The sequence below is a fragment of the Ciconia boyciana genome, chromosome 5 (assembly GCF_034638445.1).
Source record: "Ciconia boyciana chromosome 5, ASM3463844v1, whole genome shotgun sequence".
Lineage (NCBI taxonomy): Eukaryota > Metazoa > Chordata > Aves > Ciconiiformes > Ciconiidae > Ciconia > Ciconia boyciana.
The window spans coordinates 47,334,444-47,478,622 of NC_132938.1; the positions used below are offsets into that span (position 1 = coordinate 47,334,444).

At 38.0% G+C, this 144,179-nt stretch overlaps 4 protein-coding genes across 10 annotated transcripts; 2 read left to right on the forward strand and 2 right to left on the reverse strand.

The window, feature by feature from the left end:
- Window positions 1-528: 528 nt before the first annotated feature.
- On the forward strand, window positions 529-16,676 carry PPID (peptidylprolyl isomerase D). The gene is made up of 10 exons (XM_072861707.1): window positions 529-690; window positions 2,642-2,782; window positions 3,238-3,344; window positions 7,870-8,058; window positions 8,838-8,960; window positions 10,587-10,693; window positions 13,286-13,427; window positions 15,775-15,861; window positions 15,943-15,985; window positions 16,537-16,676. Exons 1-10 carry the CDS (start codon window positions 606-608, stop codon window positions 16,623-16,625), a joined length of 1,113 nt encoding a protein of 370 aa, XP_072717808.1. The 5' UTR covers window positions 529-605; the 3' UTR covers window positions 16,626-16,676.
- Window positions 16,677-16,742: 66 nt separating this feature from the next.
- On the reverse strand, window positions 16,743-36,538 carry ETFDH (electron transfer flavoprotein dehydrogenase). The gene is made up of 13 exons (XM_072861705.1): window positions 36,412-36,538; window positions 34,225-34,371; window positions 33,297-33,526; window positions 32,323-32,404; window positions 31,931-32,049; window positions 31,726-31,803; window positions 28,883-29,029; window positions 26,917-27,057; window positions 24,785-24,928; window positions 20,564-20,732; window positions 18,586-18,768; window positions 18,013-18,234; window positions 16,743-17,732 (listed from the first exon to the last, which is right to left on the reverse strand). The coding sequence occupies exons 1-13, from the start codon at window positions 36,443-36,445 to the stop codon at window positions 17,569-17,571; spliced, it is 1,860 nt and encodes a 619-aa protein (XP_072717806.1). The 5' UTR covers window positions 36,446-36,538; the 3' UTR covers window positions 16,743-17,568.
- A 338-nt stretch (window positions 36,539-36,876) lies between these two features.
- On the forward strand, window positions 36,877-38,492 carry C5H4orf46 (chromosome 5 C4orf46 homolog). 3 transcript variants are annotated; one of them, XM_072861709.1, is made up of 3 exons: window positions 36,877-37,103; window positions 37,214-37,341; window positions 37,490-38,492. In XM_072861709.1, the coding sequence occupies exons 1-3, from the start codon at window positions 36,942-36,944 to the stop codon at window positions 37,500-37,502; spliced, it is 303 nt and encodes a 100-aa protein (XP_072717810.1). In that variant the 5' UTR covers window positions 36,877-36,941; the 3' UTR covers window positions 37,503-38,492. The 3 variants fall into 3 exon arrangements, with proteins under 3 accessions (XP_072717810.1, XP_072717811.1, XP_072717809.1); XM_072861710.1 differs by having other exon boundaries at window positions 37,493-38,492; XM_072861708.1 differs by having other exon boundaries at window positions 36,891-37,103; window positions 37,214-38,492.
- A 1,482-nt stretch (window positions 38,493-39,974) lies between these two features.
- On the reverse strand, window positions 39,975-91,590 carry RXFP1 (relaxin family peptide receptor 1). Of its 5 annotated transcripts, XM_072861702.1 has the most exons (19): window positions 91,010-91,513; window positions 72,567-72,722; window positions 59,551-59,655; window positions 58,590-58,695; window positions 57,226-57,297; window positions 55,549-55,620; window positions 54,417-54,488; window positions 53,505-53,576; window positions 52,644-52,718; window positions 52,290-52,361; window positions 51,309-51,380; window positions 50,516-50,587; window positions 49,201-49,272; window positions 46,965-47,036; window positions 46,250-46,479; window positions 44,588-44,998; window positions 43,852-44,070; window positions 41,605-41,748; window positions 39,975-41,502 (listed from the first exon to the last, which is right to left on the reverse strand). In XM_072861702.1, exons 1-19 carry the CDS (start codon window positions 91,056-91,058, stop codon window positions 41,447-41,449), a joined length of 2,199 nt encoding a protein of 732 aa, XP_072717803.1. In that variant the 5' UTR covers window positions 91,059-91,513; the 3' UTR covers window positions 39,975-41,446. The 5 variants fall into 5 exon arrangements, with proteins under 5 accessions (XP_072717803.1, XP_072717805.1, XP_072717801.1 ...); XM_072861704.1 differs by lacking the exon at window positions 91,010-91,513 and adding an exon at window positions 91,577-91,590 and having other exon boundaries at window positions 39,975-41,748; XM_072861700.1 differs by having other exon boundaries at window positions 39,975-41,748.
- Between the last annotated feature and the right edge of the window lie 52,589 nt (window positions 91,591-144,179).

Consider the following 144,179-nt stretch of genomic DNA (forward strand, 5'->3'; position numbering starts at 1 on the left):
TAACTTTTGACAATTTGCCCGTTTTTCCATGGGTCACAGCTTTTCACAAAGCCTGCACTTCTCTCATCAAACTATAAACCCAGGCAAAATCAAAAATTCCTCTCCTTACCCGGCTTCCCAGGCCTTCTGTATACACATATATCCTCAAGAAAGAAACGTACGTTCTTTGCAGATTATCTCCAAGCCATTTAAGGCTGCTGGGCGGCAACACGCAGAGGCAGACCTTTCCTACAGCCATTTGCGGGACCCTGGCTCCGCCGTGCGGCACCCGGCGCTCCGCAGGCCGCCACCACGGGCGGCCTTTCCGCCCGGCGCCTGCGAGAGCGGTGCGAGGCCGTGCCGGGGGCACCGAGAGACGCCCGCTTCCCCCGCGCTGCCGGCCGAGGCGCCCAGCCCGGCCACGCTCCCTCCGCCTCGCCTGGCAGCGACGGCCCGCGCCGACATGAACGCGGGGGAAGGTTTCTCTCCCCTCGCCGGCCGCGGCCCGCTCCGCCACCCGCCCGCCCCCGCCGGTGGGAGGAGCGGGGAGCGGCCCCGACCCCGCGGCCGCCGGAATCGCGGGCGGCCGAGCAGGCGGAGCCAGCGCGGCAGCGGGCAGCTGCGACATGTCGCACCCGTCCCCTCTCGCCCGGCCCAGCAAGCCCTGCAACCCCCGCGCCTTCTTCGATGTGGACATCGGGGGCGAGCGAGGTGGGGAGGGGGCGGGAACGGGCCCTTGCGGCAGGGACCCGGCGAGACCCGCGCGGTGGGGCCGGGGCCGGGGCGCCCCTGAGCGGAACGCGCGGGGCCCGGGCCGGGCGGCGGGGAGCGGGCGGGAGCGGCGCGGCTCAGGCCCGGGCCGGGCCGCGGGGCGGAACGTTCTCGACGGGGAGGGATCGTTGGGCTCCGGTGGCGCCGGGCCGGGCCGGGCGCTGCCCCCGCGGGCTGCGCGCACATCCGCCCGGCCCCGGGGAGGAGGAGAAACATGGCCCCGCCGCTAACAGGCCTCCTGTGGGGCGGGAGGGGGCCTGCCTGCGGGGCCCGGCGCGCTCCCTCTGAGGTTTCCCCGCCAGAATGAACAGGACCAGGAAATAGAACGCAAGATGGCTGCATTGGCACCCCATTCCCCCTGAGGGGGGAATATTCAGCTGAGGGAAATAGCGCTGGGTGATGCAGGGGAGCAGGTGCATATTCTGCCACTGGTGGCCCCCTGCAACACGTTCCCATACCAAGCCTACCAGTTCGCCCTAGCAAGCCTAGCGGACTGGCACAGTGCCCCGCAACACATAGGCCCTCGGCGTACCTACAGCAGCAGCCTGCTCCTGCACACGTTCTTCCACGTGCTGTCGGTGTGCCAAGCTCGGCCTCGATCGGAGCGACCCACTTGTCAGGCTGCGACTCCTGCCTTCGAGCCGTGGCCCTCCCTGCCACGTCTTGGGGACATGCCACAGCGTGCCAGGCCTTCCCTGCCTGCAGCCCCTGCCGGCCTGGGGTGCGCCGAGCGGTGGTGGTCTGCGGAGGTGAGGGTTCAGGCAAACTGGCGGTCCCAGTCATTCTCTTGGCATCGCCGGTGCTGCCGGAGGTCATGCAAAAATCTGGGCAAACGGTCAAAATGGAAATAAGAAAACAACAACATGGAAGCTGGGGTAATATTTGAAAGCGGAGCTTTTCAAAATTTGCACGGGTGAAGATAGATGCTGCCTTTTTCTCAGGATATTGCCTCTCATTTATTCATTCTAGTGCTCAAAAGAATAAAAGAAGAAAGTCTGTAAGATGATTTGCTTTTTATTGACTTTCACTTGTCTAATTTGTTTTCATCCTGTATTAATTAGAATTAATATATTTACATTTAGCTTCCGGTAGAGTGAAGTTATGTTAACTAATTGACTGTGAGGCTGATGAGAAAACGAGCATCAACTGACGGTGGTTGCTAGGAATGAGAAATAGCTCCCTGAGAAGCCAGTTTGTGAAAAGATGAGAATTTGACACAGAATCCATTTATCGACTGTTACAGGATCTGTTAGCTACTCAGGTTTCACTTCCTTTAGTTAAAACATGTACATTTTTGGTTTTAACGATTGCTTGTAGCCTCTGTAACTGTAAGTAGCCATTATTCATACGCATGTTAAGTATTACTGTGTCTTAGTAAAATTAGGGTTTAAGAGAATGAGGAGTAAGGCTGGTGTACATGTTTGGCATAAGCTTTTTTGATCAAATAAACGTCTCCACAAAACAGTCTTTTTTTAATTGTACCTAGTTTTGACTGAAAAAGCTACATATGTATGTTAAAATAGACATAAAATGAGTATGCATGTTAAAATACATAATTTGGCTTTAATATATGTGGGTGTGATGTCCCGTGCACATTTTTTTGTCAGAAAATGCATTTGGCATTTTTGGTAGTTTTTGGCAGAATCTGTCTTTATTCCCCCTAAATTATTCTTGATAGTGGAATTCATTGTTGGTAATAACCTTGCTAAAAACCTTATGTAACTCTGCCAGCGATTGCCATGGAGCAACCCCAAAATGTAAATTTAATAGTAAATTAAATAAAAGTAATCAAGTCTGAAACATTAATTTCCCTTGTCCTGTAATGCTCAACACATCACCATGCCAAGGATGGGACTTAAAAATATGGCTCATTCTCTTTTTGTCATTTCAGTTGGACGCATTGTCTTTGAATTATTTGCTGACGTTGTACCTAAAACTGCTGAAAATTTCCGTGCGTTATGTACAGGAGAGAAAGGAACCGGGCCTACCACTGGGAAACCTCTCCATTATAAAGGATGTCCTTTCCACAGAAGTAAGTTCTATGAAATCCTCTGTTTTCCTGTTCGTAACAGAAGTCCTCCATTATCAGTATTTGAAATAATGTTAAATAATATTTTGGAGCACTTGTTTAAGAAATAACTTGACTGAAAGTAAGTTTTTGACTTTTTGACCCTCCTAATGACTAGATGTTTTTACCATGCATTGACAATAGTAAATTATAAATTTACTAGTAAGTCAGTAATAGTAAAACTAGTTTACTATGAGTTGTGAATAGGTTGAAATGGATTTCAGGTAAAGGATTAAACATCAAGTAATGTCCACCTAACTGAAAAGGAGTACTTAGGGGAGACTTGATAAATAAAAGGTGATTTTTGGTTTTATTTAGGCGCAGGTGCTGGTGACAGGGATTGCTCTTCATCTCTGAATTGTTTTTCTTCATGCCTTTCCTGCCTTGCTGCTGTATTTTGTAATTATTTTCTTTTACAGTTATTAAGCAATTCATGGTCCAGGGTGGAGATTTCTCAAACCAAAATGGCACAGGTGGAGAAAGTATATATGGTGAAAAATTTGAAGATGAAAACTTTCATTATAAGGTACTCTATTGAAAATACTAATTGTATTCAGTTTTCGAAGTTTCAGTGATTTTTATTTTTCATGTTCAGAATTGGCACTCTTTAGTCCAAGGTTAACGTATTTTTAAGCAGTGGAAAGAATGCAGCAAAAAAGCCCCAAACTAGTTTGTCCTTAAAGTCTTTGTTGAATACAGAACAAATACATGCATGAATACATATAAAATGAGGTCAACCTCATTAAGACAAAGACTGCCATTGTTTACATTTTCTTTTTAATTGCACCATCAGAAATTAATTTGAAACAATATTTTAGTTCTCATTGAAGTAGGGATGTTATTTTAAGAGTGGCAAATTTTGTCACTCTGAAGCGTATACAGTATGTTAGCATTAAATGGATTTTATGCTTTTTTTTTGTGTACTAATAACATTTGTAAGATCAGATGTGAGAAATACCTTTCTTGTTTAAGACGTGGGGAATTCATCCAATGGTGGATTGCAGAATTAATCCAAAGGAAAATCTAAAAGAAAGCATTTTCCCCACTACAGTTATTTTCAGTGATATGAGAAGTAAAAGGCTTTTTATGAATGGCTTTTTTTCACCCAAAATGTTGGAAAAATGTGCTGTGAACAAAGCAAGTTTTTGAATATGCAGAGGTCTCGATTTGAGGATGTCATTTTAAGAGATGCTGGCTTTGATGGCAGAAATTCCTACCCCTCCCATTACGTATTCCCACTTCTGTATCAGAGCTCACTATTTCATTACTAGCAACCATTAGTGCAGTCCCACAAGCAGTTTTGTCAGCCCAGCTGTGGGAAGAGAGGAGGGAGCTGTCCTTCGAGAGTAGGAAATTCTAAAACTGTCTTTGTCCTCGAAATCAACATCTAGTGACAGCAGGAAGACTGCAGGTGCATGTGCTTTAAAGACACAACAAGTACAATTTTTGAACAACAGTTTTCTCAAGACGTGTCCTGTGTCTTTTTTGTTTCTTTTGCAAATGCATAACCTTCAAAATGTCCATTACCATTCTTCAGGCTTCTCTTTGTCATCAAAATCAAATGCAGTTGATGCCTCCAGGGTCTGTCTTTTGACATAAGATTGACTTCTTTTTTATCCTTTTGAAGAAGAAATGTTTGCCTTCTGTATTTTTAAATCTTTTCTTTTTAAGCATCTTAGTTCTACCTTTCTTTAAAAATGGGTATTCCAGAAAGGGAAGAAGACTGCTTTTCACCATACTGTACAGCAGATCTGTGTACCTTAAGCCTATAATTTATACCATATTTGAAGATCTCCAAATTTAAGTATTACCTGTACACTGTGGCTTACATTTTTTGGCTAGCAGACTTAGATATTGTGGAAAAAAGCGGAAACCATAACAATTGTTCTGAGTGCTCATCTGTGTTCTCAGCTGTACATAAAGGGCTGTGTGGCTGGAAACAATCCCCTGTGCTTGAACTATCAGTAGTCGCATCTTGAACCTGGGTGGGAGTACTACCTGGAAACAACAAAAATAACACGTTCTGCAAGTATCCCTTCCAACAGCCAGGACACCCGCTGTTGTAGGTGTAACAATTCTCAGCACAGGCATTAACCATTTTCATATCGTGTTATTATGTGATAACATATGAATGACTCCTCAATGACACTGACTAAAACACTTACAGACATCGTTGTCCCGTGGTTGAGACAAAGCCCTGACTGCAATTGTGCTTACCTCCAAACAGTATTTTAGGAAAAGAAAGTATGGCAATCCTCCACTGATCGGGCAGCAAAGTCTGTGACCAAGTCTGGAGCAATAGCTGGAAATGTAGCTCCAGCATTCATCATAGAGTTAATTACAGTTGTGAGAGGATGTTCTCTGAAGTCTGACACTTGGTATAGTGGTGCCCATAGCACTGCTGCTTGAAGTTACTCTTCTGCATTAGTCCTTGTCACAGGATCTCTAACTCCCTGAAGAAGGAGACTGTGTCATCGTTACTTTTTTGGTTGTACTGTCAAGTGAGATCTGGAGGTAATTATGAATGGAATGCAGATGATCCCCATTTCTGTACTTCTCTGACTGCTCAGCTATAACAAAAGTTGTCAATGTGCCAGGGATGAGTTGAAGAACTCACTTGGATCTTGTACAGAGTCTGGGAGCTGAATTCCAATCATCTGTTGGCCAAGTATGTTAGGATTTTAGTGGGAGTTAAAATGCCTCTACTATGTAGAAATTCACTGAATCTTGCACTTCATCTAGCAGTCCTGCAAAATGTCCTCAAACCACTGTCTCGGACAACATTGAGTTGGTTTTTTTGACACTTGAGGACACTGGAGCTACCTGTTTGTTCTTGTGTTGTTTGTATGGTTTCCCTGTAAATTGCAATAAACGGCAAGACTTTGTCAGTAGTCAGCTTACCATGTCAGATCAATCCCCCTAGGCTTTTTTTGGTGTCACTTCTCCAGCTAATGGCTGTGCTGTTGTGGAACACCCAACTGACACAGTCCTCAAGCAGTGTTGTTACCATGGCATAGTTTTGCAAGCCTTGAATCTGTCAGAGAATCTGATTTTCTCCAGACTTTTTTACTTGCTTTATAAGCTTACAAAATGACAAGCAGAAACCATCACGGGAAAGACTATCTATCTATCTATCCGCAGTGTTTTTTCAAAACACTCATGGCAAGAAAATACATGAGTGATGACAGTTTTGTTTATAAATAGGGACTCTCATCATGGGAATAATGTTGAGACTTGGTCCCAAACGAAATGGGGTTGCATGTCAGTGTGAAGATCAGAGCCACCAGACTGCTGTCCGTAACCTTCCAACTTGTCCTCCAAATCTTTACAGGCAAAAGGTAAACGTGCAGGTGTAAGGCAACACCAGAGCTTATTGTTACTTGGCTCTTTGTTTACAAACCATTGCTGTCTAGCATTAGTTGTAATTGAAAAAAAAAAAAGAAAAGTAAGATTTACAGGTCTTATTCTGCCTCTTGGGCAGTGAATCAGTGACCAGCCTCAAATGGTATTTGCAAAAACCTCCTATGGGGGAACCCTTCTGATTAACTTGTTTGCCAGCAACTACGATGCAGAACGACAGATGTTTGTTTTGGAGGCTGCATTCCTGCAGGCTTGCTACCAGATGCCTCTTTTGCTGTGGAACACAGGCTTCCTCTGTGTCATTTGCCATCTCTGATTCCCAGGATGAGTCTCAAGATTAGAAGAGACAAAGCCAAGATTATTCCAGTAGCTTTCTGTTGGCTAGGTGCAATTCTAGCTCTCAGCTGTACAACCTTTTCCCAGAGTTCCTGAGCCAAATCCTGGTTGAAAGATTCAGACTCACTGTGCTGTATGACCAGATGAACACCTCAGGCAAGGAGTTCTCCCTGCTGCCATGGAAATCCAAACACTGTATGGGAAAACAGTTTTCGAAACAACAGGTTCTTCAAAGTGGTAGAGGCTATAGGGACAAACCAGATGCTTAAATACAGCTGTTTCAGACTGTTGTCTCGAACTATCAACCTCCCGTTGAGCTCTGAGGACTACTTCACAGCAGTTTCTGCTTCCATCTCCTCTGTGCTGTTATACTTTTTTTTTTTGTCCTCCGCTCCTCCCCACAGTATCAAGTTTCTTAGGAATACCACAGCTTGCATGCTTCAGTCAGTGAAGCATGTACCAGTGTCTTGGTATAACATACTGACTTAAGTTAAACAGAGTTCCTTGCACTTAATAACCAGATCAGCTTGGGGAGAATAATATCTTAATGACTGTGTTATGCCAGTTTAACAAGAGATTCACAACACATGAGAAGTACATTTTTGCAGTACAAGTGAAAATGAAATAATCTGTATGATAGAGCAATATAATTCTTATTTCAAAGAAGGAAAAAGTACTTATGGGAAACAAGATAAACAATATCTTCTCCTGTTGGGCTGTTTAATAAATTTTTGTTAGTTTGTGGCCTGGTAGCATAAGCCAAAATAATTAGATGGTTAAAAGTCCCAACAGAATAAAAACTGTCTCTCTAGGAAAGTGAAGGAGTTAAAAACACCCCACCAACCTTTAAATAATAAAGACCACACTCCCCTAAACCCCATACTTCTACAACATACTTTGTGTAAGTAGCCCATATAAAATTAACAATACATACCCATCTTGAGAGTGCAACATTAAAGTTGGTTTAAGTGGTGTTTTGCTTTGTTTCTTGAGGCCAGTGGTCTTGAATAATCCAGTGAGAAACTTGAGATATCTCTTGGGTGATCTGTCTAAACTCAGCAGCTGTGCAGGGGATTGAGTGTGCAAGAAGCAGACAGATGTTACAGCATCAAGTCACACATGTGGCTCTGCTTGCTAGTCTGCTAGGTGGCAAGTAAAGATGCAGAGCTGGGCAGTTTGCCCTCTTCAGTCATGATAGGTAGAATTAGTTGCCAACTGTATGTAACTGTCTGGTTTACCAAGTTGTCAGTATGGCTGGCCTTGCTATATATATTAATAGCCTTACAGAATCTCAGGTATGGTTTTATAACAGATATTTTATATGTTGGTTGTGACTTTTTTTTTCCCCAATGCAGCATGATAAACCAGGGCTGCTGAGCATGGCAAATGCAGGACCCGGTACTAATGGCTCTCAGTTCTTCATTACAACGGTGCCTACTTCTCACCTGGATGGGAAACATGTGGTGTTTGGCCAAGTGATCAAAGGAATGGGTGTAGTTAAAATATTAGAAAACGTTGAAGTAAAAGGAGAAAATCCTGCTAAGGTAAGCAAAATCCAAAGCACTTAGGGATGATGTTTATTCTTCCATTATATGATGTATATTCATTTCTTCTAAATGCTTGGTGTAATGTTTAGAACTATTAAATGTTAGCCAGTTATTTTTACTAACAGTGTTAATTTCCATTTTACTGTTCTTGTTAAGAGGCTTTGTTCTTTTGCTGTAAATTTACCCTGCACAAACAATTGATTTATTCGACACAGCTGTGAGGGTGGAAGCCTTTACCAGGGTGAAGGTGGAAATGCACAGCTAGAAGCGTAGGATGGGTGACAAAATTAAAAGGTGGAATTCACAACCCTACCTAAGTGATACGTAATTATTAATTTTATGTCAGAAGTTGTTATATTTCTGGAAAAGCAATCTCTGTAGGTCATGTCAGTTTGTGGTTGTTTGAAAAATTAATACCTCCATAACTTTAGAAGACTTGGCATTTTGGGAAAGAACCATCTTCTCTAATGTAGTAGAACTTCTGTGTCTTGCGTTTTGCTGCAGCTCACCTTGCTGCCAGTTCCTTTTCCAGCCTCTCCGTGGAGCATGGCTATGGTGTTCTTGGAACGCTGCTCCTCTGAAGGCAACACTTCCTGTGATAAAAGCCTTTTTGATGAGGAAAGGCTAATGATGCAATGGGTTCCTGAAATCAACGCACCCAAACAACAGATGAAAAAGCATTTTTACTTAATTTCAAAGAGCACTCAGAAGTTGTAGGTTTTTTGGGGGAAATTGTCTTAATAAGCAATACTGCTACTTACACTTTATTTTTTCAGTTGTGCGTCATTGCAGAGTGTGGAGAGCTAAAGGAAGGAGATGATTGGGGAATTATTCCCCAGGATGGATCTGGAGATGCTCATCCAGATTTTCCTGAAGATTCAGATATAGACTTGAAAGATGTAAGTATTTTTCTTTTAAGGAATTTTACAGAATGCAAGACTTGTAGGTAATCTGAGTTACACGGTGTCTGTGATGATGTTCACTAAGCCTTTTTTCTTAAAAATTGATTAAGGTCCTGATTAAATTGTGACACTCAATTTTAGGAAAGAGAATGCTGTGGGAGGGGATTGCTATCTCTTTTTCAGTGTGAAATGCAGCTGATTTTTTCCCCAGTAACTAAAAACACACTTACAATTATTACACTTACTGTTTTTCTGTTCTTCGTTTCTTTTTACTTTTGTTTGTGCTGTAGTGACAAATTGCAATTACTAGAACTCCATCCTGCAGATGACTAACTTAATGTTGTACCTACACACTTTTTTCTGTGCAACTTTTTAAATATCCACCCTTAAAAAGATTTTGCCTCACTTACTTACTAGAAATAATAAAAGATCAACCTTTTAAAAAATTTTTTACTACATCAGAGCTAGTTGTTCTCAATTCCCAGTAGTTGTTTGCTTTTCAAGTTGTTCAAACTGAAGGAAGACCTGTTGTTGAGAGTTAGGGAGCAGACTGGTGAAAGCAGCTCTTCTGCAGGTTTTTACTTTATCATGAAAGTGAAATAGACTAACTGTGTAAATCAGTGTTTTGTGACAGGGCAAAAAAAAGGGGGCTGCACGTGTAGATTCCAAATACAGAATTAGAATAGTAAAAAAACATTACAGCTAGAAACCAGAAACTCCTGTCTGGCTATTGAGAAGCACTTCAACTTGTGAAGATGTTTTTGGATAGCATTTGCTGGGGTTCAGAACTGAAGTTGGCAGGCACCTGCCTCCTTTAACTTTAAACTTGTTCATGTAAACTAACTACAGAAACCATGGTGACATTGGTCTCATGTTTTGATCAGTTTTTTTCAAGGTCATTAATTCTAGTAGGGTAGAAGTGTAAACTGATAGTATTACAAATGGCAACATATACACATTTGACAGAGCTTAAGACAACTCTAGTATAGACAGCGGTAATTATAAACTGTTTATTGCCACTGGAAAAGTAACTTAACACTTGAAATGTATGCCATTCTGGAAATAGAAATGATAGATTTGATAAAGACAGGCAGTTCTTTTTCTCCTTCCATAGATGTTTTTAGTGTTTTGAGAGACGGAGAATTGTGTTGATACGGCTTCTAGTTTGAGAGCGTGCAGAGTTCAGGTGACTAACACCATTTTGAGAAGCAGAAGACAAAATTTTCTCAGGAATAAGGCTGTCTTGGTTGAATACTTTGATTGTTAACATGTCTTCTTTTCTATGAATAATGGTCAACACCTTTATATATAGCTCTGTGTGGGTGGCAGCATTTAGGGGAAGGAGTTGAACTGCTATGTTGTCTCTGGTATTTTCTCACCCTTTATACTGTAGAAAACCCATTAGGAATTTCATCTTTCAGACTACTGTGTTACGCAAAGTAGAGCCTATTATAGGAGTGGTTTGAAGCTAGTATTTTTCTAAAATTGGAATATTTTTATTCAGAGATTTTATAATAATCTTTTAATGAGGATGGACATGGGATCCTACTGTTAAACATGAAGTAATTCAAGTCTTCTTTCATAAGTACATTCATACTTCATATTTTCCATCTATTTTATTAGGTTGACAAGATTGTGGTCATAGCAGAAGACATAAAGAATATAGGAAATACTTTCTTCAAATCGCAAAATTGGGCAGTGGCAGCTAAAAAGTATAGTAAAAGTTTACGGTAAGGCTATCATCATTCAATCAGGTAGTTCCTGTAACCCAAATTAATACTGCTATCAAGCAATGATATGTGCATTTAAAAAGTGCCTGTTGCTGTGCTCTTTTCTTTTTCTTTTTTTTTTAAAAAGAGCTTTCTGAATCTGGAAAACATCTGGTTGATTTTTAGCTACTTATTCAAGTAGGTCTTCTACTCATTGCTAGGTAAGAGCTATAGGCAGGAAGTATTGTTTAGAACAGACGAATGCTCCTTTTTTAATACTCTTGCTGTGCTGGTGCATTACTAGGAAGAAAAGCACAATAGTATACACAGGGTAGTTAATGGACAGGAAAGGAGCGAGATACTTTTTCTCTGATTTCTAAAAAAGAGTAGGTTTAGGAAATTGATAAGTTCAAGAGAGCGTACCCCCAAATGTGACCCTTATTCATTATTATTTTTTCTGAGGCTCCATACCATCATCCTGACTCCATGTATAATTCAGACTTGCCTTCAAAATCATGGTCTTTCTGCTTTTGTTTCCATACTGCTCTTTTCTTCTTTTCATGCTTTTTGCTTTATGTCTATGAGCTGCTTCTAAAAATTTTTTTTTAATTATACTGACCTTTATCCCTACCTTCTTAATGATCACTGGTTAACTAGCAGTAACAATAATGAAAGAACAAGAATTCAGGCATATTTAATGCTACAGCTGAGGTTTTTAACTGACTGGGTTTCAAACAAAATGAAAAATTAAAAAAATAAATTTCATAAAAATGAATCCTTTAATTACAGATATTAACCCAAGATGCAATGTCTCCCCCTGCCCTCAAAAAGCCCATCATATAGACCAACAGAAACCCTGAACTAAATAGGATTTCTATGTAAACCTTTTAGAAATCATACAGAAAAAAAGGCTGGAATGGATCTTTAAGGAACTTTGGGTTGTATCTGTGCATTTCCTCCCCCCATTCTTAGGTAAATATCAGGTATAATTATGCCATTCCTTACAATTAGTTGTCTTGCTCACTCTTAAGCACACCCAATGAAGGCTTTTCCAGTTTGAGTAGACAGCTTCTATGTGGTCCTTATCCGTCCTTGTGGATGGAAAGGATAGTAACTTTTCTAGACTAAACAAATCTGATCATTCCAGCTCTTCTTTATAAGTCATACTTTTGTGGACATGCCCTGTTGTTGTATCTTAAAATCTAATACTTTACGTAAGATGGTGTATGTTAGCTGGCACTTCACCAGAACTGATAGGAATAGAATAGCTCTTATCTCCCATGTCTTATGTACAACTCACCTAGCAAACCACCTGGCGATGTTGTTTGTTTCTTTTTACCAGCAGTAACCATTATAACCTTCTGTTCTTTTTCTTGTCTTATTGCTGCTTAACCATTTTTTTAAATGTATTTTATATGTAAGAATTGACACTTTTTTTGTCAAAAAATTATCACTTCCTATTGTCTCCCTTGATATTATCTTACTGATTTCTTTGACTTGGAAGCTCTAATTTTATTTCCAGAGTGGTTGCAGTCTTCCATGTTTTGGTGTGGTTTATAAGTGTATTCTGTTTGTTTTGAACATAACACAGTTTTGTATTATAACTCTCCTTAGTTTTTTACCCTTTTCTCTCTCTTCTGGTTCTCATCTTTTGCATGATGCCCAGCAAGTGGAAAAATCACTGGGACTATGTCTAATTTACTTTTAAAGTATTGCTTATTTCTGTGGTCCAAAGTTGTATACAAACCATGCAACACTCAAAAGATAGAGCGTGCAAAAATTGAACTTACATAGGCACTGATCTGCAAAGACTGCATTAATCATGGCATGCTTAAAATGTGAATGTATGCAAACACACAATTTTTATTTTTTAAATAAAACCACAGAAGTTCTATCATGTAGGCCATTAAAAGAATTAGGACTTTTATATCCACAGCAGACCTTTGCCACTTGAAATAAAAAACTGACAGCATCAGCACATTCTAAATTAAGAAGAATGAGATACAGTTTGCCTATGAAAGAGAGATGCAGTAAATGATGTGGCTTAGTTCTGAACCAGTGTCAGTTTTGAAGTTTAGGGAAAAAAGTCATGAAGGTGGACTGTGGAAAGAGGGTGGAGTTACTAATGCTCACAAGACACCCTCCTTTACAAAGTAAAGTTAGCTTCAGCTTTTAGCCATAAATGCCTAAATTAATTAAAATATTACTGAGGGAACTGAAGAAGAGATGAAGGTTCCCATGAATGTGGAAGGTGCAGTGGTGGTGTTGACTTTTTGCCACTGATGAGCAACATGTTTTTTGAGAGTAAACAGTAATTGAGATAAATTCTAATGGTTTCATGCCATCTAGAATACTCTAAGGAAAAGAATGCTGTTAGTACAGTGGAGGGATAGGAGTTACAGGAAGACATTTGCCAGTGAGTTCATCTTTTTTGTCAGGGTAGGTCTTACATATTTAGTTTAATAAATATTTGTAATAGTGGAATTGAAGCTGCTTTAAAAATACCAATTTGGAGAGGCCAGTTCACACATCTGTGGAAAGATAGCTAAGGGCAGAACAAAATAGAAGTTGCAACACTAATACATGCTCTTTGTAACTCTGTTTTTTCTGCAGGTATGTAGAAGCTTCTGAAGCAGTGGCAGAGGAGGCAGACAAACCAAAGTTAAAGACTGTTGCTTTGACCTGTGTTTTAAACATTGGCGCTTGTAAACTAAAACTGTCGGACTGGCAGGGAGCTATTGAAAGCTGTTCAGAGGTAAGTTTAATGTTTAGTAGTTTGATTAACAGTTGGCCTATATAGAAAATGGAGACTGAAACTACAAAGCTTTGAGAGTCTTCTGACAAGCTTATGATTTGAAAGTAAGCAAAGTAGAAGGCTGATTGTGAGGTTATTACTAACTTTCCAGTATGTGGCTTTTTTAAAAGATTTTGAAATTGAAATTACTCATTAGAAAAAAAACAAAAGAGGGCTGTTGCTTACTGCCAGAAAAAAGGCACACTGTCATTGTCAGTTTTGTTTCCTAAGAGCAGAGCTGATTTTTATATTACAAAGAGTTAAACTGTCTTCAGTGAAACAGGAATACTTTTTTCTGGAAGACTAGTATAAGCAAAATGTTTTACTTGCTTTTAGATTTGGTGGTCTTGTATTTTATTCATTGAAGTGACTTTTCTAACTAAAGCCCTTTTGGGTAGGCTTAGTGGTGAAATGAAACCAGTGAATAGGAAGAAAGAAGGAAGGAAACAATAAATATGGAAATATTGAAAAATAGTAGAATTAAAGAAAAAAAAAAGGAACAGTGACATTAGGCATACTGACAGAATTAGTACACTTGAGGCAACTTTTTAAATAATTCAGTAAAACTCCAAAATTTTGAAGAAACAGAGTAAAGAATGCTCTTATCTGTTAGCAGAGGATCCTGAGCAGCATCTCCTAGGGCTTCACGCTGAAAGCAGGAGTCTTGGCTAATCTGTGTGTGAGGGGTCTTTAGAGAGCTGGCTTGCTTTCTAGCCTGCTGACGGTGTTACCACATGGAAAACTTTCATAAACCTATCTTCAGAATGGACAAGTGGGGGATGGGGAAAGAAAAAAAAAAAAAGAAAACTGTGTAATGTGATACCTGTCATCTAGAAAATGGTAAAAATTGAAACAGCATTTAAGTGTTACAGATATAAATTATTAATCATGATACTTGCCACTGAGAAAAAAAAAACACAACTTTTTTTTTTTTAAGATTATGGAATTGTTAGATAAAGGCAACTCCATAGCTGTAATAGACCTCTGTAATGTATTCAGCTTATGCCTCATCACAAGTGTTAAACAGTGTATCAGTGTTTTAATCAGAACACCAGTTTCCTAAGATTAAGTAGTAGAGTTCAAGGTAATTGTTAATGAGAAACTATACACTTTCACTTTTATGATTTCCTAAGGCTAAAAGCATTTTAAAGTAACAATCTAATACATGCATTATTTGATGTAAATAAAGAATTACAAACGGCTGAACCTGTTCAAACAAACCTTCCTTTAAAATAGCTGTAAGCACAATGGTCGAGCTAAAAACAAGGAATGCTACCTGTGTGTACACAATACGGACACCTAATTTTCTAATTCTTGACACAGAAGAGGCTCTAGGCTTTAGAGCAGAGAGATCAAGATGAGTGCCCTGAGTCATACTTCTGTTATATGAACAGCCAATACTGAAGGAATTTTTAAAAATCTGGATGCATCGTCTAAATGTCTATAATTCTTAATTAACAAATTGAAGTTAATAAATGAAATTAATAAAGCCACACATTCATGCAAAGAGATTTCCTCTAATCACTAAGAAACTATATTCTTTAAAATAATAAAAAACCAAAGACACACTATAGAACTCTCTACAATAAGAAAAAAGAACGCAATCTTCACAGGCAAGAAAACAAAACACCTAGCTAGCCAAATTAACTGAGGTACTCTGAAAAAAAATAAGTAATCAAACAGTGGAACATCTCTTTGCCCAGCTACTGTATTTCCCATTTTGATACTGTAATATTAGAGCTGGCATATACACATTAGTGAAACCATTCAGCTCAAAAAAGGCATCATGACTGGAACTTGGTAAGGTTCCTGAAGCATGAGATGGATTGCTTGTACATATCTTTCTTGCCTACAGTGAAAAAAGCTTTACAGGAAATATGCATGTTTTCTTTATGATGCCATTTGAGGTATTTTTGGTGTGAAGGAAGAAGCTGCAATATAAAGAGTTGTACTGTGAGACTCAAGGTTAGGATAACTTGAACTGCAGCAACACCTTTGCTTTGACAGAGAGAGATACAGATATATATCTATATCTATCTATCTATATAGATATATACAGGTTCCATTTTATCCTTATGTATGCTTGTCCTTCACAGAAGACTGCTTCTGGTGCAGTGGTATTAAAACTGATTAGCTAGCTATTCAGTGTGCTACAATATACCATTCCTTTTTACACAGTTAATGTTTTGACAGCTTACCCTCAAACCAGCTTGGGAGATTGTCTGCTGGTGTGAACTGTGCCATTTGTGGAGATGGGAGGCTGTGAAATACATGAAATGTTAATGTGACAATTTTATTAAATTTACAGGCTCTTAAAATAGATCCAGCAAATACTAAAGCTCTCTACAGACGGGCTCAAGGATGGCAGGGAATAAAAGATCTCGATCAGGCACTGGTAATGATCACAATATTTAATTTTTTTAAAAAATCTAAACATTTAATCAGAACATTAATTTATATTTCTCTTTTATTTAAGGCTGATCTTAAAAAGGCTCATGAAATAGCCCCTGAAGACAAAGGTAAAATAAAGCTGTTTCTTTATAGATTCTTTACTTTTTTTTTAAGAATGTAACAAAGTAACCAGGGTAGTATTTAGTAGGAAATCATACCAGTGTGATGCCCAGAATCTAACAGCTTAAATGCTGATGTATTGAGCACAGAGCCCACTGAGATGGAAAACCTGTTTTTGTACAGCAGTGATGTTTCTGGTGTGCTAGGTAACCTGCTTATGTAGGTCAACAGCATGCCTCTTGAACCATCTTCCTCTCTCACAGGGGCCTTATTAACTTTCTTAATTTCCTGATCTAATTGGGTAAGATTTTTAGCTCATAAATTCTGTGTTGGCACCAATACTATGCTTGATACACCCTCCTCTACCTGGTTACCTTCCAGGTGAAACCTAGTAAGGGACAAGTATTTTTTGCTGCTAGTATCTGACCTAATAGAAGATTAAATGCAGTTTTGCTATACAAAATATAGGTAATTTGCAGCAGTGTGATCTGGTCTTGACATATGAGACCTAATGTAAAGAGATTACTATAACTGTATCATGGATTTTCTTTTTAAGCAGCTATCCAGACGGAAACGCTCAAAATCAAACAGAAGATAAAAGCCCAAAAGGAGAAAGAGAAAGCAGCTTATGCCAAAATGTTTGCTTGATTTTTTTTTTCTAAGCTTCTAAATCTATGCACTAACTCGTGCAAAACGATAAAGGGAACTGCTTCTTTCGTTGGCCCTGTACTGCAGTTCTCAGCGTTTACAACTCAAAAATCTAATAATAAAGACAAACTGTTCAAAGGTGAAGTGTTTTTCTTTTTTTAAGCTGTAATAACTTGTGTTTTGCGATTCAGGTGTGTTTCTCGTGTAAATCAGTAGTGGTTGTGTTTTTGCAGCTTAATAGTGCTTCCTAAGAAGCTTGCTTTAACACTAAGACAATTTGGGCAGTTTCTACTAGAGTTTTTATTAGAGCTGGCCTGATTTCTTGTAACAAACAAAAATGCTGGTAGACATACAATGAAGGTACAAGTATTACACTTTGGTTTTTTTAAACTGCTTTACAGGTTCTTTTGCAGATGGGCTCCCTATTATCAGGAAAAAAAATCTAACTGTAAATTTGATGTAAAATGTGTAACACTTAAAAGCAGTGACAATTTTCTAGACTGATGTACTTTCCCTACTGCAGGGTAGGATTACATATACTAAATCATTCCAGATAAAGAAAATACTTTTTTTTTTAAGGGTAGGTTTTTTTAGGGTTTTTTATTCTTCCACCATATCCACAATTCTGGATATGGCTCCTGTTATCACTGAACTTCAGCAATAAATCCAAGATCCAAAGTTCCTTTGTCAGTCCTGAGAAGAACTTTCTTCTGCCTGCCACACAACTCCTGTAAAGAAGTTCTATTTAAATAAGGCTAGGGTTTAACCAGAAGGCACCAACTTTCCATTTAATGCAACAGTCACGCCTAAAATTCAGAATGGCACATTAGCCTCAAACTCTTTTAATGTTCAAGTCAGTGCTGTACTTTCATTACAATGCAGCATAAAATACTCCGACTTAGCTGTTGGTGATCAGAAATCACTGAATAGATTTCCTGTCAGTTTACATCCCATTATAAGCTGGTCCTCCTCCACCTTCAGGCACCACCCAGTTAATGTTCTGACTTGGGTCTTTAATATCACATGTTTTGCAGTGGACACAGTTCTGAGCATTTATCTGCAGTCTTGATCCTTCTCCTGTTTCCAGAGGAATATATTCATAAACTCCTGCAAAGAGCAAAAGAGAGCTATCACTTCACTGAACAGTTTCCCCTGCATGTATGCTCTACTACTTACCAGCAAGTGTAATGAGGGAAGTATGTTACTAGTGTAACTCAACTGCCTTCTTCCATATTTACTAATTGTTTTGTCATGAAAGTGCTGTTAACATAATATATTTTAAGACCTGCACTTGCTCTTCTAGGAGGAGGATTGGGATAGAATGCTTGAATTAAGTAGTAGGCCAGGTGGACTCTTCCTGACTCAGACACACATTTTTCTTACCTACCTGCTGGACAAAATCTTTGTTCTGGTCCATCGAATACAGCCAAATTCCTGCTCACAGGGATGCTGTCATCTTTGAGAGTTAAATGAGCAGGCTGGTCATGTTCATGGTTTGTACCACTTAAAGCCACAGACGACAGGAGATCAAAACTGATTTTTCCATCAGGCTTTGGGTATTCAATAGGCGTGCAATCTTTGGCTGGCTTGAGCTGAGCAAAGTCTGGTCCTAAATATATTTTTAATAAATAAGTTTCAGTATAGAATTACTGTAATTTGCAGTTACTCAAGAACAATTTAATTAAGCTATTTTAACTTCCCTCGTCATCAGAATGAAGTATATCATAAAAGGTAGCCTTTTTCATGAGACAAAAAACTATGCTTAAGTAGAATAGTGTTCTAATGTCTTCGTTTACATTATATGCTAGGTAATAGGAAAAAGTCTGCTTCACTGCCTTATTGATTTCTTTTCTATGCTTTACGTCCTCTCCACTTGACTACACATGCTCTAGCTTCAACTAAGACCAGAAAAGACTGACATATACATTTAGTATCTTCTTTCAGGAGATAATGAAATTACCTGGATGTTTTAATGTCCATGGTTCCATTCCTCTCAGTAGCCAATAAAATATACCTGTGTAAATCATTCCTCCATACACTCCAAGTATGCTATGGCAGGATGGTCGGATGTTTCTAACCGCATACAGCTCTTTCCAGACCCAGGACTTTTTCAGGTTCTCTTCGTATTCTTGCACATCAAGTCCTAAGGCAGTACATTACTTGTTAGGTACCTACAGTACATAAAGACTATCCTTGAAATAAAAAAAAAAATGCTGAATAAAGGCAATTGTTAGCAATGAAGGCAGCAAAATGAGAATTTCAGAATAGTAAGCTAGGAATATACCAGACAACATTTCAGCCTCTTGAAGAGATCTGGTTGGCAGTTGGCAGTTATCAGCAGGTATCTACTGCTCCTTTGTAGCCTCTATTAACTGACCCACAAGAAGCACTAAATTGCCTCAAACCTCAGCAAAATATAACCGGCCAGGTGGCTATATTGGCATCTCTATGGGAAAACAGCTACTTGCTCATAGAATCTAAGAATTGACCAGGAGAGTTTACCTGTGATCCAAGAGCCAGGTTTGTAATTTTAACATTGGCAGCTTAAAAGCTTTTTCTTTACAAGTTATGCAACCACAAACATTGCTATTTCAGTAACTATGACTATGGCCCAATGGATGATGCCAGTGCTAGAGAACAATTTTTCTCCCTTTATAATCAGCAAGTAAATGAGATATATTTGACTACAAACTTTTGATTTAAACTCTCTGTATTCTGTACATATACTAGACACTGCACACTTGGCACAACACATCTACTGCACTGTAGTTAAAGCCAAGTACTTATCTTAGAAAAAAAAAAAAGTTTCTTAAAATGAAAATTTTCTGAGAGCTTCCCCTTCGCCATTCACCATTACTACTGTATAGGAATAGATGTTCTAAATAAGTTTTAACCCCTGTCTATGCATGAAAACATGCTTCAGTCCATTATTTTCTGTCTCACATAAGGCTCTGAAAAAAGCCTGTTATCTATGCACAGAGAAGAAAGTAGGCTGTAATATTCTACTGTCTTGACAAAACTGTAAACAGCTTATAAAACCTGTCCATAATCAAGCAAGAGCGGCACACTACCCAATAAGAGTGTTTATTGTTTCAGATGGGTTCTAAGCATTTTAACCTGTTATACTAGTTGAAGTTTTAATTGTTCAGCATACCCTCTGTGGCAACGTGTATTGCATGTTTTGGCTGAACTAGAGCACACTAGGACTGAATCAACCACTACAGAGAAGAGATTTCTAAAATAATAATCATGTGGCACCTGGCTATAGTGTCCACCTCCAGAATGACTGAAAAGCTAATTGGGTTCTCTCTCTGTACAGTCTTTGTTAACTGATTTAAGGGAACAACCAAGGCTTAAATAAATTGCTACAACACGGTCAGGATCAGGTAATTACTTCAACGTGCTTGCATTACATACAATAGGAAATACACGTAGTCTCAAACTGAGAAGACTATAAAATTAAAGACAGAAAAAGAGGACCGAAGGAAAAAGGTATCCTAACAATTAACAAAACAGTGAAGAGCAAACCTGAAAAAATCTCACCCTGTTTTACTTACATTTAATCCGTTCCTTTTAATTTTTTTCTCTGTGATTCTGCAGTCTTTCAGTAACACTTTTTGAATCATAAAGCACTGATTTTTAACATTTGTAGGAACAAAATATATACAGGAAGTATAAGCTTACTTTTCAGATGCTCATTAGAGGCATATTTTTGCCCTAGCAATACTTAAGAATAACTAAGCAAAACTTTTATTTCTTAAGTAATTTAACAGTATAAATAGTAAATAAACAATAGATATATTTTTAAACCACCACACTCATTTCATGATTTATTTGCATTCCCAACTAATTCCTTCAGACACATTTAGTTACCGCTAAGCTGTTGGTGGTTCCAATTGAACACAAGGTAATTACAAATCAAAGTACAGTGATCTTACCTATTGTCTTTGATTGGAGATTTTCATTGATTAATTGGCTAAAGATGGCTTCTGAAGCCAACATGCCGCTTTTCATTGCAGTATGTGTCCCTTTGATCTTAGGAACATTCATGAGTCCAGGACTGCAACCAATTAATAATCCACCTGGGAAGGTGAGTTTGGGTATTGACTGAAGAGGAAACAGAAAGAAAGGTGGTTTGTTTGTTTTTCTCTTTTTTAAAGTCAAAATAACATTCTGGAAATGAAACTGGCATGAGGCTTGAGTGTCCTTTACATTTTTAGACTTGCATGTGCACTATCTAAAAATACACCAGTTACTCCACTTAATCAAGGAATTTTGGCATAGTAAGCAAATAATACAGACATTGTACTGGGGCTGAGTATAAAATAATGGCAAGACAACATTTTCCTTATATCCTCTCTCCAGTTGCTTTGTCTGCAACAAGGCTCTGGTAATGTCACCCACCGATAGTGTTTTCCTCCTTCAAGTTTACGTGAATTCTTTTTTTTTTTTTTAATAAGACATTTGTGTTCCTGTTTTCTACACAGTAAGTTGTATGCATCTCATCTAACAGCTTATTACTCAGTGCTTTTTTCCACAAATCTTCCCTATGAAACTGCACAGTGCCCTCCCCGTACCCCTGCTGGTCCCACTTATTTTAGAAGTTTGTCAGCAGCCAACAAACATATTTTTGGTGCAAAATCATTGTCTTACTCCTGTTCTGTAAGAAGCATAACGTCATTGAGGACAGTCAACTCAGAAACCTAAGACAGTCAGATGATTTGCAAACATCAGATCTATAGTATTAATATACTATGTTATACACCTATATTAACTAAGGGAAACTTCAACTATCAAGAGAGTTATTCTCACCCTCATCCAATGAGATTAAGATTTTAGAGAGGAAACAGCTTCAAAACGTGGATTAACTGCAGCACTTTGAGCAGAAAGATGTCATCAAATTGTAGGTCTCAAATTGCTGAAGCTAAGTTATGAACATAGCATTCCTACGAAAGTCTTTAGTACTGAGCAGCGCTTGTGAATCTAGCATCCTTTTATTAAAGCTGCCTGAAAGATTTCATTTTTTAATAGCCTAAATAATTTGACCCCAAACAACTAGTTTTATTTCATGAAAAATGTCAAAAACAAGTATCCCTTGGAATTCAAGGTGACCTGAAACAAACGTTTTGTTTCTTCTGCTTATTCAATTATTATCTGTTTACTATTCAAAAGTGGGCTGACCACTTTTGAATATTCATATAGTAGTCACTAAAACAAGTTGTACCACACAGCATTTCCCCTGCGTTTTCGGCAATTTGTTTAATCACAGACTTAGTGATTTGGTTTGTAGGAAAGATAATTTAGGCTGAAAACACTACTACAACTTTTAACTTACTTTTCAGTGACCAGAAGTCATAAGTTCAGCTATATAACAGTATTTCAAAGGAATTAAGTATGTAGGATGTCCTCTCTTTTCACAAGACCTTTGGCTGAAAAGTTATTCTGTCATATATATTAGGATGCAATGATGCAGCACTGACATAAGCATAGAAAGATTTCTTGACTGACTCTCTGAATGACAAAAAAAGATGGTGATCAAGTATTTTTCTTCTGCAACAACTATTTAACTTCATAGGTACTTAGTGACCAGCATACTGTCAAAGTGTAAATGAGATTAGTCATATAACACAAAAGGTTACACTTACTGCAGCTTTGTTAGTAATTCTCATTATTAGTACTATGGTGCTTGGTGCCTGTTTTCACAGTTTATCAAGTTGAAGGAACACATCATGCCAGCATGGCACAAGCCCTCTCTGCCTCTGAGAGACAGGGTGAAATCCTTTCAACCTTGAGCACCTGAAGAAGCCACGACCCTCCTGGCAGCAAACAGACAAATCAAGGCTGGTTTGGAGGAGTGAAGAAGGGAAGACTCCTTGACACTTGCATGACACTTGCATGGGTCATCACATGAATGGGGTTTTTTCCCCTCATATTCATAATATACATTGCTCAACAACAGCCACACCTTTTATTTTTTTCCACAAAACTCTTAAGTCTTTTCAAAGTTTTTGATAAAATGCAGACAAAACAGAGGTTGCATGGGAATTTCTGAAGTGCTTGATTTTGCAATTTTAATAAACAAAAGAAATAACAGCTATATAGACATAGTCTATTAAACTCTGTCCCCTCCCTCCACACATCCCCAAAAACCTACAAAATCAGGGAAACATCCAAGAGGTGTCTCTCTCTCACACCAACTCAGCATCACTGTATGTTAAAGACTAAAGAACATGGTCATAAGGTTATCTGTAATAGACAAAAAAAATTTAGACTGATGGTAATTTTATACACCTATTTGATGCAATACTGTCACCCAAATGAAAACTGGAGCTACAGAACAACTTACATAAGAAAATATTCCTGGACTCCAGTGATGCAAATGAGTCAGACTGCTACAGTTATTAATCAAAGCAACACATGCAAAAGAAGAGCTAATCTTAAAAATCTTCCTAAGTGACTCATCAATAAAGCTTTTTTTTACTGAAAGCATATATTTAAAAAAGCCATTTAAAAGTGTGACTTCATAATTAACTAGACAATTCTATCTACAGGAAATAATAATAAATAAAAAACCACAAACCCCATGCTTTTATATTAGGAATAGTGCAAAGTAAGTGACATGTTGCTTTAAGTCCAGCAAGGAAGAAGTCCAAAGATTAGGCAGAGAGGTGCAAGAGCTGTAGTCCTACTGTCTGTGTAACTTAGCACAAACAATGTCTGTAAGTGACTTAAAAAATACCATGTTCTTTCAGCCATATGTTTCAAGCAGTATAAGGAGTATGCAACTGAAGTCACAATCTGGCTACTTCATCAAAGCCAGAAATTCAATAAGGACTATCTGTGATAGAGAAACCAATGCACAGGGTGGAAAGAGAAGCCCCTCTTGTATAAAAGTCTAGATTAAAACATCTTGGCATTTTGTATCTTACCTGCGTTAATAATGGACTGACAATGGTTTCTGAAATAAGCTAGTAACACAGTTGTGTTACAACATGATATGACCTATTTCTACCTGAAAGTAGACAAGTAATCAACCCGCAGACTGATTAAATGTGTATCACGTGTGTAATCAAGAAGTTGCTTCATGAACCCACATGACTCAGTCCCAGGCATGCACACTGGTGTCAAAGCCTAAGTCCACAAGACTGCGACAAGAGTCACGCTGCTGCTGAAGTTCTACTTGTATTGCAAAAGCTGCACAAAGCCACATTTATACCAAAGAAGAGGTTCAAAAAAGAAACACAAAGTAGTCAGACAGCAGAGTGGAATGGCCCCACACACAGGCTGTGGATCATGAACACTCAGGCTAGTTTTAAGTTCCAAACTGAAAGGAGCATCTAGAAGATGGATCTGGGAGTCCACGACACGCAGCCATGTCCTGTGTTTCAAGATTCCCACACGAGAAGCTAACAGGTTGAAAGGACTTTAGCTGTTAAATATAAATTCTAGACTATTTCTCCTGCAAGTTGTTCCAACCCTTTCAACTGACCTTAAGTCTTGATTAATACATTTTAAAAATCTAACCTTTTAGACTTCTTAAGTGAACAAAATGAACAAGGTATTCCATCTCCCAAAATAGCAGAAATTCAAATTTGTGCATGAAAGATACCAAAGGTATCTGTACTTGAGGAGGTGAAGACTTTTATCTACCAAGCTACATAACAATTTCAGCACCATCACTGAGATTTAAGGGTCAAGCATTAGGAAAGAAATTTCGTCTTCTAGGATAAACAAGGAATTTGGAAAACATCCCCCCCACCCCTGGCCCCAAACCCCACAAAAAAACCCAGATGAGTGGTGCTACCCTCTCTTCCCCAGGGTTCCAGGCACAACAAAGAATTATCTGTAGCTTCTTTGCTACATTTGATTAATGTAGCATTTGATTACTTCATTTGATTGCAATATAAACTCTATTTCATATTTCATTTAGAAAGTAAAGTGACTATGTCAGAAGATTTTTAGTATGACAGAGGCTAAGTCTAGCAAATCTCAGCAGCCAGTATCCATCAAGATAACAAGGCTTTTCTGTCCAGCAAAACTTTTGGCCTTATTCATCTTTGTTATAGTTCAGTTGTTTCCCAACAGCATGCAGCCTGAATCTACAGCACTAAAAACAAGGCTATAGAGAACTCAAAGTAAAATCTTCATGAAAAAGTTACCTGGAAACCACCTTCATTCAGTGCTCTGGCACCATAGGCAATCCTTGTTCCACCCTCCAAAGTAGGCTGTACACTAGGATGGTGCTTCCACCTCTGAAACTCCCTAAATGGATTCAAATAGGGATTTTGATAATCTAAACCAACCTTAAAAAAAAAAAAGTGCAACATTAATTAAAATAAAGTATAAAATTTCAACAAAGGTTTGAAAACAATCACGTATTATCACATCCACTCTTTAAATCTATTTCATACTAAACCAACCTTAAGATCTCTTTACTTGGAGAAACTACTGCCAAAAATACATTCTATTAACAGTATGGTAGAAGCAAATCTGAGAATTTGCTTCTATAAGACTGTTCTCTGCCCTACCTGAAACCTGAAGCATGGGCAATATTTAATTGCATTGTAACCACCTTCCATCTGTCTTTGAAATACAATAGTGAAATTAAATTAACCATGGTTTAATGGGCAGGATAAGCGAGCAAACTTAAATTTGTGCTTCAAAACCTCTTTGCCCTAGAAAAGCTGGAAGAAGAGGTACACAATTATTTCTAGATAGTTGTGTCGTTGTGCTCACATATTTTAAACAGTTCTTCACATTCTTTAGCAGAGTCAAATATAATTTCCAATTAGATGAGACATTGTAATAAAGCACAGGGGAGCAATTATGAAAGCAGAAAATAGGGGAAAAAGACTTTGCCAATTGGCTGGATGCCCAGGATTCTTAGCTAATGCATTTGAGAATTTGCTCAAAGATATACTCTGCATTTCCCATCTTTAATATACTCTTAAAAGGACTTATGTTGCCGAATCTTCTCTTTTGAGAAAGAGATTACTTTTGGTTCCTATAAGTTTTGAGACAAGTAAGAAAATATATCACTAGTCAGCAACAAACAGTACCTTGATTTCTCTGGCAGCTCACTGCTTTTAGAGCACCACTTGCATCTACTTTCCTTGCTAGATAAAGTTAATGAACAATTTTCAAAACAAGTGCAAGATAATCCTACTACAAGAATCAGCTCAGACTGACATAGGTGTAAAGTTCAAAGACAAAAAAGTGCTTGTATGTTCACACAAAAGTTGATTTTCTCCTATCTGAACTGGAGATAATATGAACATTACTGATTACCATTCTCTGTCAGAATCAAAGCTCTCTACCCTTCTAAAAACAAACAGAATTTGAATGTCTACTGTCTGTACTTATTAATTACAATATTGGAAATCTGCATGGAACAAGTATGCATGTCTGAGAAGAGCTAACAAGTTTTTTCAATGTTTCTTACAAAACGGTTAGACAAAAAAACAGCTTTCACCCACACACACGCATACTCTGGAATCCTTATGAAATCTAGGAGACCAAAGGGTCACCTCAATCCCATGCTGCTAAAAGTCCAGATCATGTCCCCGACTGTTACATCATCTGTGTCTAAAGCACATGCACTGGATAAATAGTGCATGCTTCATTTAGGACTGTAGGTGCTAGAAAAATATTTCCTACCATTGCTCCTTGCATCACTGGCTGGCAGAACGACACAGGCTCTCTAGTGATCTCAATGCTTCTGATAAAGAGGCAGTAAGAAGGAAGAAGCTGCCTGTCCAATTCAGAAAGACAGTTGCTAAAGAGGGCAAGTCAAATGGGGGTGAAGAATGGTAAGAACAAACTGAAGATCTCAGAAATGGAAGGGATGCTGCTTGTGGAACTGCAGAGTGTGTCCACTTTATATGCTTCTCATAAAGTGTATATGCACCCAAGGTTGACACACGAATGAGGAAATTGAATTGTAAAAAGGGTATGCGATTTAGACGTTTCCTACCTTGCAAAAATTTTGCAAGCACATTTTTGATTAATCATCTGTTTTTGGCTTTACCAAAATTTGTTTGGTTTGCAAAAAAATGTATTTGTAAGTGTTCCTTTTTGCTCTTAATAAAAGACACTGGATTAAAGACAGATTAATATGACAAATTAACCTTCCCTAATATGAGAATAAACGGACTTAAGATTGAGAAAGTACTAAATTTGGTCTGTCGCTATTCTTGTGTTTTCATCTTCACATTAAAACAGAGAAAATAAATTGCATAAAAATGAAGACCAAACAACAACAAATAAGCATTAAAAAACCAACTTCACTTACCACAAATCCAAGAGCAACTAAAGGTTCACCCTCATTTAAGTGATAAAGAAAGGATCCTCCATATGTATGTCTGTCTAAAGGCCAGCCTACAGTATGTTCTACTCTTCCTGGTTTCCATTTCTTTTCATCAATAGTCCATAACTGAAATGAAGATCACAAAAAAATTACTTTCTATTGCAAAGTAATGGCCTTTCAAGAATGTAATAAAAGACAAAACACACAATTAAGTATAGAACAAAATTAATTTACTGCTATGACCAATGCATAAATTCATACAGCAAAATACCAGATAATAAGTACGAATACTTGGTTTGGATTACCATTTAAGAATTTCCTAATACTTCTCTTTCTTGAAATGTTGCACATCAGAAAACATGACTGAGACTCCAGCACCATACCCAAAATTTTTATTCAATCACAAGACCCTTTATATTAGTGACTTTGATAGATACTTCTGCTAAGGAATGCAATGCTTACATTGACTCTTTTCTTTAAAAACTTTATTTTTTCATATGAATCACTGCAATTTCTTCACAAGTGTTTCAAGATCAGGCTTAACAATATGTCTGAGTTGATCCAAATATTTGCTGTCAAACAGGTTGCCCTATCTCTGCTCTCTCCTACACAACTCCAGTACTCATCTGGCCCATGGTGAACTCACAGAAGCATCTTCACGTTTCCACTAGTGAGCCAATTTTCTCCTCATTTCACAAAACATCTCTTCACCATGGAGTTATGTGCCAGGTACAGCCTAATGACAGAGGGCAGTTGAGCACCATTAGATCAGCTCAAGCATGGGAGGGCACATCTACATTAATGTTCCAGCTTAGATTAAGGAGCACACTGTTGAGCGGGACTCCCGATTCCTCCCACTTCTTGTGCTTTGGTTCACATCGTACAGCAGCCATGGAAGGCATGAACTGGATTCCTTTCAGATGAAACTAAACTGTAAGACAGGCTCCAGAAGCCCACCTAAAGCATTCCAGTCACAAAAGGGCACTCAATCCATGGGACTAGACCAAAGCTAGTCCGAAGTAAAAATAACCCTGAAATGTGCACAGTATGGATATCAGCTCATCAGCACCAACTATTTCACTTTACAGATCCATTCCTATTGGACTGTACTACTTGTTAAAGCAGACACAGCCTCGTCTGGAAGCAAAAGAACTCTACAGCAAAACCCTGCTTTAATGACAACTTAGGTATTAGAAATTGTAACTAAGACTATGTCATACACAGGAACATTTACAGAGTGGTTATTCTCTGTAGAAGTGTAAACTAATTATTTAACAAATATTCTGTAGCTGGAAGCACATGCTTAAAGTAATAAATAAAGAATATGTTGCAGTCAAACTCTGAACATATTCTAAATAATACAGCTCTTTTTCATGAGTGATATTTCTCTGAGTATAAAATATTTCAAAAAGGAAACCTGATCCTTATCCCAATTTTATAAGCCCAGTGAAGGGATTTTTTGGGAAAAAAAAAGGTCATCCAGAAGGTGTTTTGGAGAGCATGAGTCAACATGTGGAACAGCCCTTTTCTCTCTCTCTCTCCCTAATGAACATACAGAAAATCCTTAGAAAGCCTTTCCTCCCCTCCTCAGGTACTAAAACCCCCTAAAATCAGGCAGCATGAATCCCTCTCTCATTTAGTAAAAGTGCTGAAAACAGATTTCACAAATTAATGTAATTTGAAATCAAATTAAGACATTAACAGAGTGGATTCACAGGTACCTCTAGTTATAACACAGATATAAGAGAAGGAGCAGCTGAAATGAAACAGTCATGACATTCAGGGAGCATCTTCCCTGATCAGCTTCAGAATAGCAAAGATTCTGAAGTCTGAAAGTGTAACTCAAAATCTGTCATTCTAATGTCTTACATAAATTAGCTCGAAAGCAAATAGAAACTACCTTATAGCTTCACAGTATTTTCCTTAATTGTTAAAATTATGCAGGTGATACCTCTTTCAGTCCAATGCCATAGCTCTGGGGTTGACATTTCTCCCTCAGATTGTATTTTTTGTACAGCTGTTTGGCTAGATGCCCATGACAACCTTCAGCGAAGACAGTGACTTTAGCATGGAGTTCCAAGCCTCTTTCAAAGGTAGCCTGCAGAAGTAGAGCATTTCATCAGCAGTTAGACCTGTGCCACACCAAACTCACAGCAAGAAATTGGAGGACAATAAAGTGATTTTACACTACGTTGTGGCACTGCCCAGAACCTACAAACCATTGCAAGCTACGGCTCTAGTCCAGTTGTCTTTTCTACCCAACCATGATGCACCCCTGGCAAACTCTGTAAGGGGATTCCAGTAGAGCAGCACTATGTTGAATCACCATTTGTTACTGCAAAAGAGAATCTTTTCCAGATGAGAGGATACTTACATCACATCTGCTCGTTCACATGGTGCAAAGGAACCCTGATAGAACAAGGAATCTTAACCTACAACTTCATACTTTAATTTTTGCTCATGAAGTCACGTTACAATAAAACATTGTCTGCCCGCCCCACATATGACAGAGGCTAGACAGACACACCAGATCAGAAAAACCTGCATCACCCCTGCCCCCAACAGAAACCACTGCCTCAGAATGAAGTTACTATAATATTACACCAATCTTACATGTTAAAACATACAGTAAAATTAAACTAACATTAAGTATCATTATAAAAAAAAATTTCTCATCAAAAATTCCAACAATGAGATCGAGAGTACCATAAGGGGAGCCACCATACTCACGTATGAGCATATCATCTGCATATGCGAGTGCCCTGGATGACAATATTACTAGATTATATTTGCAATGTAAGGATACAAGATTCTAAATATACATAATCTTGCAGGGAAAAAAAGAAAAAAGCTTGATTTGAGACAGAAAGTTTAATGCTGAAAAAGATATTGAAAACAGTTTTGGATTAAGATATCCAGCAGTACCCAATAAAACCATCTCAACGTAAGCCAACATGGGTCCAGGAGAAGCTTATTGCTTTGGTTTTGAATTGTCTCTCAGGTGAAATCTGCTTGAAACTTACTGGTTGGAAACCTCTGAAAAAGGCTAGCAAATGAAAATGTTTCCTCTTGTTGGGAATTAACTTTAAACAGGAGTTACAAGATTTTGCCAAATTTTTTGTGTATTTTTGAATTTCTGATTGTCAATTTGAAAATGAACTAATCTTACAAAATACTAAGAGAACTACAGGGACTTACTACTTGATCTAAAGATTAAAAATATATACTGTCCAATTTGAAATAGATTTATATAAAATTAATTAATTAATTAACTACAACTTCGCATTGTAAATATCAGAAATTCATGAATTTGAAACATTTCAGTAACGTGACAAAGTTGTATTTCACAGTTAACATCCTTCTCCGGCACCTACATAAGAATCAATGTGCAACTTTTTACTGCGTATTTTTACCATTGGCATTTTTGTTTGATTGGTGCTGACTGCAAGGTGAAACTCTATTCATTAACCACAATGTATTTGATTAGGCTCTGTATAAACACATTGAAGATATTCTTGCCTCGAAGGTTATACAAACTACATTTATTTACCTGAACCTTTATACACTGGAGGTATTACCAGCTGACCTAATTGACAGCTAAAACACTGAAATACTCAAAAAGTTTGGGTGGTGGCACACTAATTCTGTACAGTACAGACGTTAATAGACACATTCTTCCGGAATAGATGGGAAAAAAATTAATCTAGGTTTTGAGGATGCTTTAAAAGATATGATAAAAATCATAGTTCCTTCCCATTTTAAAAGCAAACCAAACCAAACCCCCAATTAATCGTTATTACTGCAGCCAGTTTGTATGTTACTTGTGCCTCCTACTGGAGGAAATACATACCTGGAAATAAGGGCATGTCTGTCCCCTACAGGGGACAGACTACATTATACTGGGAAAATATCTTACTTTTCCCTGCCACCCCTTCCTCCTCCATTGGCTATATTCTCTTAAAACAAGAATGAGTCTTTTTTTCTCATCCCCTGCCTTAAATGGGAAAAATAGCCCACACTTCTATGTGAAAGTCAATACCTCTTTGAAACTCTATGTAACTAGTAAGAAACCTCATAAAAGAAAGTAAATCTTAAGAAAAACCTTGTACCCATAATTTCTGCAGCCAAATAATTCTGTGTGAAAGTTGTTCTGAGTTATTCCAAGGTGCAAAATTCTCCCTACATATTGCACAGGGAAGCGATGCGCTTACCGCAGGTTCTGGATTCCACTAAAAATCAGTCAAAGTCTGACACTTCAGGCAGGGAGTCACCCTCTGGATACAGAAATGTGACCAACCAGCAAAAAGGTATAAAGATTCTGTGTGTACCTTGCCCCAACAAGGCAGACAGACTGTCAACAAACGCCATTGCCGTTGTAAATATCAAAGAAAACAAATCATCCAGAAGCACACTCTCTTACATGTTGCTAGTCACTAGCTGGACAACAGCTTTCTATTTTACCTTCACGCCTTTTTTCTAGGAGTTCCTGGAATTCTTTCCTTTGTTTCCTGACTTCACATATGCCAAAACACCATTGCAGTATTTCCTTCAAGTCACCCTCAAACAAACCTCCTTTCTATGAGGGCTTTTTCTACTAATCTCAGAAAAAGTTTACAGTGTTCTGAGACCAGAACTTTCACAGGTAATCGATCCATTTTATATACAGAGAGGGAAGACAGGTACTGAATTTTACACTTTTTCTTAGGCTGCAGCAAGACTACTAATGGCAGTAGAAGCAGATATATCACAATTTCCATAATTAGACCTCTAGTTATGGGGAAAGTAGCTACTTACTTTAGGTGCTCCATCCTTTTGAATGCCTACATCATTTGTTGCTATTCCTTTCACACTACCATCTTCATGAAAAAGAACCTTTGGAAATATTTAAACAAACAAACAAAAAACATTTTAATGACCTATCATTTTAATCCATTCATAAAAAGTTCTAATGCAGAACTTCCAAAACCACTTTTCATATACACACTGATGTCATTATTACCTCAGCTGCTGCATAGCCTGGATAAACCTCAACACCCAAAGCTTCTGCTTGTTCACCGAGCCAACTCACAAAGTGGCCCAGACGTACTATGTAATTTCCATGATTAACCATTGGAAGTCCTAGGCAAAAAAGACACATACATAAAACATAGAACACTAAGCAAAATAACAAAAGTTGTATACATCAGATGTCGTATCTTCTTCTACAACTACTATCTTCACAGTAATGTCATGTGTTATTACAGCCATCATCTACAGGCACCCTGTCACTGGAAGCTATTACATTCTACATATACTTGCTGTACTACATTGAATCAAATCAATGTTTCATTCATGGAAAAGCTGAAAAAGATACTGAGAAAGATTACTTTCTACCATCTCAACAAACTTTACCTGGAAGAATTGGCACTGGAATTCTATATTTCTTTGTTAAAATTCCAAACTTGTCTTCAGTTACAGGAGTATTAAGCGGAGCCTACATAAAACAAGAAAATAGAAAAAGTACCGAGAGTTATGTTTTTCTAGCCAATCCAACAAAACCAACAACAAATAAAATAAAATACACCAATCAAACTGGCAGTCGACTAAAGGTTTAATAAAGCACTTCTATAAGAAAATGTCATAAGAGAGAAGATAAAGTATCTTATAAGGCAGTCACCAGGCAAGAATTAACACAACTATTGAGGTAAAAAACACTGGAACAGGGCCTTGCAAATAACTTCTACAGTTTGTATGCAGGTTTGTACTACATCAATATTCTAGACCTTTCTAAAGAAGGCAGGTCAACTTGCATGTTTAGCCCAGCAAGACAAAACAACTAGTCGAAGACCCACTTCTTGCAGCTCCCAGGTGATAGCAGGCAGCCAGCTGCAAGTCAGATGGCTGTTCTGGCAGAGATGACAGCTCATCTCTTGCTATCCTCCCTCCTAAAAGCATCTTAGGCCTCCGTTACATCACTATGTCTGCACAAAAATCAGTGTACTATGCGCCATTTCCTGAGACTATGAAGAACTATTGTCCAGAAGCAACAAGTCTGACATTGCTAAGAATCAACCATCTTACTGCTTGTGCACAGGAGCTGGATTCTGCACAAATGCAGTAAGTGTAGTGTACAGACATACTGTGTACATGCAGTAAGACTACTATATAAAAGAGCAAAGGCCACAGCATATCTGTGTAGACATAAAAGTTTAGCATTGTCGAACTAGAGGAAACAGACTAAAAAGAAGGTAGGGTTTTTTTTGTTTTGATCAACATGTTTTAAAATGGTACCAAGTACCAAGGTACTAAGTCATACCAGAATGAGCCAGATAAAGAGTTCATTACAAGCCAGCAATTAATTTCAGTGTTTATATGCTCATACATACCCCCCGCTCCTTCCAGTCTGGAAAGAGTTCTTGTAAGGACCTCGGCTCAAGACAAGCACCAGACAGTGTATGTGCACCAATCTGAGAAGCCTTTTCCACCAGACAAACACGTATTTCTTTGCTATGCTCAGCAGCTAACTGTTTGAGTCGAATAGCTGCAGAAAGACCTGCAGGGCCTGCTCCAACAATGACAACATCAGCTTCCTCTGCAAATCTTTCCATGTTCACTCCTTTAATAGAAAAAAAGATAGTAAGATAAATCAATCTTCAATTTCCCCCAGCCTCTCTCTCACTAAACCTTGCTCTGTAATACTGGCTACCGGGTATCGCAGTAGCATTACCTTGCATAAAAGGAGGCTAATTATTTAACAGAATCCCCACTTCAGTACTTGGAGGAGTGCAGAAAGATATTAGCATCCCAATGTAAAATTAGCTCTTTTTAAGTTGTAAGGAGATACACCATAAAAACATATACTCAATCTCTATGTACCATAAGTAAGTATCATCTTAGAACGTTAAACTTAAGAGCCCAGTTGGCTAGCTGTATCAAAGACACTCAGTGAAACTCTAGGTAAGGGAGAAACAAAAGAAAAAGACCCTTATTCTAAACAAGTTACTTTATTTTACACTAATTAATCAGCATCTTTTCTGGAACTGAAGCCATTAAAACTGCTGAATGTAGAGACTGGAATGCCCAGAGATATATACTAACCTTATTTTCTCACAGACTCTCATGGTAAGAACAACTGAAAAAATCCAACAGGTACGTACGTGACAGAATTAAATCTTTTTGTGATAGTCACTAAAGCAAAAGATGCTTATATATTTTCTTTAAATAACTAGGATCAAATTTAATCTGATCCCATTTTATAGCACGGAGCAATAATTATAGTAAAGCAGCTTTTAAAGAATGCATTTTTTCGCTTACCTTCCCATCGTTTGTCTTTGTCCCGAGGATGAATTGTATAATGTGTAGTTATGCGAGGCACAGAGACAGTAGATGCACATCTTGCGATGTGCAGTGATGGAAGGCAGTCTCTCTTTATCAACTTTAGAGCACGAAAGCACTGACGTGCTGCAAAAACAAGAAACAAATTCGTCAAATCAGTCATTTCCCAAATTTTTCAACTTTTCAGAGACACAAGTGGCATGGCAAATATGACAGCTCCCCCCACAGAGGCTACCAGGTGATGTGAAGATGAGGAAACATAAACACAGATTTTTAAATTTTCAAGTTAGAAATGTGCTGTATAATTTTATATCCGGAAAAAAAAAAAAGTAAAGAGCTTCCCCTTTAAGCATTCTTCACATAATATCATTCAATACACCAGCCAGCCACTTCTGACAGCTGACATAGTACATAACATGCATGTACACAGGTGAAACTCATTTTAAGTTCCTATTTCATTTTGAACTTCAAAAGGTTTATTTCAAACTTCATTAAAAGTGACCAAACAACTGCAGACACAGGACATGCAAGTTCATCCCTTCTGACATCTCAACACATGTTGAGACACACAGTTTGGGCTACTGACAGTTCATCTAAAGTAAATGTCATGGTGTACAATAAAAGCTCAGACTTAAACCCAAGTATACTTTAGCCAAAGCTAGGAACAGTCGATACAGTTAATCTTTACCTTTGTTGCAGATACATTAATTGTTGCAAGAAAAAATTACAATTTCTTTTTAAGCAAATGGACCAAATGAAAGTTTAAAATAATCAAAATAGGACTCTGCTCAGAAGGGCTATTACATGTTGCATTCTTGTTCTAATTTTCCTCTTTCACAATAAAAATTAAGAAGATGTGTGCAATTTGTACTCTGAAAATTAGTATCGTTAGCACCAAAACTAGTTAGTTAAAAGGTCTGTGAACTAATGCACCTTGACAGGTATTTTTGCTTCCTTTAAGTATTCCCTTTCTCTAATTTCAGGGGTGAAGAAGGAGAATATTCTATTTAGAGTATTTCTGCAAAGCTGCATAAGTAAAATCACCAACATCCTACGATTCAAATGTTTTGTTGAGAATGGCGATCGACAAGGCCAGCACAAACATCCTCTACCATAACTCTGCACAGTGACAGTCAGGATACTGGTCTCTATATGCAAGGCAATAAGTATTATCTATGTTGGTTTCTTAACAGCAATTTTGTACTTAACCGACATAACACAAAAGCTATTATCATACCATCTCATGACTCTTAATTATCCTTTACCTGCAACCAGGCAGGATCTGAGAACAAGCAATGTATTTTATAAGCATGGTAACAACTACACCTATACGTATATATTAAAACATGACACCTTAACATAATTTTTGAGATATTTTTATTTGAGAAGCACGGATGGTACTATGAATTACATAGTATAGTTAAAAAAAGTCAATTATTTCACACACACACACAAAAGAAGTGAAATTCAGCTCAGAATACATCTGATGATTGCAAAGGTAGGTCCAAACCCTGAACAGGCAGGTTCTTCCCAGCAAGTGAACCGACCTTGTGCCACCACGCTACTGAGAGCTTACAGCCTTGGTAACATGATGTGAAGCGTTTGCACGAAGGGTTACAAGCAATCTCTGAGAAGAAACTTTACTCTTACGCAGCTCTTCAATAACTGCTGCCAGTGTCTTGTCTCTACATTTATTTCGTCAGCAAGGGCACGCATGCAATTGCTTTATTTTATCCTTATTTTATCCAGGTGACACCTAGTATCACTCAGAAAAAGTTACACTCTTCATGTGCCACGTTACAGACAGATAACGCCCATTAACGACCCGCAGTTCAGGCTCGGCCGGCGCTCAGCCATGCCCTCCCCCTCAGCAGCACCGTCAGGCGGACAGAGGCCGCTGGGGCAGGGGGAGCCACGGTCGGGCCACCGCTGGCACCAACCGCCGCTCGACGCCCCCCGCCCGCAGGGCCCCCCGCCGGCAGGGCCCCCCGCCGGCAGGGCCCTCCGCCGCCGGCCCAGCGGCCGCCCGGACACCCGGGCGCGCCCCCGCCGCGACCTTTGCTCTCCTTCCGCGTCGGCCGCCGGTCCCGCCCCGCCCAGCGGCGGCCGCCCCAGCCCCGTCCCCTCGGGCCGGTCAGCCGCCCCCGGAGAGAGCCGGCGCGTTACCTCGGCTGGAGGACGGGCAGCGAGAGAGCAGCATGGCGGCGGCCCGCGACCCCCCAGGCGCCCTCCGCTCCCCGCGACGGCCCTGCGCACGCCCCCCGCCGGCCCTCGGCCCCACCGCGCCTGCGCACTCGGCTGCTGGCGAGGGGGCGCCGGTCCCGCCCCGTCCCACCGGCAGGACTACAGCTCCCAGAGTTCCCGGCGGCAAGACTCATCCCAGCTTCCCCCGCGGGGCAACGGCTCGAGCCGGTACGAACGGATTCATTCGTCCAATATTTAAACGGGAGGGAACGGGAGGGAGCTGGAGGGGGCGGGGCGGCAGGCTGAACGCCCCGCGGGGCGGACGCTGCAGGCGGGACCGCGGCCCAGCTGGTGCCGGAGACACTGCGGCAGGAGAGACTACCACTCCCGGCGTGCAGCGCGACGCCCGCGGCCCCAACTCGCGCTCCTCACCGGTGCATGCCGGGATGCCGGGGCGGGGCTCGGCTCGGGATGGGCGGGGCGGCGGGCGGTGTCGGTGAGCGGAGCGGGACATGGCCGAGGGGGGGCCGTTGCCGGCTGCGGCCGTGCCCGTGGGCTCGCCCGGCGCAGGGCCCCGGAGGACCCGTGGCGGAAGCGAGGGGTCGCGGCTGCCGGAGCTGCCGGCCGGCGACACGCGGGAGCTGCTGGAGGAGGTGGAGATGCAGATCGGCGACGTGAGTGCCGGCGCGGCGGGCGGGCGGGCGGGCGGGGGTCCCCTCACGGAGGGCGCCTGGGGGGGCCGGGCGGGCGTCGGCGACCCTCAACCTCTCTGCCGTTCCTCCAGGCCGCCTTCTCGCTGGCGAAGATCCTGGAGGCGACGTCGGCCGTGTCGGCCCAGGTGGAGGAGCTCGCCACCAAGTGCTCGGAGAACGCCCGGTTCCTCAGAACATGGCGGGACCTGCTGAGGGAGGGGTACGAGTCCCTGAAGCCCAGTGGCTGACCCTGCCCCCGCGGCGGCTCGGCCGGGTCACGCTGAGCTGCCGCTTGTGCCGGACTGGAATGCGGGTTTTTTAAAACCACCTTTTTTAGGAAGTTCACGTGGATTTTTGTTTTCCTTCAGCAGCTCCCCGTGAGCCCGGAGTTCTTTCAGAAATACTTGATGACTCGTATGGATGTTGTATGTAAGTCACCGAGAAAAATAACTTTGTTTAGGGATTCAGTTGTGACTTTCAGACTCTTCCATTGCAGCTCAAGCAATCTCATACATGAAATACTCTCCCTTTTTTTTTTTTTTTTTTGCTAAAGTGGTGGATGCGAAGTTAGTATGTGTGGTACGTCCAGAACTCATTACAGGTGAGGAAGTGGTGTCCTGCAAGGAGGTAGTGTCAGCCCTCCTTTTTAAGAGCTGTCACCAGTGGAAACCTTGCCAACTCCAGAGAAACTTGCTGAACTAACTTCAGTTTTTCTCTGTGCACACTTTTTCTTTGTGTTGAGGATGGGATAATATGGCAAATCGCAGCTTATTTATGAGCTTTAGATAAGCCCCATATCCCAAAACTTACTATTTTTAGCAGTATTGCAATATATTTATATAAAGCTGCAGATTTTTTTGCAAGATGTTTGATTACTGCAAACAATTTTACACTATCTTTTGTTGTAATAAAGTGCCTTATGATGGATCATATATCTCTGCATGGTAGAAGTTTAACAGCATTACTTACTGATAGGGTGGATTATTTTGAACTATAAAAGCTTCCATCAGTTAGAAAAGAATCTGTGAAATGTATTATCCCATCTTGGGAGGCACGTTAGAGCTTTTTCAGTATTTGGTCCTATTTTATATCTTTGCCTTAAGCAGTTACTAGTTAGTTAGTCTAGAGCTTACTGTTAATAGAACCTTTTGGTCTGAGAGATCGCTAATCTGTGATAAATAGCTGTACTGAAACACCTGTGCCTTTACCAGAGCAATGTACAAAAAGTAATGCTGAAGTGGAATGGAGGGGCTGCAGGGGAACATGGTTGTACCATGATTTATTAGCCTTATTTTTACTGGTAGAGGGACTTTTAAAAAGATAGACTGTAGTTTTCGTAGCAAAAGAATAAAGACGTTACAAAAAACTCTGAAATAATGAGTATTCTTGTGTTACTCATAGAAACAAAGATGACATTGTATATATCCATAATCAACTTAAGTGAAAAACAGAAGTAATGGTAAGGACAGACATCCTTGCATATCTCATCAAAAGCAGTTACAGTCATTGAGAAGGCTTGGTCCCTCAGAGTACACAAGTTCTATTAAATTGAGTTCTAGTTGCCCCAGTTAAAGCACTTAGCTGTTTGGCAACTAAGCACCACACAGTTGCTTGTGCACACCCTGCCCCCCCCAACAGGGGAATTAAAATTTTTAATTTGTGGGGGGAATTAGCTCAAAGCAGAGCCACTGGAGAGCCAAGGAGTGATCAGCAAGATTCGCTCACCCTTTAACAGTCCCGTACGGCCAGCGTGAAAGTCTAACAGGGAGGGGAGACTGACAGTAGACTATTGTGGCCTGAACGAAGTCACGCTGTTGCTGAATGCTGCTGTGCTGGACATGCTATAACTCCAATACAAACTGGAGTCAAAAGCAGCCAAATGGTATGCCACAACTGATATCGCCAACACATTTTTCTCAATCCCTTTGGCAGCACGTGAAGGGGTTCGAGCTGCTTCGGAAGTGGTTGGTACTGAAGCACAGCTCCTCCTGGCTCCCCGACTGCCAGTGCTGGGCTGGATGTTCAAAGGGAGGGTCCCCTCTACACATCATGCAACTGATGCTACGTGGAGTAAGTGGGTTGCACTGATCACACAACGGGCTTGAATACGAAACCCCAATCGCCCAGGAATCTTGGAAATGATCATGGACTGGCCAGATGGCAAAGATTTCGGGATACTGCCAGAGGAGGAGGTGACATGTGCTGAAGAGGCCCCACGTTGTGTGCCAAAAGGACTGTTGTGGTTTAACTCCAGCTGGCAGCTGAGCGCCACACAGCTGCTTGCTCACCCACCCCCGCCCCTCCGATGGGATGGGGGAGAGAATCGGAAAAAAAAGTAAAACCTGTGGGTTGATTTAAAGACCATTTAATAGGACAGCAGAGGAAGAGAAAATAATAATAACGATAAAAGAATGTACAAAATAAGTGATGCACAATTGCTCACCACCTGCTGACTGAGGGCCAGCCCATCCCTGAGCAGTGATCGCTGCCCCCCAGCCAACTCCCCCCAGCTCTATATGCTGAGCATGACGCCATATGGTATGGAATATCCCTTTGGTCAGTCAGGGTCAGCTGTCCCAGCTGTGTCCCCTCCCAACTTTGTGTGCACCCCCAGCCTCCTTGCTGGTTGGGGTGGTGTGAGAAGCAAGGAAAGTCCTTGACTAGTGTAAGCACTGCTCAGCAACAACTAAACCATCAGTGTGTTATCAACATTATTCTCATGCTAAAGGCAAAACACAGCACTATACCAGCTACTAGGAATAAAATTAACTCTACCCCAGCCAAAACCAGGACCACCCCACAACCCAAAATGTTGCTAAGCAACTTGGAGAAGTAGTTGGTTTGTTCAGGAGATAATCTTTTATTTCAGTAAAACATACAGTAGTGGAAACAAGATGCTTAACAAACTTTGATTTCAAGATAATCCAAAGTTCTGTAAACAGCTGAAGTGTAAGTCACACTTTTTAATTCTGCTTCTTACACTGTTAAGAAGTTAAGTGCAAACACTGGAAGTATCTTTTAACTTCATTTTAAAAAGCTTCAAATCATCAATGCAAAAGAAGCATTTATTTTACCTTTGTGGGCTTCTAGGCCATCGAACTGTGAGCATAGTACTGAAAGAACTAGAGAAGCTGTAGTAATTTGTAATGGGAAAGATTCTCTTCAGTAAGTACAGGCGAAGGAAATGCTTCTAGAGGATTGTTTCAGATGGGATAATTTTTCTTTTTTACCCTTGTAAGGCTGGGAAGTCAAATAATGCCCCAGAAAGTGCTGAATAGCTGTGCTCCTTGAATTATTTTAACCATAATGCATCCAATCAGATGCACAAGGTGATTAAAATGTAGATATCATGACACCTATTAAGACTGATAGTCTTCTATTTGGCCATCTCCCATTATTCCATGTACAGAGCTAGACATCTTAAGACTGAAATTTGTTGGAAGTCTGCAAGCTGTGGGGGGCTACTTATGGTAGCCCATTAAGAAAGTGAGGAAAAGAGCAGCATCAAGATGTTGGGATACTCAGTCCAGTCTTTCCAGGGAACGATGCTCTTCTGAAGGGGGAAACTTTGACCAGCTATAGCTGGGGGACACTCAGTTGAGAAAAAAACCTTTTTTTTTTTCCCCCCCTTCCCCTCAGTTCTGGTTCTGCCTGAATTAGAACGATTGTTACACTTTCAGGATTGCCTTTACATGAGTGAAATAGTTGGAAAATTTTTAAAAGGAATAAAATTTTCACTTGTTTGGCTACGACAAATATAATAAACTGGTCTAATAATGAAATTTAAATATTTTTCTTAGGGCTATTGCTCCCTAAAGGTTTTAAGACCTGATGCAGCCTGAATAGAGCCAGTCAGAAATTTTGAGGAGGAAAAAAAATTCTTAAGGAGGAAACCAATCAACTCTTAAATTCAGCTGTTGAAATGGGGAATTAAAAAAAAAAAAAAGAGTTTAATGAAAATAACCTTTTTTTTCCCCCAAGACAGATGATTTTGAAACATTCTGCTTTCAGGGTGAGATGTTTTAAATGACAATTCATTCTTTTCCACACACTCCTGGCTTCTGGGAGGAAAAAAACCCAAACAACTGACTTCTCATTCTGATCTAGGACAAGTTGTCAAAATGTCAGGTCCTGCTGTGAGATGGTAAAATTATTGTTGTGTCAGTTCTACCTGCAAACAGACGCACTGCTCCCTCTTCTTCCTGCTTTGCTTCACATGAGCCCAGGTGTCATCCCTCCCGCATTTTTCCTCATTGCTGTAAAGCAGTAAGCCCACAGATGTGAAGCTAACAGCGCAGAATTCGCCGTGAAGATTCAAAATGTGTTTACGTGTATGAAGTTAGTCTTGTTGACTGTGTAGTCACCGAAGCATCGGAGGAGTCTGTACAAAGCACAGGCTTCGTTAGCTTTGGCGTGATTTCACGCATTGGCCACATCTCTACCCAAATGAATGATGGACCGTATGTTTTCTGACTGCCTTTACCTCTTTTGGATCGTCTTTGTCTGTAATTATACCAAACCTGATGAATCATTTCTTTGAAAGGTCGTGTAGTCAAAGTGTAGAGAAGAGGATTCAAAGCACTATTTATTGGCAGTATAAAAATCACCACCCAAGAAGTTATGGTACCTGAGGGAAGGAAAAAGAAAGGAAGCTGTAATATGCATTCCAGCGGTTGTACCCGCTAATTAATGCAAGCACTTGATGCCTGTGCCGCACAGCTTCCTGGCGAGAGGGGTGGGCATGCGCTCCTAGGCTGAGTTTGTGTCCCAACAGGCGCTTTTCTTCTTCTTCTCACTCTTACGCTTGCACTGCCCTCTTACCTCCCTCTGTTTCCAGGACTCCCTGCAAAACCGGACTTTTTTTACTCTCCCAGTAATTCCATTTAGCCCTCTTACTTTTCTGTACTGTAGCTCCCTATTTGCCCTGGCACACTTCTTGCTCTGGCTGAGCCCCATTTTCCTGCCCCCAAAGTTTTTGTCTCTGCTTTGCTCCCTGTCTCCTCCTGTGATCTCTGTGCCCCATCCTCTTCCCATGACTAGTGACACCCAATCCTAATGATGTCCCTGATGTCCTGCCCTCCCGTGAAGCAATATCCTCCAGTCCCTGTGTCCCCTCAGAGGCTGGTTTTCTCCTCTGCACCAGGACTTCTCCATTCTTCCCCCCACAAAGGGCACTGTATACATCCTCCTTATTTCCTGCTTGCCCTGTTGGTAAGAGTTTCCGTGTTCACACATGTCTTCCTTTCTGAAGGTTTCCTGCTCTCCTGCCTATATCAGGGTCTGTGTGCATTTTTCCAGCACCCCCTTCTCATCCTTACCCTTTGGGAGGTAAGTCAGCTTGCTACCTGAGGGGCAGGCGGGGAAGCGACAGGATTGAAGTGCTGAAAGACATTAGTGGGTGCACTCTGTTGCACTGTTTGATTTATAAAACAATTATAGAACTGTTCCAAGCAGTACAAAAAGCTTAATTCACTCCCTTCCCCTGCCCAGCTTTACGACTTTGTTGCAACACCAATATGTTCCTATCCATGCCCCTAACATCGTCTACAGTTTCGGAAACAAGCAGATGCTTAGTTCAAAAGCTGTCACAGTGTATCTCGAAAGAATAAGAAAAAGCTATCAAACGGGGTTTAAAACTTCTGTAAACTTAGACAACTGTGATGTCTTTAATTTTATGGAATGAGTAATTACTGTTTAATCTGGTTTATCTAATGCGGAACATTCATTTGCTGAACTCAAGATCACTCTGCCATTCAGCAAGATTTCTTCAAGGTTTCTTGACTCAGAATACATCTGCTTCTACTTTTCACAATATTTTCTTTAAAATTTCTTAGGTGGTTTGATAACTTCATGAAGAAGCATTTTAGAAGATTTAAAATAACTGAAAATATTTGACATAATCAACATAACTTTCAGACAGTTGAAACACAAGTCAAAACTTTGAAAGGGTAACTCCCAACACTCCTGGTCAGCACATAAGACAAAATTCGCTAAGCTAAAATGTTTTCTCACCAACGTAGTATTGCGACATATATCTGTACGTTGAATCTGAATCTGCTGTTGCTGATGGTACTGTTCATGCTCACCTGTTCTTTCTAACAAGGTTTACAAGCCCTACATAAAGAGGCTATTTTTTTCTAGCCTGTACTGGTGTTGCAAAGAGAAGGAAAAAAATAAGGTGCAATTTTTAATCGTTCAGGTTATGCTATTTTTACATGGGAATATATTCATAGCATAAAGAAGGTAAGCACAGCTTTATATCACTTAATGTTTTGAACTATAAGTATCAGTTTGTAAAAGAAAGTTATTTCAGGATAAGAATTATATTCTTAAATCAAGATAGGAAACACTGTACTGTCCTGAGCCATATTTAGGCAACAGAACTAGCAAAAGCTGTAAGATGAGAAAAGCCAATGCAATTCAGCCTTGGTTTTCAAATACATTTTGTACATTTTATAGATATTCTATGGAGACAGCCTTGAACAATTTGAATTTTGGGGGTTTTTTTGGCTGACTCAAAGGTGACTAATCTTTGATGATTATAGTGATATAGTTCAATGCAGTAGTAAAACTATATAGTTCATTATATTGTGTGTACATACATACAGATATATAACAAAGTTCATTATAGTAATATAGTTCAATACATTCAATTATTTTTCTTCTGAAGTAGAAACAACACTCTTCATACAGATACAGTTGAAACAGCCTCACAAAAGAAAGGACATACCTGGTATTTCTACTTGAAGTAAAGAAAGGAGTTTCAAAATAAAAATGGGTATCCAACATAATGCATCAGTAAATACAATGAAGAAAAAACGTTTAGCAAGGATCATCTCTTTTTTAATATGATTCCGAATTTCAGTAGCTGTAATAGCTGTTTGGTGGACACTGTAGAACATACTCCCATAGGAAAACACAATGATGATAAAAGCTGCCAAGTTTACACCTGGTTAAGAAGTTAAAATTAGTTATAATTTAACAGCATAATGGCAATTCCACATCACCTATTTGCAGGCTGGGTAGTAAAGAAAAATGTTTAATCTAAACTGCTAGTCCCATAGGATTAAGCAGCCAGAAGGTCTGAGTCTGTCTTCACCTCAGCACTGAATTGTCATCTCTACTCAGGTATTTCTTTCATTCATCATCCCCTGATAAATGGCTGCCATCTGATCCAAACTACGTAGTTCTCCTCTGGTCTTATCATTGCTCTACTTCCCTGACAAAGTAATCATTCAGGAACTTAATGGTCATCAATTTCTTTCTACTTTCTCAGCCCTTCATGCATTTTCAGATACGTAAGTATCTATCCAATATGGTAAAATATTCAGGCTGGAAAAAGTCTTTAAGTGCTTACTGGAACATCTAAATATAAGGTGGGAACATCACAGGAAAGCGATCTTATTTGTTTGAAAATTAAGTTCATTTGCAGCTCTAATCATATATAAAGAAGAAATGCCACTTACCTAAAAAAATGACAACAGAATAAATCTGACTTGCTGAACTTTCTGATTGTTCTGAGTGAAGAGGAAAACAGACGCCATTGGTACCATAGTAGTTCCTGAAAAATTCCTTGTTGCTCAGTGGGATAAAAGCAACAGCAAACCCAATTATCCAGATAAGAACCAAAATGGAAATTGTCCTGCATTTTCTGGGCTTCAAGCACCTAAAAGGATAAACTATGCAGATGTATTTTTCCAAAGTCAGGTAAGTCAACAGCAAGACTGACACCTCTGTAGACAGAATAGCCAGCGATCCCACCAATTGACAATGAATACTGTCCATCCACAACTGAGCGTGCTTGTTGTATTCTCCGCGATATTTAAGATCAAAAGCTCCAATCACAAATAAATATATTCCCATCAGACAGTCAGCACCTGTGGGCACAGTGCTTAACATCATTATTTACACATCTGAATTTCCCATTCTCTGTGTATATGTATATTGGAAAGCAGACATACACACGTATATATGAGTACATATTTATAAGTCGGCTAATATATAGATATAAAATTGATATTATAGTTGGAATGCTATTGTGAATTACAATTAAGGCAGTATAATTCAGTTCTATTCCTCTTTTTTTTTTTTTTAATTTTCATTTGGACTGACAGTCCATGTTTCGTACCTGTTTCCAACCTGATTTTTTGAAGCTCAGATAAAATTGGTTTGCAAGTAGAAAAAGTTATGGCTTCATTTATAGAGTTATTCTTGCAACCCATTTTTTATCAGGTCTTACTCCTTTTGATATTGACATTTGGCTTGAGATAATTTGCTTTGAGTAAGGCTGGATTCAAAGTTTAGTTTTGGCTTGTCCACCTTATGCTAGTTCAGAGCTGATGTGCATAGTCTTCTAAGACTACTAAGTAAAGAAGAGCTGTCAACATAGAGCTGAAGGCTTCTCAGGTATTTTGGCTGGAAGTTTTGTGTGTTGTTCAGACTGTTCCCACTGTTAAACAACAAAGTTTCAGAATCACTGACATGCTGTATTTAGAAGCGTTGCAATCATTTTATACACTGTTGACAATTAGCTTTCAAAATGCAACAAGTGCATCTGTGAAACACTTGTAGACTCCCCTGTATTGAGGCAGGGTACTTGAGATTATGGTGACGGTACTGCTGAGTAGTTCATCCATAGACCTGTCTTGCTTTTAGGACTAAAATAAAACCCCCCTAATTCTTAATATTGGGGAGCTAGGAGTGATTGATTTTCTATATTTGCGTAAGTAACCTTTTAGGTGCAAAAAATAGAATGCAAAAAATAGAATAACTGTCTTGAACACAATATTTACACACACAAATTGCTATTTACTCAAAAATGCATAGTAAAATTTAAGTTTGTGGGCCTTTGAAAAATTTGGAATTGTATTTCTTATTGATGAAGAAAGTGGGAATTTGATAAAATACCTGCAGCATTAAAATCAAACATGAAACCTTTGGAATTTATCAGCTGCCAGAGAGACCTCCTGGGGCATAAGGCACAGCATTTTGTATTGTCATTCGCAACAGCATGAAAGTTCAGTTAATCCAGTGCTGGAAATATGTCACTATATTATAATAACAAATATCATAGAAACTATGAGCAGACTAAAACAATATTCTTTTACTTTTACGCATGGAGTACTCACAGCAGAGAGACATTATTGAGATGGCATGGAGCTTATTCTCTGATCTGATGTAAGGCCTCATGCAGATAACAAAAATATTTCCAAAGCAGGTGATGGCAGATACCACCCAGACAAACACTCTCTGTATGATGCTAGCTAAAAGATTCTCGAGGGATGAAATCCCATCAGTATTGGGCTTACAGCTGCGCACATGAGGGGCATGTCCACAGTACTGGAATTTCTTGAAATATCTGGTTGTGAGAAAGAAAAACAGACAAGAGATGGTTCTAGTTTGGTTACCAGAATATCACAACACCCTAGTAACTACTCAGAAAACATATTCTGAAAGAAGAAAAATTAATTAAAACTGTCAAATTTGACAACTGCTTACATGCCGCTTGTCATACACTTTTGTTTTTAATTATTCAGTATTCTGTAAATTGTAAAATTCAGACCAAAGAAAGCAAACTGGAATAATCTACTTAGAATCATAGAACCATTTAGGTTGGAAAAGACCTTTAAGATCATCGAGTCCAGCCATTAACCTAGCACTGCCAAGTCCACCACTAAACCATGTCCCTAAGCACCACACCTACACGTCTTTTAAATACCTCCAGGGATGGTGACTCAACCACTTCCCTGGGCAGCCTGTTCCAGTGCTTGACAACCCTTTCAGCGAAGAAATTTTTCCTAATATCCAATCTAAACCTCCCCTGGTGCAACTTGAGTTACTTACATGTGGGAAAGGTTTCTCAGGGGTCTGAACATTCTTCTCTGGATGTTTGCAATTTCAATGCCCTCCAAGCTGCTGTAGACAATATACTCTCAATAAAAGGCAATAGAAACTCAGTAGTAAAAGAACAAACTTTATGAGCATTTAATTGTGTTTCTATGATTATATGTAACTAGAGATGAACTTTAATTGCATCTAATCTGTCATCCCTTTGAAACTTGAACAGAAAGTCTGCGTAAAAGCTAAAATGAAATAAAATGAATTGCAGTTAATTCTAATAAACTTGCTGTTCTTCCAAAATCATGAAGGCGGATCTTTTAGTGCTCTCAGCAGTGTAATCTCTGATTATTATGTTGCCCTTCCAAAGTATTGTTCTACTGATGTTCTTTCACCATCTCTGGGAAAATAACAACTTGTTCCAATAGTAATATTTTACATGTCTCTTCTGTTTTTTATCCTAGGGAGTGCTTTACTAGACAAACAAACCGCTGCAGGAATTCAGTCTTCATTGTGTCAAGAGCAGCAGGAAGCAGGGACACAGAACACAGCATGTAAGGGAAAATACTGGCTTTCTTGTGACACATAGATGGGATTTCTTATTTTATTTTATTTTTTAATATATTGAAAACAGCACTATTATTTCCCCTGCAGTGCTATATCAGTAAACTGTAACTGTGTAAGTTGTTCTTTTAGAACTTCGGTTTCTGCACTCTACTAGTCCACCCCATCCACTGGTTAGATGTGCAACGTGTCTTCTAAGTTGCAACTGGTCAGAGGTCTTTGGTTCTTCTTGTGGGGAGCCTTATTTGAATTCACTGTTCAATGCTTTGATTGCAATATTCCCGTGAGTTCTGAGCACATTTAGGCAAAAGTGGAGAACGGTACCAGTCTTACTGCTTAGTTGGTTTGGGCTGGTGAGCAGTTTTGCTAGGAGACAAGAATAAAGCCCCAAATACGGAAACTTCTTAGTTTTATTTATGCACTGCAATGAATCCTGGGCTGTGCTTTCCCTGGCTATTCTTACTATTTTAAACTAGGATAGAGGCAACTGGTGGTCTACAAACTGAGTGTTGAAACATACAGTTTCCTGTAGATCTATCTCAAGATTTAACAACTTTCTCAACTTAAAAATAGGGAAGGTTGTGGTCAGTCAATTGCATGAGATCTTTGGTGTTAAATAATAGATAAAATGTATGTTGTAGCCTGACTGTTAGGGAGGTAATTAATTACGATTTTCTGTGCTCAGCTGCTTATTTTCATGAAACTTGTACAGATTTAGTATTTTCAGGTCATTAGTCATTTACGAACTGTAGTTGAATTTGTCCACTGGATTCCAAATCACTGTGAGGAAGGGGGACTGATCAACAAAGGCATCTGCACTGCTGGCTACAGCTCAGGGGTCAAATCATAAACTCCTATGACACCCCTATCCACGGAAACCTATCTTTTTGGATGTCCACAACCACTTTGAAATGATGACCGACAAGAACCAATGCTGTGCTGTACCAAGCTGGTTATTGCAGATGTGCAGTGGCCTGTGAAGATGTACTTAAATCTACCGCAGGATAATTTCAGATTTGCAAGATTGTCACTGCGCTTTTGCACAGTTTTAGGAAGAGCTCTGCTGGAAGAATTCAAGGTAGAGCTGCTGTGTTGGTGCACGCACAAAAACTCTCCCTAAACTCTTCAAAAAGATTTGTAAAAGTCCCACCTCCCTCTGACATGGCAGCTGAATCGTACTTGGTTTACATTGTTCTTTTCATGGTGTTAGCAGTAGATTCTGTAAGAACAGAAATATGTCCCCGAACTTGTACATGTACCAAATTCCTTCATAATTCCTGTCTTCACATATCCCAATGGTACCTGCCCATGGCATTAATAGTCCCAACTGGACCTTGCATGACCCTTAAGCCCTGTAAACAAATTGTGCAAGGTCAAACAAGGGTTGCATTAATCTTGTTCTGTAATAGTAGAAAAGGCAATGTCCTTCTTCAAGCTGAATTTATGATCTCTTTTTGTTGGAAAAATTTCCATTATGAAACTGATATTTTCAGGAAGGAAAATTTGAGTATTGTTAAGTAATTATTTTCCCGGCTCAAATTGTGGAGGATCATCAACATAACTATAAATTATTTCAAGGGCAATTTCTTATAAAACATATTCTGGATCATGTCCTTCTGAAGGAAATATGCATAATCACAAAGAAAATATAGCTACAATATAAAAACTTGATACTTACAGGGATTTGAGTTTAGTTAGAAAATCAAACTGGTCAATTTGTATTTTCTTGATTGGGTTGTAAGAAAGGTTCCTGTAAATACAGCACAGGCATAAGTAACTTTGTATATCTTCCTTAAAGCTTGTTCCAAAGATAAAATCAAACTACATAACCCATTTGCTTTTCCAGCCCTGTAGGAAGGACTCGTACAATTGGCAGTTAAAACCGCAAATGGTAACGTTCATTTAATGTTAGTCAGCTTGCTAAGCCGGTAGAAAGAGTAGTCAGATGCTTCACAGGCATGCTATTGCCACATACACACACACACCTGCCTCCCCCAGCCTGATGCTTAAAGGTTTTGACTATAGAAATATTTAGTTATTAAACTTCCTGGACTTGTTTTTCAAGTAAAGAACATAGCTGAACTGCATGCATTTAGAAGTAAATTACAATTGATTTTGCTAGTTGCTAAAATCTATTTTTTCATAATAATTCATTTGTGTGAGTTCAAGAAGAGACAGAGGCAGTGGGATGTAAAAACAGACATTAGCATTAGATGCTATCACTCTGTGGCAAGAGTGTTTCTAGGTACATCCTCTTTTTCTTCTCCCTATAACTTTTCCGTATGTTTTTGTTTTGATATTGTAACTAAAATGTGCAAACTCAATAAATGCAGCTGTACACATTTGGTTGTCCCAGTGTATGGTGATGGATCCCAAGGATGCTGGAAAAGCACAAAAATAAGTTATTCCACATATGACCTCCTCTCCTCCAGAGAGGTCTTCAATTTTGTGACTAGTGCCTCTTTCAGATTATGCGAGAAAGATTGGGACTCTCCAGCAGCAGCATTTGAGAATTTGCCTATATATGCATCATGGAAAAAAGAGAGAATGTCTTTCCGGTTTTATAATACCTCATGCTTTTTTGGAACTCTTCCACAGGAAAAAAACAGTTGCAAACAAGGCATCTGTATGATGCTCTTACATGTTTATGATCTATTTTTAGAGGCAAATCCTGATATCACTTTAAACATTCCCATCAAATTATTAATTCCTCATTATATAGCTAGCACAGCTCATTTTGCATATACTAACAAGATCTAGAAAAAGGTAGAACTTGAACTTCCTATCTTTTGGGACATGAAAATACACATCTTTTACAAAACTATTCTGGGCAAAACGTTATATAGGATCACTTTTGGGATAAGTATTTTTTTTTACGCAGAGCTTAAATGACTAGTACAAACAAAGGTGCTCTTTCCCAGCATTCATGACTGAAAGCATCATATCAAATGAGTAATGTACAGTTATACAGAATAATAATTGAGAATCCTTACAGTTGTGAAAGCTCCTTTAGATCCTTAAATATATATGGAGGAAGTGATTCAATCTTGTTGCTAGCCAAATCTCTGCAGAAACAGCCACAAGTAGGATACAGTAAGTTCTTACTGGGCTCAGTAATTTTACTGAACAGTTTTGCAATTTCAAGACTCACAGTTTTATTCTATTTGCCAATAGGACATTATTTATTACATAGGTTATCAGAAACCTGGACTATAAAAGAATGCTGTTAAAACAAGGTGGGAAGCTAGATCCATCAGATCTTTCTTTGTCTAGTTAGTTCAGATATGCCAATAGATATACAATTTATTATTATTTTATTTACATCAAAAAGAAAGTAAAATACCCTTAACTTGGGTTGTAGGAGCTTGGAAATAAATTAAACATATTGTTTCATGATGGGAATTCTTTCACATGGGCTAGCCAGCACATCTTTCCCTTAATTCTTCTCTCTACCTTGCTCCTTATTTTCACTAAACAAAAATCCTAAGAACTGTGGACAGAGGAGTAAAGGTCACATGCACCTAGACTGTGGTGATGTAAGATTAATTAATATTATTCTATTCAGGGAACATAATGATCTTGTGAGCAAAAAACCTGCTATTATTGATACAGAGTATGTATTTTATCGACTATTTCTTCCCTGTTGAATATATAGAGAAAAACCTGAGGATAGGTGCTGTCTCCAGAGCATGTTATATGAAATAGAATTTATGATCAATTATATTTGCAATATAAATTATAAAACTTTGTGACTTGTTGTACAAGTAAGAGAAGAAATCAACTCACAATTCATCTAACATCTGGAGAGAAGAAAAGCTGTTTTCATTTAAAGAGCTGATTTTATTTCGCCTCATCACCCTGAAAGAATAAAACAAGCTTATGTTGCTGCTTCTTGGCATTTATTTGGTTTTGGAGAAAACTTTTAATAAACTTTAAAAATTCTCTCTTCTCTGCATCTTCAAATATTTGCCCAATTCAGTTAACAAGGTAATCGGATCTAGAAGCTTACCATTTTACCATTTGTTAAATAACTTTTGTTGCCTATACACACATGTATTTGTGCATATATATATATATATATGTACACACACACACACACACACACCCCCTGTAGGAGGCTGGTATAAATTGACTGAAGGCAGGAGGAAGATTAAGTGGGCTGGAAGGCTTGCGACCTAACTGCATCTCGGACTCAGGCACGTGGCCGTGCAACTTCTCCTTCACCTGTGTTTCATCTGCCACTGAGCTTGCTCCTTAAATGGACAACCTGGATTTTAAAAGCAAAGAGAAAGCCAAGAATATGGGTACCACAGAAGAGTTAAAAATTGAAAGTCACAGGTACTGTGGAGCATACTAATTTAGCAAAAGGTTGAAGGGATTTTCTGAAGATGATTACAACACCACTGAAGAAACTTTGGGGAAAATTCTAAAATTGCTGAGCCACCCAAGCAACCAGCCAATCAAACTCTTTATTTATATGTTTGCTGCTTTTTATTATGATATTTTTGCCTCCTAGAAAATTTCTAAATCTTAATATAAGTCAAAGTTGCTTCTTATAGCTGCATATATCAATGCTGAACTTTGCTATAAATGTGAACAGTGGTTATTCTGTATGGTGCTCATTTAAAACCAAGCATTTTAATCTAATCTCCCTGAGATCTAAATAACCATGGTACTCAGAAAATTTTATATTAGCTGTAATGAATCAGTTGACTATTCAGCACAAGCATCTCTCACTCTGGCTGGCTAGCGTATCCTATTACTTACAGTACAGTTAGAGTGTTGCAGGACATGAAAGTGACATTTCTTACATGATGGATATGGTTGCCTTCAAGGTCTCTGGGATATAAAAACAAAACATCAATCACTGAAAATAAATTGAGGCAGTTATTCTAAGGTAATTAAAGAAAAACACTACCAGAACTTCATGACTCCACAAAAAAGAGTGGGAACCAGACATCTAATTTTTCTGCACACCTAGTTGATGACTTCAGGTCATCAACCCTGCAGTGACCCAGCAGGAACTCTGTAAGATCCAGCGTCCCATTAGAAAAAGTGGCGTGGAAGTGCCGTACAAAGACAACATAATAATATTTTTCTAGTGAAATAAGGTAGACTTACAGCCAGTTTAGTCTTGGCATATATTGGCACAGAGGTTTATCAGGCAAACGAGCAAGAGAATTATTCATCATCTCTCTGAAAAAAAGAAAAACAGTATAGCTGGCTATATTTGCCAAAAAGTATATTATAGAAAAAAAATCATGTCTCTTGTGTTTGTACTTTTGATAAAAAGGCAGTCAAAGCTCGATTCATTTCTCATGGTCTTGGAGGTAGTATTATTTTCTTAAACGTCTACATATTTTCCCTATGGCATTCTGAGGAGCAGTATTTTATCCTTAACTTGTTAATTACCAGTAAAGGAAAGATGTTCACTTCACTGCTTTCTAAATAAAACATGGCAAGTCAATACAAATATTTTGACTATTCTGTCATAACACGTAACTTCTATTGGTGACAGAGGAAGGGGGAGATGGACGGAGGGTTCCCTCTGGGCTGCAGGGGAAGGGGGTCCCTTGTGTTTGGGTCTGGAGAGGGCAGAAGCAGGCTACAAACAGGGTCTCGCGGAGGGAAGCCGGGCTGCTGCAGGGGACAGGAGCTATGGGACCCCCATCTCCTGCACCGCAGCTGTGGAGGACAACAGGCACCCATTGCTGCAGCTGCCATGTCCTTGCCCTCTCAGTGATGTTGTCTTTTTACCATTTTTCCCACCCATCTCCCTATACTTTTCCAGATACTGCATGTCCGCTGCTACCAAAATCCTCCTACTCCAGCACATCTTGCCTGGGGTAAGAAAAAGCTGCAGGTGTACTGCCAGCATTCCGTGGTGAGCAAGCAGAGTTGTCATAAAAAGGTTTTTATATGTATCTGTCCTTTCTGTTCTGTTCTTTTAAATAACACTTTGGGTTCTTATTCAGTACTTACAGGAGAATAAGTGATTTGAGTCCATAAAATGTTAATGGAGAGATCCGATTTATCCTATTATTTTCAATTATCCTATAAATTACAGCAAAACATGTATCAGTTTTATAATTGTCTGCAGTCTTAAACTGAACAGATGACAAAACGTAACATACTTGGAAGTGGATTTCTTCAAATGTCCATTCAAACTACTTAAAAAATTAACGTACTACTCCTTAGCAGGTCAGGGTATTAATCGAATTAACTTCCTTTCAGAAGAATTTAATTTAAAAAAAATTAACTTAGAGAAAGTAATTATTTTCAACTTCGAAAAAAGTGTTTTCTTGTGAGTTTTAAAAATTCTTTGATCAAGACACTTTGAATGGATTCCCTGTGAAAATAAAGCAGCACCACATAACAGTGTTCCACAGCAATCCAAGAGTTCCAAACACACAGAAAAACGTTAGGCATGTTATTATTTGCTTATTTTTAATAACTTTACTGAGTCAAAATAGTATTTCATTTTCATCTGTCTGAAAAGCAGTAATAAACCAATATTTCAGATTATGACAGTCATTTTGTCTGGGACATTTTAAGCACTAATTACAGGGAAAGACCTGCCCCAAAAATGCTTTTTCTACTGTTTGATAGTCTCTGAGTTATTTCATGTATTAATTTGTAACAAGCAATTACTTATAAACATTATTTAGTATTGTAAAAGTCATCAGTCACTGGAGCCATTAAGGCCCAAAAACTAATTTCTGCTCTCACCAAAGTCAATTGGATTTTTACCTCGCACTATGTAACAGAAGTTCCTTCATTATTATCTTGTATAAGGTACTACTACGCACAAAAATGAAAGCAATCCAAATATTTCTTTCTCTTGCTTTAATTATTCCTTGAGAAAATAAACATACAAATAAGAAAACAACATACAGCCATTCAAGTTTGTGGAGATCTTCAAAGACACCAGGCTTCAAACTGGTTAACTTGTTGTTACTCAGGTATCTGAAATGAGACCAAGAAAAGATAAACAAATGGAATGATTAATTAGCATCAGATGCATGAAAATGAGTTTTAAGATTTTTCCTTCATAATTTATCAGAATACTGCTAACATTTTTTCATAATTATCATTTTTGATTATGGTAATTTTCATGTCCTTCTTTGAGAACAAGGCGGGACTCTCTGTGGTGAGGACTTTCGGAAAGATTATGTGGAACGTTTTGTCTTATCTATAAGAAATCACAGCAAGCTAAATATTTTCACTGTGTCATATTTTAGGCCCTTTCCAGTTTCCCTCTGTGGAGTGATTCATTCCATGAATGTTCCCAGGATCCCGTTCAGTCTCAGCTAAGGACGTTAGTCAAATGTAGACACCAGAATCATGGAAAAAGAAAGCCCGAGAAATGAAGAGGAGGGGAGGGTGTACTATAAATACTCTGGGAAGGTAATAACAGCAGCTATAATAACAAATAATCAACCACACTCATGTGATGGAAAAAGAAGTACAACATCTAAAAAAATCTTCCTTTTAAAAACACTGCAGAAACAAAAAGCTGAACCGAACAACACAATTTATGTATCATTCTTTCACTGAGCATTTTTCTTAAAAATTAGAAGCATCTTTCAAAAAGCTGCTGCAAAATAAAGAAAATAGTGTTCTTTTCATTACTGATACTGGTTACTTTGGTTTGCATCTGTAAACCAAAATAGAACATCAAAGAGTTTTGATTCATCACAAGCTCTTGCTTTTGTTTTATTCCTTTTTCATTCTTTCTGACTTTATGCAGGTAACTGTCATACTGTCTCCTTCTTCCATTCTGCGGATTTGGAGAACAGGAGTGAAGTATGGAGCCCACTTGCACCTTCAAAGCATTGTCCTGTCAGATAAACTTGCACAGATAGTTCCTAATCTATCTTTGCTTTCTCAATCCAATCATTGAGTTAAAGATTTAGACCATTTTGCAACTTCCTAATGTTGAATCAAATAAGAGCGAGACATCCATAGCGACCCTCAGAGCTCTTCCCATTGCTCTTTACTTCAGTATTCAAAGAGCAATACTTACAGTTTTGTCAAGTTGTATAAACCTTTGAAAGCACGTTCAGATACAGCTCGGATTTTATTATTCTGAAGATACCTAAGAAGATACAACAACAACGACAATTAATTCTCTAAGCACACAAAGTCAAAGCATAAATAACCAATTAAAATCTATCAACTAAACTGAATGCGTGTGTGGTACTTGAGAAGCAGCTGTCAGACTTGTTAGATCTTAAATTTGACAATACCCATTTCACAGCTGTAGTTTAAAACACCTTTGCAGTCTTTGCAAAGGTGTTTACCCCCCTCCCAGCAGCATTACAAAATTCATTCAAAGGGTTGCTTGGTTTGCCTGAGATGAACAACGAAGCGGTTGTACGCGCCCTCCTGTTTTAGTCCTAACCTTGCAGTTCTCACCTGTGTGACCTGATCTGAATGTTTAGCCAGAACCCTGCTATGAGCAACATAATTTTGCATGGCAAATGTCAAATTAACATGTTTTTGAATTTTCTGTTTACAGTATCAAAGAATTTTCAAAATGCTGCTATTTTAAGATATTATAATAAAAATGTAAAACGAATCTTACTAATTTTCTGTAAAGAATGCTAATTTTTCCCTTCTCTTTTTCTTTACCTACTTTGATGAAATAAGTTCAAAAATATTATTAACTACAAACATTAAATCCTTTTCCGATAATTTTAAAGCATTATAGTATTATTCGCTGAGTAATATTTAAATATAAATGCTTTTAATTAAATTACAGTTAATAAAGCACCCAGATGCATTCCTGTCAAATAAGAAATCTGACATTGGCTTTTACAAAATGGGTTTGTGCAAACACCGCTCAAGAGCTTTCTGAAAATGTACAGTTATCGATCAGAAATGTGTAAAATTATTATTAGAAACAAATGGTTTGTACAGATAGATATGGATATATTTCTTTTAACGGAAACGTTTCTTTCAAGACTTTAAGGTAATAATGGCACTTAACTTTGTGAACACAAGATGGTGCTGCAGTACAGCACAGTTTCCATAAAAGTTACACTCCCGTAAGTTTTCTAGGACTGTTAAGTGCCTTGCATTGGTGACATAGGAGCCCTGCTCTAGACTTTTGCATTTAATTCTTAGTTTCACTAATTCTATATAAAGCAAACCTGTTAAAGGCCATGGTCTTTGACCAACGTATATGTCTCGCATCATAAAACATAACGCAGTATTGTGCTGCCGTAACAGTTTGACTAGTTGGGGTGTTATCAAATTGGTACCAGTCATAATTAGGAGTAAAACCAAGTGCCATGTGAGTGAGCTTCTCATAGCAATGCGAAGTTTAAGTTTCCAAACTTGTTTTTTTGCAGAATAAATAGATTTAGTTACTTTAATTTCTTTTGACATATTACTGTTCATTATAAAGGTAACTTCCTTCAGACACTATGAAGGTTTAGCATTTTTCTGGTATAGAATAGTCAATATAAAAACATTAAATATGCAGAAATTATGGTTTTGCAAAAAGAGAGGTGTCAAATAAAACTATTTGAGCCAAACAGGTTACACAATTAGATGTGTAATACATACACATACGCAGAATTTTGCATATAAACTGAGGGCTGTCACTTAAATGTTAAGCTCTGTGTGTGTGTATGTGAGAGGGAGAGGATGAATATTTAAGACTAAGTAGATATTTTAAGTTGAAGCACTCCCTTACAGATTTTTAAGGTCTTGGTATTTCTTGAAAATGTCAGCAGAAAGTTTCCTTAGCAGATTCCTCTGAAGAGACCTGTAAGAATCAATGCACACAGTAAAATGAATCTCCCAGCTTCCTACAGTGCTGCCACTTTTGTTATTCAATAAGAGCAGCTTTCACACTGCTAAATAATAAAAGCAACATGAAACCATCTGAATGTCCTTCCTCTGTTTGTCTGAATGTTTGTATCTATTTAAGCAGTAAGCCAAATACTTTATCATCAAAAAATATTCTTCCATTTCCCCAGAGCAATTGACAAAATAATAGTTAAATCTAAGAGTTAAAAAGATTTGAGTATCAACTAAACCACAGATATATTTCAAACCTCCAATGCATATAGAGCTTATTTCCCAGTGCACATGTCCCTGTGCCCCCCATCTCCATTGGGCACCAACTCAAGTGTCCTGATAAGAACAAAAATCGTTCAGGGTATGGTTGGATTAGAAAAGAGACCATCCCAAAAGCCAGCTGAACTGACTCACTGCTTTTTCTAAAGCTAGAACTGAGCCACTATTTTTGAAGTCTTTGTTGACCCTGAGCCAACAGCCAGTTTAAATGTATATTTGACATTCTGCATCCATCTTCGTTATGAAGTGTTGCGGTATTCAAACACAGACCCAACAAGGACCTCAGCCACACATGAGCACAAACTGGAACCGAACAGAAAGGTCTGCACCCCTGCTCTACAGGGAAGATCCTCAGGTAAGGACACATGATGCTGCCCTCTGCTCACCATACAGAAAACGGCCTCTCAAATGGGGATGTGCAAACTAAGACCAATATCAACCATTCCCTGATCACTTCAAAAAGTTTGGCTTACACATACATATCTGTATGATGACCCAGCCCAGATTAAATCCTTTTAAATAATGGCGTATTCAGAGACATCAAATGAGAACCAAAAAGATTTGCTTAAGCAGGTAGTTCCACTGAGTTTAAGGTTATTGACTTTATTGGCAGGAATATAGACTAGGAATATTGGTAGGATCATAGAATAATAAAAAGGTCCTAAGCATTGTGTCTTAAAAGGAAACATTTCTTTTGAAGATTTCTTTAGATTTCCTGAAACTGTTGCTAGCTCAAGTCACTGTTACAAACATGAAATGATCACTTCACACAGAGTTTTTTAGTTCCTTTTCTCTCCTTTTATGCAGGGAAAATCTGTACTTAAAACATTAAAGGACTTGTCAACAGAGAGACACTATGCTTTCACAACCACCACCTGAGCCAACTGGTCACAATTATAAGGCTGTAATTGTGAAAAGGTCGTAGGACTGATAGTCAAGCCTGAACAGAGCAAGAGACCACTTTTCAGCTCTACTTACATTATGGTTATGTTTGAAGAGACTGACGGGACAGCACGCAATTTGACAGCATCACAGAAGATCTCCAGCCCTTGGCAGGTACACCCTGCTGGCACAGCACCAGCCACTGCGTGAAAACAAGAACGTGGATGGGTGGTGTGATGGGATGGGGAGAAAAGAAATATGGTGTAAAAGAACAGTGAGCAGAAAGACAGATGTACCAGGCTACGTTAAACAGAAATTAAGGCACATGTTTTAACGTAATTGATTTAGGCCTGGGAAGACCCTAATAATAAATACAAAGGGACACAAAAAATTATGTTACCTCCTGACCTCTGTGAAACAGCTTGTAAAAGCTCTTGAGCTTTAGGCTTGATAGACAGGAATCTGGCATGGTAGCAGTTTTTCAGATTTTTTGTGGCTCTTTTTTAGATTATTCAGTTCTCTTGTATTTACTAGAATGAGCACAATTCTGTCCAGGTGAAAATGGGATGAAAATGGGTCAGGAAGTCTTTGCTCCCTTTCCCCCCCCCAGGTCTCTGTGCTTTAAGTTAGTGCTCACAGTAGACAGCAATCAGAAAATCTGTACGAAGGGACGAATGCCTGCAGAAGTGGAGGGGGTTTGCAAGAATCATTTGATGTACGAAGAAGTGAATTTGGAGGAACGTTGCCTTCATTTCACTCCAAAAGATGTGTGTTTCATGGTCTTTCCAGCTGGATTAATATATTCAGATATGCGTTTATATTGCCCTCCTAATTGGCATATGTGGCCTCCTAATTGGCACACTTCTTTTACAGAAAATGAATCACTCTTAATGGAACTGAAATTAGCTTCAGTGCATTTGTTGATCTGAGGCATTAATTCTGTTTTACTATAAATGAAACTGCACTATATTTCTCTTTCTGATAAGCATATTTACTATGTATTTCTTTCTAGGAATCATCAGTAACAATCACACAAATAAAATCTGTAATTACTTACAGCACTCAGGTGTCTTTGTCTGAAATGCATACAGAGATTTCATTTTATTGTATTTGTCCTTGGTATAATGTTTATCAAATTGCAGAGACCAGCCATTGTTGTCTTCTAATAAAAAAACCACAAAGAGAAGACACATTAGAATAGAAATTTAGTTGCATCTATTTTTTTTCCTCAATTTGTATCTCAATAACATGATTTTTCCAGAACATTTCATAGACCAGTAGATGACCTTATCTTTATACAGCTGCCTAATCACAGGTATATACAGAGATTACGAGCTGCATAGCAGGAACAGCTTATTATACTCTCAACAACAACATTGTCTGTGACAGTTGCACCAAAAAAGTATAATATTTCACTTCAGAACTTTTTGTTTACATAGGAGTCTAAAAACTGGAGGCAACCGTATTCTCCTACCTCCTTAAACGTGTGGGTTTGTCACTTTGTCCAGGAAAGCTCAAGTGATTACTACGACTTTGACTACACTATCACAGCCTATAATTTCTTTCCTGAAAATCTGGATGAAGACCAAATGAACACTGCTTTTCAAGAGAATGGGTGACGTGGTGTAATATATTCAAGTCAGTATGTTTAAGTTAAGCTCCATATGCATCTTTGTAAACAAGGTATTTTTCCATATTACCAGTTTGGTCACTGTGCATAGATGTACTGGAACAGAGTGGATTAGGGCCATAAAGGTGAAAATTGAAGAGTAGATCTTTCAGTTCCTTCCCACAAATGGGGATTTCCAGATACAGTGGTCCTGGAAATAACTACAGAGCTGTTTTTTGGAAGTCTGTTTTATACCTGACATCTGTAAATTAACTGATCAGGTAACCACTTCCAAAACAGGGCAGGACTACACACCACCAGAAAAACCCCCCTACCCCTCACCTTTAAAAGTTGTGATCCAATTTTATTTTTATTAATTTGAGCCTGACCTCTCTTCAGCTTTACCAACACCCACATCCTTTTAGTTTAAAGCATCTCATGTAATGAATATGCACCAGTAGTGGAAATGCTCCTTAGGATGGCACTTGCTAGCTGGTGAGTCAAAGCATCAGCGATAATTGAAAGCAGTACTTTTTAGTGATACCTACTGTCAAACAACGTTTATATGAGAACTCTGAGGATGGCTCTGTTTTGCTAGTCATTACAGTCTTAGTTTTACTTTTATGATATGCTAGCAACAGTCTTCCCCCCTGGCCCTTTCACATGGTAATAGTTTAATTATACTTAAATACCCTTCCTCATGGACATTTCTCTATAAATCTTCATACTGAAGTAAGCATTACTCCTATATCTATTGGCTTCAAAATAGGCAGGGAGAAATAAAATGTATTTAATTCTTTGCAACTTTTCCCATTCTGAAATGGCATCTCCTTTTCCATGTCCCATTACAACTCCGTTGTTTCCTCAGCGAGGCAGGGGAATTGCCTTGGCAGCATCTCCTGGAGCCTGCCTACGGAGTGTCAGCAGATGGAGCTGCTCTGAGCTGCCTGCCTCTTCGCTGCCTAAGCTGGAAGAGGTACTAGACATGCTGATTAATAGATATTATGAAAGATTAAGTAAACTATCTTTTATCTAGTTATTCGTTTGTTATGCATAAATTGAAAAGATAAAAGACTCGAAGCAAACCAAAATCTCTGTCATCAGGAATTTCTCCATTAAGAGAAAAGACAGGCTTGAAAAGTGCCTTCTTCACTCAAAAATTAATGTGAATTAATTTATGCCCTGCAAGAATGCCAGCTTCCCCCCCAGAGAAGACATTTAAGCACATTTTACTGATTTCCTTGAGAGCACCTGGTATGCGCTGATCCATTAGCAGTTTTGCTAGGTTAGATCATTAAGCTGATATTCAGAAGCAGCCTAATGCATTTTGGACAAAATGAAAGGTGTTGGCAAACCTGCAGAAATATTGCTCCTGCCTGTTTTAAATAGTCAGCAGAAGTTCAGTTTTAGGACCAGGTCACAAAACTGCAACATGGAATCCGTAATTGATGAAGTGATGAGAACAGATCCTTTGCCAAGTGGCGAGTGCCTTGTAAACCTACTGCCCTGTAGTTAGGGCTGTAAGGAGGTTTCCCCTGTCACTATTTCTGAATATTTAACTGGAGCACATCCATTGACTTTCATTTGCAAGACTGGACCCAGCAAGTGGGACCTCAAGAAACTAGTGGGAATACAATGTACGCAGAGGAAGTGAGATTTAAGAAGAAAGGAATCTTTCATTGAGGATTTTTAAACAGAAATTTGTAAAGAAGTATTAAACGTGAGATTGTTCTTGGAGTATAATCATACCAAACAAATATTTTTCAGTCAGTAATACAGTCTCAAAGTATTTTTGGACTTTCTAATTAATAATTGCATTCATAGAAAGTTTTGGACAACTAACCACTTATCTGCAGATTCTGAATATATAGTTAAAAGTCATAAATTCTAATCCTCCTGTAAGCCAATGAACACATAAAGTATCATTTTTCTGCATTTCCCTGCTTCTGACACTGAAGAGTGGATAGATGAGGTTTTATTCCACCTTTTAATACTTTTAAAGTGCTTTACCATGTGGCAAAGCGTGTACAAGAGGTGACCATCACTGCAGTTCACATCTGCAGAGAAAATGCACGGGCAGTGCCTCTTGTGCTAATGGGAACGAGGGAGCAGTTCACTACGAAGGGGAAGTTCACCAGCGCTTCCAAGGAAGTTGAGAGGCAGCTGTGTATTTTTGCATGGCCATAAAAAAAAGAAGGGGAAAAAAAGCACAGAGAAAGGAGAAGATGAATTATTTTGCACTGGAAGCATTCCAGTTGTCTGGAGTTTCTGGTCAGTTCATTTGAGTAACAGGCTTTTCTCATGGCGTTGATTTTCCTGCCTTCTACTAGAAATACAAAGGCATATCCGAATATAACAAAGCAAGTTATTCAGAGTTTTCTGACCTTCAGAAATGTTTGCTTTGGGCCAAGTTTTGTGCCCAAGTTTGGGACAGTCTCTATTTTACACAAACAGTTTTGTCAAATCCCAGAAGAATGTATTGTGCAAATAACTATATTTAATACAATCGTTCGGTGAAGCACTCAATGCCAGAACTGTAAATCTCTTTGTGATCATTTAGAGTTTATATGGTAGGTTTGTGATCTGTTTACCTCTGTCGAGATGAGGTTTTCCAAACACTTTAAGAAATGACTGGTAATAGTACTGGTCTTGAAATCCCAAATCTATCATTTGGGGGAGTGCAGCTCAGATGAGAAATTACTTTTTCCTGAGCCAGTTCTAAAATAGATTATGTTGGCTGCACTTCTTTAAAAATGAGATCTGAGAAAACAAGGCATCAGCAAATCTTCCCCATGTGGGATAAGCAAAATAAATAATTGTAAATGGGACTTATTTGACTACTGATTAATACACTGTTCCTTGCTAAAAGTTGTCAATTACCATTTCTGATGGGAAAGAGAATGAGAAAGCGTATGTTAATCCTGACAAACTACAGATTTGAATAATCTGTTCAGTGACAGATCCAAGAAAATATCAGCTTTACTCAATTAAAAACACATCTCTTATTTAGGTCGGAGCTTATGAAAAGGATGTTATCTATACGACTTTCCCCTTCCCTCGGCCATGTCTTCATAGGTTATTATGCAGAGAAATGCTATCAGTTAAATGGATAAGCACTCTAAAAAGACACTGCGTCACCCTTTGTTTCGCCTTTGCTGTTGGTGGTCATAACCCATGGACATATTTCTTTCTGTCAGTTCAAATATACTTTCTCTTGCTGTAAGAAATGACTTCAGGCTTTTCACAAGGATATCTTTTAGGACAACAAGTAAAACCTGTATCCTCCAGACAAGAAGCAATTCCTTTTAAAATGTTTACAGATGAAGGAATATAATTGCCCCTTTCCACAGTGTTGGGGCATACTGATACAGCCTAATAACTTACAGTAAGACCAAAACCATACGGAGATTTTACAAAGAGGAGTGTTGCAGTGCCTGGAGCATTTGACTCTGGGAGTGAATCTCACAGCCCCAATTTAGATACCCAAGGGGAAAAAAATGAAGAACCTATAAACTGGATACCTACCAGCCAAGGCAAAAGCAATTCACCCCCCACCAAACGGTGCCACTGCACATTGACTGCTTCCTGTACCTGTTGCTTACTTTAAATGTAGCTTGCCTACTTATACGTGACAATGCAATCACAGAAAAACAGACAGGAATGAAATCAATTCAAATAAGAAATCAATTCTCTGGATGAACTAGATTACGTGCTTACACAATTTTATTCTAGATTTTAAAACAGCTTAATTAATCCAGTGCAACTTTTAAGAAAATAGGCAGGCTCCAATTTCCAAAAGATAAATATCTTCTCAACATTGTAGCTTTACTCCTGTGAAACACTTGCATAGGGGAGTTTTCCAGCTTTTATAACAATACTTTTAACCTATATAGATTAACCTGATTTTCTATTCTGTTTTTCTTGAAGTATTTACAATTTTTTAAATAAATGTGACAGAATAAATTAAAATAAACTAATAGCATGAATTAATCTATAAAACCTTGAGTTGCTTGAAAGTTTCCTTAGCAGTAAGCCATTACAGTGGAGACCAGAAGAGACAAAAGTCTAGTGAAATGTAGAAATTCCTCTTAGTTATCAACAATATTTAAAGATCTCAATAATGAAATTGATTAAAAGCCTCCAAAACTTCAGCAAAGCTATTCCATTTGCTGATATTTGCACATCAGTGTAAACCTGATTATTTCAGTGCCATGTACTGTGGATGAATGGCAATGACAGTGAGAATAAAATTTAGCCATATACGAAAAATTTCCATGTGAAGCTTGAAAAATCTGATCTTTTGCCAAGTATTCGCTACATTTTGAGCATGCAGCTGACTTCCAAGTGTTTTCTTTTTGCTTCATAAACAGAATTTACTATCTAGGGCTCAAAATTGAATGGTGTCTCATACATTTAAATCTCATCTTTTAAGTATGATGGAAAAAAATGCCAGGCCAGGAAAAGATGAGACCAACTGTAACATTATTCATTATTAGTATTAATTTGAAATATAAACTCATCAAGCTCTTCTGCAATGTGCTGAGGCAAAAATGGGAAACTCAGACCCTCTGAAATTTCTCATCCCTTATGGGCAATCCTGTAATATTAAAACATATATCTTTTGTATAGATGTTTTGAAACATCCCATAGAAATTTAGATTTCTGCTATGGAAATCTTGAAGATGATTTAATAAGTCTACAGAACTGCAATAATTCTCTGTAAGTTTATAGACCTTCAAAGAAACACATACGAAAACAGCATGACATCTATACAGATCGTTATTACTTTCACCCTGTTGAATTTTATAGGCCCTTTTAAAAAAGAGGTAGTAAGTTATAACTTATTTAATAAGGCTAGCCAGTCACCCGATGACTGCATGGCACACAGTAACAGATGAGGCCTGTGCTTTTAGAGGTAAATAGGTGCAAGACTTCAAACAGCCGCTCCCTGCCCCAGCTCTTTCGGAAACGTCTCTCTGTGATTTCCAGCCTATGAGCTAGACGGAGCTTAATGAACATCTATAAGTGAACTTTACATCTGGGGAGCTGAATGCTGCCTTTTGTTTGGAAACCTATTTGGCCTGGGAGGAACACAATGGTAAATACATTTAGCCAGTGAAGAACTCCTCTGGAGAGTCAGAAACATCGTAAATTAAATCCGCATGCCTGTTCTTGCTTCGCTGGACTGGAAAAATGTGTCTATGACACTGTGATTAAAAAACAAATGCAGACACACTACAACCATTGCCTAACTGCCAAAAAACCCAGTTTTGCAGAACTATCAGAAAAATTGTCCAGAAGCCAAATTGCTAAACACTGAGGCAACTTGTGGTCTCAAAATAGCTCAGGCTACTTTGTTCCATTAACTACTACATAATTAAAGACCCTGCTTGTGAAAAAACATGAAACACCCGAGCACGGTGTTCTTTCCATTCCCCTTTTATTATTGCTAGTAAGTAGAGTGGTAGTCAAACACATAAGAGCAGTCACTGTTTTTTTAATGCCCCATTTGCGGTGCAACAATCCAGTCTACAGAGGTGCAAGTGATTAGGCCCGATGCATGCGATTTTGGTTTTGAAATTAATAAGAATTCTGAAGTGTTGGCATTTTTAACAATTCTTATGCTAAAATACTTTTTATTCTAAATAGGACTTATACCTGTGTTATTTGCACAAAACCATTTCCTCTAGAGATGTATTAGTAATAAATGAAGAATTATTTCAACAACCAGTTCTGAGATGGAGCATAAGAAGTTTTCAGTAGTGTGAAATGACAGTAACACACTAATTTTAAACAAAGCGTGTACCATATCTACTCAATTCCCAATTAAGTTTAAGAAAAGAAGAATTAAGCCATTTATTTATGAGAGTTATATATCACAGACTGCATGGGAAGATACTGTATTTTATATCTCCTGTTTCTGTGACAAGTTGCAGGAGATCACAACCTAGATTTCTTCATCTCATCTAGAGAAAAAAACCCCACAAGAATCACTGCTAGCACAGTGCTTCTAAACAGTCTTATCCAGTACTATTTAGGAAGGCTAGGAAACATTGTTTTTTTGGAACTTCTGAGCTTTTCATTAGTTTCTTAATTTAGGTAAGTTATGATTCTTTGCTCACTGAAGACAGTGGGAGCCTTTCCATTGATTTTAGCGGAGTCAGTCCAGGTCAGTTGTCACCAGGCTCAGCCTTGCTTCATAAGACATGTTGTGGTCAAAAGCCCAGGTGGCGTGACTGAGGATTTTATGTCAGTCTTATTGTTTGCATTTTAAATTAGAACAGAACATCATAAATCCAATAACTACATAGATTTTGACTACTTGTTTGGGTACTATCAAACCCTAATGGAAATTAGGAAAAACTTTTAAATCTGAAAGAAGAACTATTTATAAAGAAATGAGTGCACCTGTACTTTACCTCCAAGGGATTTTCGGAACCTGTAACTACATGATGCTGACACATAGTGCTAACTATATCAGAGACAAAGCAGTAGGGCTTAATCTTAGACTTCAAAACATATAAAATATGATTTCATATTGGCCAGGTAGGATGTAAAGTCCAGAGTTTCCCCTGAAAGGAGAAAAGCTCAGTACCTTTTGAGATCTGATTTTGTTTCTATATTTCTCCATTTACAACTTTGTACCAAACTTAATTCAAGAGCTGATGGGTGTGTTTGGAACAAGACACCCGAGGTAAGCTACACTGCAGTTTACTGGGAGGCTTCTCCCCAAGAACTGGCATCATATTAGCACCACAGCTAATTTACAGGTACGATGAACAAATCATGCTGATGAGCCAGCAGAATGGCTGGAATATTAGGGTCAATTGCAACAAAGATCTTCGAAGATCACACAGGAAAAACAAATAGTCAGTCTCTCAGTGATTTAAAATTTAACTGCATTGAGAATTTTTGCAGCACTTTGTAATTAGCATGATATGACTACACAATGATAACTGACCCAGTGACGTATCCAGAAGAGATAATTACAACAAAAGTTGTTAGACTGATAACATTACACTTTTATCACTGCATGTAATAGTAGGAAAATTTTATTCAGAGAAAGCTGACTCTTATCTAGGACAAAAGTTTGCTCATTCAGCCCTTCAAGTAGATGGCATATCAGAGAACTTTAACAAAGAAAACATAAAGTGCTTATGTGTAAGTTTTAAAATGTAAATACTTAATTAGGGAGCAGATTAAGGATTTTTTTTTGTCTAAATCTACTCAGAGAGTTGGTATTTTGAAAAAAAGTATCCATAGATGATTACTGGCAATGTTAGCTTGTCTTCTGTCCAAATTTGTAGAGTACATTTATGTTATGATTTAACTTTTCATATGTTTTTGCAATTTGTCACATCTGTCAGAAATTGTTCACCTAAACAAACATGCACTTTAAGATAATAAAACACTCGTGGACTCAGTGAAAAGCTACATCACAAATACTGTTGTTCTGTTATTTTTGTTTTGCATTAATCAACTGTTCTTTTTATCTACAGATGTTAGTTTTAATTTTGTTTTATCATTAAGCATCACTGTCAAAGTAGAGATTCCAAAATGTTTCTTTCCATGAATATGTACTTGGGAATATGTATTTGGCATTTTTACTATGCCATTGGGCTTCGAAGGGCTTTGCCTAGAGATTGTTTAGAATACATTACCAGTAACATTGCAGCAGTAACGTCTTCGATATAAGAAATACTCTTTACTTGTTTTAGGAACAATTCCCATGTCAACACTGCCATAGCATTAGGTGAGCAGAATTTATGATTATGCATAGTATTTATCTTTCCTGCTCACATTTAAAAAAGCAATGAATTAAACACATGTTCTAACCTCCCATCTATAAACATCAAGTAGCTACAGAATCAAATCTTACAGCTGTAAATAAACAGGAAAAACCCTTCCCTGGAAAATTAGGCTGAAGCCATTATGTTTGAAATCAAACGTAGTCTCAGTAGGACAAAACACTATCAGACTGGCCCTGTTTTGCCAACTTGAGCTTTAATCAAGCTCGGGCACAGAAGGATGCTGGAATTGCCATATTTTTTTTCCCACACACATTTTGGATTTTGCTAACAGATACAAAAATAACTCCAAGTGAAACGTGATACAGGCTAAACTGTTTAACAATGCACTTGGTCTTTTTAAGAACTTGGTGCTTCAGAAAGGATGAGCATGGGGCAGAACAGCAGAGAAAAATTTACTGCCATACTCAAGCCTAAAAAAGGAAAGACCTCAAAACCATAAGCTTTCATGACAACTTATGAAACTTTAAATAAATCATTTTTATTTAAAAATATAATATTCATGAAAAATTTGCAGAGACACCCACTTCTACTTGATGGACTATGTTTTCAAGTTCAAAAGGTAAGATTGTATTTTCTGTGCACATTTAAGGTTATCTAGTGATAGTTCAAAAAGAGCCTTCCATTACTTCGGGCATGATAAATTGCTAGCCTCCTCCTCTTATTGCAGTTTACTACATTGCCTCAAGCTCTTCCCCATCAGGATATCACACACGGTATTTGATTGGTTTTAGAAACCCAAGTAGGTGACAAAGGCATGTGAGTTTTCAAAGATGAGTGGCTTCACTCTGCTGTGACATATCGGCTACAATTCACCCCTTTCTAGAAGTGGAAGAAATGCTGAAGATGAGCTGACCAGCAGCATGTCCACACCCTGAGATTAAGCACTAACACAGCAGTCTGAGACCTAGAGGCTGTTCCCAGCTCTGCCTATGATCCTAATTTCAGGTCATTTCACTTCTCTAGGCCTTAGTTTTATGTTTATTCTTTGGACATGGAGAGCATGGTGGAAGCAAAAGAGGAAGCAGATTAGAAGGCGGCACCATGAAGCCAATCTTTATGTGCCTGGGTTGGATGTGAATGGCGATTACAGCACATCTGAAAACACATCTCTCAGTGAGGATTTGGTTTAGTTTCAAATATTTATAATCATGTTTTGCTGTTACTGGGCATGCAGTGCATGAAACAGGACTAATATTGCAAATCATCCCAAAGATTATAACAATAAATATCTCTATAGGAATGAAGTGGGGAGCGAGAGAACTTTACTCATTAAAAGAGGAAAGGGACAGAATTGCTACAAGATACTTGGAGTGACTAGTTTCAGTATTTTCAGAGGCTCCTATCATGTTGGTCTCTTTTGCACTGATGCCTTTTACTTTTTGTTTCAAGGGCATTTAAAGACTTCCACAAAGCAACTCTCTTGGAAGATCTACGCGTGCTTTTTACGCTAGTTGCTTCTCTGCTTGTTTCATTCACTGATGTTTCTTAAAAGTGCTGTTTCAGTAATTGCAGATGCTGTTAATATTCAACACACTTTGAGGCTTGTATTGAACAGCTAGACTTTGGATTTTCTTATGTTTAGAGAACCTGCTTTTTTTCAAACAGCAGTATGATTTTCAAAAGAAGTGAGGTTTTTTTCCTTTTCTTCTTCATCATTGTCCTTTCCATCACAGAAGGAACTACTGTCCATGACAGATTTTTGCTTTGTGTTTCCTTATGTTATAATACTGGTTTGTACATAAGATATGTGCAAGTCTTCACTATAACTTTTTTCTGTAGGCTTAAGATACTACTTTATCATTACTGAATAAATCATTAGTAAAGCATTTGCTTTACCTAGCTATGTTTGAGATACATGCATTAAAAAAAAAAAAAAAAAAAGGTATTTCTGAATTCCTTTGAGGGTCTACACTGATTTTCCCCTCCCCACACTTGTTGGGTTGAATGTTGTAGACTGGCCACCTCAAAGCTCTTATTCAAATTTATGCAAGATGAAAGTGTGCAAGAACTTAAAAGTTGAGCTACTTAATTAGAGTACCTTGTGGATAAGATTAAAATTTCTGATGGTACTGCATGAATCAATTACTGCACTGGAATAATTTCATTTTGAATTGCTTTTCTGTAACCAGGAGCAATGACTTCAACTGAAAATGACTTGTAAATTTGAAAAATGGGTAGAAAGAAACAGATATAACTGCTGGCATAAAGCAGGCTTACTAAAGGGGTCCTGGGAAACTGCAGCACAAAAAATAGCCAGATAGTTTCTTTGTCTTGGGAGCTAATCAATGAGGCTTCCTTTCTTGGATTTTAATCAAGATGAATGGTCACAAAACAGAGCTATCCCAGAAAGATCCCCACACTTCTGCAGTGTAGGGGCACTGCAGAACAACTCATCAGGACATTCCATATTCTCAAGGAAGGAAGCAACTCTTCCTTTGTTCAGACAACAAAGTTTGACTGCAACACTAGTTTTTGAGAAAACATTACTGCTGAATGTGACCTTAATGCGTTATACATGGCATGCATTTCTAAATGAGAATATGGGGTCAAGATATGAGAAAACCACTAATAACGTAGGTTTCCCAGTAGGTCAATACAATGACTCCTCATTTTTTTTTAATTTAGGCTTTCAGAAATTGAAGCTAACACATTCTTGAATTACTATACCCAGAAGAGGATTCAATGTCACAGCTGAATTGTCTTGCAAGTTATACTGTCTTGTATATCCCATTATGAGACTGTGTATATCCTAATTGCCATTTGATTAAGCTATACACTTTCAGCAAGTCCTTGCACGATAGGCTTTCTGGTACTATACAGAAATGAAACATGGATAAATCAACTGTGTGCAGTGCTTGGATTTCTTAAACATAAGAGGGCACCACCATCAGCAATTCCTGCCACTGTAGGGCAAGATAATTACAGAAGAAGAATAGAATAAGAGCCAAGTTTATTCAAGATTTTGATTACTGGCAATGGAAAGTCTGTTTATGCATCAGCAAATGACATAAAAATAGAAAAAGCTGCAGGTCCATTAGATGGGATTAGAATTAAAAGTGACTTTCATATGGAGTAAGACACTGAAATTTGATAGGCATAAGAATAAGATACTACACAGAGGTACAAAAATCAGCTTCACAGATATACAATGAGAACAACTATTTCAAAACCTCATTAACTTTCATAGAATCATAGAATGCTTTGGATTGGCAGGGACCTTTACAGGCCATCTAGTCCAACCCCCCTGCAAGAGCAGGGACATCTTTCACTAGATCAGGTTGCTCAGAGCCCTGTCCAACCTGACCTTGAATGTTTCCAGGGATGCAGCCTCCACTACCTCTCTGGGCAACCTGTTCCAGTGCCTCACTACCCTCACTGTAAAAAATTTCTTTCTTAACTTTCTTTCTGAGAACGCTTGTGAAAAATACCTTTACCATACTTTCTTTGAAATTTTTTTTAGAAAATTTCTTTTGGTATACATAGCTTGGAAGTTTCACTTCATATTTTAATCCTTTTTTTTTTTTTGTTTAGCCCCTGCCCACAGCTCTGATGGCAGCGTGCCTGGCTGGGGCAGGCAAACAGTTCACCTGCTTGGCTGCGGGGAGCTGGAGGCAGCGTGCGAGGCAGGGTGCCATGCGTCTGGCTGCCCTCCACGGCTACAGGCACACTACTAAGGAATAGGAAGTCTAGTTTCCCCATCTGCCATGGGTCAGCAGCTCTGGAGAGTAGCTCTGAAACTATGCAGGCTGTTAGTAAGCTGACAATACCAGTAAATAAAATGTGCTAGGGCCGATTTTCCCTCCCTGCCGTCATAGCTCACAACCAAATAACTAAGCTCTCTTCTCACAAAATATAGGGACGCCTTTCCCAGACCATCCCAGGTCTGTGCCACCCTCTGAGCTGTGCCCAGGCACCGCATGAGAGATGCTGCTCAGCACAGACTAAAGCTGTGCCGGGGCCATGCTCATAAATAAACAGCATGGACAGGTAAGTGCCAGTGCAAAGCCTGTGCCCTGGCCCTACTCAGATTGCGGCAGGGGCAAAGCCTACAAACCAATGCAAGTTCACACCCAGCAGGGCCAGGAGTGACAAGGATCACAACAGCAGGCAGCAGCGACCTGGCTATGTGTATTCCCTGAGATTTTGACATTTCCAAACCCCAAAGCCTCACAGCAGTGCAGCCTGCACAGCACACTCATACAGTCACAGTTTTTCTCCCAGATTAGGACATAAATGATTTCTGAAAAACCTTGAAAATTCTTCTAAATTTTGTTTCCCAGCCAGCTTTAAAAGTCACATTAAGCTTTATATAAACTATGTCAGTGCATACATCTACCTCTCCTCAGCAGAGATCTTTGCTAGATCACGTATGTCCATTTGTACACATCAAAACAACACATGCAAACAAGTTCAAAGCAGGGATAAAACTGGATAAACCGATACCATACACAAACAAAAACGTGGTCCGTCCTTCTTTCCTAGCAAATGGCTTGTTGGGTGGCTTTATTAGCTAAACCAAAGACCTGCTGTATCCTCTGCAAAACATTTAACTTTCCTATTTCTAACACTCCGCAGCTCTCTATTTAGCGTGAGCACTGCATGGGTTTCAGTGACTGCAGGTGCTAGACACAAAGAAAAGTCTCAACCACGTACCACAGTTGTCTTCATCGGCCCGATTCCCGCAGTCATCCTCACCATTACAGTGAAGTTGTTGGGGCAAACACTTTGTGATATTGCCACACGGAAAGTAGCCCAGGGGGCACCTGTCCCCAACTCCAGAAACATGATCTTCCAAAGAGTCACGGATGACTAAATAGAAACAGAAAGAATATGCTTACTTTAAGATGTGCTCTTAACGTTTAAAGATATTTGAGATTATGCTTTTATAAATGCTCATTTGCATTTGAATGTGAATATCAAGCGATAAATACATATTAGTTCATTGGACGTGCAATTACAATAGTATATTAAGTACTTGTTAACTCAGCAAAAAACATTTATATCGTCAGCTAATTAAAATTTGCTCTGATATAAAGCAACCAGGTAATTCCTCCCCACGCATTCTAGTAATAAGATGGAAATGCTAATCGTACAAGACAAATGACCTAAGGCCGCTATTTAAAAGGATTGTTTCGCTTTGCGCTAGAAATTAATTTATTATAGCAATATACCAGATAAGCTACGCAGATACGGATTATATTAATTTGTGCTGAAATTTTAGACCCAGATAGATAAGTCCTTTTATACAAAGTCAGAATTATATATCTTTAAATGTATTCTAATTTTAAAGCAATTACTAGATGTAAACTGATCAAGGATCAAAGAACAAGGAAAGTAAGATCAAATCTGTGATGTGGTTTTGCTGCAGAACGAGTAAGACGACATAAAGGTGCCATTATGAATCCTTTGGAAGAGTTGTCAGCCTGGTCCAAAAAATTTGGAGATATTGTTCAGAATCTATCAGTCTGAAGTTTAGATCCACAGATGCCGTTCTGCTAAGCCCATGCTTTATAGGAAGTAATTTCACAGAATACAGGGACTCCATTCAAGCAGAGCTGGGGGGAAAGGTAGAGGGATGCTGATGAGGGACAGCCAGGGCAGCTGGAGGACTCTACCTGTCCTCTGTGCCTCAGTTCTCTGTACTACAGCAGCTCCAGTTACCCACATTTGCAGATGCATGATGCCTTACCAGTCCCTCCAGTGCACCTGAGGGACAAATTCTGCCACTTTTTCCAGGGTAAGCGCAACTGATCTACTGCTTTTGTAATGGATTGCAGGGTGCCAACCAGATTTCTTGTCGTACAAGATCAACTTCTTCCCAGGACCATACTATGGAGAGGGTTTTAAACTAGTCTAGAATGAAATTTGTTCAGTCTCCAATATATCGGAAATGGAGAGAAGCATCATCAGCACAGAACGTTACCTAGTGCTGCTCGCGCTCCCAAAGCTTCCGAAAGCCTGCCTAGTGAAGTGCCATTCTGCAAGGGCCTGCTAATTTAATTTTTGAAGTACTTTTAAAAAGGAATATCATTTCCTCATTATAGCTAGCATTTGTCTTAGTGGACGCTGTCACCAAAAAAAAGATAAAAATTCCAACACAAATTATATTTTAAGTTTCATCGCTGTCTTAGAGCACTTGAAATACTCTATACAAACTTCATTAACTGTGATGTGATGCTTGTTCAGATAGTAAATTGCCACTTCTGAAACATGCAAGTATTTTTCCAGGCTATTTTCATAAGAAAGTATAAATCTTTTATGCAACTTTCTCAGATTAACAAGGAATATGTTATTACACAACATCTGATTTTTGTCCTCTTTTTTCTCCTGGACTAAGGAAATCACCTGAAATTGAATCGGGTACTTCAGATTCATAAGAAATCCCTTCTGGAAGAACTTTCACATGTTAAACCCTTGACAATGCTACAACTGTGTAAAACTGGAATGTAGGAGCAGTAGCTGAAGGAAATTGAGATAAATATTCCGTTATTCCCATATGCACAGAATTATCTTTGTTGTCAGAAGCATCCTGCATAGAAAGTCATATATTCCAGCTAACAATCACTGTACAATTTTGAAAAGTTGATTTGCTTTCATCCACAACTGTATAACCTATGCAATTGCCCGAAGAGACTTTTGCCTTAGTTCCTTACCCCTCTTATGTATAGGTACCAAAAATAAGGCTATATTCTAATCCCAGGGTGAATTCACACTTGCATGTTGTTCATAAACCTCTCTGCTCTTCTGTGCTTGTATTCAGAACATTATGTTTAACCTGTTCCATGCAAAAACAAGCAGCAAAAAAAATCTCATGCAGGCGTAGTGTTAAGAAAACAGAATACATGTAGTACTTAGTGTCTAAAGTCTCTTGCTGCAGAAAGGTAGAAGTCAGACAACTGAGGCTCCCTTCAGTGCAGTTATCTGTCACAATCTGAGTAACTACTGAAACACCTGGTAAAAACCAACAATACGGAAAAATTAAACCCAAATGAAAAAAAACCCCACCAAACAACCCCTTATGTTTTGTTAAGCCTTTTACCCTACACACTGGAGACATATTCAGACTGAGCTGAACTTTGTGCTTAAAGAGGCTGATCCCTATGCAGTTTAAATTTCAAATGATGGCATTTATCTTCTCACAGCACCATTCAATGGATTTTCATAGCATTTTCCAGAAATTATTATTAATTAATCAAATAATATTAATCCCTGAACTAATTAATGAATTTACTGTCACAGTTTAGAAATCATTCTTTGTGAAAGAGTACATAATCGCTCACTGTGTTTAAAGTTTTGAATTCTCTGTAAATTTATAGCCTTGATGATATCTATTCTGAATCTCTGCATTACTCATTTTGTGCTATGTTGGATTACCCTGGCATGTAAATATCTGCCTGGGAAAGAAGATAACAAGGCATTAACACTTAACAACTTCATCCTAGTCGAGTCATTGAAAGCACTGGCCTTTGTCCATTGACTTGTTAACATCACTTTGTTTATGCAAAAAAAGACAGAAGTTTGGACCCTGCAGATCGCAGGAGATTTACAAATGGAAAACCCCCCAACCCTCTGAGAAAATATTTGGCAAAGCTGATAAAGGTAGACAGGAGAGAAGACAGTAAAATCCATTGTAAAATGCTAGATAATATTCAAACAATTCTCTTTGGATTAAGGAAATTAAAACAGTGTCTTTTATGTGAGGAAAATGCATAAAGATAGCACTGCAACAACAGCAACAGAAAATTATGCTTCTTATTTTGCAAATACAAACTTTACTGCCACTGCAGTTTATCATGCCAAGATAATGATCTATCATGCTATCTTTGTGATGCAGTATTAAAGGTGTCGACTTTTCTACCTGTTATTGACTTTCCACTCTGAAAAAATTGAACCACTCTTCTAGTATTTTGTTGCATTGCCCATTTTTTTTAGCAGCTAAAACTCCTGATAGAATAGCTCTAAAAAATATTGATTAATTATTATTTCATCACGTCATATCACTGGCTGTTTCACGTTGGTGTTAAATCAAGAAAAAGAAAAATGTTATTTTCTATTCCTTTTATTAATCCATAGGTTATGTCTGTATTCCATATGCGTATCAAGCTTCGAAAGTACCTCTATGGATCTATAGGTTCTCATTCACAGCTCATCCAGGATAGAACATCTCAGCTTTGCTTCTTACTGGCAAACTAGCATTGTAAAAGCACAAGACCCCCTATAACACAAAAGAAGTACCATCCGCAAACCATATAAACAATCATCTTGAACCCTAATACGGCTCGATTAAAATAAATTATTTGTGTTTTATAATGAGTAAGTTTGGGCCAATATACTTATCTTACACAGTTGACAAAAAACCCTAATGCTTCTCAGAGATACGGTGAACGTAGACTGATAAATAAAGGAACACTAAAAATTTTTAAACTGTGTATAAAGAATTTAGCTGCAAAGGTAGAACTCGGGACAGATTCGTTTAGGTCTCAATTATGAAGATGAAAAGTATAAATCTGTGACAGACTTGATTATGTCAGAAGGTTTGCTTTTACAGATACTCCAAGTAAAAAAATCTCTTCTTTGTATACCTCATACAGAAAATGATCTCCTGCCTTCTGGTGACACAGAGATAATTTCACACATTTCAGCTATACTGTACCAGCAAATTTTTTTTTTCCTCCTAATGATCAGAGTAAATATTAAAATATTTGCAATGTTTGTAGAACAAATAGAAAAGAAATAGGTGAACTGCTATCAGCACAAATGGCAAAAACAAAAATAAGCATCTTTCTGACAAGACATTTGCCGTCTCAGTAGAGAATAGTGTTCTACCCAGTAGCGCATGTTCATGATTCTGCAAATTAAATATTTCTGACTATCATGTACTTAGGGTCTCCCTCCATCCCCCAATTATTCTCAAACTTTCAAAAAGAAAACAAGAATTCATGTCATACACCTTTTCAGCTTGTCCAGACCTGCTGCTTCAAGGCACTTACTGCTAAGGCAGACATCTGTGATCTTTCCTCTAGCCTGAAGAAAATGGATAACTCTTTTCCTGCTAGTCTTTAAAATATAAGACTAATTTACCACTGCTCTCCTTTTTTAAAGGAATAAGCAAGAGTTGGCTTGTCATCTAGTATAAGATGGTAAGGCTCTTTCCTCTGTTGCATGGATGCAGAATCACCAGGGAAAGAACATGACAGCCCCTCTTTAAGCTTGCATAAAATGATATCAAAAGAGGGAATGCATTTGGGAAAGCCAAGAACAAGATATTCCCAGGAGAACATGTCTTTCCTTCCAACTAAATTGATTCATTAAGCTCACTGGTTTTGCGCATTCTTTAAAAAATGGCACAAAATTTTGAGAACAGAGATTGGGTCACAAATACTGTTCGAGAAAGCAAATAAGGGATGTGCACACTAGAAGAACACGAACTTAACACAGTTACTTGTAGCTTCCATAAAACAAGTGAATATGACTCTGTAATGGGAACAATACTGGGCTGATTAGACTGAGTCATAAGCAATTAGACTAAGCAAAGCAGCATTACTCATTGCTTGGTACTTGCTAGTCACACCAGTCTAACTGTATTGCATATAGGTTCAAATAAGGGCATATCATAATATCAGGAAAATATTTTTGTATTTTCAAAAATTTGAATCACATGAAGACCCACTGTCATGAATCCAAAATTACTCTCAAATTCCATCAGCCAAATAAGCTAACATTTTTTTCTTCACTTCGCGTAAATTATCAGTTTAAAAGTACTGGGGCTGAGGAAATCCAACTGTTTTTAAAATGGAGTCCTTGGATGAAAAGGACTGAGGAATGATCATGGTACTGAAGAATCCACCCTGTACTTACCATGATGGAAAGTTATTTTACCTAAAAAGCCCAAGTTTTTCAGAGACCAATGCAAATTTATCCAATGGTGGGACTTTTCCCAACCTCCCATAGCTTATTTTAGTTGCTGTACTTCTAGACACAGCGGGAAATGGGCTAGAGAAAGAGAAGACCGAAAATATTCATTTGAAATGATTGTTTTGAAACAGAGTGTTTTCTTCAACTAAAACAGAAAGAGTCAACAAAGAAAACATTAAAGTTGAAATTGATTTTGCCTGTCATTTTTGTGCTAGCCTGAATACTTTAAGAGGACAGTTGGTTAAAAAAAATTCCTCTTCTGCTGAAAGGTATTTGAAGGGCATGCGAACTGGCTTTGAAAAACCTTTAGCGTGATAAAGAGGAGGAGACCTCATAGGCCTGTAACCTTTATTTTTGAAGATAAATCATCAGAACAAGGCTATAAAACAAGTTTATAACTATGAATTCCTTTAACTGAAAAGATGGCTAATTAATGATTGACAATGAATAGTAGTGACAAGTGGTTGACCAACTCTGATCAGAAGCATTTGAATCACCAAATGGCCAAAAAAAGAAGATATGACATCTTAAAAAGATCTTATTTTTTTAAAAATAATTTGTTGTCTGAATTTGTCCCTTACAATAATATCTAGAAGTGAATGATATTTAGTTCAGTCTTACATTAATTTTCCTGGTTTTGTTCCGAATTATTCAGCTTCTTCCCACTAAACAAGGGAATTTTGGAACAATTTATGATAGAGACTAGGATGAAGTTAGTCCAGTGTATTTCAGGATAGAAATACGAAGTTAAATTTGCACGCTTTTATTTAACCTATTACAGCTTCATCAGTGGGAATGCATTTTTTTTTTCAGCACGTAATTTTATAAAGACTCTCCTAAACCTGATACTTCTTTTAGGAAAAGCTTTCTAGTGATTTCTGTGAATATGTAATGGGAATCCCATACTATTAAAATCATATTTATTAACATTTAAAAATTGTCCTTACATAACATATTGAAAATAGATTCTAGTTTCATACAAAAATAAAAAACAGTTTACGCACTTGAACTGTAATGCTGTTAATGTACACATTTGGAGTAACCTCTTGGGCAAAATTTGTAGACCAAAATACACCTTGCTCTAGTAGCGACAGATACTTTAGCATTAATCCTTGAGGCAAAGCATCAGTGGCTTAAAAGATTTAAACATCTGCACAGGATCACCACAGGAGTATAATTAAACTGTTATCACTACATTGCCTGTTCTGTCATTTGCTCCTCTCCTCCTTTGCTAATTGTTCAGCCCTGATGTCTACAGCATTTTCTAAATATCTGTATAGCATATGCATCGTGTTTGTAATTTTAGATTTTATTGGGTGCAAGTGACACAGTGGCATTTATTCAGAATACCAAATGGTTGCAACAGCTTCATTTCTAAAACACTAGCAATTTTTTATATTTTGGCTGTTGCTCTTGCAACCAGAATTACATTTTCAGTTTTATTGCATTACATTTATCTTTAGTAGACCATATTAGATGTCATTCTAGGAATATGTAGCACTTGAACTACACACATAAGTTTATGACTGACTACATGAAATGTTTGCTTTCATTAAACACGGTATAGTGCAAAGGATTTTAGCACAAAAGATGCATATATTATGACTGCCTATATTGCATGCCATCCAGTCAGTATCTTGGATTTTAATTTCATACAATACCTTTATGTCTTGCTGTGGATTTCACAATGCTTTCATTTCAGAAGCGTTTTCCAAAGCAGAAAATTTGTACTATCTTTTTGAAAATATAGACTTCAATCTCATAACAACATTACTGAAGTTAGTTATCAGTTATGCCACAGATAATTCAGTCTAATTAATCCTGCTATAGTGCTGGAAGATCCCCTTTGTATAACTGCCAGATAAATCCACTCCAGGGCCAGAAACTGGCAGTAGAGCAATTCAGACTGGTCATGTGGCACCTTGCCAGAGGATTTGGCTCTTATACCTTTTATTAATTTGTCTTTTTATTCTGTTTACGCAGAACTTAGAATAAAAAGATCCTAATGAACAGAGAGAGCTGAAAGAGATAATATTATTTGAAAAAGCCCCAATATTTAGTATAATAAATTTTATCCGGAAACTCAAATTTTGTAGGGCATTCCCAGAGGATGAGGGTTCAGCACAATGTCTAACAAAGACAGAAATTAATGAGCAGAGCCAAACCTTTCTGGCACTCCCCTTCCCCTTTTCTTCCGCTCCCCAAATAAACAGAATTTAAATGATATGTGACTATTATTTCTGTTTAGAAGTAATGTCTGTATTCTGACGTGATTTCCAATAGAAAATACATCAAGGTAGGCTTTTCTTTGCCCTAGTGGTTTTTTTTCATTGGTGTAACTCCTTCAATTTCACTAATTTCTTTTTCACAGTGGTGCAATATCAAGTCTAAAGCTGGACACATGAAACACTAGGGTTTTGTTTGATGGTGTTAGATATAGAATAAAAATGAAGGCGCCAATGTAAACGCATTAAATACACTGTGCTAGTCAGTGCCATCCCACCTGAAAGGCCCAGAAAGGCAATGGTTCGCCATCAAAATCAAGGAAAACTCCCCTCCCGGGAGCTGATTCTTCCTCACAACCACCGAGTAGTGCACTTGGGCTGGCTTTTTGAGCCCCAAAGATAAAAGAAATCTGTTTCAAATAGTCAGTTTTTGCCTCCTTTGAAACACCACATTTGTAAGAGTTAATGATCTAAAGACATGTATAAAAGAAAAAAAAAAAAGATCTCTGAAGCTTCACACCAGGAATGGCATTTTTGATGTTTTGTAATCTCAGGGAAAAAAGTTTCTTACATAGCAGTATGTGCCATGTGTCTTACATTTATTTTCCTATCTCATAACATGCTCAGTAGTAAGCTAATGAAGGTCTTTTTTTAAAAATCTGAGCAATCAAATAATTTAAAATGTACTCTAGCCAAGAGGATCAAGGACAGCTGGTTATCAATAAATTAGTCTCCCTCAAGCAACAATCACTCACCTCATCTGGGTAACCAGCATTCTGAATTTAAATATATAATGACAGTAAGTAGAGATTACTGGAAAGAAGTTCACTCCAGACTTGTTGCTTTGCACAAGTTAACCCAGTCGGCCATATGTAAAGTAAGCAAAAGTGAAACACTGATCAGTGAAAACTAAATTATTTAAGTTAACAAACCACAGACATTTGTAATATCTCTCTCAAGTTTCCATAAAGAAAAGGCAGATTTAAGTGTCTTTCATGACACAATACCATATACAGGCGAGGAGTTTGTGTACATGTGCATTCCCGCATGGAAGTAAAAAGAAATCCAGGAGATGAGACAGAAAGTACTTGTAGCAAAGCCCTAAGAGAACGCTGCAAAGAAAAAGGGAATGAAATTAGAAAGGCAACGAACAGGGAAATTACTTGCTGATATTCTACTTGTATGATGTTCTGAGAACACATTATTTGTAAATGAGCAGAATAGCAAAGAATTATGTGACTATCATTAACTTCTCTTCATAACAGAAAATAATCTAAAAGATCATAACACTTTGCCTAACTTTTCTTAGCTCAAAAAGGGCAAAATTGTCTGTCTTTTTTTCTTTTCTTCCCTCCCCCTGCCCCCTCAACTAAAAATTGCATGAACTAGCTGTAACTTCTTTCATAGCAACTTTGGTACAGTCTCGTGACAGGGGAGGGGGGGGGAGAAGACCGGTAGAATGAACACCTTGCAACACTGATGATAGAAAAACAGATTTGAGCCACAGACTGAGGAAAAGAACCTGAAGGGGGGCAGTGGGAGGTTTTCTTTTCTCTTTCTCCATCTTCTTTTGCTCTTCAGTCTCTTATTTTGCTACAGAGTCGCTTGAACTAAGCAAGCTGCACATCAGCCACAATTTCAGAAGCCACAATATTTTTCCTCTTCTCCCAAGTAACACAGTCTTAAATAAATCTTTGTAAAAATACTCTCAGGTAAGGTTTTTCTACCTAAGACTCCAGAGAGAGAAATGGAAAAAAGTGTTCTGGGAGCCCTACACAAAGTATTTGAAATATGAAACATAATCTGTTTTTTTTCATTCATTGTGCCTTTAATAAAGGCTAAAAGGATTTTAATGGTAATTCTTACAATGGAACTAAGCCAGCATAACTTAAAATGAAGCTCTGAAGCATACTTAAGATTAATTTTGTAACAATAAAAATATATTATTTCTTGGTGAGTCTGAGAGGATTATCTGACACATTTGACTTATTCACATACTTTTGTTTAAGAACCATTTATAACTATTAAGAATTTAAATTTAATATAGAACTGCAAGTTCAGATTTTGGGAGGTTGCTGTGCCCTATATATCTATGAGATTCCACCCTCCTGAAATATTATAAAAATGAAGTTCTTTGTTGTTCTGTTTTGAAGTAAAATAATTTGAAAGTATTTTAGAGAATTTGTCCTCTAAGAGCTCATGGGACTGTTTTGTGAAAGATCAATTTGCAGACACTGTGCTTAAATAAATGCGTTACTACTGGATTCTGAGTCATGAATATTTGGTTCAATATAAAAATCACAAGTTTTCCAATCTCTACTATATTTTACTATGAGTAAACATAACTCACCGCTATAAATCATGACACTCCAGTTAAAGTGCCACAAAACAGAAATTATCTCAACCTAATAGGATTTCTGACTTTCTAATGTGAATAACGTTAGTTGGTTGAACCATGATTGGAGACATCTGGCTTATTTCTTCTTTTGCAGGTTATATGAAAATGTGCATGCAGATTAAGATTTATAGATTTTAAGATTATAACTTCTAGATTTTATACAATTATTAATGTACATAAAGAAATGTTGCATTAGCAGCACATAGGTGTAAGTTATCTGGACATTATTTTTTCCCAACCAAGTTAGAAAAGATAACGAGAAACTACATTCAGAAGTTTGTCTCCATTTTAGACGCAGTTTGGCTAAGCAATACATTTGCATGGATTACTGATGGATTTCACCTCCACAGAGTCTATAGCTCCTCCTTCTCTTCCTTTCAACCCCATTCCAGTTCAGTCAATTCATGATGTCGTCCATTCCTGAAACTGTTTTCTCATTGTCAACACAAGTGAAAGCATGCTCTGTGAAACACAGCTTAAACTAGAGTAGTGCTATCACGATCCATCTCTAGCGTGGCACACGAGGCAGGACGCAGGGCTGGGAGGAGGAGAGGCTTGCTCTAGCAGTGATCTGCTGTATCACCCTGGTCCTGTGACACCTGTCCGTCAGGTCTCCATTCACCCCACATCTGACTTGCTGACTCAGACAGCGGGCTTTCTGGGGCAAGGCATGCAGTGCCTAGAAAAATACAGCCCCGGTCTCAGCAGGGATCGTCAGAGGCTGTTGTGATAGCCATATCACGACAGTGGAAAGGGGACTGAGAAGAGAGAGTGTTGGAACACAGCTTTTGCCAAGGCTTTAAAAGTTACATAGCTACATGCTTTGACAGACATCTTGAATCAGGCACAACATGATGCAAAAGGACCTTTATGATCTAAAGTCAATGTATCTGTGTGATTTTATTGTCTATCATATTAAAGGCAGTACCTTTTTTTTAAACTGTAAGATCCTTACTTTATTGGACCTATACGATTACCTATAGTCTACCCGGTGAAGAGGTATTAATTATTCTTAGCTCCTAATGCTTCCCTACATAAAACATACAGGATGTTGCTGGACATGTCGAGAGAGTAAATCTTAAAACTTCACATCTAAAATGGAGAATTTTTGTTATGATACCTTATTTCAAAGAAGAGTTAATTCCTAAGAAGAGTTTTTTGTGTTACCAGACATCACAATCTGGCCGCATTTTTTTTTTTTTTTTTAATAGATTGAATAAGGCAATTATATCAGGGTAACATATTTGTAACTTATAATATCATATCCCAGCCCTTAAAACAGTTGTTGACGTGACTGATTATTTAAAAATATCTGTTAGATTCTCTAAAGCTGCACATCCATAAATACACGAACTATTTCTCTGGGCAAGAAACCAATCCGGTTAAAAGATGATGTGAAAGCAGTGAATATGTAAATGAAATATTTAAAACAAGAAAAAATTAAAATAAAATAAAATAGTGATAAAACCTAAAAATGTATAGGTAGGCACGTTAGAGAAGTAATTAGTACTTATTTAAAAATAACTGTTTTTTCTAAATCTTATTAAGAAAAAGAAGAACCTCACATGGCATATAAGTCTTAGGAGTGTAGAAAAGCCCAACTATTCAATACCCATTTCTGATACATATTTGGAAAGAAGAAAGTGATTGTATTCTTTCTGCACGATGCTGAAAATCTGTACTGAAGATAAAGCAGCATTTCTAAATGAAAATATTTTCAAACCAGCCATAGGAGGAATTTGAAAGGAATTAGTTGAAAAACACTTTGAAACTAATGTTATTATACAACAGGTTTTTAAATATGAAGAAAATACCAAAAGAACTAGAGGCTTGCACTGTTATTTGCATACTAGAAAATAATGAAAGTTTCTGAAAATCAGTGTCTATAGTTCCTAGGGAAGACAATATAACAGTTAACTCACATGGTTTTAAAATGGAATTGAAGACCAGAAACTGACGTCAAGGTGTGTATTTTTATGGTAGATGGGCCTTCTTGAGTAAACCTCTAAAAATGCAGATCATCTTTGTTGACTGTATTACTATGAACTTCTCCAGACTAATCAAGGCATTTGACCTACAATCACATGGCTTTTAAATTCACTAACGTAGTCCCTTTTTTCCATACAGCACCAACTTTGGCTTTAACTATGTTGTGGCCAGAACTTAAGTTTCATAAAAGGAAGTTGTCCTTAGTAGCTGATTCCAAAGCTGATCTATTGCTTTCTCACCTATTTTTAGATCTCTTTTTTAACTGCAACTGAAAAACAAAGTAAACCAGAAAAAAAATTATTTTTCTAAGTAAAAAAAAATACCCCCCCCCCACCTTTCCAGCACCGTGCCTTTTTCCCCACATTCAGCACAGCACTGACAATCAGGTCTGTGATGGGAAAAAGACTCTTCACCCAGGTCAAGTCAGTGCTTTTATTTTCTCTGCAGAGCAGGAGAAAGAGGTAATGTTCACCTGCTTTGGCAGACCTACGCACATCTTCGAGTCTCAGTCACCGTACAGCCCCTGCCATTCTTAGTGCTGTAGTGGCACTTGCTCTCCTCTGGAGGAAACAATTACTTGACTGAGAATAAACACTTTGACCAAATAAAGCCTTGGGATTGCTACAGAGTACGCGGATAGAACACAATGACCTGTGGTCCACAGGACTGGGTGATTTAATGTCCTCTCTGGATAAACTCTGCTAAGTGATCTCACGTGCACAAGTCCTGCAGCTGCTGGGCTCTTCCTCCCTGCTGCCTGGCCACCCTCTTCCCTGACATCAGGTAGATGGGGACAACTTGCCCTCCCAGGGCCAGCTCTCCCCGACAGGCCCCAGCTGACGGCTCCAGAGTCTCATTCCAGCCCATGTTTTCCCATCAGTCATTCTTCCTGGTATCTGTGTCTTGCCCTGCCACACAAGTCAACTGCATGCTGGATCCCTCATGAGCGTTGAGGGCAACACAACAGGTAGTGAGCATAATATTGTACGTTACTTCTCTGCATATACAAAGTCACTTCTTTATGTGCAACACCAGTTATTAGCAGCATACATTCAAATTCTGTCACAGATCTTTAAATTTCATACATTTCTGCAAACACACCTCCATATACTATTACAGGCATTTTATTATACTTTGATTACTCTTCTAATGGATTACTGACATCCTGCTGCTTAGTCTACATTCGAACCACTTACAAGTTACAATATTACATTCCTCATTAGTTTGGTCATACAGCTGCAATAATTAGACTTCCCATTTTTAAGTCCTCACAGATTGCTTAGATTACAGTTTAGAAGAGGGTGCTATGGCTCAGATGGGGAGCTGAGGCATTAACATATGTATGGCAAGTGTTTCTGCTAATTTTGGGTTCCTACTTTCAGAATCAGCTTCACAGATTACTTAAAGCATAGCTTGTACAGATTTCAGTGGCAGCTGTGAAATGAACACTGCCACATCAGGATGATCAAGCCAAAAAACCTAGAAAACCTGCCATAAAATTATTATCCATTTAGAGCATCACCGTCTGGTGCGAGAAACAGGAACAGAAATCAGTTTTCCACAGCAGAGTTCAGTTGCCTTCATCACATGGCCATCATTTTGTAATCCCCAGCCTCATTCACATTTTATCTTTACCTTCTACAACAAATGAATAAGGGGTCACACAGGCAGCGTAAATCACTATACATTTCTGATTCATTCTCTGAACGCAGTACACAAAGCACAAGTTTTTGTGAAGCTATAGCATGAAGAAAACATAGTATGTGCACACAGGACAAATTAAGATTGCATCCTTTGTCTCAATTCCTAAGCACTGATTTTGCAAAATTAATAACATTCTTTGATATAGGTAACATCCCGGACTATTAAAATCAGTTTTCCTCTGACATTTCATAACATGACACCATGCTGCATCACTAGTTCAGATCCTTTAGCTCTCCAGACCTTTGGTGTTTGAGAGGGTAGAGTGATCCGATAGCATTAATTACCAGCCTCTGAGCAGAGGTGTTACGCAGGAGGAGACATTTTGCAAGGAGACAGTAAGCAACAGGACAATCTTGAGCTTCCTTCTGGCTTTGTAGCACGGTGCTCACCCCACCAAGCACAGCTCCTCTGACTGCTCAGTCTCATCTCTTCCTCGCCCTGGCTGCTGACCTCACTTCCATCCTGTCTTGCCTAATCGGTACCTGCTTCCCAACCTCTCATCCCCTTCTGTCCGCATAGGGTCCTAGTTCTGGTCTCACCATCCTCTGACTTTATTCTTTAGACACTCCCCTCTCTCAGAGCTCCTTGTCCTTCTCCTTTAATTAATTCATTGTTGCCTGTTGGCTCCCTCTCACGCATCCCTTTCCTCAGTCTCTATCCTCCCAGACTAATAGCCTTTCTAATTTCCATTTTCCCATTCTAAGTAGCGTTAGCCTTTTCCCTCACCTCTCTTCTCCCTTGTCCCACCTTCCTCTACCTTTAGCCCCTGCTTTCAGTCTCCTGGCTCAGTCCTTGCCAATACATTTTCACCTTCTCCATCTTCCAGACACAACCAATATGACTTCCTGATCCTCTCAGCTTCCTACACCTCCCTGCCTTGAACCAGTCATTTCAAAGTCTGATTTGATGGCTTCAAAGTATAGGACACACAGCACCGCCAGGAAACCCTTGCCGCAATCACTGGTGAGAGTTCCTCTGATGAGTTGCACACTGGTCTCTAGCATCCAGGAACATCCATTAGAGAAAGTTAATTTTTTACACTACTGCAACTAGGCTTGAACAGGCTCATTAGCTCTAGTGGGATGGCCTGTCAGAGGGCTCGCTCTCAGACGCAGTGATTTTGTAGAGGAATACTGCAGAAGTCCTTATTTGTTTCAGAAAAGGCATTGCTTAATACAAGATTCCCAGCAGCTTTCACCATAGACAAGGTACCAATTCCTCACTTTCTGAAAAATTGAAATTATTTTGGTAAACTTTTGTTTGTCTTCTTGCTCAAGGTGAAAAAAAGTCCACATTGCATATAAAATTTCAGAGCAAATGGTTCAAGTCTGGTAGAGTTGCTATAAACAGTCAAGACAGGTTTGCAACTTGGGTAGTCCCTAGTGCTATTAATGGAGAGGTGAAAGCATCCTTGCCCACGCAGCAGTTGCAGGCAGACCAGCCTTTGCAGATGACAATGATCTAACTTTCAGAGCTTCAGGTTATCATTGTGTAGACTTTTTACCACTCTCTAACTGATTTTGGAGGAAATTTTCCTCAGGAAATCTAGTCTTCATCCCTGATTTTCTGTAAAGACATTAATTTTTGTTGCACACATAGATATACAAGACGCACATTATTCTTCTAGCCACAGGGAAGCCAGTCAGATTAATGCCCAAGTTAAATGAAAGAAAAGAAATAACCAAAAATTATTATTATGCAATAATTATTTGAGCTTATGCAAAGGCTGATGTAATTTCACTTTCCTATTTACAAATCTGGAAGGGATCTTAAAATTTATTACAAACTATGTAAACAAGAGCACTATGCTGCACAATCATAAACTTGCACTTCTCTAAATGATTTGGGATGGTCTCTTTCCCATACTTGACAGAAAGCATTTGGTATGAGAGATCTTGGACTTGAAAACAGCTGTCACATGCATGCAGCACCAGAAGGGCTAACAAGTTTCACATGGTTTTAAGAAAGTTTTCCTTGGCATTTTGAAGTGAGGGTAAGGGAAGGAAAAAAAAAATATACGCAGGGAAGAACAGAAAGAGGAGGGAAGGGGAACTGTAGGCACAAGCAGGAATAGGGTTGGAAAACCAGGTAGGGGCACAGAGCATACAGGGTTAAAATAGCAACAGTCACAATTGTTTTCCATGAGGAGCCTGCCAAATCCCTTTTGGAATTCACTTTGAATAGTTTTAGATACTAATGTTCTTCTGTTTTTCTTAATGATTGATAAATGAATTGTTTGAGAGTCTGTCACTTAGCCAAAGTCCAGGAGGACAAAATAGTTTTTGTCCCCAGAAAGCTAATCAAAGTGACTCGAAAGACAACTGTACACGATGGTTGTTGCAGCGATTACAGTTGATTCTTTTACTAAGAGAGATGTGGCAGCAGCCAGTGCAATGCCAGCCACACGCCTAAGTGACCTGCTAGCTTCGTAAGGGGGGCGAGCCACCCAGGCAGGTGTTTATCCTGGCTACCCATTCCATGCTGCCAGTTCCACAACCAGAGTCTGAAATTTACTTTTCTCCATGTTACAATTGATGCTGTTGCGCTGGTGAAACCCATGGTAAAGATGCTGCTTTGTTTTCAAATAAACCCTCTACCTGGTATAGTAGATTCCACACGGGAAAGTAGTCAGGCAGTTGCCGAGAGTTGCTGGTGCATAAAAAGCCTGATTATTTGGATTAGTTTGATTGTTTGGATTTTGGAAGGAAAGCTTTTCGCATAAAAAGATTTAATGAAGAATCCGGAGGAAGAGAGCAAAATAAAACAGCTATTGGAATTATTTGTGTGCAACCTTAACTGTTGAATGGAAAACTAGGCAGACAAAGGTTGAATTGATATGGATGGGTCAGGCAAGAGTAGTTTTCGTCCAACAGACGTTTCTCATTTAACTTTTTAAAGAATTAGGAGTATCTGTGAGCTGCAGAAATTAAAAAAAACCTCAACAAACAACAAAACTTTACCACTGAACTTCTAGTAGTCCACAAACCACAAATGCAATTTCTAAGCACAATTATATTTCAGGAGTGTTTGTTTCAATATCAGCTAGCCTAAAGACTTGAGCAAAGCTTAAATCTATTGTGTGGATGAAATCAGCTAACTTGTAGATGTGGTTACAATTCGGATTGCTGGCTAAAACTCTGAAAGGCAGTGAAGCTATGAACTGTGCGCTGAGCGAGGTTAGGAGAGGCGGCACTAAACAGGACCCCATGCTGGTGCAACATAGAGCACTAACAGGTGGCAGAGACTCCAGGCATGCACGTGCTCTAAGCTATGAGTGCCCTGCTTCTCTCTTTAACAAATCTAGGTGAGCCATGCGGTTTTCTTATAAGTGTTGTAATACACTATATATGATGAGCCAATAAACACCTTAAAAGGTAATAGCCATCATAACTATAATATTAGAAGGCCTGTAGTCACAGTCCTCATCTGCTATCCCATTTTGCAATATGCTTTAATATATTTTGATAGGTTTTATAAATTCCACAGCTGAGATGAATTTAACCCAGCAGAAATTACGCCAATAATAATTTGGACATCTTGCATGAATGTTTCAACGTTTTACTGTTTTGATGTAGAAAGCAGCAATATGAAAGGCTTAATATTTTTGAAATCCTTTAGCTTTTATTCTGCATACCTTGAAGTACTACCTTTAAATATTGGATTATTGCTCATGGATAACACGGATGCATATGGAGTTCACAGGCTTGATAAGATCTCATTATCATAGCCTGCTTAATTCCAAATACATTAATGTCACTGTTTTTCATGCTTGCAGCTTGCATATTATGTATTTCTCCAAAACATAATAGAACTGCTTAGAGGTTTTCCACAGATTTAACTCAGCTTTGCAACCATAAAAATAACTGTAAGTGGAGCTCTATTTCCCAAACTCCTAACGTGGGCAATATCCCTTACAAATCTCATGTTAAGCAGCATAGTATGCACATGTAAACCCAAAAAGGTTTAATTTAAAAGCAGGAAAGAGAGCAAGCTATTGTTCAATACAGAAGAAGGTGGCAGAATTCAACCTTATGCTCCTATTAGTTTAACAAAACAGTTGATATTGCAAAGGGTAGCTGTTGCATATACAAAATTAATAAAATGTTATTTTAGTATTGACTTAGTGCAACAAAAAGCAATTTTTAATACCAAAATTACAACTAAAGAAAATTGTAATCATTAGGAAAATCCAACATATAGATCAGTATCAGCAGCTTCCCAGGGACAGCTTTACCCAAGTTGAAAGCAGCACTTACAAACAGGGTGGGTACTCAAATGGAATGAAGGAAACATTACTAAAGCAAGCAGAAAGTCAGGTGTAACTCCCACCACACTGAAGGGATTTGCATCTGAAGGAAAACTTAAATTTAATTCAGTCTGCATCTTGCATGCTATATTGCCTATCATGCTGAATCAGAGGGTAAAAATTCCTGTTACCTGAACACAATCTACTTTTTGAGAACTACCGATTCTAGTAGCACTGCACAGTATCACTACAAACTATTGAACTGAGTCTAAAATGTGGATTTCAAGGCATCTGAAATGACTCAGTTCTATATGTACCTTCATCACATATTTACAGCAAGTATTTATGCAACGTTTAAACTGTTTCTTATTTTTTAATTTCAGCTCATAACTATCAATAGTAACTCTCAAAGCATTAAGTACAAAAATATTTGATCCTTACATGTAGCTAGTAACCTTGAGAGACTGCATTACACTTCAATTCTATCAAAGAATAATTGCCGTGAAGAACTGTAAAATAACACTGAGATATCATAGGTTTTAAAAAAGCCCACTACTGAAGTTTATCAGCTATCTGCTTTGCAATGTTCAAAACAAGAATAAAAGCCAGATACACTTACCCTTGGTACCAATAAGCAAGAACATATAGAAGCAGCAGTCGGATGTCATATCTGTCCTTCAGCAATTCAATGAATTTCTTGTATGGTCTGCTCCTGACAGCCTTCAGCAGTGCATGAAGCAAGCTCCCTTCTCTCCCTTGTCTTCCTCCCTTACTCTCCTTTGCGCTAGGTCTCCCTCTCTCCCCCCTCTCTGGCACACACACACATGCAGACACGAAAGTTTCTGGGAGCACGCCGACTCCTCAGGCTCTCCCTTACAGGATGGGGTCTGCTCTGTGGCAGGCGAAGGCTGGGATGTGCATGGACACGGGTCTGCCCCAAGGAAAGCTGCTGCTGCTGCACAAAACACAGCCAGGTCCAGAGAATTGTCATCAATAGTCCAATTTTTTTTCCTTAATTTTTTTCTTAAGTCACAATACTGCCAGAGGCCTGAAAAGTACAGTTTTATTTAGGAAAACCTGTTTGAAACTAAACATTTGCTATACTTTAGATAAAAAATGGTGGTTTCTCAAGTAAGGGGAAGTGAAATGTATAAACACAGTCCCTTTGTAGCAACCCGGTACTCACCGAAACACAGAAAAATGCACAATGTAATTTACTTCCAGTAACAGCATGTCACTATTTTTACACATTAACCACTCTTCGTGACTAATGCTAAAGAAAACAATCTGAAAGAGCAAAGAGGGATGTTCGGAAACTTATACTGTATGGGAATAAGATTTTTCACAGATTCTCTCCTTATTTAAATACTTTGAGACATTCCTATCTGGCCCTTGACTTTACTGTTACCAGTAGATCATGGTATACTCAATCGCATATGCAGTCACATGGTTAATAATCTTTTTTTATGATGTAAAGGCTAACACTCATCAGCACAGCAAGATATATTTCAAAATGAGTCAGTCAGTTGAAATGAACTCGAGACAAGGAGCTAAATTTTATCTGCCCTCAAAGAGGTTCAGATTTTTTTCTTTTTTTTTTTTTAACAAAAGCTTGATACATTCAAACGCTTGCCAGGATGACAAGGGTCAGGGAGCTGCTGACACATTACCAGTGCTATGTCAGGTACCTAAGAAAGCAAGCCTCTCAGACTAAGGAAATATGTGCATGCATGGACACATATATGAGATGGGGAATTTAGAGAATGGGAAAAATCTATATCATAGACAAAAGCAAAGTCTACACTGTTGCTATGGCAAAGTTGTCTGTAAAATAGGTACTATGAACTGTCAGTCTCTTGATTTCTAATATAAAAGAATACAAAATATAGTAGGGGTTAAACCAAAAGGTTCTTATCTATGGAAGCCCCCCAAAGTCTGTTGGCATCTACTGTACCAACACCAGGACTAGGCAGTGTCCAGACAGAAATGGATTAAATGGATTAGGGACCTATAAAATATTTCTTTTATATGGTGGGGACTAGTTTTGGAGCATATCAAGTAAAACCACAGTTGCCTCAAACCACTATTCAAGAGTGAAGTTAACACCTAGATACTGTAGGGCTAATGCCTGAGCTGAAAAGGGCTTCCAAGATGGCAAAATAAGAGGAAGAACCTGAACCAAGAATGTGAAGAACAAGAGAAATATACTTTCAAGGAAAATTAAAATAAAAGCTCTACCTCTTTACTGCAGGATGAGACAGAACTGATGTTCTAGAGAAAGGCTTTTTTCTAGTATAGTTTCCTGTGTGGCTTTCTGCTTCTGATTTAGTCACCTCCATTTGAGATGTGTAGGAACCATATATGTTTTTGGAATATACTCTTTTTACTTGATAATACAATAAATCAAGCAAGCTGTTTCTTCAAAAAGCAGTCTGACCCACTACAAAAGCTCAAGATTTTCTACCTCAGGGTGAACAGGGAAATCCCCAAACTGTGGTACATACCACCCACGTACATTTTCTGAAGCTCTGCCCCAATGGGAGTTATCACTTTCCAGCCTTCCTCTTTTTCAAGGACCTTTAGCAAGGATACTCATTAATTTTGCTGCAAACACTTGCTCTACGGAAAATCCAATGAGATCTTCCCTGTTCTAAATAACTTATACATTCATAATAAGTATACATAAAGCAGCAGCACTTTCCAGCACATTCTCTCAGTGTAATTATATTTAAACCAAGAAGCTAGAGTTACAAACATGCACACTGCTGAACTCTGGAATGCAGAGCAGAAAAAGGAGGAGAGGCAAGCTCATTATTAGAACAAAACATTAAATAGGACATTACTAGCTTTTGACAAATCATTTTGGCTTACCTTACTGGACAGCATTTTTACTTCTTCTTTGAAGCACTTCTGTGTATTAGAAGGGCAATAAGTATGTCCCTCCTGCCTAAAATGTAAAAAGCTATAACATTTTGGTGTTTTAGAACTCTTTTTTCAAGAAAACAACAGGCTTTATATGCTAATTCCTTACAGAGCAGAGAAATAACACATCAGAATTACATCTTTGTTTCAAACAACTTTGAGAAGACATTCAGCCTCATTTGGATGGTCAGTATTTGCTTGCATTTCTACTTACAGCAATTCTACAATTGAAACAAAAAAAAAATCCTAGAAAACTGTAGTATCGGTTATAATGCAGATGTTTACTTTACCTCTGAGTTCCAAGAAATGAGCAGGTTAAACTGAATTCACTGGAATACAAAAGGTGCCATTTGACTTCTTTACTGTTTACTGACAAATGCCAACAGCTTGACTTTCTGTCTTCACAGCTGTCTGGCACCAGTCTAAAGAGTTGGTCTAAAATTGCAGTTTTAAAACTGTAGGAACCTACTTGTCAGATCTGTGGGGGAACCCCCGCCACCCCCAAACATTCAACCAACATTGTGCCACCAGCACCACAAACTATCAGAAGACATTAACAAACTGTTTCACTAAATCCGAATAATTATGGCTATTATTTTACTGAGTCACCTCATGTTTCTATTACAAAGTGTTAGGAATGAAATTGAGTATACAGGGCTTAGAATTAAATAATGGTAATTATGAGACACTTTCAGATAACTGTTGCTAGTGAAGTTCTAGCACCTTGTAGTCTTTTTTTCTATAATTCACATCAGGTGCTACATAGAAGGAAATTCATACAAGTAAACAAATCATAGTTGTATGCATCATCATTGTAAGGGTCACCATTAAAAATAAAAATAAACTAAGCTGTAAATCATTGCTGCTGTGGAAATAGGTTAGAAATCCTTTTCAGCTTGAGGAAAAATGTTTACTTACGCACAGGCTGCAGCTACTCCCTGGCAGGTTAACAAATATTTTACCTCAAACTCTGACTCCACCACACTCAATGTTACAGCTGATAAGCTTCAAGCAGATTCAGTACAGGTGGGAGCAAAGGTATCTCTAAATTTTAGTCTACGTGGGGCAGATAGATGCATACAAACTCTGCCTGTTACCATACTGCTCCAAGTACTAAGTAGTATGGGTCTCAGAGATATTTTTGCTCTGTCCTAATTGGGAATTTTCCTTGATTTAATTAAGAATAGTTTCGAGGATGTAGTTTCATGACATTTCAAGTTTATGTCTTGTATCAAATCAAAGACCCACAAGACAATAGATATGGCAGTGGTGATTTTATAACTAAGAGTTGGTCATTAAGCAAAGTACATTTTCAGCTGAAAATACTGACGAGATTGTCAGCTGTTTTGCTGCCCTAGTGAAACACAAGAAGTGCAAAGTGAAGCACTGAAGGCAAAACTGGGCCCATGTTTGCCATCCGCGGTCATGAAGACTATATAGTTCATATTTAGAAATGATACCCCAAGAATTGAACCTCTTGCTTTCTCAGCCATTTCATGGCCAAACTTTAGGTTTTGTATTATAGCAATGTGAATAATTAACGTACAGATAAGGCTTCAGAACATAGCTTTTAAAATGTAAATTCTGTATGTCAATGTATGTATGTCAATTGCCTGTATGTATGTATGCCATTATGTATGTCAATCCTACAATCCAAAAGATTTAACTGTGCAAATGAACATAACTGGCTTAATTATAATTAATTTACATGGCTTTCAAAGCTCTCTCAGTATGCTTTGCAGATAGTGCAACTGAGAATAAGAAGTTTATATTTTACAGGGCAACCATTATCTTTGGAGGATATATTTCTTATTTAACACCTACACGAGGTTCCCAGAGTTGGGAGCAAAGCAAACTAAAGGACCTCTTAGTATTCTTACAGGAATATCTAAGCAGCCTAAGCACAGAAAGATAAGAAAAAACCTCATCTACAGTGGCTCTTTCCAAACAGTAAGCTGTTCTGCAGTACCTTTATTTATCTATCACAGACACTTGTGATTCAAACAGTATTGTAAGAATGTGTTAGCTTTTCATAAAGATTACTCTTCCCCATTGCACAATTGCAGAGATTTAATAGGATTTACCTCCCAAAACCTGAGAAGCCTGGGACACCTGGCCCAACAGGCCAAGCTAACTGCACAGGCACCTTTGCTGTAGGGCCTCCCAACTTCTCACTCCCCTCTCCAGACCGTCTTTATCAGCACGGCCGCAGCTGAGCCGGGATTACTGGCATTTGCTTCTGGAGAAAGGGAAGAGACTTTCCTCTGCTGGAGAAACTACCTGAGCTAGATATTCTCTCCTGAAGTGCTTTATTCCAGGGACAGTACAGAAATTTTTTTTCAGTATATATGTATATCCACCAAGTGTCTCAAAACAGAAACCAGTTCTGCAACCTTATTTTAAGCTAAGGCAATTGTACAGTTTGGCTCTAGTGCCAGCTCCCAGCTGCAGAGTGATCCTAACAAACTCCCTTGCTAGGTCCATGAGTGTAGCTACGGAGGGGAACATGGACCATGAGTCTCACTTTTCCACAGGAAAAAGGCAGACAGAAGAGGAAGGATTCAGGGATGACTATTTGTCCCTACACGTCTTTTGTTGTTTGTAAATGAGACACTAGTTTGGCTGTAGACAATGGTGTACAAGCAGCAGTATCTAGCTAGCTCTGAGCTCAGCAAAATGCTTTCCTTTCTTCTGCAAAAGGAACTCTCTGCTGCTGGGTGGTTTGGTGACCCTGTCCGGCTGTCCTTCTAGAGCTGTTGTGGAGGAAGGCGCTCAGTCAGAGCAAACTTACTCGCTGCCTCCCTCATTCTCCCCGGTTTTCTCCAGATGTCTGTTCCAGCTGGGTGTTTTGACTAGGTCAAATAAAAGCTCACCAGCATGCCTGACTCAAAGCTGCTGCTGGAATGTAGAAAGTACATTTCTTTCAAAATAACCAAACATATAAGCTTTGCCAATGATATCTTTTCCTAATCAGCCATTTTCAGTCTTTTGATTGATTAAAGATTGTAATAGTATTTCTATGATTGCGTATGATCATAGGCATGATGTTAATGTCTTTGGTAAGTTACTGTATCATTTGGGAATGTCATAGGAATTGTATATGACATCCTGCTTTTTCAGTGTGATCCTTTTTCCATGTTGTCTCTGTCATAGTTGGGGGATTGCAATTTTTGTTTTACAGCACCTGAGCTTCTAGAAGAACAGGCAAACTTCCTAAATACGAATAGCTGAATATACAATATTGGAAGATGTGAAGTTCATAAAATGTTCACTAGCAATATATTTACATATTGTAACATGAGATGGTACCAAACATATGATCATTGACAATTAAGTCATACTTTGATAGAATGAACTCTAAAAAGATGCAGTTTATAAAGTTTTGAGGAGGCAAGGTGTTTCGATAACTCAGCTATGAGAACCTTTGTGTTAGAGAATTATCAAAGCCAACTCTAAAGTCAGAGAGAAATAGATGTGTGGTCCCAGAATGGTCATACAGTTGGGCTATCACCTGGATTAAGAAATTATCCTCAATGCACTCCAAGAGCCTCCTGGACTGCTTACAGCTTGCTTACTCATCCATGCCTTTACATGTGAACCCACAATGTTCCCTGCAAGGTATAAACTGAATTGAGGAAATATTTAACTGAGATTCAAGAAAAGGAACAGCCAATTAGACATGTAGGATAAACACATTCTAAAGTGAAAAAAAAAAAGAATAAAAACAAAACCTCCCAAAACTCCCAAGGGAGAAGGAAGAGGAGGAGAGTTGCAGTATGAGGAAGCAGGGCTTATTAAAGGGCAAATATATAATATGGGAAGACACTATCAAAAGTAAAATCCACTAAAATGAAGAATGCATTTGAGAGATTATTTGTAGGACTATCCATACCCGCAGTTTGCCACTGCACTAGCGTGAAGAAAATAAACTCTGTAAAATGAACCTGGCTTTTTGTGAAGTAGGTATGATTTCCAATCCAGTGGCTTTTACGTAATACCTGATTTACAATTCTGATTTTGTATTTCTGCAACAGCCTACAGAAAACAGAACAGAAAGAGCAGAAGGGAGCTGTGAAATTCAGAAATCCCAAGGTCATCACTATATAATTATAAGTGACCAGTAAAATAACATTCGCCTAGTGTTAGTAAGTATCCAGGACCCAAGTTTGCAGGGGCTTTGAGTTCATTGTTTGGGGTGCTATTTAGATGTGTTCTTTTACACAGATACACATTTGATGCAATCAGCAAGGAAAGTATAGCATTTATTTGTATCTAATACTGCAGCTTTTGAGAAGCGTAAAATGAAAATTGCTTGACAGAGCTAGGAAAGATGTTGGTTTTGGGAACAGCTGATAGCCTGTGGTGAAGGAGCTTATATTAACAGAGGCTTTTTTTATTTAGGTGAGCTTTTCTTCCTTTCCTCCAACTAAATTGTGCATGAAAAAAATCAATATTTCTATGAGCAGCTTGAGCCAAAATGAGGAATTGATTTCAATATTAATCATACAGTTCTAAAGCACTGCGAGTGATGCAAGCAGAGAAAACATTTTCAAAGTAACCGTGCAGAATGCATGGTTAGGCCATAGGAAGTTATGACCTCCAGCTTTTTTCTTGTTTGTTTTCTGATTTTATTTTGAAAGACAGCTGAAACTGCTAGGTTTGCAAGACTGAGTGATAGTTTTACAAAATCAACATTTCAAGTAAAAATATTTGGTATTTTCCCCAACTGTTTGGCTAACACTATAAAAAATCTTTTTTCCCCTTGATGATACTTTTTTCTAATTATCTTCAATGTTCTAATATCATTAAGAATATAAAGTATAATCTTAATGGATAGTGAGATAACTTTAAACAATGCATTTAGCCTGTTTTTGTATTTTATCACGGGATGATTTCCATGTTAATTCTAGCAAATATCCTTGTGGTAAGGATAATAAGACAAAAATCCTAGACAAGTGCTTGAACCACTAGCATTGTAGTGGCATGCTATATCTCGTGCTCTCTTTCTGGCTCAGCCTGGGATTATCTTTTGTTCAGGAATGTAGCTTCAGTAAAAGAAACAGTTCATTCTCTTCCCCTTGATCCCTTGTGCGCTCCTCTAAGATATGACAGAATTGAATGAAATCTTCCTCGTCCTGCTCAAAAGCTTTAAACGTTGGGCTATGACATGAAAGGAGGCAATGCAATCAGTACTGGTTGGTGCTGACACACACTTATGTTAAAGGAAACAGCAGGGGCTATCATGCTCTGTATGGAGGCTGACTCTGTTTTGGTGGAGAGGTGTGCTCTGAAATTAAGTCTTCAGAGGGCTCAGGCAGATGAATACCTAGTTTCTGGATCCTGTTGAAGTAAACTGAAATAAAATTTGCAGGTGCTTTGACCTGAAGATAACAAACTGTGTCTCCAGTGGCCTGGAAGCAGCAATTTAGCAATTAATTTTACTTGTATAGATGCTATGTGATTTCAACAATCTGATGCCCTTTTTAGCTTCAGCCCTTATTGCTTGCTTAAAAGATGTGGTGCATTTCTACAGGTTTTGATCTTGCACAATTTAATGTATGTTTTTTGATTACCTACATTTCTACCCATTGGCTTTTATCTTCAGGCCTTTGAGGAAATACAGATTAACAGTTATTATTCCTTTTTTGACTTTGTAATTGCCCAGAATATTACAACAAATAAATAGGAACTGATGGGTAGAATTCTAAGAAGCAACAATGATTGTATTTCTGATCTATGTATGCTTTATCCAGGCATCATTTAAGTGCCTTGGTAGTAGTGTTGGCTTCCTCCAGATCTGTATTTCTCTATCAATATGTAAAGCCTTTAAATTTATTGTTATAAAAGATGAATCAGTAACTGCGTGCTGAAATAGTTTTAGCATAAAAAATTGAATTCCAATAATATAGAGTACCAATCCAATACCCTAAGCAGAAGGCATTCAGTGTAAGGACCGTCCACATTCAGCAGAGCTAGAGGTACACTGGGGCCCTTCCAGAACAAGGTGGGAAATTTGCACCTTTTAAAAAAAGTATTTGTAACCTGTGATCTAAAAATGCGGTGGGAATCCATGCAAACATATACCTGGTTTTAAAATCAGATAGCTAGATTTTAATCATGCTGCAACCGGCAACAGTTTGTTTGAAGTGTAAAACTAGTCAAGCTTTTGGGATGTCTTCCCAAGGCCACAGGACAACAACACTTATCCTGGCTGATGCAAAGCTGGCTTAAGCGAGTCTATGCAACTTACAGCAGCACCTTCGGCTGTCCTGTAGGCTACCGTCTGCATTTTATCAACTACATTAACACATTTTGTCACAGCATCATCACAGATGATGCTACATCCCTGCAATCACTGAAGAACTACAGTGCCCAAATTTTTCCCACTGCAACCTTTTGGACTTCACGGCCATGTGAAACACATGGGGAGATGAAGGCAGGTAAAAATGGCAGCCCCTGAGGCAGAGACTCTCCCGATTTGGCCATTAGGAAATGCTGAGGAGAATGCAGTGCCTTACAGACCGTCCTGCCCCCGGACTGGAGCGAGCAGTGCTTGCTACCCTGAATCTCTTTTGAAATAGTTTTTCCTTACATCAGACTATGTGTTTCCTCATGAAACACCACTGGACAAAAAGCACATATATTTTTATGTCTTTCTCTAACCACTCACTAATCAGGGTATTGCCCTAAGGCATAATAGACTAAAACTCAAATCCTGCTGTCTTGCAAATCCTGCAGTACCGAAGGCGTTGAGACCAGCATCTCTGCATCAAGGAGACGGAGGTACTTCTTTATGTCAAGAAGCAGCTGGGAAGATGCTGTCAGGCCTGGGACCAGCCCTGACATGGGGATGCTAGGATCCCCAACCGCCCCCTCCGATGAAATCCAGCCATCACTTATGGGGGGCTATCTGTGACCTTTAGCAGCTTCCTACGGTGTAATCTCTCACAGTCAGCAGTTTCTCATCTCGTGTCCAGCAGTTTCACGTGTCCTGGTCCATTAGCATAGCCCGTTCAGGGGCCTGGGCATTTGCTTTCAGCCCAAACACTTTACCCAGCAGGAACACAACTTGCTGTGGAGCCTGATAGTGTCGGCGGTTCAAAGAAGTTTAGGTAAAGTCAAGGGCAACAAGACCATGAATGGTCTCCAGAAGGTCTAGGCAGGGTTCTATGCCCTGACACACCTCGTCTAGCACTTCTGGATGTTGTGAAATACAAGGACAATACACTGCGCTCCTACGCACTGCCCAAATACCATCTCTCTGTTTTCTGTGTGTAGTACACACGACGCCTAGGTACCAGGTCAGTGGTTAATTGGCTGAGATAAGCAGCACATTAAGTTTGCACTGACTTTACTCATTTTTCTTTTACCTGCATCAGCAAACTGCAAATTAGTTTCTTATTAGTATCTGCTGAGCCAGACTAACATCTTTCTTTAAATATGGTTATTACGGCATATTTAAGAAGCACAAGCACAGCTTCTGAATATCAACAGTTTCCTCTTCCATGCTAAGAAGGCTGCAGAACATGCTTCATACTGCCCTCTAATTACAAATATACCTACCCCAAGAACAGCCATAATTCAGTACAACATAGAAACAACAAAGAGGAGAGAGTAACAATTTTTCACTTGCCAAAAGACAGATTTCTGAGGGAAGGGTTTTAAGTAGTTCTTGTCTGATGATTAATTTATTGCTACCTGATGTTTACTATAAAATTCTTCCATTAGTTTACTTCTTAAAACAGAAGAGGTTGGAGAACAAGTAAGAAATGATTAAACGGTGATGTTAATTTTCAGAATAATATGAAATATATAATATTTTTCAAGTTCTGAACAAAAGTTAATTATTTTTTCCCTATATTTCAGCCTGCATTTAGTTTAATCCTTTAGTCTCCTTTTCCAGTGGTCATAATGACCGATTAAAAAATTCTTGCATGGACTAGGCAACATGAAAAAATCTGAAAGTAGTAAGAATTTGGATGAAGCTTTAATAAATTTCTTCTGCTCAGTAGGGCAGAAGCCCTAGGTGACCAGTAGGCATTAATGATTCTATTTTCCAGCACAGATAGAGCTATCCTTTTCTAAGATATCTGCAAGTGTTACACTGATAATCTAGTCTATGAACTGAGTCTAGGAAGGCAGGCAGCACTTGCAAATGGCTCTCTATAAACTACAAATTGTTATAGCATTGTCTTTGCTGTTAATAATAATACCTCCATCCTGAAGCTGGGGATGTGACTTGACTTAAGTTCCCTCATCCTGCAGCTTCATGCAGCTTATTACTTTGAGAGGAAACAGCCTAAGACACAATGTTATTGTGGTAGAAATGCACTGATATTGGATACCAGTCAGTCCCATGTTACTGTCTGTCTCACACTTGCAATTTCTTTTTGTCTTTAATTTTGGAAATAGTTCCCTATGCCCTAAGTATATAACTTTAGAAATACTTTCCTGTTACTGAAGCATCTTAAAGGCAAATACACTTGGACTGGAAAATTAGAGTATTTTTATCAATGTTAACCTTGGAAAATGGAAACAAAGTATTATAGCATCAAAATACTTATAAACAACTGAGGGACTAGATTGCCAAACATTTAATATATTTTTGAAAGTTCTTCTTGCTAACTGTTGAAAATTCTAGGACATTTTGCTGGGTTTTTTTGTGTGTGAATAAGGCAGCAATCAGGGAAGAGAAATTCAGTAGATTTTTAGCAGTTATTCTCAAGTTTTCAAAATCTGCTCATATGAATGGGAAGTCCAAGATATTGCAAGAGGTATCTGCTCTTTCTGGAATCCCTTTCATTGGCAAGTGTTACAGGTCAAATCTGTTCTAGGACATTTCATCATCAAGCAAGATACAAGTTTGAGTAATTTGTACTGAAAGAACTCAAGATAGAAGATGGTTTTTTTAGAGGTTTTCTTCAGGGATGGATCATGAAAAGTCATTAGATGGGACAGGCTATTTTAAAATTTTTTTAAATAGTTTTTTATTTTGCTTTAAATGAATTTTATGGTTCTTTTGGCATAAGATTCCCATTTAGTTCAGTTCATGTGGTTTTAGCCATGTGTACTACTGCATGCACTTTTTTAATGGTGCAACTCTGCTGCAATGACACAGAGATTATCCTTTGGGGCAAGTTTTCCTCTCCTGTTTATTTCCTCACAAGGTGAAACAAACAAAAAAACCAAATCATGAAATACTTTGACTTCTGGCTACCACCTTTAGGCAGTCATTGTTCCCTGCATGCTTATTACATGGACTTGATTGTTATTGCTTCTTTATAGCATCTGCATGTAATTTAACAATAACAAAAATGGTCTGAAACTTTTGACATGTTTGGAGAAAATACAGCTGCAGGGAAGCTTTGGCTTGAAAAGCTGGTCCAGTACAAAAAAAAAAATAGCAGGCTTCAAAAAGCAGACTTCATAAATCAGAGGTTTCGTAGGTCAACTTTTCTGGGATACTTATCTAAAAAAAAGAAAGCTGAAGAAATCTGGCAGCTCCTTAGAGATGCAGTATTTAGAATTAAAGTGTAAACGACACTATTCTGGGGGGAAAAAAGGCAGAGTAATAAAAAATCAGCTGGGTTTAATCAGTTACTTTTTGTTGTCCTCTAATACAAGAAGGGACTGTACTGGAAATGGAAATGAAATCACATTGCTGAAGATGAGTACAAAGGTATAGATCAGGCATGCGGGCCAAAATCAGATAACCAAAAGGACAAAACAAGGTGCAACTAGCAAGGGACATCAAGAAGAACAAGAAATTGTTGGACACATAATTTAAAAAGAAAGGGCAGGGTTGGGACTGTGCTACTGATAAATGTATTGTGAAGGCTATTTAGTTTAATTGCATTTTAAAGTGTTTAATGCTCTTTATCTGGACGTTTTCACTCAAAAGTTCAAGGTGATCAGGTGGCCAACATAAGAGCAGCAAAAAGGGGCAAGAAGGTAAAGAACATTGTGGGGTATATGTAAATAAGTCAAATATCTTCCTACTGTCCTGGCCCAATGATCTTCACCTTAAAATGCCTTGAACTTCTGGCTAAGTCAATTAGAGAGGTTAATGGTTATCTTTGCAAACAGGCAAGTGTATGAATACTTGATCTACTTTCCTGACGGTTTGTATAAATTAAAATCTGTGGAAGGAGGAGTTAAAAACTAGGAAAATATGCTGACAACATACTAAAAAATGACAGAAGAGCTTTAGTGAGTTATTTGCTGTAGTTTATCAAAATAGAGATCAAAAGGTAACTTGATTATGGTATATAAACACTATGCTGCAGAGTTACTTTTGCTGGGTACTAATGGGCTATTTAATATAACAGAGAAAGACGTAATATGAAGCAGCAGTTAAGAGCTGAAAGCCAGACAAGTGCAAACTGGAAATAATGCATGGCTTTCTAATAATGAGAATAATTAATCAGTGGAATAAACAACCACAGGAAGCACCATATAAACCATGCTTTAGTCAACACACATATAATTTGGGCTCATTTTGGGGAAATTTCTGTAGAATTATGTGTGCTATATTTCCTGTTCCCTACAGCCATTGCTTGTGGACTTCAAACCTGTGAAATTCTTCTCGTTTATCCACATGGCCAACAACGACATAAGTATGCTTTTTCATTTGGGACCATGATGCCATGCAGGAGCCTTAGATTACATCTCAGAATAGCGAACATACATTTACTACTTATTACCTGATCAGAGTTTAACTATTTTCCAGCTAAGACATGGGTATTTTATTTGGATTATAATGGATTTATAAAAGCCTGAAATGTCATTTGTCAAGTACAAATATGTAGTTATGGCATTGCAGATCCTATAATATAGAATCACATTCGTCCACAGATACTGTGTAGATACCACTGAGAATTTGGAATAACTCTGCTCCTTTATTTCAAAGAATGAAAACACAATAATGCTACCCCAAAGAACTCCATGTTTTTTAGTGTGGACTTTTAAAGTCCTTTACGGCAGAAGTCCAACCCAGTATACGAAACTGCAAGTTTCATAATACAACGAGCTAAAGTTTAGTACTGTCCACATAACAGCTTAGTGGGTATTGTTATTCAATAGTCCAAAAGAGTTGTCAATTAAAAGTGTGAACAAGAGATGAAGAAAAGATAGGGGCATCTTCAGGTGTGAATGTGTAATGTATTTGGAGCCAGCAGGCAAGGCTGCTGTAAAAATAGAACAAACAACATTAATCAAGTCAATAGCACTATTGAAAGTTTGCTTTGAAGCAGAATTTGCCATGATAAGACCTCTGACAGTCGTTATTAACCAGACCACTGAGGTAGCAAGAAGTCTATTTTCTTCTATATACCTAGAAGTCTATGTATATAGACTCAAAGACTTAAGTATAAAGGTTGTGCTATGACACCATGATGAAGGGGTTACTGAGCGCTAGCAGAGGCAGAGCTCGTGACTTCAAGGGAGTGGTGCCTTCCTTTGGAAACAGTCAACAGACCCTCAGCAAAGCTCCTGAGTATTGCAGCTTTTCAAAGATGAACTAGCGGCAATGTTCACATCAGTCAGGTTTTGTCTTTCCTCTTCTGCAGAGGTTCTTGAGAATGAGACTGAAGGAAGTCCAAGCAATCAAGTGGTACTTATTTCATTGGTTTCATGTTTGGATTTTTTCCTCTCCACTTTGGCAGGTGCTATTTGCAGAATATTGAGTTGCTTAGTAAGTTGGCAAGGCAATTTTTACTTGAACACCACACTAATAATGGTTAGCAGGTTTGAAAAACCTTTGTACAGACAGAGGAACTAATTTATTTGCCTTTAGTGTTGCACATAAGCCTTCAAACATAACTTAATTGAGTGTAAGGGATATTGCAGACTCCCATTCTCTTGTGCACTACTGTTATGTCTGTTCAAAATCATTAGTATTTCCTTGGGACATAGACAGATCAAGCACTACATGAAGAAGAAACAAGTAATGCTTCTCTGTCAGCCTCCATGTTTTCTTTTTTTTCAGGTTCCACTTTTGTGTATAGTTTACAAAACCCAGAAAATTTCAGAGGTTATAAATGCGCTTTTTGTACATCAATATATTGGGAAATGGAAAAGTTGAATAGAATTCTGTGTTAGTAGTAACCTTTCTTTCCTTTTATTTGAAAGGAAGCAGAAAGCTACAGTTTTGTCAAAACACTGTATTAAACTAATAAGCAGTTTCAAACAATCAATGCAAGCCAATTAAATGTGACTCCACGTTTCTAGACTAACAAGCAGGGAGTTACATTTAAATTGAAATTTTATTCAGCAAAGACATAAGTCCTTCTTCAACGTGGCCTATAAAATTAACCAGGTGCAATACGGCCCATACAGATTAGCAGTTCCTTCTCTGTAGGGACATAAAAAATACACTCAGCAAGCACTTTAAAGCTCTGAAGTGTATTAGTACAACCTGTTTCGCCGTATTTGAAAAACAGCAAAATGGCACATGACACAGTAGCTGATCACTCAAAATCTCCCCATGTGGCATGGACGGCGATTCTGTGCTGCATCTCTCATTTCCTTTGCCACCCTGAGACATTAAACCTGTATTACTATATTGGATACTAGCTTCCTAGGCTCACTTACGATGAGAATGCAGACACTAGGAAAGATGTAGCATGCCACAGGCAGACAGAAAACATTTGCCAGTTCTCATGTGCTAGGTTTCCTCAGACTTCTACTGTTGTGTGCTGTTCAGTGGTTTTCATAAGAGTACAGTGAACTTTCCATGGCATCCGTGTGAAGCTCCTCTTGCAATCACTACATTTGTTGGTTCCCCCCATTAGAGGGGGCACCTAGTCAGTTAATGTATGCCACCTTAAACAGATCCAGGTCTTCCCCTTCACAGTACGAGTCTAAAACCAATTGCACAGGAGGCAGTGCAACAGGCCTGGCCATAGTTCTGAGACTGCTAAACCTCATGCAGTTTCCTAATTGAGTATATGTCGTGGGCCACAGATGGTGAGTATGTATTCCTGATTTGCAAGATCATAGGACAGCCATTAGGCTTGTGCTGCTAAAGAAATGCCAGTTTATACAGGGAGTTAAATTCATTCACCATTCCTTCATATGTTTCATGTTGGCATCCTTACTGTCCATCCTGTTGGTAAATTCGCCAACCAACAGTCATAAAAAGCTGGGCTGCAATCATGAAACACTTCTGAAGAGATCTAAGGCTCTGACCCGGCACACCACTAACATAAAAAACCCTCTTCACACACAGTGCCTACAACACTCATATGTGGCTCTACCATAGTTTCTTGGACTAAGGCCATCAGGGGAAACTCAGTTGCCCTGTAGTGATTCAGAGAGCAATACCTAGAAGGCCTCCTAACACTGCTGCAGAGATAAGAGGTGAAATTGAGTCATACAATGCTGACTGGGCTCTAAATCTGGATTTTTCCTAAGTAAAGGTATTGGATGAATTTAGATGTTTCATCCAGAGAATTTGATTTGGTAACAAATACAGCTGAGCCCAAAAATGTGGGTAGCAGACTTCCTAGCATCCCTGGTTACTCATGGATAAAAACAAACAGAAGACTATTTCTTTGTGCTGTCTTGTATCAGTAGCTCCTTCTCTCAAAAAAATAATGCAAATTAATGAAATTGGAAAAGGTAATTCACATATTCCAGTTTTAGGCACCTAATCAAGACGTCTGTAACAGGAACCTCATGTTCCTGTGTATCCATTGGAATTTGCAAGGATTATTCAAAGTTTCTTGGTTTCTTTTGGGAAGCTCAACTGACTATAGGGGGCTGTGATAAGGTACTTAGAGTTAGCTTCTATATATGTACTCCCAGAAGCTCTAGACAGCCATTATAAAATGCTGGAGACTGCTGAAGAGTGTAAAGTAAAATTTAACTATGTTTACATTTTTACTCATACTCACCAAATACTGTTGCTAATATTGCACTTTAAGTCTGCCAGACTGCTTTCCATTTGGCTCGAGTTAATCTATTTGATGAAAACAACCATCTCGGCATTCATTCCTATGATGTTTATTCTTTTTTTTCTTCTCTGCCTATGGCCTCCTTTCTTACATGCCAGATGTATTCTCCTGAAGAAATAATTCCTGCTTCGCAAGTATGATCTATTACAGTCTCCTTGTGTTGGAAACTATACAAGCTCTTCCCCAGAACTACCTTTAAATCAAGCATATTGCTTGAAAAAAAATCAACTGAATTATCTTTAAAGTTCTTTTCTAAATATACTTCAGTAATATAACTTACTCAAATTTGGGTTTTACAATATTTGGGTGTACACACTTATTTTAACAGCAGAGAATTAAAGAATGTAAGAATAACAATGCTTTGGTTTATATTTTCATTTTAAGAATAATTTGCTGCTGGGGATATATAACTTCACCTGCTTCCAACTGAATCTTTTTCTAATTGCAGCTGTGTGCTTCCATCCCCTCAGTGAGACAGTCTGCAGTCAGTACATTTAAAAAAAGCATAATAAATAATATTCAAGTTTATATAGTTCCCTTAAGTCTCTACACTTTTATGAAAGCAGCATGTAATCTTTATTTAATGCTGTTCCTCAGAATTGTTTCTATTTCAAACATTACTTTGATTCTTGTTTAGACTCAGAGAAAAAGTAGCAGTAAAGAGTAAGAGAAACACATGCTTGGTTTCCTGAAATCTGCAGCTTTACATGAGATACAGGATTGTATGCAATCATATTTTCATGTTGTGTAGGCACTTTTCTTGTTGCATTTCGAGCTATTAGTCACGGTAGCTATGTTACAAGTCAAAAATTATGGTTAAAATAGCAGAGATGTAATATAACTAACAGAGGGAAAATGCTATCTCCTCAGAGTGCATCTGAATATAAAAATGTAGTTCAACATCAAGACACCATTTGCCAGTGAACATATTATGCTGTTGTAGTTGTACTAGTCCTAGGGGATGTCAAGACGGATTTTTAACGAGTGAACACATTGTGTTCTTATTTATTTCTTACACAGGCTTATGTGCACAAAGACTTATTGGAGGGTTCATGGCTGATTACACACACAGACTCTAATGGTGAAAATTTCTCTTTTTTTTGGCGGAAAAAAGCCCCACAAAGGAAAAATAAAAGAGAAAAGGAAAACTCTGCCCAGTGGCTACCTGGGAAGAGAAGCAGCAGAGTCTCCCAGGCAGATGTCCGCCTGTGGGTGTCCTCTGCAGTGCAACACGTCCCCACACGATATTTTTCTCACAATAACCATGTAGGCTCTGCCAGGACACGCTCAAACACGACTCTGATCCGGTGCAGGTGTTTTATGCTGGTTTGCTGTTCAGTTCCTTGTTGGGTCCCCCTGTGTAAATTAAAAGCAGAAAAAAGCAGGGGGAAGGGAGCAGCAACTCTCACACCGGTGGCAATCACTTCCATGAGAACCCGCCATAGCAATAGTATTAGGGTTTGCTTGAAACAATATTGGGGTCTGCAGGTGAAAAATGCCATGAGCTGCTGTGACTTAGCTGAGGAAAGTTTTAGCTTAAAGAGATGCAGTGAGTTCTCTGGAGATTTGATTTTTTTCTTTCTTTTTTTGTAGAACACATAATTTAAGTACGAGGGACAGATGAATGAAGACGATTACATCTTGTGGAATACTTTTCCTGCGAGGAAAGTTAAACAATTATGACTTTGATCCTGCAATCAGATTTGGCAGCATGAAATTCTAGCTAGCACATAGATGGGCAATAATACAAAACTGCAGAACTGGAAAGTAGATTTGTTTTGGACTCTTCTTTAAAAAGACCAGCACTCTCCTGGGCAGACATTTTCCTCAGCCAATTCATTCTAAGACTGAAGAAAAGCCATCACGAAAAATCACTATGTTGTCTCTCTTCAAGTATGCTGGGCAGTCAGCACTGATAGAGATGGGCAATCAGTGTTTATTGATCCATTCATCATTTTTCCAGACATAATGGACTAAGACTTAAATAGCTAAATATACTCTGGTTCTGGCAGAGACGTAAAATAAACCTTGATTTTGTTTTGCTGTCTTTCTAGAATTATAACCTTCCAATATTATGAGGAGTTAATGAATTTCTCTTTAGTTTAATTTTCTTTTCAAATGTCATACTAGTCATTATCCTAAGGAAGCAATAAAAGACTCCTTGGTACAGGAACTTTGGAGATCAGTTTTATGAACTCAGGAAACATTGCTTTTTATTGTATTATTGCAACAGAAGGATAGCAAGTATGTTGTCATGATGTGCAAGACTATTTGAAAATAGTGCTCCATGATCCTCACTCTTAGTTTATTTCTCTCATTCTATTACCACCTCAAGAAAGAGATGGTGCTGGTATTCATTTTTTCCTTTTATTGTTACTTATATGTGTCTTCAGAATCTTCTTAATATACTCTTTTCTAGCCTCCACATATTCTATAGATTTTCTTATTGATCAAAAATCAACTCACCATGATTTGATCCTGAGTGCTGCGACTCAGATCCTTACGTGTGATCCAGCTGCTGTGTATAGCGGTAGTAGCTGCAACTGGACTACATGATTACTCTGTTCACCCTAAAGAAAGTGAGAGGAAAAAAAAAAGGCACTTTAAGGCACTTTAAGTTTCAGGATTTTAGCATTTGACTGCTTTAAAAAATTCTTCATGTATTTGTGCTGTGTTTCTAATAGGGAATGACAGAATATTTAGTTGTTTCATAAATACAGAATACCATGTATGTGAGCATGCTATTACAATAAAAACACTGACAATATGGTTTATGAAAAACTATATTGAACTTCAAATAAAATCTTAACTGGTAACAGTAAAAAAAAAAAACAGCATCTCATGCTAAATATTAATCACTTTAAAAATGTTAGCAAATTAATTTTCACAGGGTAGCTGATACAAATATGTACCTTACACTGATTTAAAAATATTCTGAGGAAAATATTCTTTTAAAGCAATTTATCTTCTGAATGAATGTAAAACTTTCCTTTTATTTTTTTTAAACTTTACTTGAATTTCACAGGTTCTCCTATTCCTTTTCCATTCCTAAAAATGTCAATACTTGTGGTAAGGCAGAATGGGTATTAAAACTTCTGTCTTTTCTGTTTATTATAGTTTTGAGTAATAGTACATGTCACTAAGCTAACTGAGCATTTCTTTAGTCTGGGCAGTGAGGTCAATGTCTAGAAAGAGGACAGCTACACTAAGAGTTGTTTACATATTTTTAGTATTACAGTGATCTAAAATAAAGACAATATTCTTGTGCTTCGTTAAAAGTGTATGTTAAGTAGCAGCCACATATCCTTGCCTTGACATGCAAGTAATGAAATTATCTCAGACCACAGAGGAAGCATGAAACAGAGGATGTGAAATCCCAAATCCGTGTAGGACCTGAATGCAAAGTTAGGGCATTAAAACGGAAGGCCTTCTTAAACCACGTTTTGCACACTTTTTGTGTATGTTGACATGTAAAGCAAAGCCATTGGGAAAGAATAATTATATTGGCAAGTCTTAAACAGGGAAAGGACCGAAGGAAACCATTTTCTGATCAGTATTTCCTTCAGTGTGGCCCCAGTGTTCCTTGCAATCAGGTTTCTATTGTATTGCTTGGACAATTGCTGCTGTCTTACTTAAAAAGTCGTTGACAGTGTCCGTTCATATGAATGAGTGGCTATCTCCCAGTTTTAGATCTTCAATAACTGTTTAATGCACAATGTCTGACATCAGAATGTACTTTAAACAGAGTAACTTCTGGTAATAGATACGAATTTAAATGAAAGATTATGAACCAGGAATACTGAGCATCTGCTAATTGCACTGTTTGTCTGAATATTGTTAAATCCAAAGTAATTATGTTAATTTTGATTAACTTTGCTAAATTTTCTTTGACTGATATCTGAATAATGGTTGTTGCTTTGAGAAGTGTTTGATTTTGCCTCTAGTAGATAGCTACTGTTATCACCTAACATTTTAGGTAGTAATGTAAGTACATCCTCAAGAAGTCTTTGTTCCTGTAAGATTACTCAGCTACAATAGGCTGAATGGGGAGTACTGATGTGGGTCCTTAATAAAATTGTGTTTGTTTCTCTCACAATGACAAGTAGCAGCCCTTTCAGATAGAGTTAAGAAAGTCAATCTCCCACTCTACTCCCTAAAACCTTCCATGACCTGCACAGAGGGAGGACAGGAGGTAACATGCATTTTGCAGAACAGCCACTGGGATGAGTGAACAAAAACACCAACCTCAAAGCCTTGTGCTTATCGTTGATGGCCACACCAACTGTCTTTCTACGGTCTGCTTAGGGAAATAGAAATTCAGGCTCTGTTTCAGAATCCTGTTCAAAGATACTCCAAGATTTACATTTTGCTAGACAAATTTATATAGTGTAGAAGATAAATGCTCTTGGATATATGAAGCAACCTAATAATACAATATAGTTTCTTTGTAAGTGATTAGAATAAAAGTAACCTACATTTTCCAAAGGAGTTTTTTTCACACACACCTACACAATGGCCCAGACAGATGTTTGTGACAGGCCCAGTGGTAGCTATCAAAACTACATTTGCTAAGTTACTTTATTTAGCTGAGGTGCTGCTGTTTCCTCCCTGTACTTCACTGGTGAATAGCAATGATGACTACCTTTTCCAGAAGATAGCATCTTAGCCTACTGAAAGAACGGTCACAATTATCCCAAATTAGTTATTTGTACGGCAACAATATCTATGTTCTTACTAGATGGTTCAATTCATTTTGTTTGCAGTCAACATAGCTTAGTGGCATATGAGACATTGGTAGTGAGAAAGGGCTAATAATCCAGTGCCTAAACATGGCAACAAAAGGAAAGAAGGAAAGAAGATTGATTTCCTATATCCCGACTCAGGCATGGGCAAGTTTGCATATAAACACTATATGATCAAAGCTTGTTATCATAACAGATGAACAGGAAGAATTCTGTTTTGAACTTGTGAACTACCTATCTATAGGTTAGTCCTACCCTTGGTTTTGCTAGATTTCAAAATATATTCTATTTATGTAATAGTTTCACTTATGTAATGGGAAAGGAGGTGAAGGTCATTGATTTACACAGGAATTTTAATTTCAGATATTCCCTTAAATCACTTCACTGAAGTAGCATATGAAAAATATACAGATCTCACAGTGCTACAGAATGTGTCAGTATATCATTAGAAGCAAAGAGAACAAACATAAATAGTTCAATGATTTGAGCAGACTTGCAAAACTCTTCTTGAATGGGTATTTGTTTTCTTTCCATCATAACCTTTCCACTAAACCGTTCATAGATTTTCGGTCCCCAAAGTTTTTCTTATAATTAACATGAAGTTTGGCCAGGAAGAATAAAGCTCTTTCCACTTGCTCATCCAAGAAATTCTGTTTAATGTCTCTGAACTTTTTCTGACTAAGTCAAGGGACTGAAATCAGGCAAGAATAAAAACCTGTCCTTTCCATTTCCCCCTGGATTTCTAGCCACCTGCTAGAAGTTTATTGCACTCATGAGCCTCATTTAATGTTCTTCATAAGTTTTCTCTTTTTTCCCTTCTGGGGGCACACCATCATTTTCAGTGCATATTAACATCTCTTAATTAGTGCAAACTTCCCTTAAAACAATAAAATCCCTTTCTCAATTAGTAACAGCATACTCAATAGGATTAGCTTACGCAGACACCTTTTCTCACTTTCGCAGCTTGTTCCACCTTTCTCTTTCCATAGTATTTCCTCTGTTGATAACAGAATTGTTTTCTGTTTTCCTTGTCACCTACACAAATGCAGTAACATCTTGCCAGTCTTTAGCTGAACAGGACTCACCTTTGTTTTCAGTGATGTCTCTCTCTACCACACCAGCCATGTAGAAAGTATCTTTCAGGCAAGGACCTTTTTCTATCTACACTAAGCCTTAAAAAAACTTTAATTTTTCAAACCTTATTTCCCTTGTCCTTTTTTCTTACATCCAGAGGAAAAACCAAAAGCATTTTTCACCAATTCCTTGTATATCACACAAGCACCTGCAGCGCTCTAAAGCTGGTACCATGTGGTTTGTGATCCTGGGACTGAGAAAGGCAAAAATCTTTCACCTTGTAACCAACAAAGGGTTTGCTTATGTACTAAAATGGCAAAGAGTCTCAGTTATGGTAATTGATTATAATGGCAGTCAGATGTCTGTATGAGTCTGTGAAGTGAACCAAGAAATCTTAGTGTGAGATTCATGCTACTGTCCCTGTCAGGTGTACTGATAATAATCTGAATGTTATTTAGTGCTTTCCCCTGTTTCATTTTTTAATAGAATAGAGACAGTGGTTGTAGGTGATGAAGACTTCTGATGTATGCAGATAATTATGATTTATGCTTTATTTTGGTGCAAGAGTGAACAGAATACCAAGGACCTCAGCGAAAAATATTCAGGTGCATTACAGGCATCCTTGGAATGAAAGATTCATCTGAATGAACTTAAATGACTCCAGAGACAAGGTATAATCATATTTTGAAGAATAATATTATAGCCTCACTGATTGCTATATTATGGTGCAGATATAAAAGATAAAACATTTTTCTCTCTCGGTATTCACTTTCTTTCAGCCTCTGAATCTAGCCTACTCCACTTAACAGTATGTCTCTGCTAACAAAGATGGCGAGTTGCAGAAAACATTTATCTGAAAATATTTTTGCATAATTCTAATGTTTATTTCGTTCCTTAGGTCCTCAATTCTTCAAATATTATAGAGCTGTTCACATGCTTCTAGTTAGGCATATACTCCAATATATGGGGCTCTGCATAATACTATGATTTCAGGTCATAAAACAATGTTATGAATACAAACATATTGCACCATTTGTCTACATACCAAATGCTACTATTATATTATTTATTTGCATATATTTCCTTATATAATTCAATAACTTTTACTATAAGAAATAGATACTAAGTAACTGATGTTATTTTTATTCATCAACTCCCCCAAAGGAGGTTTCAGGTCACACATTGGCTCTGTGCAAGGTGGGCTTTGAAGATAACTATTTAATTTTCTCTTCCTTTTCTCTTGACCCCATTGAAAAGATGGGAAAGCTTAGCATTAAAAAATGTGTACCTCAGCAGCTGCATTTTAGCACAACAATTTGAAATATGGGGTAATGCCAGCACAGTAAGAATAAATGGATTTAGAATCTATACTTTTTGTGCCCCCCCAAATACAGAATTTTGTAAGTTGGACTTATGCATGTAAAAATCAATATTCACTCCAAAATTCACCCTAGTTCCCAAGGTAAAATAAAAAGCACTCCCTAACAAACTGTCTTGCTGTTTGTTGGATGTCTAAGGGTACAGAACAATTAGCAGAGGGTCCAGAATAGTATTGAACTATTCTTAGAAGATATTGACCTTCTGCAGCACCTGGTGAACATTCTCAGAAGGAGTGGAAACTAATGAGGTGGTATGAAAGTGTGGCCTCTGTAAACAAATCCTTCTGCTGCATTTATTTGCTGTGTGATTGCTAACCTTAAAAAGGATGGGGAGAGGGGAGGGAGAAAGCAGAAAGACTGGGCATAGCTGACATTTGGCCAGCTTGCATTTATAATGTCAGCAATTAAGCTTTGAACAGAGCATTGGCACCGACATGGTAGATAAGACTTGTCTCCTGTTCCCTTTCTAATACTACCTCTCAGAATCTAACAGAGTCACAAGTTAATAATTGGTTAACAAAATGGTTTATAGATAAGGAAGACTTGAGCATGTCTTGCATGCACAAGATATCTAGTGAGCAATGTTTAATTAAACCATTTATTATAATTCTATGCTTTGAATAAAACATTTGTTTTTCATGAGTGATTAATTTTCCCTTTATTCAGCTCTGTCTCACTCCCATACACCAGAGCACAGAGTGTTCTTCTTACCTCTCTTATAGTTCTCAGAGTATTTATAGAAATAGTACACTTTACCATTGAAACCTGTTGTTTCTTCCTACCTCCCCTCTTTTCCTCATTCTACTCCCTTACCTTTTAATCCATTTTTCTCCTTCCTGTAAGCTTCCTCCAGATTTTTACCAGTGCCTACATATTCTCCTCTACTGTTCCCTTTTCCCGTGCCCTCTTGCTTTCATGCTCCTGCCTTTCTTATATTTTTTCCCTAGTTTCCTTTACCCTCTGCAGAGGGGCTTATTAATTATACAGAAAACAAAGCTGGCAATGCCTTTGCCCAGGTCTGCACAAAAGGCAAGCTCTGGGCCTCTGGACTGCCTGTCCCAGAAAGCTGCAGGACCTGCTGTTTGCCCTTCTTCTGGGACCTGTGCCCCTAGACTTGGTTTGAGGGGTGCACTCTCATCACACCCACCAGGGCTGTCTCCTCCTGTGCACATGGTCCAAGCTTCGCTGCTTCCATTTTGGCCCCATAGTTATTTATACCTTGAAATTGTTTCCTCCTAACACTACCTGCCTGTTCAAATTAATGTTTTAGGTATGTTTCCATCTCCTTAGGATGCCTATTACTTCCCATGCATAATTAATCCCTGTTATCCTCTTCTCCAGTAATGCTTCTGTCTCTGTCACTCCACCTGTTCCTGCTAAGGTAAATCACTGTATCCTTCCTGTGAAGTAAAAAACCAACTCCTATTACTCTTCAACTGTTTACTGTGCTTAAGACTTACATTGAAAAATTTTCTTAGTCTCTTCTTCCTCACCAGCTTTTCTTTCAAAATGACACTGTGTTATATCACCTTTGTTGGTGATATCAATCCTACCCTTTAAAGCTTTTGCTAAATTCCTCCCTCATTGAAGTTTCATCTGTTTTGTCTAAACCTTGAATTGCCTAAATGATTTGTCTGCACCTTATATCTTTCGTATTTACCTCTTGCTGCATGCTTAGTCCTTACTACTCCTCTCTCTCCCTAGATCCTAGACTTCACACCTTTATTCATAGCAATTCATGCTTTGAATACTTCTCCACTTTCTGCTAAGCTCTACTTCCTTCTTACAAGCTCTACTCTACATTTTCTGCTAAAAATAATCCCCTGGCCTTGCCTTAAGCAACACTAATGCCATGCCCTCTTTTCACCTCCATGGTTTGGATGTCTGGTATGACCTCCAGTGAGTGCTGAAGGTTCTACAACACCTTGCTAAGTGACAGTAATTCCCACGTTACAAATCCCAGTTACAACTGACCTACAGAAAACACTGATGATTTACTCCTTCACTTGGCCAGTAATTAGCCAGTAATAAAGAAAATGCCCATTTGAGGGAGTAACAATTTTTAGGTAATTTTGTTTTAGAGGCAATGTGTTTTGTTACACCGTGTTACCTCTGGTATGGAAAACAGAACAACTTTGTGTCCTCAGAGTTATGTGAGGTGACTAATTGATTTATAGGTGGATGAAAGCTGCATATTAAAATGTAACATGATTTTAGGATGAAATGAGAATAAATAAAATGAAGAATATCCAGGAGTTCCTAAAAACAACTTTAGCTTAGAGTTTTAAATGAAAATCAGCTGCACATTTAACACTGAACAAATTAGTAGCTGCCATTTCCTCTGCTGTATGAAACTCCCAAGTTTTATGTTGCTTTTATGAAAGACTTTTCTGGCAGAAAACAGTGTCACATAACCTCACTAGACTTTTTTTTTTTTTTTTTTTTTTTTTTTTTAAATACCAGTGCTAACTTATTTTGTACCAAGGCTTTCTAGGAAAAACGTCACAGCAGAGAGCCGCTCTCATCAACTTCAGAGCTGTGCTGTCTTTTCAGTCAACAGTTTCAGCATTTCAGAACATATAAATAAGTTACTTTGACCCATTTGTTTACAGAAACACAAAAGAAACCCGTGCCCAATTTCAGGCATGCTATAAGCTACAGCTACTGAAATCATGTTGAATTTGGCTGAAATGAAGGTCATTTTATCCAAAACCAATACAATGAAGTTCTTTGGTGAGTAGATTTAAATGCAGAATAATTTGGATTTGGGTAAATGAAAAAAGTATTTTTTTTCCAACCTTTAACTGTGTGGCTTTAGAGAATTTTAAAAATATGTTTAACCTGATGAACTTAATGATACCATTGCAGCTGATTTTAGTCTGTGTATGGTTTCACCATTTAAAAGCAAAAGAGGAACACAGTTTCTCTATTAATAATGAAATGTGCAGCCTTGAAAAAAATAAATTAAATCATAGTTTTTCTTCAGAGGGATTATTTCTAGTATAGCGGGAAAATATTAATACTCTTATAGATGGTGCTGTTCAGAGTTCCTCTTGCGCACTGAGTGCCAATCCAAGTTATTTGGATTCAGTTACACAGACAAACTACAAGGATGATCAGGAGAATGGAAAACCTGTCTTAGGAGAAAAAGGCAAAAGAAGCCTATTTCTAACTTCATAAACAGAAGGCAGAAAGAAGCTGGGATTACTTTCTGAAAATATTTGGTGGAGGTGCAGGGGGTAGAAGTCCTCATGAGAGACTGGGAAGGTGGGAAAGACCTGTTTAAGCTAACAGACCACAATAGCATGCAAATGCACAGTTAACAACTGGTATGAAAAAGTTTAAATAGAAATAACACAGTGTTATTCTTTGGAAGGTACCAAACCATCATTGCAAGGAGTTTCTGAAACAGCTTTCCAAATAAGTATGAATGTGGGAACCAAAGTGGTTTTAAGATGAAAACTGGTAAGTATGGGATAGATTTTATGATACAGTTATCTGTACCATCAGGAATCTTGGTCAGATAACCAAAAAGCTTCCTTCCAGATCAGTGGTCCTGAATGTGAGAAATCTGTAGCAGGTTGTAAATACTAAGGAAACATTTAGTTAATTTGCTTCAGGGCTTTCCTCCTAGGTTTTTTTTTTTTTATCTGTAGTATTACAGCAGTATTTCAAAAGAAAGTGAATAAAAAAAAAAACTATACAAGATGTAAGGCTTGAGGATTAAGGGGACATGGAGATTTGGGCAGTCTGTCTTTTGGACATTACTGCTTAACAGTGTCCCCTTTGGATTGCTTATACAGCATGACAATGTATAACGGTGCAGTTAATAGAGGGAAATGGTATGCATATACAAACAGCATTATAAAAAGGCATGCAGGAACAGTAGCTAGTTGGCAATAGCCACATTCAAACAGTAAGAACTACAGGTTACTTTTTTTATTGTCAGAAGGAATACAATAGCACAATATTTAAAATAGTATAAAAAAACCAGTAAAGAATTTCTTAAAGGTGGTCTTCAGCTACACAGCATGATTCTTTATTTTCTTTGAGGATACTCCTACTGACTTTCATGAGGTTTTGAGATCATGAACAGAGACTGACTGAAGTTAATTTGCTTCTGGCACTCCCTACTTATGAATAAAAAAAAATTTCCCCGAGAGTCTTCTCATGAAATTTCTTCAAAATCGGAAAGTGAAGGGGAGGCTGCCCTCATGACTCATTGCCCGAACCAGCTGTGCTGTTACAGACACTGTTGAAATAGGCGTGTGCTCATAATTCTGTAAATGTGAACTGTTTGGGAGCTTTCTATTCAGAGTAGAAAAATACTATTCTGACTGGAAGACAAGACATACCATTTTGCCTCTGACTACAAAATGAAAAGGAGTTGAATATTTACAGCAGAACAAAAGGCACAATCTTGGCAACAGCTAAAATAAGCTATTAGTTCCCTATTACATCGAAGTTCTTCAAAGGCACTTGCAATAAATGGATAAATTTATTATTCTCAGGCTTCCTATAACATGTATCTCAGGTGCATATGACCTCATTTTTTAAGCAGCGCTTAGTTACAAGGAAAGATTCTTCATATTACTGCAGTGCAGATGCATTTGTAGGATCACCAAGGCATTGCAGGTTTAGTCTTGGAAGAAATTCTGATCAAATCGGGTCAGCTGACATCTTTGTGAAGCCCTAGGATAAAGCTAATCTGAAAAGTTAAGGTGAGTGTGGCAGAGGGATCTTTTTTGTCTATTTTTCATGTATAACCTGAATATTTGGATATAATCACGACCATAAATAATCTACAGCATAAAATTCCAAGAAAGATTTTCCAAACATGCTTTCCTGGATGAATATATGGCAATAAAGGATGTTTTCTTTTCTCTTTTTGAAGACCAGTGTTCACCTATATGTTGCAAAAGTACCCCAAGGTTGAAAAGAAAAACAAAACAAGTCCCTCCACACCCACTAAACCACGCTGTTAACACTCTTAAAAGTGCTGTGTTAAAGTTGACTTATTCGGGTACTCACTTTAGATAAATAGATATTGAAATTACTTTCTATTAATAGATGTGCCACAATATTTCATTATAATAACCCAGAGCTGAATCTATTTTCCTTGTGCATATCTAAGCCTATTTAAGAATGTAAATTTCTATACACAGACTAACAGAGTATTTGAAAGGGATTTTTATCTAGGCCTTACAAACCTCTGCTACTGAATGTGCCTTTGCTTTGATGGTTTTGGAACTAGAGTGATTAGCACATTTATATCTACCCATTAAAAGGCTGTAGACATGAATTTAATATCTTTTCTCATTTTCTTTTACAGGGACTTAGAACTGCTGCTTGTCTCTTCTAAGATAATTCACTGTAAAATCAAGTTAAACACGGAATAAAATCAAATTACACTGTTTTTTTCCTCATGATAAGAGAATACTATTTTAAAAAATTGAGTGAAAAGTTAATATGCAGGAGTTATCACTTCAAAAGAACACCTGTGTGCAGTTTATCAATTCTGGCTGAGGATATTAAACTGTTAGATTATTGAATACATTATTTATTAATGCATACCAAGTCAACCATTTGTTGTCACATCTCTTTCAGACCAGGGAAAGAGAAAGGTCACCAAGGCTCTGGCATTTGTCAGAAGGATATATGTGAACAACAGAATGGCTGGGAAACCTGTCCAGCCTACTCCGACTTTAGAAAACGATGGTATTTCCTTGGAAACAGGACAAAGAGGACACCTGTCAATTCAAGATTTCAAGGCTTATTATTTCAAGGCTCTCAAATTTTGAGATACTTGTAAAGGGGTTAGTCTTGAGTGCCTAGGGAGGGAATGGAAGAGTGAGGCATAATTTTCACAACAGAAGTCTGTAAAACCTGGCAAGAGGCTGATACCTAGTTGCAGAAAGAGAAGCGAGTCTCTGTGGGCTCACAGATGGGAGAGGAGACTCCTGATGACTGACCTGTCTCAAATGATGAGAACTGATAAGGGAAATGATACGGGGAATATATACAGATATTTTCTATTTCTTTAGGGCTTTTTCCTTGTGAGTAAGGAATGATTATTTTTGGAATCCTTCAAAAGTTAATCATATAACTTTCTGAAATAAATAAAATTATTAAATTATCCTCAAAGCCTATCAATGAATCATTTATTTGCTTCGGTCTTGACATGTCCATGTATAACTGATTTACAAACCTTGAGTGCCCATAAGGTGGTAGCAGTGGGAAATGCTGCGCTCATGATACTGTCAGCAGTGATCCTTAGGACGTACAGCAGCAGGGTTACAAAACCATAGTTTTGTGAAGCAGTAATGTCCAGGAATAGAAGGAAATCTATGTTCAGGATACATGTCTAAATAAAGAAAAAGTCCTGGTGAGGAACCTCAGCTTGGACCTTATAGCTATGTTATTACTTTTTTTATTTTTTTAAATGACCACCACCTTGGTGCAATGGTAGTTGTAAAAGAAAACCAGAGACAATTATAATTTTAGGATAAGAAACCTGCGGCATTTTCTTTCTCAGCTGTTTTTTCTTTGTTTTTAGTAACTTACTAGGGTTATCCTCCACTCAACTTTTCAGTATTCTGCCTTATAATTATTTGAACAACAGTTCAGTTTTACAGTTTGAATACTCTTTGGTCTTTCCACTACTGAGGGTCCAAGTATTCAGAAATCACAATTTCAAAAAAAAAAAAAGTAGCAAACTTTTTAAAATGAAGCCTGAATTTTTTTATGTTTCACTTCCAGTTTCTGTATTCTTAAGTCATCCTCGCTTTACATTTCACACTTTTCACTCTACACTTACAAGATTCATGATAAAAATCAAGAGAGTCAACAAAAGTAGAAGACTGGATGTCCCATAGTTGAAAATAATTGCAGTTGCAGAATGGCTGAGCTAGAAAACCTTTAATGGACCATAACAGATTAGCTTATGCAGTCTTTGTTTTAGGACAGATTGGAAGTGAAAAGAGGGAAAAACTTCGTATTCTTGTGATACATGTCTAAAGCACAAATAGATTTCAGTCCCAAAGAAAATAAGAATGAAGCAGGATGACAGCTTTATTTCCCTTATGCCAACCCACAGAGCTAGCCAACTGCACTTAGAGAAACAGGTTGGCTTGTTCTAAAGAACAGAGCAACTTGTGCAACCTCATAAGCACAAGGAAGCTTGAGTGTATTTTTCTTGAGATGATTCTCTGCACAACACGATGTTTAAGATGCAGGGTTTTTTTTTTCCCTTCCAGAAATTGCTTGGGGACTTTTCCCTCACAACATGGAAGCAACTGGCTAACATGAAAAAAATCCAGCACACTTGTATTCAGATTTGTGATCTTCAAAATAATCTGAGATCTATGTGAAAAAATTCTTTACAACTTTTATTGAATGACAAGAGAAAATAGATACTGACAAGATGAGTGTAGTGAGCATTTCCATGCAGCTCACAGCAACATAGTATTTTCTTGTTAAGGAGAAAACATGGCATGTGAAACACAGAATGCGTTTCTCATAAGATACAGAATTGCTTTGTATGACTTCCAGTTGAGCAGAAGTGGAAACCCAAGTCTGGAGAAAGCAATTTAGATTATTTCCTACTGAGAACAAAACAAGCCTAAATAAGCATTGGGGGAAAAAAAAAAAAAATAGAAGGGAGAGGAAAGGAAAACAAACATGTAAAATCCAAGAGTGTTGTGTATGTTGCTGCGAAAGCAAAAGAAGTTGAAGAGAGAGATTTGAACAAAACTTCTCCAAGACTAGTTGTTCTACAATATCTCTTCCATTACTTTTGTCAGTAACTAGATGACCTGCAGCAACAAATGAAAATAACATGATGCCTCCCATAGAAACTTAAGATAGATCTCCAGTAAATCTGCACCTTTACCTCACACTAGTATTAGTCTTCGGGTATTAATTTGGGGATGTCACATTTGAAATAGAAAAGACACCTCAGGCAAATGGCTAAAACACATAGATTAATCTGTGCATACAAAGAGGTTGTAAGGCCAGTTAGCAAGCTGATAAACCAGTGAGTCACTTGGCACTGTGACAGGTGAGCAAGATGGCTTCACTGTATTGGAGGAGCTGACCCTCCTTGTTGCTGCAGAAATTGCCCGATCACTTTTAGCAATGACATATGCTTGCCTGACTCTGATTTTGTAACAAACCTGTCACTATAGTCTCTAGCTATTTGCTATTTTTATTAGTTTTACTGTAAAGAACACTGCTCTCCTGTACAGCTAGGGATCAAGCTGTCTTCTTGAGCTATACCATTTGTTGAGCAATTGCTTCAGAAGATTTTCATCTCCACGCAATATACTGATTTGGCTGTTTAACCAATGGTATGTCAAAACATGCTGGGCAGAATGTGACTTGCTAGGAATAGCAAATCCTTTGGGAGTTGCTTTTTTCAGTGAACTCTTTCAGATCCTTGCATAAATGCTCAAGTAAACAAAAATAGCATCATATTTTCTCCATTTCAAGAATGAGAGGGAGCTATATAAATGGAATCATGCAACGTGTTACTTTTGGTGAAACTATGCTAATACCTGTAATAACAACACTTTATTATTTAACAATGCATAATAATGTGTAGCAACTCTATTGCCACCAATTAATCACAATAAAAGTGCTGCTTGTTTTCCAGTGGAAGGAAATTCCTTGTTTTATTTCATGACACAGGATAGACAATGGATAGAAGAACTACATTTTCAGTCTTAAACAAGTGAACTGTGTAATATGTAGAGGTGCAGTAAAATCCCGAACATCATTCACAGAAGTGGGACATGAACACCATATATATATACCCTCATAGCCCTTCTCTCTGGGTGAAGAAAAGAGGAGGTATGGGGCAACAAGACCAAATCCCTGCCAAAGGTAATAGAAAACTGTCACCATTAACCATAACGTCGTTCAAACTAAACCTTAACATTCACAGGGTAAACCAGGCTAAAACTGCATATTCATGTTTCCAGGAAACTGTCTGCTGTGCTAAACCCCATAAAATGGTTTTGAAACAAAGCAGATGACAGCACTTTCATGGTTTAAGATTCTTGAAAATGTAGTGGTATTGGTCTGAGATGTTTGACAAAGTACAAGAAAACATGCTGCCCTCTTAATCCATTAAAGAATGGAAAGTTTTCAAGCCAGGACATTAAATGCAAGAATTCTGATGGGGTTATTTTAGTTATTAAATCATCAACCACACAAAATTTATAAAGATAACATTGAATTGCCTGGACTTACTTCATTGTGAGATTCAGCATATTGAGTGTGAAACTTAGAATTAAATAGCCTGGGAAAATATTACTCCTTGATGACTGATGATTAGCAAACAAGATGAACTAATAACTCTTGCTTGTTAGTTTCACTGAGGGAGGAATACAATTTCCAGAAAGAGGGAAATCTCATTAAACTTTCACTTAAAGCAGAAATAGAGGTGAAGTTTAATGTATTTGAGCTTTTCTTTTTTCCTTTTTAAAAAAGCTGGATTAGGTAAAAAATTAGTTACTTTTTTATTTGAAGGATTTTGAGCAGTTGAGAATGAGTATTTTGAATTAATCAAATAACTGTAGTTTTGTAATTCAGTGAAATTAAGCAGGTTCCTCTTTGGTCAAATGTAAGTCTGAACTTTTTGATTTCAGTTACAATCATCCCAGGAAGATAGAACACATAAACCCACAACATTTTTCCTTCAGCTAGGATCTCAAAAATTACAACTGATTTGGTACAAATTCCTATAGAAAAATAATAAGGATTTTACATAAATGGGGGACTTACAGATGGTCATCCTAACCCCATTCACCACTGCAGTGAATATTGTTTATGTTGACTATTGAGGGGCCAGAACAAAACAGCCTTCAACGCACAGCTGATGGACTCCAATATAAGCTCAGTCAGTTTTCTTCAATTACTAATATCCCCAAAGTAGTAGGAATCTGTTCAGGTAAGAGGTCTCAGTAAAACACTGTAGAAATTATTTTTATATCTCTAACCAGAAAACAAGTGAATGGTCTAAGAGAAATTCCTAGAAAAGTGATTCCTACACAGAGAACAAGAGAGAACAAAAAAAATCCCTAAGGCAAAACTGAAATTAATATTGACACCCCTCCCCCCCGCCCATTCCTCTGGTTAACTGTTACTAGAATTTATTTCTATTTCTCTATCTTTCATGTCTTAATGAAGTCTCATAGCTCCTCCTTCCTGCCACTAGTACTTGGGGGGTCAAGTAAAAAGATCCATGTCAAACTCATCATGATCATTGCAACTGTAGCTATACCATGTTTATGGCAAGATTTTATAAGAATGACACGGAGGATTGTATAAGCAAGTAGAAAGATTTGGACGAAGTTACTGTATGTGTCTCATCCTAAAGAAAAGCAAACGTGATTCGCCGTTAGATGTTCTGTGGGAGGGAGTGTGGTTTGTATGTCTACCATTATTTAGTATTTGAATAACGAAAGAGACACACATTTAGAGATCAAACAGGCAAGGGTTTTGTAGTGGCTTTAAAGACGACGATCAACACGGTACTGATATCTCAGACAGATAGTCCAGAAATAAAAGGTGGAAGCCAGCAGAGACAAAAAGCTACACTTCAGAAGGAGACAGAAGCACAGATGAAGCGGTGGAGATAACTGACTAGGACCCATAGGGCAGAAAATAATTTTGGTGTTATAGTGAACCAAAATATCCAAAGCAGTCAAGTTTTTGCAAAAAACCCCAATCTCAACATGACACTCTGGGGTATATTAATAAGCATATGAGAAAGGGGTTATTCTTTTACTCTAGTTGATACTGGTGGGATCTCACTGGGCCAAGATGACATCCAGTTTGAAATGTGTTCTTAAAGAAAAGGACAAATAGACAGTCCAGAAGAAGAACAGTCAGAATAATGAAAGGTTTATAAAGTAAGAAGGCAGTTTATTTTCTTTGGAAAAAAAGAAGACAGATTCTTGGAAAAGAATTATTTAGATAAGAGAAGAAGTATTTGTTGTTAGCTCTTCAGAAATGAAAAGCAGAAAAGGTCAAAATGTTGGAGCGCTGTTAGTGCTCTGAAATCACAAACAGCAGTGTGGGTAGAGAAGAATCAGCAGCCAATGCTATCCTAAAAGGTAAGCATCAGAAAATACGCCTGGTGCCTACTCCACAGACACACTCCATGTGATCAGACTTGAACAGATTTCACCCTCCCCCCCTTCTGCAGCAATTGGAGCTGCGGGAAACAAAAGACTGTCAGGCATAGGGATGTTCAAACACCTCCCATGTGTCCTGCATCCACTGCTGTCAGAGGGGAAGAGCTGGCATCACACAGGTGCTTGCACAGCTCGCAGGCAGGTCCAACAGCTGCCAGAATTCGGCCAACGCCACTTCTGAGCTCCCCTTTCATTCAATCTGTTTCTTTTCTGGCATACAGAGGCATTAGCGCTGTAGTAATACATTCTTAAGCTCCCACACTGTGAGTAACTAATTTCATATTATATCTATCTAGAATGCATTTGCAGAAGTCCAAGCTGCACCTTCAGTTGTGGTACCAGGAAAAAGTCCGAATCTGGAGACCTTCTGGCAGGGGTGGGGGGAGTGGCTGGAGGGAAGAAAGCGGTGAAGGATTAGCCATTGATAAGCTAGTCTCCTATTTTCCCCAATTTCTATCCATTTGTTATCTTCTTGTGAGGACTGAGAACTTGTCTCCATAATTTCCTTACAGCTCACAATTCTTGATAGGTTGCAAGACCAAGCATAATTCAGTATCATTTTTGTAAATGGAAAGTCATTAATTATGAATTTAGATTGGTATAACCAGCCACTGCACACCCAGGTTTTGTTATTTAGATGGTGGTTTTCATTTCAAGACTTACATGAATGCTGTCTCCTATCAAGGCTATCCGAATAAAAATACAAATACACAAAACTGGTGTTTGTGCCTGTTGGAACTCCAGATCTTACTTGAAGCAGCCAAAACATTCAGTTTACAAGCAGCAGTTGTGACAGCAAAGAAAACTAGGCACTTCTACTATAAATTCTCTGTGACGTTTTTGTAACAGAAATATAAACCAAAATAGATGACAAATACAAAGAGCCACTGAACAAGCTAAGTCTAGAACATGATCAAATTTATCACATACCAATAATTAAAGGGTAGATTTCTCAGTGGTCAAAATATACATAATCCTTAAAGAGGTTTTTTTTACCCTGAGGATGAGAAAATATGATTTTACATTTTATGTAACGCTCGTCCTTCCCAAGATCTCTTCCCCCATCACAAAGCAACATGGACTAGTTACATCAGCCATTCCTCAGCAACGAGTCTTTGGCACATTATATGGCAGAGTTCAACAGGGCCCACAAGATCTTTAAGACAAATCGGGAAATTTGTTGCTTCTAATGCAAGTTACAGGGAAAGCATAGATGCTAATATCCTGCGTTAGAATTTGGCTGTGACACTATGGACTAAGACTAGCATAAAACAAATATATTTTGATTCTTTTCAGAGTTATTCTTAAGGAAAAAATATTTACAGCACATTTTGACTTATTAAATGACAAGACTAAATAACTATTTACATTCAATTTCAGTTCTCTTCCCTACCAGGCATCCCCCAAGATATGTTATTTAGAGTGTACTTAAATTTTTAAAAGTATGTTAAACACCAAAAAGCTATTTTGTATAGCCATGTTGTCCCTTCACGTGTTTCCCATGCCTCAATAATCCTTATAGAGTCACTACGTCAGACACAGTAAGATGTTCATCTTTTCTGGGGTCATAGCTCAGCTCTGGAAAAAGCTCAAACCAGAAAGTGACCTTTGTTCAATTTTCGGGCTTTGCTTCAGGTCACCTAGCTACCTTCCTTCTCAGACTGACCCCCCTGCCCCCAGGGCAGCTTCTTTCCATGATCACAGTTTAGCAGAAGCTCTACTGCCCTTGTTGAGTTTTGGCCTTAGAAAAGCAAAGTGCCAGAAGCGTTACCTGTTTTTCCCCTACTCAGCTTCTAGACAGCTGCTCTGTCCGCTCCTCAACTTCTCTCAGATCTGACACCTTGCTCAGATTAACGAGTCTGGTTTAGGACTCCTTATCTTTTGCTGCCCACTTCTCGGTTTGCACACTCCACCAAAAGTTCACTTACGTTGTAAACACTAAATTAAAAATATTAATCTGAAACTCCATCTGTCTTTCTGGGCAATAATTTTTAAAGCAATGTCAGCGCTACAAATGACAGAGATGAGAAAACTAATTATAGTCAAGATGTACTTGTTACATGTCTGGAAGTGATAATATGACATAGCTGCATGTGACAAGAGTGCAGTGGAAAATGCCGGTCTAAACCTATGAAGCTGCTTTATTGCTAACAGTGCTTGAAAGAGACATGAACTCTGTTATGAAATCTATCCCACACACCGTATCTGAAAAGTATCTGATGCTCTAAAAAAAATGTGGGTACAATACATAGCTGCCCATTTTAACTGTTACTTATCTGTAATTGTAAAAGAGACAATGAACAAGCACGTAGCCAGCTTTGGCTTTGAAAAGGAAAAACGTGGTATCTAACCGTACGAGCAGCGTATTACATTCACTTAAACACGCAGCTTGGTCTTTGACAACTTATATCCAATTTCTTTCAGTAGTCATAAACCTCTGCAGCACATCAGAGTTCTGCCACCAAAAGTATCGTGTCCTTTGGCCTGAATAAATGAATAATTTCTTTGTGTTTGTATGTGGAGATTTGTAACATCATCCTCACAACAGCAGCAATATCTGGAAATGTTATGCAAATCTCCAAAGCAAAAAGTAGTATTTGTTGGTTTTAAAATTAAGACTGTTTTGATGTTCTTCATAAGACAGTCTTAAAATTCAGGGGCATGACTTTTTCAATCAGGCCTAATCCTGCTCTTGTCTCTGAAGTAATTTTAGGGACTCCATTCACACTGCTTCCAAAAATCTCTCGGTCCTCTTTGTAGAACCGTTGCCTCCCAGAACACCACCAAATTTCTTTACCAACTTGTTTGAAATCAGTTCCTCAGTATTCTCTCCATTATGCTTGCCCACAGGATAATGAAAGGAATAATCTCCGGGATGAGTTTCTTACTCGTACAAAACTTAAGCTGTCTGATAAACTTTCACAGCCAGAATAGGTATAAGGATATCCATAGCAATATGTCATTAAAACTGATGGTAAGAGGAGAGGACACCGGCCAAGATTCTGGTTAAGGAGGATGCAAGGAGGACTTGGGGAATATAACAAATGAACCACCATCTCACTTAACAGGTGCTAGTGAAGGCTAATAAAGAAAAGCTGACAGTACCACAGTTTGTGCTGTTTCTGTCCTGTGGATAAAGTGCATAGAAGACTATCGTTCCAGGTCTGTCAATTTGATACATTTTAAATGCACTTAATTTAAAATGGGAATAAATTACTAAGTAGTGTCAGTATTTGCTCTGAAAGAAGAACATATTCCTTAGGAGGATGAATAACGTCTGATGAAGACATCAGCCGAAAAACTGCAGAACATCAAAGCTTAAAATACTTTTAATAAGTTTAATAAAAGAAGCAGTTACATAGCGTAGAGGGAAACTAACTTTTGGTGAGCATAGATAATTTCCTTGGGAGCCAGGATTGGCCTCAGTTCTGTTGTTACATTATACAGAATGTATGCATTTTAATTAAATGTTGCTCTGATAGATCTAAAACGTAGGACAGATCATTTACTGTGTCAACAGGACATGCTGCCCTAGGATGTACAATCCTTCACAAAATTAACCAAAGTGGGCCCAACTGTGAAAAGGGTCAGGTCATTTAAGCAATAAATCTGGTTTCCATCACAAAGTGTACTACATGAAAAAACCTCTTTCTGTTTAAATGCCTTAATTGTCAGCCACATAGTGGCCTGCAGCCAAAAAACCATTCTCTTTCTGCCTGTCTTGGGATTGGCTTGGATTGGAGGAACACTAACTGGTTTGTAGGAATCAAGTGAATGAAAGCAGACTACAACGTGTAGCGGGAACATAACTTATAAAGCAGATTAGAGTGTGTAATCAGAACATGGTTTAGAAGGTCTTCAATTAAATTTGCATTTACCACTAAGGCAGTCTCTTCCAATCATCCAACTGTAGATTAGAAAGTGATAAAAATTAGCAGGAAAACAGAGGTCGAATTTCCACTTCTGCAAACCAGCTTCTCAAAATTTTTATGCTTTTTGGGCATAGGAGTCATGAAGACTGAGAGCAGCACAAAAAAAATAGCAGAAAGAAAGTAGTTAAAAAGCAAACTTTTTTAAATTAAAAAAAAAAGATCTTCAGACTTCTCAATACCAACAGCAAGTGCATATTGCAAATCAGAAGGCTCTAACACTAAGCATTTTTTGCTGCAGAAATTTGAAAGTCAACTTTCTGAAATAATCATCCAGAGTTTTAAAATACTGTTTCATTCTTGGGCCCTATATAGGAATGGGGTGGTATACTAACCTCTGAATATACTCTACCATTAACCTGCTGAGTGTCTTCTCACACAGAAGTTACTCTTGTGGCTTGGCAACTCCAAAAAGAGTTTAGCTGGTGCTTACCTGTTGCTGGGCATGCATGGGAGCGTGCTTTCCGACAGCAAAGAGCTCGCTGTCTGTTCTACTGTAGTGGCTCACTAAAAAACTGAATATTAGTCATAGTCTTTCACCACTTCTGAATTGATTTTTTTTTTCCTTTGCATGCAGCGACAATTCCCCTTATGCAAAAGGTAATGTGTTATTTAAACTAATATGCTTACTTGTCTGCACAAGGACACAATACCCAGCAATTTGAAAAACACAAAAGTATTTGCTTTGTTATTTTGCTTTATCCCCAGGCATTTGACATTTTTAGCTCTTTTTACTTGGCTATTCTTCACATCCTTATTTTCTTGCAAGTGACTAACCTTTCGGAGCTCTAGAGAATAAATTGTTTGCTTCTGCTTAGAAGGGAGGGAATAAATAAAAAATAACCCAAAGAAAAATATATTGCTCATTGCTTTATTCTTTTTTTCTTTCCTTATTTCTCAAGAGATGAATATTTGCAATATTCTCAAACTTCTAGGCTAATTTTTTCAAACTGTTCTGCCAGAGTTGTTCAAAATAATGCATCTCTCTGTGTATCTACAGCCCAAATCACATGCCAGCAACAGCAATGTACTGCAGACTGATATCTGTTTTGATCTAGGACGAAGACATTTCCTGCAGATTGCCCCTTCCCTGCATCACAAAATCTCTTCACGGAAGTGTTCAACAGTTTTTGATTTGTGGAGTGTTAACTAGTGAAAGTGTAAATCACTTACAGCAAATTTAAGCCTACTATCAAGCTGTTACCTTTCACGGATGCCTTTGAAACGGTCAATAGACTGAAAAGCATTTCTCCACAACATATATTTCAGATCACAAACTATTTTTTTTTTCCTCCCATGATTAATTATTTATCTGTATATTGACAGATGGAAAACAGAAGATTCTTTATTCTGTTTGTTGGGTTTTCTTGTGGTTTAGAAGACTCCTAAGGAAGCAGGCGGTCAGCACAGTCAGTGCTATGCCGTGATCTCCCAGTTCTGGCATGTGGAGACTCTTTGATGTGACCGTATCACTGAATTGTAGCTGTCCTCAGCTTCAGAATGGGCTCGCTGAAGCTAGTCATCAAATGAGCTGAACTAGGATGGGTTCAGAGCAGCCCTGAGCCAGCCCTCAGATCAAAGAAAGGAAAATAAAATTTGTAATTTCTCTCCTGTGTGAATCTGACTGGTGGTCAGTTATTTATCTACCAAACATGAAAATTCACTTGCAAACAGTAAAACTATATAGTCCCAGAAAAAAATCAAACATCAAGCTAGTTTCTATGTATTGCAAGGCCTCCTTCAGAAGATTTACGTTTTACTGTTCTGTTTGCAAAAATTAATTTATCCTCTGCAGCCAAACTCTTGAGACCAATAATGCTGCATAATTTTTGTTGACATTCACAGAATTTGGGAATCAAGGTCTAGTACGTTATATTTTACATTTCTCATGAGATTAACAAGCAGTAACAAAACCTTGCAGAAGACAGAATTTCCTATAATTTGGATGCCTCCCCCCGCCCTCCACCCCGTCCTTTAGTTATTTAGGTACAATATCTCCTAGAAATTTTAGTCTAAGACAATATTGTCTTTTCTTTTCATTAAAGGCTACATATCAACAGCTGTTTAAAGCAGTCTTACTCCCTTCTCAGATTAGAAAACATATTCTGGAAAACTCTGACCCAACAAGGGCCAAAGTTTACTATGAACCCACATTTTAGATCTCATACTATGGGGTGAGCTGGACTAATCCAGCACTGTTGCAAATAATGAAGTTATACTGATTTATACTAAGAATCCGGATGACTAAACTTATTTTATTGCTCTTAGGGCATTTGATAATGTATATGTTCCTGAATTTCCTTATATTTTATGCTCACAGTTAAACTTGTCTACTTCTAATCACTGCTGACACATTTAGAGTTGTGACTATAATTACAGATTTTGCTGTTTAAATGTAAGAAGTATGGAAACCAACCATGCTTCTCCATTGCCAAGAGTAAAGACATCAGAAATTTACTTTATACTATGAAAAATGTAACCCTAAATTATTAAAAAGAAACCCACAAAACACCTCCAAAACCACCAACCAAATGGAAGAGATTTACAAGGCAACATCAGTGCTGCTTTTTGCGGCAGACTTAATTCTGCACTAGCTTCAGGTTTATTTAAAACACGGGGATATTTTATGCTGAATTATTTTAATTCATTTGCATATTTATCACTTTACAGTTTGTTGGGTGGTATATTTTGAAACTATACTCAGCTTCATTTATGTAAGCACTCTACATTTCTATCTATCTCAGCAATGCCAGAGGAAGTTACAAACAAATACAGAGAAAGCAGACAAGTATAACCCAAACATTCCAGGAAAAGTATATGCCAGCCAGGGCTTCCAGAAAATGAAATAAATGACAGCTTCATGCAAAGCGCTGAAGAAATCATAATGGTGAGAGAATGAGAGATCCAATTTCAGGAGTTTCAAAGAAGGAATTAATCTCTGGGAATGAAAGATGTATCAAACATTATCAATTTCTGTTCCAAGGGAAGGCTCATTTCTTTGATCTGCTGCTTCTAACATACTCATGCTACAGGAGAGCAGGACTAATGGAAGAGAAGGAAGCTAACAGGGTTTCAGTCATTCTATGGTCCCTCCTTTCCACATCCCTGCCCTTTAACCACTAGATTATACTTTCTTGACTTCTATGCTGCAAAGCCACTCACAAGGAGGAAAGATGTGTTTGCCCAACAGTTGCATGACTAAACAAGGGATGTCACCAACAAAAAGAGGAAGAGAAAGACGGTAAAGGAAAACCTTATCCCCTCAAAAAACCAAACCAACAACAAACCCAACACCCCAAACCAGACCTCCTAAGCACAAAACACTAAATCACATGTTGTTCTTCCCTCAGAGAAGGAGATGTGTAAGCAGTCACATGACAGACATTAAGGAAATTTTAAAATGCACTTCAGGGAGACACTGAAACACTAAAATAACCCACTTGGCAGAGGAATCTATGTGGATTGGAATACACCCTAAGGCATACACAAGCCTGGGTTTTATTTTCACTCTCATCCTCTACTACAGTGGTGCCAATATTCTCTCGCCTGTGATAACAAACAGTGGCATCCATGTTCTCTTGAAGCAGAAGGGGCTAACTCAAATGTGTCAGAAGAAAGATTTAAAATAATACATTTGTTAGTTAAGTAACCCTCGACGTACTTTTGCTAGGTAAACACTGGGTTCGGGTTTGTTTTTTTTCTTTACTTTCATGTTTTCACATCTTCAGTATTTTCTTGGACAATTCCTAAATAACAGCCTTCTCTAGTCCTGAGAACAGGAAAGCAATCAATAATCTAGCTCTGCAGCAAAAATAAGACTTGCATTAAGTTGCTCATCTCTTGAAACAGATGTCTTTGTTGGTATCACATAAAGGACGAAGAGAAGACTGAAGCATTTAATACTCTTCTAGAGTCTGACTAACACACTTTTATCCTACTTAGTTGGCAGTTTTTTGGCAACAAGGAAGATATCTTTTCTGTGGAAATGATCTTGTAAAACACTTACGGCATCACTAGTAATTCAAAAGTGGTGCAAATAGCACTGGATCAGTTCCAGTAGTAGATAAGACACAAGACCCAGCAGCTTAGCTCAGATGTGGATCTGCTTAATTTATTTATCTAGCAAGTTCAATTATATTTCTTGAAACCAAGAAAGTATTTTCTTTTCTTATGTTAATGTTTAGATATCAATTAAAGACTGTGTTCTGCTTGAATAATTGTTTAATTTAGCATATAGTTATGATAAGATGTGAAACTATGCTTTGGTTGAGTACCTGTATGACCTGAATGATCTTTCTTTGGATCTTTAGCCTAGTAAGCATTTCTCTGATGTACTAAACTGCCGATTAAGCATTTATTTTCTCGTTATATATGCTATTTTTTAATTTGCATCTTTCTTATTACCTTTATGGAAGGCCAGAACTTGCATACTAGCAGTGTTTTCCTAGCAGCTCATCTAAAGGATGTGTAATAGAACTACAAAGCGCTTCTCAAAGGTGTTCCATAACGTAGTGGAAAGTTTATAGGTAAAGGTAAGCAAAAGCAGATGTGAAAGAGAACTGACAAAATGTGCTCAGTTATCTGTTGCAGTATTTATACTGTATGGATCATTAAACTAATTAGGAGAAATTTAACTGGAGTTCCAGACCTCTATTTTATTGCATGGCCCTTTGGATTTTTCCCATTCTTTTCCATAGTAGTTGAGGATCTGGAAACCTGCATTCAGCCTTGAGAAGCCTGAAAGAAACATGTGCTAATTTTACCTGAGAGAGGTGAAGAATAACTTCACACAACTCAAGGAGTTGCACAAGTCCTGAACTAGAATAAATTAGATTACAATTATGATCAAGGTCAGGGTCAACAAGAGTACTGGGCAAAGTCTGACTCAGTTTTTTACATTATATAAATTAGCTATGCATCTTTATTGGCCACTGAAATATGTAGAGTTAAAAGTATGTAGAGTTATGTAGAGTTAATGTAGAGAAATATGTAGAGTTAAAATGTAAGTCGAAATCTGTCAAAATGACCCAATTCTTCCACCACTGAAAGCATGGGAGTTTCACTACTGTCTACAGCAAAAGGGAAGACCTACGCGTACTACCGAGATCTCCAGCAGACCTCCACGTTTCTACAAGTACTTCAGAATACCCATTGGACACTGGGAAGAATACACTTCTGATTTATTTCTGTGCCAAAGCTGAGCATAAAATTCTGGGAGCAGAAAAGATCTCAGTGATTCTTCTTTCTCTTTTTTTTTTTTTTTCTTGCAGGAAGAGAGACCTTTTTACTAACCACACTACAAGGAGAGTGCACTGTTGGGTGATGTTAAGGGTAACACACCCTTCCGCTAGAGACAACCTAGCATAGAGGAGGAGCATGCTCCAAGTAGTATTTTGTTAGCAATTGAATATTTATTACACTTATCTTGAAAAAGGGCAAGATGGCCTTTTGAGAAACACTTGTATAAAGCCTATGGTCTGGAGCACATCCTTGAAAATTTGAAGTACTCTCTCTTGTGTATACTTCTAGTAGGAGCAATGTGAATCTCTCGAGACCGATTAGAAAGGCTGCGATCAGTGATTAAAAAAGTTCTCGTATTTAATATGCCCTGAGCAATGTAGAATTCTTAAATAATGATACCTTTATGTACAGCTTTACAAAGGCAGATATTAATACAAATAATTTACTTTTTCCACTTCTTTTATCTATAGCGAATCATAGAGCAAGTGTGCCTTGTTTGTGTTGCCTATGGAACTAAAATGTTATATCAGGAATTGGTGGGGAGGGAATGAGGCTGCACACTGTATTTGCTAATCTTAATGAAAGGCTGTATTAAAACATTTGGCATCAGAAAGAGAGGGTATATAAATAGCTCTGCAAGATCACAGGATGTTATCTGATTGCTTTTGGCTAAGAACTCTTAGATACTTATTAACATTTGTTGTGGTCTGGGAATGCAAAAAGTATAATATATTAAATTTTGGTGCTTTTATTTGGATAGTGCTACTATAGTCTTCTGTCTGAAGTATTATCAAGAGTTTAGAAAGGATAGAAATAACTTCCTGATGTCAGATTTTATATACATGTTCAAATATATAGTTAAAAATATTGCCTTAAATGTATGGATTCCAGAATTAATATCTGACATTGACCTACAATCTCCTTATAGCATAGCAACAGCTTAGTCCCAGCCAATATTCCGGCCAGTTTTCAGGGATGGAAGTGGGGTGTGCTTTTTTTCCCCTAGTCATTCAAAATATGGTCTTTGAGTAATAGCGGTTGTTTGGAATGGTAACTTGGCTTTTAAGTACCACAGAGGGCTGAGATCTGACCAGTGCTCTTGAGGATCAGTTCTCATATTCCTGGGCTTTCATCCAAGGAGGGGATGCTTCAAAGTATTCTTCTGTACTGTATTTGTCTTGGTAACCAATAGAACAGAATGCACCTTTGTTCTATATAAACAAGATAAACTTGTTTACTCATTTGATAACAGGAGGAGGAACAGAATGAAAATGCTTTTGCAAAGGAAATAGTTGACTGATTGTCTGGCTGGATAACACTGACGTTGTTGAAATATAGACCTGTGTGCTAAAACTAAACAATGGATGAGGAAGCCTATGGTTACCCTTACAGCCAATGTTCACATGTTGGCTGTGTTGGTACCAGTATTTCTATTGTAACTGTTTAAAAACCTTGAGAGATGTTTCACTCTAACTGCTAAGATTCAGTTGTTTTTATATAGTTTAATAGACATAAATCCAACACATGGGTGAGAGTAAGTGGTTTTATAACTATGCAAACATAATTTTCAATTTTTAATATTTGTTCGAAATTTTCTTTACTCACTATTAATTTTATGCAGAACTTCTAATGTGTTACTTGTCACCTTTCATTTTGGCAAGACTGTATAGCTGAAACTAAGTGGTCTCTCAGATTAAACACAGCAATTAGCTGTTCTCTTAAGTTCTCCTGGATTGTACTATAGCAACTAAAGACGTTCATAAAAACTGTCTAAACACTGCACAGTGTTGATCTCTTCTCTTACAAGAATCTTTTCTAGGTCAAAATCACCTTTTTATCCTGAATCAAAACTTAGTAACAACTAGTTATTTCCTTCAGTTTAGCCTAACTTCAGTACTATCAAGCATTTCCTGAGGTCCGTGGGATACTACTGTAAGGTTAATAAATATAAAATTAAAATGCACAAGAAAAATTTAACATCCAACTCCTAGAAAAAAAAAATTCTTACGTGACCTCCATGAGTTGCCAAAGTGGATCACCTTGGCTTTTGATGTCATACTTCTCTGCTCTAGATGCATCCAGCTTTTGATTTTTAAACAAAAATGCCCATTTACCCTGTAAAAATAAAAAGAGCAGATCATAAAACTAAGGTCTAATTCTGCCAGATGTTGAGCACCTCTGTGCTTTGCATACTTAAAGGATCCCACTTACAGAGGACTTTACTGCTGCAGCAAAAATCCCTATGTAACTTTAGAGGTCACCTTCTCAGAGTCAGCTTTAAACTTCTTTCCACACTGATCCTGCCTGAGTTCCCTCTAGATCCTAGAGATTTGATTCTTGTGCCACAAGAAGATTCAGATACAAAAAATTCAATTACACCTGCTGTACAGTGCTCCGATAGGAGTGAAGGAAGATGTGGGTGCTTTGTGACTCATCCCCAATTCAACTTTGGAAAGCCGAACACTTTCACAGAAGACATTTTTCAAGCAGTCAGAGAACAGTATTTATCAAGCACGTTAAATTCCTTCCAAGAAGGAATGTTACCAAGTGACCATACTAGGTAATCATCCAAATTGATATCCAATTCAATTATACCATTACCTTGTCAAGCTCATACCGGTGACTCTGGGGACAGCACCAGATATTTTAGAACAAAGTGGAAGAAATCTTTCCATAAGCAGTTAAATAACCCACTTCCAAAAGAGTTTCTTAGTAACGTCCAGGATTTATGTATATGATCTTGTGCATCTGCTCAAGTTATTTGATAATTTGATCTCAGTATTCACAAAAAGCTGTTAGTTTTTAAAATCCAGATTTTCTACCACTTATGCCTGAAAATACATAAATAGACAGAGGGCAAAGAAACGAAATGGAGGCTCTATATTAAAAAAAATACTGTGACAACTAACACACTGGTTATGCGTGTTAGCTGTCATATAGGATTAGTCTTCCCTGCTTCTTTAAAATTGTGAAAGAGCATTCTGCAAAAAAATTATGTTGTATGACAAGTATATCCCTTTATATAAGCAGCACAAACTGACACTGAAAACTTTTTTGATGACTTCCGTTTAATTCATCCTTCTCAAAGACTGTCCTCTTTGAGTCAAGTTTTTCTTCCATTATATCTTTCTGAGGATAGTCCCTTTAAATTCAGCAGAATTACAAACTTCAAGATTTAAAGTGGCTTTATAATTAATAATTATTAGCTGAATTATCTTTTGCTAAAAGGTAAGGGTTTTGTTTCCCTAAAAACAAAAAGAAAGAGGAAAATGAACAAACATCATACCTATGTAATAGTAGTTCCTTTTCCAACTTAAGTAGCTTTAATACTAAAAGCATTCTCAGTTTGTACCCTGAAAGACCTGATTTCTTGAAGCAACGGTAGGAAGCCAATCATGGGATTCAGTACTTTTTTGTTTATCGTACGTGTGCATCAAACAGTTTTCAGGTTCAAAATATAGGAGGTTCCTAGCAGAATTTTAGACATGGTATTACAACTGAAATACCTCATTCTTCCAACTAAGCAAAAGGAATAGTAGAATATTACCCAAATCATTAATATTATCTTCTAAATAATACCTACCAATCATCAGATGGCTTGTGAAATCTCCAGGAGCTGAAACTAAACAACCTGTTTTGATGGGTATTTGTGAATAACAACCTTCTTAAGCACAGTATTAGTCCATAAATAAAGTCTTGAGAGGGAAGGAGCCTTGTGTTTGTCAGGTGCCTTATTTATAACTAATAGCCTAATTTGCTCTATAGGTGGATGAGAATCTAATTAACTCTTTTCCAGTTGGCAATGGAGAGAGTTCATTTCTCTCTTATGTTAAAGGAACAGCTGTGTTAAGAAATGGTCAATTTAAATAATTTTGTGGCTCTCAGAATGAGCACATCTTCCACCACCAATGTCATACATTTGTAGTACAATGCTTATTAAAGGGAAAAGTGCACATAAAAATATAGTCTACTTCAAATTATTTCTACAACAAAAGTGTGCTTAGCTATTGCTTTACTTTGCTTGTGAGGCTTTTCTCATTCATAGTTTCCTGCAGTGATCATAATTCAAAAGCAATTACATCATAGCATGTTGCTATGGAAAATGTTATGAAGTTATTTCACTAAAATACAGAGTAGTTGAAAGCTGACCTTTTCTAGAGGAAGTCATCAAGCTGAAAATCCAAAATTCCTGTTATTTAGTTAAAAGTGTCAGAGAAAATTGTTACACTTAAAAAAAGATAGTAAAGGGAAAGAAAGTACTTTGTAACTGACCTTTTAAAACAGACACATGCTTTTTAACAGTTGCTCTACCCAAACCCAGAGTTTCTAATTAGTTCCTTTAAAAATAATAAACTGATAGCATCTTTTTAAAACAGTAAAAAGATCATAAGAAGCAATAAAAGAGCATTAGTAGAAATGTCCCTGTGTAAAGTAAATTAATTAAGCAAATGGATATATTGGTAATGGACATCAAATTGAATGTACTTTGCTAAAGTGAATTGAATAGAGGTATCTGACTTAAGAGTTTTCGAAGTTCCCTGAAAATTTTTCTGTGCAAATTTTCAAAAAAATTCTAAGTTGTTAGCTCTGAAAGAGAAAATGCATCATAGAGAAAGGCAGCACGCATTGTCCTGCCTCTGTGTCTCGCCCCTCTGCTGTTAGTTTGATCTTTGGCCTGTGGACTGATTTGCCCAAGTAAATTGCAGATTTGTGGCCCCTGGTGGTAATTACTATGTAGAGACTTGCCAGCTCAATGTGAACTGTGACCAGTAACTCATTCACTTCAGACACAGAGCAGCTGTTGGGTAATAATAATGTTCAGCCATGCTGATCTGTAACGAAGCCAGTCATCTGGAGGTTCAACCTTGCAGATCCCAAATGATATACTTCTAATGTACTTTTGATTAAAATTCATACTTCTCAAATCTTATATGTTGTTCATTTCACCTTTTACTGAAAAGTAATGACTAATGTACTTAATGCTTGAGCTGTGCTGAAATGCATAGGTGATTAAATGCATGTGTGATTAAATATGCACTTGAAGATGAATTAACTTGCTTTGAGTAATCAGATTGTGCCTTAACATTCTGCAACATTATCTTTAGTAGAGTGATAAGACTTTTTCAAAGCCAACTTTGTTTCAAAGCATGAAGGAAAAGAAGCTAATCCTTCTGTTGATACAATCTCTTTGACAGAAATCTCCTTTAGAGAAACAAATTTGCCTTTAAAATACGACGATGAATATAAACAAGAACATAATCAACAACAATAATATTAATAATGTTAGTACAGAACTACCACGAATAAAAATTCTGTAAACTAAGCTGAGGATAACAAATAGAAAAAAGAAACAGAGAAACATGCCTCTTGCCGAAGTTGCTTACGATGGAGCATATTCTGTCCGCATAGGGTTTTTTAAGGTTGAGAAATAGTATGCATTTGGATTCTTAGGTGTTTTCAATTTTAGTACTGCTTTAGCACTCCAGCATAGTTGGGTATCGTAGTAGCAAAACACTCTTGGTATAAATGAAGATGTATTAAAGACATCGCACTGCACCAATGTGGTAGATGGGTTATGTGAGCTCTACTGAGAGAAATGCAGTTTTGCTGGTCCAACTTGTCAATTTTAAGGACTTCTGCCAGCATAATTCAATTGAACAAGGACCACAATGTTTTGCACTCCACAGCAGTCTAAGGCTGCTGTATTAACTTGTCAATAAAGGAGAAGTGTTAAACTAATGTAGGTTGCAGTGATTGGGAAAAGTACCTGTGCCAGCATTTGCTTTTTAATTGTAAAACAGCAATGAGAATAAAGAAGGAACAGGGGCATGAAATGATCCCAAAGTCTCAGCATGCTATGGACATCACTAGTTTCAGAGATTTTTGCTAAAGAAATATGAAGATTTCATTCAAAGTCTTTTCTCCCCATTCCTATCACTTTTCATATAAAAAATTGTTTATCCAACTATAGTACAGTAAGCAACACTAACTGAAAAAAGCAGAAGAGAGATGGTAAACTGCTAAAAAAGATGTGACCACTTCTTTGTTTTCTGGTGACTGCAATTTAAAATCAGATTGTTTTGTTGATGAGAGACCTATATCTATAAAGTGCCATACATAAATCCAGTCAATGAGACTTAACATATGGTTCATTTGACCTCCTCTTGCTTGAGTGGACAATTAGCATGCTGTTGGCATACTGCCTTGAACTTCTAGGTAAGGAAGGCTGGAGATATCTAGAGCTTTATCACAGCTACAAAATGAAAACTGATACCGTAGAAAACAAAGGCCTGGAAAAAAATGATTAAAAAAGAGAGGAGGAAACTAGGCAGTGGTAGAATAGAATAAGAGTTCACCTTTGAGATGTACTATTACATCTTTGAGATGTACATAAAGAGGACAAGCCTCTACTTTGCATAATAAACAAAAAACCCACAACAGTTGCAAAGGAACCCGTAATAATTCTGAGTTGTGAATTTCCCTCATGTTCTTCAAAAGTAACCCAAAGATGTTGCCTGAAATGCATTTTTGGGGTTCTTGCTTTCTGTATTTCTTTGTGCAATTAAATTTAAATGCTCATGAAATATTTATTTCTTGAATTTAATTTCAAACAACTTTCAAATAATAAAAGGAAAGAGATGATGCTGGCACATAAAAGAATAAAAGCTGAATAATTGGGATTTACTGAGACCAAGTCGCTTATTTCCCTGGTGAACCACAACAAAATAGGTATGTCACTGTGGTAACCACTAGGCTCGAGAAACATTGAAACCAACCATCAGGAGACACAGGGCCCGCTGAGGCTTGACCTTTTCTAAATGGATGCTCTGAGAAGTGTTCACAGCTCCCCATTCCCAGGCCAGTGTCCCCTTCTGTCACCATCCACAGAAATATTGTCATTCTAAATAAATAATGTCAGAACTGCAGATAGGCTTCCAATGTGTTTCTTTCACATTTTTCTACCTTTTTTTCCCTTCCCCAAATTGCTTCAGTGAGTGAACATAAAATAATTAGGGGGCCACTAATGTTACAGGCTGGAAATCTCCCGCAGCCCTAGGTGGTACAAGGGCTGGCCAGAGCTAATCTGAGTCTTCTAGCACCTGCATCTAGAACTCTGTATATGATTTCCCATGTACTCTGGCTTCTTCCTCGCATTTTGAAAACCTCTGAAATATTTAAGCAGATCTATGGTACAAAGTGTGTCGATTATTTTATCCATGTTGTCAAACATTCATGCATATGTGCACTGCTATGTTGCGTTATGCCAAAACTGAGCAATCCTGTTAATGCTTCTAAATTCTCTTGCCTGATAACTGCCTGGCAGTTATCCTTCCTCATCTTCCCTTTTCCGTTCTTCTCCTTCTTTTTTCTTCTTTATAACATTGTTCCTCTCTGTAGCCTGACATCTTTTGCTTCCTTTTCATCCCTAATTTTGTTCTTTGTATCACTTAATGTCTCTTTGTTGGCCCTAGTTATGCTTGCTCCCTCTTCTACCCTTACACTTTCTTCCATGATTTTTATTCTTTCTGTTCTTATTTCCTCTCTCAATCTCGTGTCTGTTCTTTCCCATTTCTAACTACTGTCCCTCTTTCTCTTCAGCACTCTTTCTTTTCTTTTTGTTTGGCGTCCTCCTTTCTCTTGCTTCTCACAAATTGCTCCATCTCTCTCTTCTGGATTTAAGCTATACTTAAGCCTCAACTATTGTTTGTGATAGTTGAGTCTTAAGTATAGCCTAAATCCAGACCATTTTCTTAAAATGAAAACATACCACACAGGCTGTCTAAATTCGTAATTTGAAAACATTGCTATAAACATTTAGTAAGGATAAAACCCCAGAAAGTTGGATTGAGTTGAGGAATTTAATGTTACCCAGAAGGATAATTCTAGTGTATAGGAACACATAAGCAGATGTGTGGTACGAGCCAAAGTCAGCATTTTTGTAGGTATCCCTAGCACAAAGAATTCAAGTCAGTTTTGCACTTAGTAAAAGTGTATCTTGGTACACACAGAAACCTGAAGAGTCAGCCTAAAATGTTACAGATAGCTGTAATATTTGCCTTATTTGGAATGTGTGTGAAATAACAGAAAATATTAATAAAAAACAGGTTTTTAAGGGATAGACAAGTGTTCCAAGATGATTTCTCATTCCACTTTGGGAATTTGTCTCATGGGACCTGCCTTACGAAACAAATCTATTCTGCATTCATGACAGCTTCACATTCTCGGTTTCCTGATGACTGCAGCAGAAAGCTAGAAGCTCCTTGCTGAAGAGGATTCAGGGTAACCTAGGTTGGATCTAGAAGGTTAAAAAACAAGATAACAAAATAAAATTGCACAATGAATTTAGTTCGCAAGAGGAAAGGCAGGAGAATAGTTTGAGAAGAACGTAGGATTTCTGATGACGAGATAGGAACTGGAAACAAAGATGGTCAAGTTGCCCAAACAGTTTTATTTTAATTTGAGAAGAAAAATTTACCCATAAACATGCAGCTTTTCCTTACATCTGGCAAAACACAGTAGTCTGCTAATGTCGTTTCCCATTTCTGAATTTAACTTAAACATACTTTTAAAAAAAAAATTACAGTTTTTAACTGAAGAGACCGCATCATGAATAAAATTATCCTCTGTTGAATAGACATCAATGGTCGTATCCCTCTTTCTCTCTGAGAAGGCCTTAGTTTTCAAGCAATCTGATGTTTGCAAGATGTTGGACTACAAATTCAAGTAAAATCACCAATTTGTTTAGGATCTTCTTGTCAGTCCTTTGGTATGTTTAGATTTATTCCACATGAGATTGGGCACGTTTAGCACTTTATGTCTGTATTAAAGGTCTCTGTGGAGCATCTCTTTTTTAGTTTTGTTCCTCTTCCCTGTATGGTGCCAACGTGCCTGTTAGGTAACATGGTAGAAGCATGACTTCTGCTAATGTTCTGCTTTTCCATAGTGCATCATCTTATAGAAATAAATGAGCAATCTGTTAATGAATAGACTATCATATTTGACATAGAGATTGTAGATTTTTCAGAGAAAACTTTGCAGAGAAAAGTTCTCTATCTGTAGACTCAAGCACTACTTTTTTGCACAAATACAGGAATGTCTGTAATATTTCTCTTGTGAATTTACCTTCCCAGTATGCTACAGTCCCTTGTGCAATTATTAAATAAACTAGTTCATTTTATCACAAACTGAGTAAAAGTAAATACCCTGTTCTTTAGTCTAGTAAGTAGCACAAGCAGTTTGATTAAACTGCCAATTCTACTAGCAGCATTTGAAGCTAAATCATATACATTTCCTAACTAAAAATAAATTATAACAATGGTGAGATGTACCATTGTGAGATGGTACC

Bases quoted from the DNA above. Each gene is read 5' to 3' on its own strand.
- PPID (XM_072861707.1), top strand. From the start codon at position 606: ATGTCGCACCCGTCCCCTCTCGCCCGGCCCAGCAAGCCCTGCAACCCC. The intron at 2,783-3,237 runs GTAAGTTCTATG...TTTCTTTTACAG, and splicing joins AGGATGTCCTTTCCACAGAA to TTATTAAGCAATTCATGGTC. The intron at 15,986-16,536 runs GTAAAATAAAGC...CTTTTTAAGCAG, and splicing joins AATAGCCCCTGAAGACAAAG to CTATCCAGACGGAAACGCTC.
- ETFDH (XM_072861705.1), bottom strand. From the start codon at position 36,445: ATGCTGCTCTCTCGCTGCCCGTCCTCCAGCCGAG. The intron at 33,527-34,224 runs GTAAGCGAAAAA...TTTCTATTAAAG, and splicing joins CAAAGACAAACGATGGGAAG to GAGTGAACATGGAAAGATTT. The intron at 24,929-26,916 runs GTAAGTGAAGTT...TTTTTTTTTAAG, and splicing joins TAGTTGCTCTTGGATTTGTG to GTTGGTTTAGATTATCAAAA.
- C5H4orf46 (XM_072861708.1), top strand. From the start codon at position 36,942: ATGGCCGAGGGGGGGCCGTTGCCGGCTGCGGCCGTGCCCGTGGGCTCG. The intron at 37,104-37,213 runs GTGAGTGCCGGC...CCGTTCCTCCAG, and splicing joins TGGAGATGCAGATCGGCGAC to GCCGCCTTCTCGCTGGCGAA.
- RXFP1 (XM_072861700.1), bottom strand. From the start codon at position 91,058: ATGACATCCGACTGCTGCTTCTATATGTTCTTGCTTATTGGTACCAAG. The intron at 58,696-59,550 runs GTAAGTAATTAC...GTTTTCACGCAG, and splicing joins GACAAAGACACCTGAGTGCT to TGGCTGGTGCTGTGCCAGCA. The intron at 53,577-54,416 runs GTATGTTGTTTT...TGTAATTTATAG, and splicing joins CTCCACAAACTTGAATGGCT to GATAATTGAAAATAATAGGA.